General features: G+C 40.8%; 2 protein-coding genes, 1 non-coding gene and 1 pseudogene across 5 annotated transcripts; all 4 read left to right on the forward strand.

The window, feature by feature from the left end:
* Positions 1 to 23,802: 23,802 nt before the first annotated feature.
* On the forward strand, positions 23,803 to 91,506 carry VPS45 (vacuolar protein sorting 45 homolog). Of its 2 annotated transcripts, XM_034989910.1 has the most exons (15): positions 23,803 to 23,995; positions 24,628 to 24,762; positions 28,278 to 28,338; positions 33,242 to 33,321; positions 34,608 to 34,676; positions 34,798 to 34,935; positions 35,381 to 35,491; positions 38,795 to 38,929; positions 39,367 to 39,480; positions 39,879 to 40,046; positions 48,179 to 48,337; positions 48,543 to 48,650; positions 49,461 to 49,582; positions 62,246 to 62,377; positions 90,870 to 91,506. In XM_034989910.1, exons 1-15 carry the CDS (start codon positions 23,903 to 23,905, stop codon positions 90,955 to 90,957), a joined length of 1,713 nt encoding a protein of 570 aa, XP_034845801.1. In that variant the 5' UTR covers positions 23,803 to 23,902; the 3' UTR covers positions 90,958 to 91,506. The 2 variants fall into 2 exon arrangements, with proteins under 2 accessions (XP_034845801.1, XP_034845802.1); XM_034989911.1 differs by lacking the exon at positions 34,608 to 34,676.
* On the forward strand, positions 81,737 to 81,809 carry TRNAK-UUU. The gene has a single exon. It is a non-coding gene; the product is annotated as a tRNA-Lys (tRNA).
* A 5,706-nt stretch (positions 91,507 to 97,212) lies between the features above and the next one.
* PLEKHO1 (pleckstrin homology domain containing O1) lies at positions 97,213 to 106,001 on the forward strand. 2 transcript variants are annotated; one of them, XM_034989912.1, is made up of 6 exons: positions 97,213 to 97,411; positions 97,976 to 98,122; positions 102,654 to 102,794; positions 103,493 to 103,597; positions 103,971 to 104,072; positions 105,173 to 106,001. In XM_034989912.1, exons 1-6 carry the CDS (start codon positions 97,382 to 97,384, stop codon positions 105,875 to 105,877), a joined length of 1,230 nt encoding a protein of 409 aa, XP_034845803.1. In that variant the 5' UTR covers positions 97,213 to 97,381; the 3' UTR covers positions 105,878 to 106,001. The 2 variants fall into 2 exon arrangements, with proteins under 2 accessions (XP_034845803.1, XP_034845804.1); XM_034989913.1 differs by lacking the exons at positions 97,213 to 97,411; positions 97,976 to 98,122; positions 102,654 to 102,794 and having other exon boundaries at positions 102,819 to 103,597; positions 103,889 to 104,072.
* Positions 106,002 to 112,728: 6,727 nt separating this feature from the next.
* LOC118000389 lies at positions 112,729 to 113,651 on the forward strand (annotated as a pseudogene).
* The last annotated feature ends 2,349 nt before the right edge of the window (positions 113,652 to 116,000 follow it).

Raw genomic sequence — 116,000 nt, forward strand, 5'->3', positions numbered from 1 at the left:
GAAGGAAGGAAGGAAGGAAGGAAGGAAGGAAGGAAGGAAGGAAGGAAAAAAGGAAGGAAGGAAGGAAGGAAGGGAGAAAATTAAAAAGGATACTATGTATATTTTCCCACATTTTAATATTCTCCATCAGTAGTTGTTTCAAGCTTTTAAACCTGTGTGCAGAATTCAGACTTTGCCTTTTGTTGACCAGAATAGCGTTGTTTTATAATTTGAATTTTAGTGCCTTCAAGTGGAGCATGAACTCTCTGGTTTAACACAGACCACTCACTAGTATCTTTTTTTTTTTTTTAAAGATTTTATTTATTTATTTGAGAGAGAGCACATGAGAGGGGGGAGGGTCAGAGGGAGAAGCAGACTCCCTGCCAAGCAGGGAGCCCGATGCGGGACTCGATCCAGGGACTCCAGGATCATGACCTGAGCCGAAGGCAGTCGCTCAACCAACTGAGCCACCCAGGCACCCCCACTCACTAGTATCTTATACTCAGGTACATCGCATATTTGGTTTGCTGGCTAAGCACCTGAAGGCATTTGAGATTTTTACCCCCAATATGACTTTTAGTAGTTACAAAAATTTTTCATTCTATGACTAGGCTATATTTTACTTAAGTAATTTCTATTATTACACATTTAACTTGTTGTTTCTATCTCACTATTATACATAATGCTGTGAAGAACATCCATAAATACAAATTTTTCTTGGGGCACCTGGGTGGCTCAGTCGTTAAGCGTCTACCTTCGGCTCAGGTCATGATCCCAGGGTCCTAGGATCGAGCCCCGCATCCGGCTCCCTGCTCGGAGGGAAACCTGCTTCTCCCTCTCCCACTCCCCCTGCTTGTGTTCCCTCTCTTGCTGTGTCTCTCTCTTTCAAATAAATAAATAAAATCTTCAAAAAAAATACAAATCTTTCTTATACATCTTGGTCCTTTCTCCTTAAAAAAATTTCCGAAAGATAGGAATGCTGGGTCAAAGTTTGAATATTTTTAAGATATTTATACATATTACTAAATTGCCTGACAAAATATTGTACTATTTTATATTTCCACTGCCTCATTTCCTTGAACAGTTATGGATACTGGTATTATCACCTTTTGCCCAGAAAAGGTCTACTAATCAATAATATGCATCTTTCAAATATGGCCTTTTTGAGGACTAAATATTTTTTCCTTCAGCCATCAAACTTCAATATTTTCCCTGCTATCTGGACAAGTAAGTGAAATAGTTGGGGGAAGATAGGAATCCTAGCTATGTCCTCAAATGATACTCAATATTACCCAAGTGACTCTATGCCTCAAAGAACTTGCTCATGGTAAATAACAGAACAAGATATGAGATAGCTTTAGTCTCTGCTAACCCCTATCATTAAGGTATAAAATTAACATTGGTATAATTATTATTGTAGGTGATAACTGCAGGAACTGTCATCTGCTGCACACTTTATTACGGGTGGCACGCTTATTACGTAATAAGCACTTTACTTCATTAATCCTCCCGGTAACCCATGAGATAAGTAGTATCACAAGTATTATAATAAACAAGACTGAGGGTCACGTAGGTTAAAGAAACTTGTTTCAAGTTACACGATCGTCAGTGGCAAAGCCAGAATTTAAGGCTTGACTAGTCTAAGTCCAAAACCACAATACTAAAATGTCTCTAAGCATATTATTATTATTAATAATAAATCTTTCATTTAACACTGTTCATTTCTCCAAAGGCTTTCATATACACAGTTTGGTGCTGATGATAATATGTTGTGGGATTTGATCAAGAGGTATCATGATCAATCCATAGATTAGGTAACCAAAGCAGTCCGTTGAAGTATAATAATGAACACAAAATCTCACAGGTCCATTGCTATCCATTAAAGTCATAATCCATAGCATACTTGCAGTTAGAACTTAAAAATGACTCACATAAGCACTTTGAGTTTGATGTAGATGAAAGCCCTATAGATCTCTCGCACACTTAGGCATCTCCTAGCTGCAGCCGGAATGCCAATTCAGAATTAAGACGGGAGTTCTGGCCTACTCCAACCCATCCTCGTTCAGCAAGTTTGTTCTTTTTCTGTTCTCCAGCTGACAGAGCTACTTTAAAAAAAGAAATCATTTCTGCAAACATTTGAAGTGGCTCATCCCTCTGGCTTTTAGCATAATTGGACTCTGTCAGAATAATCTAGAAATCTGTTTTCCAGTGCTTGAATGCAAGTTCTTGAGTTTTTATATAAGTTTTATGGGGTTGTTATGGCATTTGAGCAGGCCAAAAATATAAATGTAGGCTTTGACCTGTCAGAAATAGCATATATTAAACACTGCAATTTTATTGTTTTATATTTACTTAACTGCCTTTAAAAAATGTCAACATGATTTAACGTATTAATAAGATTCACAGCATAACTTATTTTAGCAACTTTCATCATAAGATCAACATGCAATAAAAGCATCTGTTCTGGTGGCTCTCACTCTTTTTGGTCTCAGGACCCCTTTACATTAAAAAATTATTGAGAACCCCAAAGAGTTTTGACTGGGAGGGTAATACCTATTGATATTTACCATATTAAAAATTAAAACTGAGGTATTTTATTTTTTAAGATTAATTTACTTACTTGAGAGAGAGTACGAGTGTGAGTGGGCAGAGGGGCAGAGGGAGAGAGAGAATCCTCAAGCAGACTCCCCACTGAGCGCCCCAAAACTGTGATATTCTAAAACTATTAATTCATTTAAAAATAAATTCATTATATGTTAACATAGATTTTAAGAAAAATAATTATATTTTCAAAAATAAAAAATTGGAAGAGGATGGCATTATTTTACATTTTGGCAAATCTCTTTAATATACGGCTTAACAGTAGATATCTGGATTTTCTGTCATATCTGCTTCTACAATCAATTTGTTGTGATATATTCTTTGAAAAGGTTGAAATATTTGAAGAAAATCCAGCCTCCAGCCTCACAAAGATATGTAGTTAGAAAGAGGAGGACTATTTTAATGGCCTTTTCAAATAATTGTGGATATTCTTCTTTGACACTAACCCAAAACTTAACAAGTAGTAGGGGTTTTGGTTTTGGTTTTTTAAAGATTTTATTTATTAATTTGAGAGAGAGAGTAAGAGAAAGCATGGGGGTAGGGGGAGGGAGAAGCAGACTCCCCACTGAGTAGGGAGCCCCGGATGGGGCTGGTCCCAGAACCCAGAACCCTGGGATAATGACCTAAGTTGAAGGCAGACACTTAATCATCTGAGCCACCCAGGCATCCCAACAAGTAGTAGTGGACTCCAGGAACCAAACTGAGGTTTACAGAAGGGAGGGGGGTGGGAGGATGGGGTGACCGTGTGATGGGTATTAAGGAGGGCACGTGTGGTGATGAGCACTGGGTGTTACATGAAATTAATGAATCGCTGAACACTACATCAAAAATTAATGATAGGGCGCCTGGGTGGCTCAGTTGGTTAAGCGACTGCCTTCGGCTCAGGTCATGATCCTGGAGTCCCTGGATCGAGTACCTCATCGGGCTCGCTGCTCGGCGGGGAGCCTGCTTCTCCCTCTGACCCTCCTCCCTCTCATGCTCTCTGTATCTCATTCTGTCTCAAATAAATAAATAAAATCTTTAAAAAAAAAAAAACAACTAATGATATACTATATGCTGGCTAATTGAACATAATAATTTAAAAAAGAGAAAAAATAAAGTTACTATATAAAAAGATAAATAAATAAAAAATAAAAGGTTAGTTGCAATGTGGAATCTGAAAGCATATCAATGAACTTTTCATACTGTTACATTAAAACCCATTAGTCCAGGGGCACCTGGGTGGCTCAGTCAGTTAAGCATCCAACTCTTGATTTCAGCTCAGGTCATGATCTCAGGGTCCCAGGATCAAGCCCCGCCTTGGGCTCCCCACTTATCGGGGAGTCAGATCAAGGATTCTCCCCCTTCCCCTCTGTTCCTCCCCCTGCTTTCTCTCCCTCTCTCTCTCTCTAAAATAAACAAATAAATCTTAAAAAAAAATTAGTCCACCTTGTTCTTTGAATAGATCTTTTACTCATGCTTATTTTGTAACATCATGCATTGATCCTTTCAAAAATATTGGGTTACTGAATTATGCAGATCTTCCAAATGTTAACACATTTCATTGTATAATAGCAAGATATTATGTTTATGAATATGATCTGATTAGAAAATCTTCAAGTATTAAGAAGCTGTCAAGTTCACAATGACAGTACAATTTTTCCAAAATTCCTACATTCGTTCCAAAGCCCAGATTTTATCATTGGCAACAGATTTGGTCAGTTGTTTACCTTGAAGTGGCAGGCTCACTTTGTTCCTTTTCAAGAAAACATCCACCATATACCTGTCTCAACCATAGATTCATTAGTAGTCATTCTTTCAAGTAAAAATGGCGTCCGTGGCCAAAAAAGTAGCTAGTTCAGGTCACAATTCAAGCAACTGCATGAATGTTTTTCCACAGGACAACCATCACACTTTGGTATATAGCAGAAGTGTTTATGTGTTCTTATTTCATCCCCCAGAATGTCAAAAACACACCTACCCAGGGATCAACATTTAATAAAATAATTTCTTCTGCTTCATTAAGATCAGTCTTAAGTGAAACTGCTCTTTCTGTTTTTTATTCCTTCCTTCCTTCTCCCTTCTTTTTTTCTCTCCTCCTTTCTTTCCTTTTCTTCTTTCTTTCCTTTCTTCCTTCTTTTTTTCTCTTTCCCCTCTCCCTTTCTTTTTACAAGTGGATGGCAGTGAAGAATACAATGACCACTGAGCAGTATAGTTTGGTGCCACTGCTTAATTTGTGTTAAGGGACTAGCAATTTTACCTACCATTGCTTTTGCATCAATGTAATATCAGTGGGACTGGGGGAGGGGAGAAGGCATATCCTGTCTAAAAAAAATTTTTTTTAAAGATTTTATTTATTTATTTGAGACAGAGAGAATGAGAGAGAGAGAGCACATGAGAGGGGGGAGGGTCAGAGGGAGAAGCAGACTCCCCGCTGAGCAGGGAGCCCGATGCGGGACTCGATCCCGGAACTCCAGGATCATGACCTGAGCCGAAAGCAGTCGCTTAACCAACTGAGCCACCCAGGCGCCCTAAAAAAAATTTTTAAATGATTTTTAACTTTGCAACTCCCCTTAAAGGGTCTCAGGGACCATTACTCTATTTACTGCTTAGTTCAAAAGTATTTGGCTTAAGAAATCACACACTAACTCAGCACATACTTTTTGGTTATTTCATCAGAACCATTCCTAAAATCTTTTCTAGCAGCTGAAATCTTTTCTTTAAAAAGCCACTTTTTTCTAATACCAGAATATTGTTTTAAGCAACTCTCTGACCCTGCTTATGTTGTCATACCTTTCTCTAACCCTCTCTTCTCCCTCTTTTATCCAATTTTAAGGACCCTTGTGATTACACTGGGCCTACGTAGATAGTATTCTTGCTATCTCTTTTTAACTATAAAAATTTTATTTTTACTTTTTCCGATTTTATTGAGATGTAGCTGACATATAACGTATTAGTTTAAGGTGTAGAAAATAATGATTTGATATACATATACACTGTAAAATGATTACAAAATATAAGTCAACTAATAAGTTTAGTTAACATCCCTCACCTCACATAGTTACACTTTTTTCGCATAATAAGAAATTTTAAGATCTACTCTCTTAGGAACTTTCAAATATATAATGCAGTATTTTTTACTATAGTCACCAGTACTCTTTTATATCTTAGAGTCAGCTGATGAGCAACCTTAATTCCATCTGCAACCTTAATTCTCCTTTACCGTCTAACACGACATATTCACAGGTTCTAAGGATCCTAATCCTATGTGGACATCTTTTGGGAGGGTGGCATTATTCTGCTTACAATGGGGAGCTTCACCTTTGAGTTACCACGTCAAAGGCCACTCCTCTAAGATCTTTGTGTGCTTTGTAATTTCTCAGTGCTTGTTTTTTGTAACTCCCCAAAGTGGTTTATAATAGCATCCTTAAAATGAAAAAGGCCTGGGAGGAATGAGCAATGGGGCGACAGAGTATTCCAGTCCAGAGCTAGACTTGGGAGGGATTGAGCATCCAGGGAGAAAAAGGCAGCCTGAATCTCTGAAGCCTGAGCCTCAGAGAGAAGAACACAGGGTGCAAGTGTGAGTGACATGGGCACCCTCACTTGCAAAATACAGTGACATTTAGAACATCTATTATCCTCTAACATGGGACAGTCAGCTGCCGTGGCTCCAGTTTCTAGAAAAGAGAAGAACAACATGCCAACTATACCCTTAGCATTGGGCTATCATATGTGTATAGTTCTATCTTCCTTTAAGGTTTAAGTCTGATTTATGGTTGCCATTGTGGTAGGTGCTCAATTAACATTACCATTGTGTGCCAAGGACCGTGCTAGGTAGGGGTTTAATTCACATCTTCGCAACAAACTTGCAGAGCAGCTAACAATATACCCATTGGACAGATGGGGACACTGAAGTCTAGGGAGTCAAGCCACACAATTGGTGTAGTAGTAAACCTGAGATTGAGACCTCGGTTGCTTTGGGTTCAAAGTTGGTGTCTTTCTATGACATCACACTGCCTCCCTCATGAAATATCTTTGTCTGATACTTGCTCATCTATTGTTCTCTTGCGAGACTTTACCGTGTAACTATGTTCATCATTATAACTTTTGTGACCGTTCAACATTCAAAGGAATAAAGCCATCATTATGTAATCAATCATTTTTGTGTTGATCATAAATAAAGCTGTGGTGAATATAAGAAAAACTGTTTTAATGGAATGATCCGCAAGGGAATGAATCCAGAAAGAAAAAGTATGAAATTAAGATATGCTTTGGTGATTTTCATATTGATTGAAGTCATTAACTCATCTTACCTAACAAACGTTTGTCCCACAACAATTTAACAATACCCACAAAACTGAAGAATTTGAGCTCATATGTCTTTAATTCCTTCCTAGAATTGAATTATTCATCAGGTAGGATTTAAACAGAAGCAACATAAACACTGCTGTCCAGGCCTTTAAAAATAAGAACGAACTGCTTTTCTATTGCTCGTATACATCCTATAGACAATATAATAGTTAATTTTTAAATAAAAGACTTTCTTTAGTTATGGCTATTTTCAAGCATATATGAGAAAATATGGGCTAGCAAAAATTAGGTCAGATATGGCCCAGTCAGCTCAACATTTTATGTAATGAAAATAATATTGCAGATCAGTTCCTAAGAAAGCATGCTAGCTGTCCCTGATAGATCTCAAAATATTCAAGAAGTAGCACAAAATGCCACTCCCTCTTTTTTTTTGTAATAAAAGTTGTTTATCTTATTGCTCATTCCTTAATCTGAGGAAAAGGACTGTTTATAGATGGTGGATTGAACACAAGTGTTTACCTTGTGTAAACGCCACTAAAGTGACAATAAAGGCATATTCCTCCAAGAACAAATAAAATGGGAGAAGTGCTCGCTTCGGCAGCACATATACTAAAAATAAAATGGGAGAAAAGATAACAGCAACAAAAATTTGAAAGTTGGATAATAAATATCTATTTTAGCAGACTTGGCACGTTATCAGTCCGATTTCAAACCTCATCATACATTTTCCTTTTTTTAGTTAAAAAATTACTTGAATATTCGCTAATTATGAAAAACTCAATATGCTGGGTATAGCCTGGACAAAAGAGAGTTCTGGACGGTGTTCTTCTCGTACTATGATTGAAGCGGGCATCCGCTTCTCTTTGTTAGCCAGATCGAATTATTGCCTCATAGTGAAGCCCATGGTCTTTATCCAAGTACTGCTCATAAATCAGATATTCCCCATCCTGAGCCAACTAAACTAAGCAGAAGATTCTACACATTTATCCATTTTAAATTCCACCTGTTTTACAAGGTACTTTAGGTATCCTGGATACTAACCCTTTCAGATGTAAACTCATACACACAACCCCCAAACATACCCCTAGCAAGTGTCTTCTAGTATGTGGCCGTCTTTCCTGTGCTTATGGGGCTTTTGTTGTAGATGGGATTTTATTTTATTTTATTTTATTTTATTTAAAGATTTTATTTATTTGAGAGAGATAGAGAGGGAACACAAGCAGGAGGAGCAGGAGAGGGAGAAGCAGGCTTCCCGCGGAGCAGGGAGCCAGACATGGGCTCGTTCCCAGGACCCTGGGATCAAGACCTGAGCTGAAGGCAGACGCTTAACCGACTGAGCCACCCAGGCGCCCCAGTGGATGGGATTTTAATGTAGTAAAATTAATCTTTCTTTTTCTTTTAAGTTTGTGCTTTCGGTGTTTGGTTTAAGAACTCATCTTTCGTTTAAGAACAGATCTTTCACATCTCAAACTCAAAAAAAAATTTTTTTTTAAGATTTTATTTATTTATTTGAGCCAGAGAGAATGAGAGAGAGGGAGAGAGCACATGAGAGGGGGTAGGGTCAGAGGGAGAAGCAGGCTCCCCGCGGAGCAGGGAGCCCGATGTGGGACTCGATCCAGGGACTCCAGGATCATGACCTGAGCCGAAGGCAGTTGCTTAACCAACTGAGCCACCCAGGCGCCCTCAAACTCAAAATTTTAAGTTTTACTTCTTATTTTCACATTGAGGTCTTAATTCTTTTTGCCTTAGCATGTGTTGTATAGCTTTTATTTATTTTTTTTAAGATTTCATTTATGTATTTGACAGAGAGAGAGAGAGAGACACAGCGAGAGAGGGAACACAAGCAGGGGGAGCAGGAGAGGGAGAAGCAGGCTTCGCACTGAGCAGGGAGCCGGATGTGGGACTCGAACCCAGGACCCTGGGATCATGACCTGAGCTGAAGGCAGACGCTTAACGACTGAGCCACCCAGGCACCCGAGTTGTATAGCTTTTAATTCGGTTAGTGTTTGCCTGCTGTAGATTTTCCTATAGTTTTACTTTGAAACATTCTTTGTTATTTTTTTAAATCTTTATATTTTACATGTATTGTAAACATCATATAGCTCTTTTTAAAAATCTCATAAGTTAATATTTTTTAAACATATTTTTAAAATATAAATATAATATGAAAATAACATGTTTTAGGGATGGCTGGATGGCTCAGTCGGTTAAGCATCTGCCTTCAGCTCAGATCATGATCCCAGGGTCCTGGGATCTAGCCCCACATTGGGCTCTCTGCTCCGCGGTAGGCCTGCTTCTCCCTCTCCCACTCCCCCTGCTTGTGCTCTCTATTTCTCTCTCGCTGTCTTTCTCTCTCTGATAAATAAATAAAATCTTAAAAAAAAAAGAAAGTAAAAGAAAATAAGATGTTTTCAAACACATGAGTTTAATTCATTTAGATTTTCGTGATCACTGGTATATTTTGGTTAATTTTCCACCACCATTTATTCAAAATGTCTTAAATTGTCTTTCACGAAATATTTACAGTATTTTTAATATAAGTCAGATATTTCTTGTTGGGTTTATACTCTTGTTATTCTTATCAATGGAATTTTTTCCCATTACATTTTTTCATTAGTTATTGCTAGCGTACAAGAAGATGTTGATTTGTTTATCTTATATGGAGCCATTTTATTGCACTCTCTTATTAATTCTAATTAGTGTTTCATTAGTTGCCTTACATAATCTCAATAGGCAATCATATTGCCTGCATATAATGATTTTTGTCTCCTCTTTTCTAGTACTTATTTCCTTTTTTTTTTTTTCCATTGGCTAAGACCTCTAGAACACCATTGAAATAGCAGCAGGTATAGCAACCATTCTTGTTTTATTCATGGAAAGGCTTTTAAAGTTTCATAATAAAGTGTGAAGTTTAATTACATTTTTAACAGATGGCCCTCAATTAAGGCAATTTCCTTTGCCTAGGTTAGAACAACTTTTATCAGGAATAGGAGTTGCGATTTATCAAAAAAAATTTCAACATCTTATAAGATTATCTTTTTATTCTTTATTCTTCCGGCATAATAAACATATTCCCTAATGTCAACCACACATTGCACATTGCATTCCTGGAATTAAACCTATTTGGTTAATTCGACTCATTCAATTCGACAAAAATGTATGTACCTAATACATGCCAAGCACTTGGCAAGTATTAGGGAACCAGCAATGATTCCTCATGGAGCTTATGGTCTAACAGATGTCTATGATCTATTTTGCTTTTAATCCACTGCTGAATTTAAATTGCTAATATTTGATTTAGAATTTTTATATTTATATTCATAAGTGAGATTGATGTGAGTTTTCCTTTTTTGTGCTATACTTTTTCCTTTCTTTGTCTTGGTTAAGTTAACCTTATAGAAATATATTGCAAGTTTTTCCTTATTGTCCATGCTGTAGGAATGTGTAAGTAACAAATGAATTAATCTCTTTCTTAAGGCTTTTCTATAACCTGCCCATAAAATCACTGAGAGCTGGGGTCTTTTCTTCTCCTTTAAAAATTTTTTCAATTGAGGTAAAAAATACATAAATAAATTTTACCGTCTCAACCATCTTTAAGTGTACAGTTCAATAAAGTATATTCACATCATTGTGCTCTTTTCCTTTTAAATACATTTCTTTTACTATTCCTATTTTAAGTACATTATTTTACTATTCCTTTCACTATTCCTATTTTAAATACATTTCTTTTACTTTCTAACTGCTTCTATGGTTATTGGGCTATTAGATTCTCGACCTCTTTTTTGGGTTACTTTTGGCTTGTATTTCCCTAGAAATTCCTGTTTCGCTTATATTTTAAAATGTATTGCTCTAAAGCAGTACACAGTAAATTCTTATGCTTCTTAAGTCTTCACTGTTTCCATGATTATGTCCCCTTTCCATCACCAACGTTGTTTTTTTGGTATTTTCTCTCCTTCTCCATCTTGTTTTCTCTTTTCATGAGACTTGCCCAAGGCTTGTCTATTTTGTTGGTCTTTCCAAGAATCAGTTTGGGTACATGGATCAAGTATACTTTTGACTGTTTTCGACTTCATTATCTCTTTTCATTCCATCACTCTGCTTTTTTAGGTTTGTTGTTGATGTTCTTCGTCGAGCTTATTGAGTTCAGTGTGTGGTTCATTGATTAACATCGATAATTCATGTTTCCTAGGAGTATTTCTAAAGCTGTATGTTTTCTTTTTAATACTACTTCTCTATGCTTTAGGCTTTGCTATGTAATATTCTCCATGTTGTCTTTAATTTCAATTTTTCTTTTCTTTCAACCCAAAAGTTATTTATCATAAGAGTTCTGTTTACCTTACAAGCAGGTAGTATTGTGGGGTTTTTTTTTTTTAGCTACTTCTTTTTGGCAGTAGATATATATATGGCATATGTATATATCCTACCACCCCTCCCCTCACACTCATTTTCACCCAGAGAACCATTCCCCCCACTTCGGGGCAAACTACTCCCAAGACCTGCCCCATCTGTTGGCCTAAAGATCAGCATCTCTACAGCCTGTGGACCTCACATTCATTTCACCTGCCCTGCCTTGTAAGGGTCATTTTACACATTTGTCCTTGTCACCAGCTGAGGCCTTTGGGGAAGGAATTCAGAGATGTTAGTACTACATTTTGAAACAACATTTCTCAAAGGGAGGCCCAGAGGGCTTTTGCATCAGAATTACTTTGTGATACTAATTAAAAGTAACGTTTCCAGAGCTGCATCTCAGATCTATGAAGTCAGAATCTCCATTTTTAACAAGCATCCCAAGTGCATCTATTCTAGCACAACTAACGTTGAGCAACTATTGCTCTACATGAATACCTGGTAAGCTTCAGTAAGTTCAGAGCAGGTCAGCTAGGTACGAGGGCCTTAAGAACCACGTCATATAAAGAATATTGAACAAAGCTAGGATGTTTAAAGCTAGAAAAAAGACCTGGTGGGAAGAACACAAGAGATGCTGCTCCTATGAAAGATACTTTAAATGTATTTCATACAGCTTTTATTTTCTTAAGATTTATTTATTTATTTTAGAAAGAGAGCAGGGGCAGGGGCAGAGGGAGAGGGAGAGACAGAATCCTCAAATAGACTCTCCACTGAGTGCATTGCCCGTCACGGGGCTCCATACCTGAGATCATGACCCAAGCCAAAATCAAAAGTTGGCCACTGGCCACTTAACCGACTGAGTCACCCAGGCACCACCCCTCCCCCCATATAGCTTTTAAAGGGTAAGTCCAAAGGGTAAAAATTGGACGGAGACAGATCTTGGCTCTAACATAAGAAACAGATTTTTAACAGTTTGAACTCTTCAAAAATGGAATAGCTTTCTTATGAATTAGTGAGTTCACTCCTTTTTGGACATATCTAAGCAGATAATAAATGACTTTGTGTCAGAGATGAAGAGAGACTCTTACATCGACCAGATGATATCTACATTCCCTTCCACCTCTTAGGATTCTTCAGATTCTCTAATTTTAGGCTCATGAGCTCAATAAGAGCTATAGTCATTAAACATTTCCAGATGATATAGGAAGCCTGTTTCTTCATAGTGAAGGATCCAGATACACTTGGTGGTTTAATACAACGTATACAAAAATTGGTCTGAAAAAATAAGTCTCGCACAATTATATTTTTTCCAATTTGAGAGTTGTTAAAGGTTTAATTTAGATCATATTTCTGTACATATATGTGATGGCTAATCCTATTCTAAGAGTTAAAAAAAAAAAACTTATCAAAATCAGGTGTGCAGTGACCAAATAAACTCATTCATTGCTTACCTGAAAGTCAAGGATATGTGGCAAAGAAAACTACTTATAACAACCCAGTATTACAATCTGTCTATAAAATAACTCATCTACTCCTTCCATCTTCATAAAGGCGAAAAAATGCGAATTTAAAATTTGAAGCAGACCGGGCACCCGGCTGGCTCAGTCAGAAGAGTTTGCAACTCTTGATATCGGGGTGGTGAGTTTGAGCCCCATGTTGGGTGTAGAGATTACTTAAATAAAACTTTAAATAAATAAACAAACAAAATTTGAAGCAGAGGCAAGATATATTAGCCTGTGAAAATGGTTCCTCCATTGTGTGCCTTTAAATTGATTAAAAAAAAGAAACTCAGTATCAAAATAGATAAATTATATATTACTATATTTATGTAGTAGTTGTAGCCAAGATCCCTAAACAGAAAATTATCCAGCAGTGCCAAGGAGGATCAGTAATAACATCAAGGATTTTTAGATTCAGATTTCAAATTCTCATTGAAAAAAAATTAATACTTTGTTTTTAAACTAACTTCTCAAAATTAGAAATATTATTCAACAGACACATACCAAAGTTGAGGGAAATTTTAGGGGAAAGGAGACAAAAAAGCATTGCATTGTAAATTTTCTAGAGAATTCTGCTAATATTAGAATTAAATGTTTTATTTTTTTAACTCAATTAACATATAATGTATTACTGGTTTCAGAGATAGAGGTCAGTGACTCATCAGTCTTATACTCATTACATCACATGCCCTCCTTAATGTCCGTCACCCAGTTACCCATTCCCCACTCCCCTCCCCTCCAGCAACCCTGTTTATTTCCTATGATTAAGAGTCTCTTATGGTTCCTCTCCCTCTCTGATTTCGTCTTATTTTATTTTTTCCTCTCTTCCCCTATGATCCTCTGTTTTGTTTCTTAAATTCCACATATGAGTGAGATCATATAATTGTCTTTCCCTGACTGACTTATTTCACTTAGCGTAATACCCTCTAGTTCCATCCACGTCATTGCAAATGGCAAGATTTCTTTTTTTTTTTTTTTGATGGCTGAGTAGCATGCCACATCTTCTTTATCCATTCATCTGTTGATGGACATCTGGGCTCTTTCCATAGTTAGGCTATTGTGGACATTGCTGCTATAAACATTGGGGTGCAGGTGCCCCTTCGGATCACTATCTTTGGGGTAAATACCCAGTAGTACAATTGCTGGGTCATAGGGTAGCTCTATTTTCAATTTTTTGAGGAATCTCCATACCGTTTTCCAGAGTGACTATACCAGCTTACATTCCCACCAACAGTGTAGGAGGGTTCCCCTTTCTCTGCATCCTCACCAACATTTGTCATTTCCTGACTTGTTAATTTTAGCCATTCTGACTGGTGTGAAGTGGTGTCACATTGTGGTTTTGATTTGTATTTCCCTGATGGCAAGCGATGTGGAGCATTTTTTCATGTGTCTATTGGCCATTTGTATGTCTTCTTTGGAGAAGTGTCTGTTCATGTCTTCTGCCCATTTCTTGATCGGATTATTTGTTCTTTGGATGTTGAGTTGGATAAGTCTTTATATCGTGAATACTAGCCCTTTATCTGATAAGACATTTGCAAATATCTTCTCCCATTCTGTCAGTTGTCTTTTGGGTTTGTGGACTGTTTCCTTTCCTGTGCAAAAGCTTTTTATCTTGATGAAGTCCCAATAGTTCCTTTTTGCCTTTGTTTCCTTTGCCTTTGGAGACATAGAATTAAATGTTTTGATCAGATAGTAATTTAAGTGCTTTCTTCTTGTACCTTATATCATCTCCAGTTTGTGTTGTTACAGTCCTGCATATGTTAAATAACAAAAGCAAACTAATTATATATCTTGCATAATCAGTATGTTACAACATTAAGATCAGACTAATAATACAAATCCACTCCACTGCCAATTTTTAAACTTCCTGCAATCCTACGGCAAGTCCTCAAGAATATAAAAATGTGAACAAAAAGGCTTTATAGTTATCTTACAGAAGGCATAAATATCAATTACAAAGAGATATAAGGTAATATAATTAACATGATTACAAAAGCATTTCTAATAAAGCAGAGGGAATAATTATATTGCTTGTAGTTCTACTCTGAGTTTATTGAACCATTAAAAACAACTTCAAAAACAATCCAATACAAAGGCAAATCCCTATTATGGAAAAACAATAAATGCAAGTAACCTCTTTGACATCGGCCACAGCAACTTCTTCCAAAATACATCTCCAAAAGCTAGTGAAAGCATACTGCATGGAGCACTGGGTGTTACAGGCAAACAATGAATCATGGAACAATACATCAAAAACTAATGATGTACTGTATGGTGACTAACATAACATAATAAAATTAAATTAAATTTTTAAAAAATGCAAAGTATGTTTACCTTGTGAATATCGATCTAGACTTCACTTTTCCCCCAATCTAAACAACCTGTTCTTAATTCCTATAGCACACAGGATGGATTGGAAAAGAAAGAAGCTAAAAGTTGGCCATTGCAGCATTTTAGATGTGTGGCACATGCGTGATGTGGTAACAGTGGAAATGAAAGGGCAAAGGCTGTTTTTCCTCAGTTAATGGCACTTTCATCCTTCTAGTTGTTCAGGCTAAAACCCTGGCATCTTCCTGGGACTCCTGTCTCAGATATCCTTTATCCAAACCATCAGCTAATCCTGTCACGATCTCTGGGATCCAACCACTCCCTCACTATCTCCATCTCCCTGGCTAAGACCTCATATCACTTTCCTGGATTATTGTAAATGCTCCTAACTACTCTCCCTGCTTTTTACCTTTGCCCTCTGCAGTTTATTCTCAACCCAACAGCCAAATTGATCCTCTCCTCAAAGCTTTCTAGTGACTTCCATCTCATTCAACATAAAAGTCGATGCCCTGACAATAGGGTCCTATACACACTGTTCCCCATTATCTACTTTTGCCCCTCACTGTCTCGGCTCCAGTTACACTGGCCACTTTCCGCTTTGATGAAGAGGCTACTTCCACCTCAGGGGTTTTGCAATTGCTCTTCCTTTTCGTTGGAAGTTTCTTTATTTAGAGACCACATAGGTTATTCCTTTCACCTCCTTCAGGTTTGCGTTCAATGACTACTTTTCAGTGAATGATTCCCTAACCATCCTATTTATAACTGCAAATCTTCACATCCCTATACCCACCATGTCCCTTTTTTAAACCTGTCTTGTTTTTCTCTATAGAACTTATCATCATCTAATTACCATAAATTTTACTTATTTTGTCTGATTATCCTAAGATTGTAAACTTCATGAGGTTAGGAATTTTGTCTGTTTGTTCAATGCTAAATTTCATAGCTAACACATAGTAGGTGTTCAGTAAATGCTGGTTGAAAGAACGAATACCCTCCACAAATTCTCTAGTAACCAGTGTTGAGAACTAGGTGCTTCCATAGATGCACCTTTCGGGGCGAGGGGGACTTCATACCAGTGCTAAAGTAGATGCATGGCATTATTAGATTTATATAAATATACTGCCCCCAGAAATGGAACAAGACATGTACAGTATGCAGATACAAAACAAAGAGAATGATTTCCATATGCAAAATCTAAAACTCACAGATTTATGAACTGAAGTTTTCTAGTCCATTCCCTTCATTTAAAAGACAGAGGTCTAGTGAGCTTAAATCATTTCTGAAGCTCACTCAGATATTAGTAGTAAAATATACTAAAAATCAGATTACCTGGCTCTCAATTCAGTGTTCTTTTCATTCTATCACGGCAAACTTGAGTGTTCCTCTGACCAGGAGTTGATCGGTCTTTAGCATCTGAATTTAAATTACTACATCACCAGGAAATAAAGTCTAATTTCCCAAAATTATTCCTAAATTAAGCCATGGTGAGTCTGAATGTTGCTGTATTCTTTCAATAATAATTGGGAAATTAAAGAGGAAAAAAAACGCAATTTCACCATTAATTGTGTATTTTGTGCCACGAACAGAGGAAACTGTCATTTTAGTATAACATTCTGGCTAGAAGTATGGATTCTGGTGTTCACACCTCCAGATTTGAATTCCACTTTTGTCACTTATTAGTGGAAATCTTCTTAATCTCCCTAGGCTTCAATTTTCTCCTTTTTAAAAAGAAGGTAACAGGGGCGCCTGGGTGGCTCAGTCGGTTGAGCGGCTGCCTTCGGCTCAGGTCATGATCCCAGGGTCCTGGGATCGAGCCCCACATCCGGCTCCCTGCTCAGCGGAGAGCCTGCTTCTCCCTCTCCCTCTGCCTGCCACTCTGCCTACTTGTGCTCTCTCTCTCTCTGTCAAATAAATAAATAAAATCTTTAAAAATAAATAAATAGAAGGTAACAGCACTACTTTTGTCATTGAGTTGTTTGTATGAATAAAGCACAGAAAAGTACTCAGCACATCGTCTAACACATACATGTTCATATTGGCAGACCTATTGTCAACTGCAATCAGACATGAATAGAAGTTATAATCAGATTTCCACCCTTCAGATTTTCGATGTGACATTATATTTATCAAACAAATCTCCCAAATTGAATGCTTGTTGGTTTGAACCTTACAGCTTTTGCCTAGTGTCTTAAGAAATGAAAAAATTGGAAAGCAGTCAATTTATGCAACAATTCAATAAGATTTAAAGCCAAAACCAGATTAAACTCAACATTAAAGCATCTTCTAATCTATTTTGACCAAAACAATACATTCTCCCTCAGTCATGTAACCATTACTCAGTGGGCCAGCATCAAATGTTAAAGAGCCTCTTTAGTTATTGATACCTTCATGGTGGTCCAAGGGCGCCCTCTAGCTGAGTACTGAAAAAATTCAAAGCTGAATTAAACGCTTTTTGAAAGCTGATGCATTCTCAGGTAAATAATTAACCAACAATTTTATGAAGTTAATTCTCTCTAATCACTGCTAGCAGATAGAAAAAAAACAAAACAAAAGTCATGTCATTTGTTACTAGAGCACCAGAACAGTTAAGTCTACATCCCTGTAATTTACCTGGGAATTTGGAAAGAAAACCCATGATATTTTTCCCGGAGTTTATTCCATATCATTCAATAAAATTATTGGCATACATCATCTGGATCTGTATTTTGATCTCTTTGTACTGTCCATGTAAAACTCTACACTTTACTTAACATGCCATTGTAGAAGTTAGCCCAGTAATGAGTATCACCAACATTAAATATTCATTGGGTATCTTCTGTGTACAGGACTGCACTAGGTGAAAAAGGATAGGAAAAAAAAAAAAAAACCACCTCTCTCCTCAAAGAAATGACAATCCACCTTCTAAAAATGGATGTACAGAAAGGATATGTACAAAGAAACGTGGTAAAATGCCTACTGAAAAAGATATGCTTCTCTAGGGGTTTCAGGCTGGCTCAGAAGAGCATGAAACTCTTGATCTCAGGGTTGTGAGTTCGAGCCCTACATGGGATGTAGAGATTACTTGAATAAAATAAAACTTAAAAAAAAAAGGTTGCTTCTCTCAACTTGCTGCTGTGTCACCTTAGAGAAGTTATTCAACTTCTCTGAATCTCAGTTTCTCTGTAACATAGAGACAATACCTCAAAGGAAAGTTGCAAAAGCTGAGATATTTGTAAAGGACTCTGCACATAGTTAAAGCTCAGTAAAAGGTGATTGCTTTTATTAAAAGGTGATTGCTTTTGGGCACCTGGGTGGCTCAGTTGGTTAAGCGACTGCCTTCGGCTCAGGTCATGATCCTGGAGTCCCGGGATCGAGTCCCACATCAGGCTCCCTGCTCGGCAGGGAGTCTGCTTCTCCCTCTGACCCTCCTCCCTCTCATGCTCTCTGTCTCTCATTCTCTCTCTCGCAAATAAATAAAATCTTAAAAAAAAAAAAAGGTGTTTGCTTTTATTTATTAATATTATTACGATATAGGGCACCTGGATGGCTCAGTCAGTTGACCGCTGGGCTCTTGATTTTGGCTCAGGTCATGATCTCAGGGTCGTGGGATTGAGCCCTGAGTTGGGCTCCGGGCTCAGCGTGGGGTCAGATTGTCCCTCTCCCTCTGCTCCTCGCCCCCCCCACTAATAAATAAACAAAAAATTTTAAAAATATATTAAGAGAAATCCTGAATAAACTCCTACATTAAATTTGTTTCAAATAGATGTATAAACAAAATATTTTGTATCTTATTTTTTAACACTATTCTTTCTAGTGAAGAAAAACAAGTAATCCTGATCCAATGCTTGATCAAGTCAATAATGAGCCATTTCTAAAGGAATTATTTCAATATAAAAATATAATTAAAATTCCTTTACCACTAAGAAATTTAAGGATTTATAAGAACATGTATTTTCTGATACTTACTTAACATGGCTTGCCTATTCTCTTGAAACATCTAAATGTTAAAAATAATTTCATCACATTTCATGGTCATTTATGTTTCTAACACAGAGAGTAACTCAAGAACAGCATTATGATCATAAAAGAGATCTTAGCAAAATTCTAGTTCAATCTTTTTTTTGAAATAAGAACTTATGCATCTCATTAACATTACAATTCTGAATTCATTTCAGAAGTGAATTTTAATAATTTCTCAGGGAGGCAAGCACATGAAAATGTATTTGTTTGTTCATTGCTATTTTACCTTCATTTCTTTCTTCTCTGATGTTCTTCCCTTTTTTTTTTTTTTAATGGGAGTATCGTTGACACACGTTATTTTCAGGTGAACAACATAGTGAATCAACATGTCTATACCTTATGCTATGCTCACCACAAGCACAGCTACCATTTGTGTGTCAAGTAATTTTTTTTAAAGATTTTATTTATTTATTTTAGAGAGAGAGAGAGATATCACAAGCAGGGGGAGTGGTAGAGGGAGAGGGAGAAGCTGGCTCCCAGATGAGCAGGGAGCCCGATGCGGGGCTCGATCCCAGGACCCTGGGATCATGACCTGAGCCAAAGGCAGATGCTTAACCGACTGAGCCACCCAGGCGCCCCTGTGTCAAGTATTTTTATACTCAGTTTGTAGGTGGGGAAACCTATAAACAGTAAAACTTAACAACCGTTAAAAATACTCACGAAGAAAAAGTAACTAAAGCTAGGCTAACAACTACACGTATTAACTCACTTAATGCTCATCCCAGCCTGAGGTAGATGTTATTTTCTCCCTCTACAAATGAGGAAACTGAGGCACTGAGTGGTTATGTAACTTGCCAAAGTCCTGCAGCCAGGATTCAGCAGAATCCAGACCAGGCTGCCTGATTTCAGAGGCGGCACTCTCAACCTCTACATATCCTTCCTACTACTTAAAAGTAATTTTCTTAAATATCCATGAGTCTGACATAAATAAATGATTGAATAAATTAAAAAAGGGGGGGGAGAGTATAGCTCTTTTTTACAGAGGAATTCCAAACAATAACTGCAGAAGAAATGAGAAAAATAATTACCATCAGGTAAACACCAATGGTTGCAGGCAAGACCCATCAATGGATTCCAGTTAAAATTAGTAGGTATAACAAGTACAATGAAGAAATAGGACATTTGCAGCACATCAAGGAATCTCTCCCTGTGATATTTTTATTTATTTTTGCTTTAGGTATACATTTTTAAATTGAAGTATAATTAACATACAATGTTGCATTAGTTTCAGGTGTACAACATATTGATTCAACAATTCTATACATTCCTCAACCCTCATAACGATAAGAATCACCGTCTGTCATCATACAATATTATTACGATATTGTTGACTATATTCTTTATGCTATACTTTTCATCTCCGTGACTTGTTTATTTTACAACTGCAAGTTTTTACCTCTTAATCCCCTTTATCTATTTGCATATATTAATTACAAGGAGAAAATTAGTTTTACAGTGGAGAAACCCACAGACACCACCTAACCAAGTGATCAAAGTTAGTATCACCATCAGAAAGATGAAACCAGGGGCGCCTGGGTGGCTCAGTCGTTAACCGTCTGCCTTCGGCTCAGGTCATGATCTCAGGGTCCTGGGATCGAGCCCCGCATCGGGCTCCCTGCTCAGCAAGAGGCCTGCTTCTCCCTCTCCACTCCCCCTGCTTGTGTTCCCTCTCTCGCTGTATCTCTCTCTGTCAAATAAATAAAAATCTTTAAAAAAAAAAAGAAAGATGAAACCACCCAAACTACTGAATGTGCAGACAGAACCCTTCATGCAAATAATTTTTACTTAATGGTTTAAAGCAATTCATTGTTTTTGCTACCATAAAGTTCAGTATTAAACCACCAACTGTGACAAAAGCTTAACAAACTGTTTGATTTGAGGTTGGGTAATCACTAAGCCTCTGAAGGAACTTGAAGCATATTTTTCCTAAGTTTTACCTCTGTGAAAAATATATGGTTTACAAATTATGAAGGAGCAGCCCAATTCTTCCCATCGACACTTCTATTATCATATAGTAATGCAAGATAAACATATTATAGAAATTATATTCAGAAACTGTAGTTTACAGATTCTGAAATTGATTATATTTTAAGATTTTCTTGTCAAAGAGGAATAAAATATGTTGTATGTAAAAAATAAGCTAAAAGATATATCTACCTTTTGATTTTTTTAAAAAAGATTTTATTTATTTATTTGCCAGAGAGAAAGAGCAAGCACAAGCACAGCAAGCGGCAGGCAGAGGGAGAAGCATGTTCCCCGCTGAGCGAGGAGCTGGACGTGGGACTTGATTCCAGGACTCCGAGATCATGACCTGAGCCGAAGGCAGGCACTTAACCGACTGAGTCACCCAGGTTTCTGTATCTTTTGATTTTAAATAATTAAAGCTGAGGGGCACCTGGGTGGCTCAGTCGGTTAAGCGTGGGCCTTTGGCTCAGGTCATGATCCTAGGGTCCTGAGATAGAGCCCTCGAGGTGGGCTCCCTGCTCAGCTGGGAGCCTGCTTCTCCCTCTCCCACTCCTAGCACTCGTGCTCTCTCTCACTCTCTCTCAAATAAATAAAATCTTTAAAAATAAACAAATAAGGTTGCTATTTACTGAGCACTTAGTATGTGCCAGGCACATTTTTTCTGCACATTATTTCATTTATTTCTCACAATAGGCTTGCAAACTTTAGGACTATCACAGCATTCTTTAAATTATAACTATTTTGTACAGAATGTTTACATTCTGCATCTTATCAACGTACAAAATATCACTGCCACTGACATCAATGGAACTTCTTGGGCAATGGAGTGAATTACTAAGCCTTGTCAAAATAGGCATTTTCCTTCTCTAAAATGTTATAATTGTCCAACTATAAATAAAAGTATTATTTACATATTGATTACTGTCTAAAAAAGCACAAATTTCATAGAAAAGACTTTCCTTGTTTTTTCTAAAAAATGCATAAAGTGGAAAACAATCTTATACTGAAGTCTAAATGAGGTGAATTTTCAAATATTGATAACTTACAGGATTTGCAGGTATTTCACTGGTTCATTGGGTTCCGTATTTTAAATTGTAATGTATTTTAAATATATTAATATATTTTAAATCTTAACATTTTAAGTTAATAATAGAATTTTATATAAATTAGATTTTTCTCACGTGTATCCATTTAAAGTTCGCATTTTCATTTTAATATAACTTTTCTTTCAAAACATAATTCAAAAATTGATAAAAAGCGCAATGGGAAGTTTTATTTACACGGTAGAAAAATTGAAAAGAATATAAACACATTCCTCACAATTTCAGAGGTGACAAAAATCTATGATAGGTGGCTTCTGAGCTCCCTTAAAGGACCTGATAATTGTATATAAAGTTTTATAAAGTAATCTTTTTTTTTTTAAGATTTTATTTATTTATTTGACAGAGAGAGACACAGCGAGAGAGGGAACACAAGCAGGGGGAGTGGGAGAGGGAGAAGCAGGCTTCCTGCCGAGCAGGGAGCCCAACGCGGGGCTCGATCCCAGGACCCCGGGATCATGACCTGAGCTGAAGGCAGTAGCTTAACCAACTGAGCCACCCAGGCGCCCTATAAAGTAATCTTAACAGCCAGTTTAATGTTAACGTGCTCTGGGTTTAGTTTTAATTGTGTACTTCTTAAAATATAACGAAAGAATGATTTGGTAATGTTGAATCTATTGATTAAAGTGACCCCAACAAACACTGGTCACTATTTTCGTGGAAATATTTACAAGCAATTATAGTTGCTGATTTCTTGCAGTTGTTTCTTATTATCTTCCTGATTTTTCAATTCCCTAACGTAAAGGTGTGGGAAAACTAACATTTCCCCTCCTTTTCGAGAAATGGCATAAAGGAGAGAAGACCTTTGGATTATTAAACACAAATGCAAACATTTAGAAGTTGATGGTTTTAAGACTCATTTTGTGGCTAAGTTTTTCTTGTTTCTTAAATCAAAATTTGTGAGTTTTCCCTTAAAATCCCCACGCTACTTTGCTTTAGCCCCACCGGATACGTGCCCCCTCCCCATTTCTGACTAACTGGGCTCCTGCCCAAAGTTTCAGCGCCGCGGGTCCCTCGAACCCGCTCAGCGGGAGCCCGCGGAGTCCGGTCGCCCGGGGCGCCGAACCCGGGGTCCCTCACGCGCCCTGCGAGTCCCCGCTGCCGACTCAGCCCCCAGCCCTCCCGGGGAGCGGATCTGAGGCCGCTCCCAAAACATCCCTCAAGGGCATTCAGAAAACCAATTCGGGCCTCACTTTGCAGGAGTACTGTCCTCGCCTTGTCAATGACACGATGAAACGGGGGGGGACGAATCTCGACCATCTCTTAGACCTTCCCGAGCGGCCGGGAGCCATCACGCCAGCTCTCTTCCCTTAATCCTTCACTTGCCACCCAAGAAAGTGTTAATGGCAAATAGTGACCACGGCTACACTCTGCGGTTCTTGCCTCCACGCCAGCCTGATGCCAAGTTCCTCCACGCCGCGAGCGGCTAGTCTCTCCCCTAGCCAGCAGGAGAGGCTTTCGGGGGCAGCCGGGGCACCCCGGACCCACGGCCCGCCGGGGTCTGAGTCCGGGCCTCAAACAGCTCCAGGCTGGACGTGGTAGAGAATCACTTCCGAGCGCTGCGACCCGGGGGGGAGGGTCTCAGCCGGACTTTTCCATTCAGCCGGGAGGCTCGGTCGCCGGCTCCGCGCAGCGGAACTACAACTCCCAGCACCGTAGGAGCTGCCCGGACTTCCGGAAGCCGAAGCCGGGCGGGGAGGAAGCCGCTGAGACCCGGCCAAAAGGCCGGGGGTTAATTTAGCAAGAGAAAAGGGGGCGGGAAGGGCTGTAGGGTTAACCTGTCAATTCGCCACCATGAACGTGGTTTTTGCTGTGAAACAGTACGTTTCCAAAATGATAGAGGACAGCGGACCGGGTATGAAAGTACTCCTCATGGATAAAGAGACGGTGAGTTTGCTTTTGCTCGGTATTTTGTTTGTGAGGAACCTCTCCCTCCCTTATAATAGCTACTCCCACTCCACTGTAAGATTTGGTATTTAATTAAAGATTTTGAAGCGAGGGTCAGTGCTGTGTGGAACTGAGAGGTCGTATAAAGCTTGTCTAGCAGGTTTTCAGTGTAAATGGCTCTAACTACCACCAGAGCTTTCTTCTACCCGGAACAATTTATTGGAATCAGAAGTCCTTTTCTAAATGTCTTTGGCAAGAAATAATATGTGAGACAGAACATTTGGAAGACTTTTATTTCCAGTCACCGTTGTGTTTTTAAAATAAAGCTGTTAGTGCTCAAGCTGAGATAACAGATTATTATTTGTTGGTCACAGATTTATTTAAAAAAAAACACTCTAAGGTGATGGAAAAAATTTCTTTTTGAAATTTATGGATTGTCTGTGTTCAGAGAGAACATGCTTTTCATCCTGGTACATTACCTACATGTTCTGGATGCTCAGTAAATGTTACATATGTTAATATTTACATTATCCAGCTAAGTATTAATGAAAAAAATTTTAAGTCTTAGATGTTGCTGATTGTTTATATTATTTTTGACTAGCATAATATTAGTTAAAGCTTTTTCTTTACAGACTGGCATAGTGAGTATGGTATACACACAATCAGAGATTCTTCAGAAGGAAGTGTACCTTTTTGAACGCATTGATTCTCAAAATCGAGAGATCATGAAACACCTGAAAGCAATTTGTTTTCTTCGTCCTACGAAGGTAGGTACTGAGCTGTCATTTGCCCAGGCAAATACAGAACACTCTGATATGAAAGCATTAAGAAAACAGGGCGCCTGGGTGGCTCAGTTGGTTAAGCGACTGCCTTCAGCTCAGGTCGTGATCCCAGCGTCCTGGGATCGAGTCCCGCATTGGGCTCCCTGCTCTGCGGGGAGCCTGCTTCTCCCTCTCCCACTCCCCCTGCTTGTGTTCCCTCTCTCGCTGTGTCTCTCTCTGTCAAATAAATAAAAAAAAAAGAAAGCATTAAGAAAACAAAATAAGGGGCGCCTGGGTGGCTCAGTCGTTAAGCGTCTGCCTTCGGCTCAGGTCATGATCTCAGGGTCCTGGGATCAAGCCCCGCATCTGGCTCCCTGCTCAGCGGGGAGCCTGCTTCTCCCTCTCTCACTCTCCCTGCTTGTGTTCCCTCTCTCGCTGTGTCTCTCTTTGTCAAATAAATAAAATCTTAAAAAAAAAAAAAAGAAAGCAAAATAAATTTGTATTATCATTTATGGTATCATAATTAACCTGGTTCATCAGAGTTATAACCTTGATTCTCCTGCTTTCCACATCTCAGTTTACTCCTTACAGTTTTTCCTCCAAGATGCCTTTTAGGTTCCCAGCTATTTCCCAAGCCACTAACTATCCTAGCAGAGACCCACATCACTTAATTCCTGAATTAACATCCATACCTATCACACTGAACACCATTGCTGCTTAATCTTATATACTTATGCACCTACACCAATATCTTGAGTCTGTATCATTTTATTCATATCTATGCACAGGAACATATAATGGCTCAATTTTACTTCCATGATTAAATCAATCTTTAGTAGCCCAGTCCTTAAATCCCTCCTTTAGCTGGTTTGGTCTGCCTTTATGTATCCAGCCTCCTATGTCCAATCTCTGCTCCTCCACTATTGCCAACTGCACCTTTTTATCATCCCTCTACATGCTCATTTCTCTTCTCTATTCGTTCTCTTCCCCTAATTAAAGGTTCTTTAGCCTTCTGTCCATTTTCATCCATCATTTTCCAAATCTAGCTTGAGTCTTCCTATAAAACTCCTATACTATTTCAACCTTATTTTGTATATTCTCTTTATATTCATGATCTTCAACTCCAATGCACTCTTTTATCATGCTTGTGTATTATATTTTTTCTAAAATACAAATCTGGGGGCGCCTGGGTGGCTCAGTCGTTAAGCGTCTGCCTTCGGCTCAGGCCATGGTCCCAGGGTCCTGGGATCGAGCCCCGCATCGGGCTCCTTGCTCTGTGGGAAGCCTGCTCTCCCTCTCCTGCTCCCCCTGCTTGTGTTCCTCCTCTCGCTGTATCTCTCTCTGTCAAATAAATAAATTCTTAAAAAAAAAAAAAAATTTAAAATACAAATCTGATCATGTCACCCCCACTTGAAATCCTTGAATGACTTCTCATTGTTTTTATGCTAAAGGCAAAACTCCTTAATTGTGGTTCTGTATGGTCTAGTTCCTGTCATTCCTACAGCCTTATTTCAAACCATTCCCCCTTTTGCTCTTAGCCACATTAATCTTTCAGTTCACTTTGTTCCATCATGCCACAGGACCTTTGCGCAGGTGCTTCCCTCTGCTTGGAACTTCTTTACTTCCTCCCGCAAATCTTCCCTGGTTTTGCTGTCCAAGTCACACCCCCCTCTTATAAGCACTTACAGCACCATCTTCTTCTCCCTTTTGTTTGTCGTAGTTGAAGTTTTATATGGTTTGATTAATATCTGTCTCAACTACCAGCAGTAAGCTCCATGAAAGTAGAGATGGTATCTGTTTTTTCACACTGTTATGTCTCCAGTGCCTGCTACATGGTGGACCTCAATAAATAGTTCCTGAATTAATGAATACATTAATACTGTGTTACAGTCATTTCCAGTTTTTCACGTTTGTAGCTCATGAAAGTTTGGTGCTGAGAGGAATCTTAGAGATCATCTAGTCCATCATTTCCTAATAATTTTCATTAGAGAACCTCTTTATATATATATATATGTATATATATATAAAATGTGTTCTTAAAAATGATTTTTCTTGGGGCTCCTGGGTGGCTCAGCCATTAAGCATCTGCCTTCAGCTCAGGTCATGATCCCAGGGTCCTGGGATTGAACCCCGCATCAGGCTCCCTGCTCAGCAGGGAGTCTGCTTCTCCCTCTGGCCTTCCTCCCTCTCGTGCTCTCTGTCTCTCATTCTCTCTCTCTCAAATAAATAAATAAATCTTTAAAAAAACAAACAAGGGGCGCCTGGGTGGCTCAGACGTTGAGCGTCTGCCTTCGGCTCAGGTCATGATCCCAGGGTCCCGGGATCGAGTCCCACATCGGGCTCCCTGCTCGGCAGGAAGCCTGCTTCTCCCTTTCACACTCCCTTTGCTTGTGTTCCCTCTCTTGCTGTCTCTCTCGCTGTCAAATAAATAAATAAATCTTTTTAAAAAACGATTTTTCTTTAAGATTATGTTATAAAGTTAATTTTAATGTATTTTTTTAATCTAAATGACAATTTAAAAAACTTTTTTCCCATTTAACAAGCAATATGTATTGCTTATATTATTTTTAGTTCTTTTAGGAAATGTATGATTTTTTTTAAACGTTCAAAACTGTATTTCATATCATGTTTAGACTGGGGACCAAATTCATATTGAAATTTAACTATGTGTTAATAGTATCAAAAATAGATAAAACCTGCATTATGATCTTATGTAATTGAAATTCTTATGTTTTGACCATATAAAAATCAACTTTTTTTACTTCTAAATTTAATATTTCATTTTTATTTTTTTAAGATTTATTTATTTTATTTGAGAGAAAAATGTGAGTGGGGGGAGGGGCAAAGGGAGAGGGAGAAAGAGAACCCCAAGCAGACTCCCCACTGAGTGTGAAGCCTGACCCTGGGCTTGATCCCATGACCCACGAGATCGTGACCTGAGCCAGAATCACAAGTCAGACGCTTAACTGAATGAACCACCCAGGGGCCCCCATATTTTGTTTTTAAATAATGTAATTATATGAAAGGTCTTAGCCTGCTGTTTGCAAATACTTTATAAACATTACAATTGTACAGTCTTAGGTACCAATAAGTTAAAAGCCAAAGTGAATACAATTAAGTGTATTTTTTCTTGAATGTTGGTTTTTAAAGAACTAGATGCATTTTGATATTCTATCTAAGAATATTGATTAGATGAATAATTTATAGATAAGCAGCCTGAGGCAAATTTGCAGAATTATTTTCAGTTTTATGTTATACTTCAACATTTGTATTTTTAATATTTTTAAATCTTAATTTGGCCAAGGTAATGCAGCTCATTAATATTATAGATGATTCCTGATCATTATATTTAATGTATCTCTTTTTCACCTTCAGCCCTCATCCCCACAACATACACTTAAATCTAGACCTCAGCACTCAGTAGACTCTCAGTAAATACTTAAATAAATCAATGAACAGTATTTATTATTTTTTCACTTAAACAGTTCTTACATATTATTTATTTGTTGTTTCCTTTCTAGGAGAATGTGGATTATCTGATTCAAGAGCTCCGGAGACCAAAATACAGTATATATTTTATTTGTAAGTATATTATTTCACTTATTCCATCATGTAAGTGTACCCTAGCTAGGTGTTTTTTTTTTGTTTTTTTTTTAAGATTTTATTTATTTATTTGACAGAGAGAGACCAGCGAGAGAGGGAACACAAGCAGGGGAAGTGGGAGAGGGAGAAGCAGGCTTCCAACGGAGCAGGGAGCCGGATGCAGGGCTACATCCCAGGGCCCTGGGACCATGACCCCAGCCGAAGGCAGACGCTTAATGACTGAGCTACCCAGGCGCCCCTGGTCATAAGACTTTTAATACTTTGAAAGGACAAAAAAATCAGACTCATATAGTGACTGATTCAGTTAACTTATTGATGATATGAAGTGTCCAGTAGAACAAACTAGCTAGGGGCGCCTGGGTGGCTCAGTCATTAAGCGTCTGCCTTCAGCTCAGGTCATGGTCTCAGGGTCCTGGGATCGAGCCCTGCATCGGGCTCCCTGCTCCGCGGGAAGCCTGCTTCTGCTTCTCCTTCTCCCGCTCCCCCTGCTTGTGTTCTCTCTCTTGCTGTGTCTCTGTCAAATAAGTAAATAAATAAATAAATCTTAAAAAAAAAAAAAAAGTCTTACGACCAATGTTATTTTATTTTTTTATTTTTATTTTTTTTAAGAGTCTCATGCTCTACCGACTGAGCTAGCCGGGCATCCCCTTATTTTTTTTTTTTTTTTTTAAGATTTTATGTATTTATTTGACAGAGAGAGAGAGAGAGAGCACAGATAGGCAGAGAGGCAGGCAGAGGGAGAGGGAGAAGCAGGCTCCCTGCTGAGCAGGAAGCCCGACACGGGGCTCTATCCCAGGATTCTGGGATCATGACCTGAGCTGAAGGCAGCCACTTAACCAACTGAGCCACCCAGGCGCCCCCAAGCAATGTTATTTTAGAGAGCTAAGTGGGATTTTCTATATAATTGATGGATTAGGTAAAAATTACTTTTTAAGTTTTACTTTGCCTATCAAGATTCTTTATAAGTCAAAAATTACAAGTAGCCAAATTTCACATCCCACCTCTGCAAAACAAAACAAAACAAAACAAAAAAGGTGTATACTTATTCCTATTTTATACTTTTATGAACTGAGGCATAGAAGCTGATTTCTTTACTTGGAGGAGGATATGCTTGAGTTTGTTGGAAAAGCAGAAATTTACTTACATACCAGATGAAAACATTCCATTTCTTTTTGCTACTTTATGTAATGCTTGAAAGTACAAGACATCCAGTAGGTATCTCTTATGTACATAACTTTTTGGGGGGTTAGGGGGAGGGCAGAGTTCTGGAAATAAACTAGGTTTGTGGTTACTATACATTTTATATGATCTTTCTTGATGTAATACATTCTGCTTTGGAAGTTACATCCATTCTCCTCTAGATGTCATTATTGATCTTTATGGGATTAGTAAGTCTAGTTTATTTGGTGCCATTTCCAAAACCAAGGACAAACCTTAACTCTCAGTATGTAGGGCATTTGCAAAATTTTAAAACTTACTTGAAGGCTTTGGAGTTTTAGGGTTTAGATTATACTCCAAGATACACATACTTTCTACATTATATGCTACAATTAAATAATGGTACCAAAAATTAACATTTGTAATAAGAGTATTTTATAAAGAACTTTCACATATATTATTTCATTTAGCCCTTACAACAACCTCAAGAGGTAAAAATTGGCAATTTTATTACTTTCCTCCACCCTAGTGTTTGTTTGGGTTTTTTTCCTTTTGGCTATAGTCACAGGCTTTCTTTCATAATTTAACTTTTTATTTTGAGACAATTGTAGATTCACATATAGTTGTAAGAAATAATACAGAGATCTCATTTATTCTTAAACCCATTTCCCCCAGTGTAGCATCTCACATAACTAATAGTACAATACCACATCCAGGATATTGACACTGATACAGTTAGGATACAAAACATTTTCATCTTCATAAGGATCTCTCATATTGCCCTTTTATACCAGATCCACTTCCCTCCCACCCAATCCCCTTATTAACCTCTGGCAACCACTAATCTGTCCTCTATTTCTATAATTTTGTCATTTCAAGAATGTTACATAAATGAAACTATACAGTATATAACCCATTGGGATTGGCTTTTTTCACTCAGCATTCTTTAGAGATTCATCCAGGTTGTGGCATGTATCAGTAGTTCATTCCTTTTTATTACTGAGTAGTATTCCATGTTATGGATATACCACAATTTGTTTAACTACCCATTGGAGGATATCTGAGTTGTTTTCAGTTTTGGCCACTACAAATAAAGCTGTTATAAACATTTGTGTACAAGTTTTCGTGTGAGCCTGAGCCTTTATTTCTCTGTAGTAAATAATGTCCAGGAGAGCAATTGCTGGGTCATATGGTAGTTCCATGTTTAGTGTTTTAAGAAACTGCTAAATGTTTTCTAGAGTGACCATACCATTTTACTTTCCACTAGCATTGTACAGGTGATCCAGTTTCTTTGCATCCTTATGAGCATTTGGTGTTGCCCTTATTTTTTGTCTTAGCCATTCTGATAAGTGTGTAGTCATTACAGTATTTTTAGTCTGATCACAAGTTAGGTGCTTAGGAAAGTGTAGAAACTTTTACTTAGTGATGTGTGTGTGTGTGTGTGTGTAGGAATATATGAGAGATTCCTTGTGCTGTCGAATTTAAGTAGACATATAATGGAATCACTTCTTGTGCTGAGTCTCTCATTTAAAAATTGAGTAGGTCATGAGATGAAAGACTCCTTTTTCCTCTAAAGAGAGTTTTTTGAGGCAGCAGTTGAGATTAGTAACCAATAATCTAATGTCTATTCTTCTGGTTCTAAAGGTTGTTTGATCTGCACTGTGATTCTATGAAGTAGAGGAAAAAAATGGTATATATTAAAGTAGCACTAAAGCCTAGGAAAAATAGACTCTTGGAACTTGGGTAAAGCAATCAATTTCACAATTTTATTTGATTAAAATGAACTAAATGAGTTTGTATATAGTGATTTTATCCATTACAAATTTTCAGCACAATTTATATCAACATTAAACTGGCTTTCTGCTCATCTCATTTTTTTATAATTTTATTTTTGTATTTTTATGTCTACTAAATATATTGTATAATAGGTTCCTCCTTCCTTTGTTAAAAAAAAACCTCTATTATGGAAGTTTTCAAATATATACAAATAGTATAATAAATTCCAATGTTCCCATCACCCAGTTTCAAAAGTTGCTTTGCCATGGCCTATCTTGTTTTAGCTATACTGCCACCTACTCCCCCACCAATGTTATTTTGAAGGAGATCTAAGGCGTCATATGAGTTCATCCCTAAATATTTAAGTATGCATCTCTAAAAGATAAGGACACATTTTATAAAATAACCATTATTATAAAAAACAAATAAAATAAAATACCATTATTTTACATATCCAAATAATGAACAAAAATTCCTATTTTCAAATACTCAGTGTTCAAATTTCAAATTCTCTTATGGTTTTGTTTTGGTGGTTTTCTCACTGTTTTTGTATTTGAATTATGATCATAATAAGATCCACACAAGCTGTTGATTGATATGTTGTTTAAGTTCCTTTAATCTTCTATAGGTGTTTTCTCTCTCTCTGTCTCTCTCGATCTCTCTCTCTGCAGTGCAATTTATTTATTGAGGAAACTATATCGTTTTGTTAAAATTTCTCACAGCCTGCATCTTGCTGATTGCATCCCGATAGGGTAGTTTAACATATTCTTTGCAGTTTAAAATTTCCTGGGGTGCCTTGGTGGTGCAATCAGTTAAGCATTGACTCTTGGTTTTACTTGCTTTTTCTTTATATTTTTACCACCTAAATGTGGGTCCTAAAAACAATCATTTAGGGTTTTTTGGTTGTTGGTTTTTTAAGATTTTATTTATTTATTTGAGAGAGAGCGAACGCACAAGCAGGGGGAGCAGCAGGGAGAGGGAGAAGCACGCTCCCCACTGAGCAGGGAGCCCAATACGGGTCTCCATCCCAGGCCCCTGGGATCGTGACCTGAGCCAAAGGCAGACACTTAACCGACTCAGCCACCCAGGCGACCCACTAAAAATTTATTCTTAAAAATGATTTTTCTTGGGGCACCTGGGTGGCTCAGCCATTAAGCATCTGACTTCGGCTCAGGTCATGATGTCAGGATCATGGGATCAAGGCCCCCCGCCAGGCTCTGCGCTCAGTGTGGAGTCTGCTTGAGATTCTCTCGGCCTCTCCCTGTTCCCCTCCCACTTATGCATGCTCTCTCTCTCTCTCTCTCTACAATAAATAAATGATTCTTATAAACAAACAAAAAACCAAATAAATGAAATATTCCTCTATCCTTTAGGAAATTGGTACTTGGATATAGAAGCTTAATTAGATTTAGATTTGATTTCTTCTTGGGAAGAATATTTCATAGTCAGTGTTGTGTGCTTTCTTTGATTGTCTCTTATTGTGATATTAGCATCAATTGATGCTCAATGCCTAGGTCCATCCATTGATTCATTAGTGGTTAATAAAAATGATGATGTTTTAATTCTATCATGATCATTCCTTCTTTGTTTTTTAGCTGGAATATTTCCATAAAGAGAAATTTCCCCTCATCTACTATTTGGTTATCTGTGGTACAGTTTGTATATAACAGAATAAAAACTCACTTCTTTCCCTTTACTTGCTATTTTCAGCATAATGACTTGGTTCCCTGGCATCCTCCAATGCCTACATGGTGATCTTTTTTTTAAGTATTATTATGAATTTATGGATTTAAATATATTTGTACTACTCATTTCAGTTTGAAGGTGTTTGACTTTGACATATACCACAGTGTATACCAAGCTTCACTTAGTCATTAGGCTCTTTTATGTCTAATTGCAGCAAAAGTGATCTCCTTTGAGTCAGCCACAACTCATATGTCTGTTTCAGATTTCAGTAATGTGATCAGCAAGAGTGATGTGAAGTCATTAGCTGAAGCTGATGAACAGGAAGTTGTGGCTGAGGTTCAGGTAAACATATTGGTCCTCAACACATCTCCTATATTGGCCCATTTTAAAGATTTGAGTCTAACAATAAGAAAGGTACTGTCTCAAAAGGGAGGCTATTGATCAGACATTATAAATGTGCATTCCACCAAACTATTTATACTCATACTTAGAAAGTTTGTAAGAGGTATCAAATTGGGTGGGAACAGAATTAAAGGAGTCAGTGGGAATAAGGAGATTGGACTGGTACTGGATCCTACTGAATGGGTAGGGAGGGTTTCACAGGGATGGGAATAGAGTCAGATATATTCTATGCTAGTTTTATGAACCACATTATAAGAATGTTCATCTACAGGGCTATGTGTGATTGGAAAAGAATAGGAAGTAAAGGATGTGAAAGAGGTTTGTTAAAGTTCTGTTTGTGATTATCTTGCTCTGGGAGGTAAAAAGTAGACTTTTGTCATTGATAACTCCTGAATATTCTGCATGCTATATAATACATCACATCAGAACATGTCATGTTACCTTTTACTTCTTAAAAACTTTAGTGTTCTTGAATACATTTATCACAAATGTCTGAATACATTTATCACCTAAGTGAAGAATAGGGCAGCAAATTAACAAGTTCTGGGTTTTCAGAAGGATGTGCTAGGTGATAAATGAATAATAATAATAAAAAAAAGAGAATGACCTATTTTGAAGACTTTATTTATTTTTATTTGAGAGAGAGAGAATGAGAGACAGAGAGCACGAGAAGGAAGAGGGTCAGAGGGAGAAGCAGGCTCCCTGCTGAGCAGGGAGCCCGATGCGGGACTTGATCCCGGGACTCCAGGATCATGACCTGAGCTGAAGGCTGTCGCTTAACCAACTGAGCCACCCAGGCGCCCAAGAATGACCTATTTTAAAACATATTCTCCCTCATGAGAATATACTGGACCAAAAAAAAAAAAAAAAAAAAGAATGCACTGGACAGCAAAGTTCTTTTTCATCTGTGTGTAACATTGTATATCCTATAGCAGTGTCTTATTTTTACTAATTGATAAGTATACACAGAAGTCTCCAGAAATGTAATATACATACTTCTACAACTTTTTGTTTTTTAAATGATTATTATAATTGCTGCCATTTTATAATTTATTCTTCCACATTGACTATTGCTACTCAATTGATCAATTTTTGTATCTCTTTTACATCTGCATTTCCTCAAATTTGATTATATCACATAGTATTATATCACATATGAAAATATTACTATATGATACAGTTGGAATTTATGAAATGACTGACTTATCTTGATGCTTTGATTGCAGGAATTTTATGGTGATTATATTGCTGTGAATCCACATTTGTTTTCCCTCAATATTTTGGGTTGCTGCCAGGTATGGAAGGAAAGGATAAAAAAATAAGTTTATTTATCAGGTGGGAGTTAATTCAGCAAGTAATTGGACTTGTAAGAAAAAATTCACATATTTTCTTTGAATATACATTTTTAACAAAAAGGGTCGAAATTGGGATCCAGCCCAGCTATCCAGAACAACTCAAGGACTGACAGCTCTCCTTTTATCTCTGAAGAAATGTCCCATGATTCGCTACCAGCTTTCATCAGAAGCAGCAAAAAGACTTGCAGAATGTGTTAAGGTATGGCTTTCCCTATCCCCAGTTCCAAAGCATGAAGACCATCCATTTCCTTATCATATTTCAGAAACTATAGCAATTATTTTTTCTATAACCAAGGAGGTGACGTGTTAGTTTTACTGGCAAAGAGGGAGGTCTTTGTAATAAAAAATCAAAAGCAACAAATTAGGGCTAAAATTTTTAGGCTTAACTCCAGAAACATTTGCAAGCTAAATAAGTTAAATACTTATTTTGATCCAATTAAGCCATTTGTAAAATGGAGTTTTAAATCCTAACCTCTTAAACAGGATGCTACCAAACTTTGTCAAGCCTTTAATCCTTTTTGGAAGGCCTATGAAGGTGCAAAGAACTGTTGTTAAATGTGTTTTTTATGTATTAATTTTCTGTTTATGTCATCTCTGTCTGCAACTAATTGGTTGACCAAACCATCTTTCTCTCACATCCACAGCAGGTAATAACTAAAGAATATGAACTGTTTGAATTCCGGCGGACTGAGGTGCCTCCATTGCTCCTTATTTTAGATCGTTGTGATGATGCCATCACCCCATTGCTAAACCAGGTGCAGAACCCTTTATTAGCATAATAGAAGCATGATTTCAAGTGGTATTCATCAAAATGCAGATGTGGAAATGAACAGTGTCGTCCATGTATTTGCCTCCTTATTTTCAGCTTTTTTTTTTTTTTTGCCTTGTATTTCCTGGTGTTTTGGTATCTCTATTCTTCCAACCATGGTCTTCCTTTGGCTCTTTCTTCTGCCTCATCTTTCCTGTTCCCTTCTGCCACCACCTTCACCTGATCAAGGCAACTTCTAGATTTAGCTTCTCCTTTTCCAGTATCTATTTGCAATTTTCCATTCTTACTGCCATTACCTTTGTGTAGACCCTAATCTCTTAAAGGAATACTGAAATAGTCATCTACCAATTCCTCACTTTTATTTTTTATTTCATTTTTTTATAAGAGATCAAATCTAGGGCGCCTGGGTGGCTCAGTTGTTAAGCATCTGCCTTCGGCTCAGGTCATGATCCCAGGGTCCTGGGATCGAGTCCCACATCGGGCTCCCTGCTCGGCAGGAAGCCTGCTTCTCGCTCTCCCACTCCCCCTGCTTGTGTTCCTGCTCTCTCTATCTCTCTCTCTGTCAAATAAATAAATAAAATCTTTAAAAAAAATCAAAAAAAAAAAAGATCAAATCTATACTTTTATTTATTTGCTTTTCAATAAGTTTAAATCCTTGAGGGTACAGCATCACATGGGTTCTGTGTTCAGAGGCCTTAACAGGAAGGTTTCTTCAGAATTTGACATGAGTCATGCCACTGTTCCCATGAGTATGAGTTACCTTCTCCAGATTACTCTGGTTTTGTTCAGTTTGCCACCAGGAGTCACTGTGTTATTCCTTGCTTTGAACACATGAGCACATCTCTTGCCTAATTAGAACTTAGTTTTATCTTGAGCATGAACACCTTCAATTTTAAGAAGAGCTGTGTGCTCCCTCTGGTTCTGGAGATCCTGCTTATTGCCAGCAAAAAATGACCTTGAACCACAGCCTTCCAGGCATATTTATCATTTTAGGAGTCCTGTTCCCAGCAGGCCTCCACAAGGTCCAAGATGCCTGAAACAGAAAGGCCTTGATTCCCCTCTTTTAATTTCTTTCTACTCTAATGTATCTCATAGAAACAATGTTGTTAAATCACTTTTCCTAAAGCACAGTTCTGATCTTACTACTCCTGACTTAAAAATCTTTACTGGGGGGGCACCTGGGTGGCTCAGTTGTTGGGCTTCTGCCTTCGGCTCAGGTCATGAATCCCGGAGTCCTGGGATCGAGCCCCATATCGGGCTCCCTGCTTGGCGGGAGGCCTGCTTCTCCCTCTCCCACTCCCCCTGCTTGTGTTCCCTCTCTTGCTGTGTTTCTCTCTGTCAAATAAATAGTCTTTAAAAAAAAAAAAAAAAAAAGAACAGTACTTTACACAAAGTAGAGGCTTTATTAATAGTGACTTTGAATTCGTAGGGAAAGACATAGTTTATATTTCAGTTTCTTCCCAGCTTATAATCATGTTAATGCTAGGAGAAATCTGTGGAGTGCAGCTTCTCTATAATAGGATAGCCTTATATTCCTAAAATACAAAGTAATATCTGTTCACTAAAGAAGTTTTGATAATATAAGAAAGTAGAAAGAAAAATGATTGCCTCTAATTCTGTTACCCAGAGAAAAACAACCATTCATTCAACTAATTTCATTAAAGACCTATTATGTGCCTGCCAGGTATTGTGTTAAGTATTGGTGGGTGGCTCAGTCGGTTCAGTGTCCGACTCATGATCTCAGCTCAGGTCTTGATCTCAGGGTCATGAGTTCAAGCCCCATGTTGGGCTACACATTGGGTGTGCAGCCTACTTAAAAAAAAAAAAGTATTAGAGGTAAAAGGCTAAAAGATGCAATCTCTGCTCTCAAAGAGTTCATGATCCAATGGGGTGAGAAGTAAACTGATCATTTTAATTATAGAGTAAGTACTAATGGTAGAAGCATGCACAGGATGCTGTCTATGGAAGCATAAGTATTTTGTTATACTTATTTTATGTGCCCCCACGAACCTTGCTTTTTTTTTTTTTAAGATTTTATTTATTTATTTGAGAAAGAGAGGGAGGGGGGTCAAGACAGAGAATCTCAGGGTGCCTGGGTGGCTCAGTCGTTAAGCGTCTGCCTTTGGCTCAGGTCATGATCCCAGGGTCCTGGGATCGAGCCCCGCATCAGGCTCCCTGCTCCGCGGGAAGCCTGCTTCTCCCTCTCCCACTCCCCCTGCTTGTGTTCCCTCTCTCGCTGTATCTCTCTCTGTCAAATAAATAAAAAATCTTAAAAAAAAAAAAAAAAAAAAGACAGAGAATCTCAAGTGGACACCTTGCTGAGCACAGCCTGACTCTGGGCTTTATCTCACAACCCGTGAGATCATGAACTGAGCCAAAACCAAGAGTCAGACACTTAACCAAATGAGCCACCCAGGTGCCCCTGAAACTTGCTTTTTTAAGGATTCATTTGGCAAGTATTTTAGGAAATGAAGCACCTTCTTTTATAACTTTAAGTTCTTTCTTAATAAATCTAGATTGCTTAAGATGAAGTAAAAGTATATAAATATTTCTAGCATTTAGATTCTAGATTTAGAAAGTAATATGCTGGAAAATACTTAGTTTTGTATAATGGACCTATGACTAGAAGAACCCATTCTCCATAAATGGTGAGAAGGCAAAATTTAGGGTTTCTCCTTTCCATTTTCACGAAATAAGTTCACATTTTGAAGAATGGAAACCAATCCTTCTTCACAATTCATATTAAGTAAAAATATGAAATAAAATGGATTCAGAGGCAAAGCTTCTGAATATGTGTGTTTTGATCAACTCACAAGGTTTGTTTCTGATAATATTAGTGTTCCCAGGATAAATATAGCACCACTCAGATCTGTAAAAACACACTTCTCATGCTGCAGAAAACCACAGAAACGTACAGGAAATGGTACAGCTTGTAACTGCAGTACCCATGTAGCCCTATCTGCGAAGCCAAAAATATACTCTTAATTCACAGGCAAAAACTGGAGCTAATGATAGACCTAATTTGTTTTCTTTCTATCAGGAATATTAATCTTGCTGCCCTTCTTCCAAACGTATAAAATCTAAAAGTATTTTGACCTTTAGTTTAACCAATTACAATGAGTCTTAATGCTGAGTAGAACACAAAATATTAATAAAACTTGAACTAAATAAAGAACCTCTATGTAAAGAAGACTAGTTGCTAAGAATGTTACCAGTTTTTGTTTTCCTCAACATTTACTATTTCCATGTTTGTCAGTTACCAATTTTTTTGTCATAATTCTTCATTTAGTGGACATATCAGGCCATGGTCCATGAACTACTGGGCATAAACAACAATCGGATTGATCTTTCCAGAGTGCCGGGGATCAGTAAAGACTTAAGAGAGGTGGTCCTATCTGCTGAAAACGATGAATTCTATGCTAACGTAGGTGGTTAAAATTTTTTTAAATTGTTTTTAGTTGTTGTTATGTAAGAAGGCCAGTATTGACTTGTTCGAATGAGAATAGTTATGGGATTTCATGTGGAAGGATGATAGAGCATCCTGTAGATAAACTGCATCTCAAAAGAAGGCGGAAGATTTGGATTCTGACCCTTTAACAGTTTTTTTTTTCTTCATAGAATTCACATATTTAGCTTTGTACTTTTAAAATTAGAACCCAATTTATTTACTTCTGTAGCCCTTTGTGAGAATAGTAATGGTATTCATCACCAGTGTCCTGGCCAATGTCCAGATTTGGTCATTATAATGGAATTTTCTTGCCCTTCAATTCTGCCTTCGGGATTCTTTTTCACTTCTTCTTTTAAATGGTCTGAAAGTCAGACTCTTTGATAGAACTGTGTTTCCAATTTCCTTTTTCACAGAATATGTACCTGAACTTTGCTGAGATTGGTAGCAATATAAAGAATCTCATGGAAGACTTTCAGAAGAAGAAACCAAAAGAACAGCAAAAACTAGAATCAATAGCAGACATGAAGGTAAATTGAACATGTTCATGGATGACTAACATGCAAGACTTTGGAACTATTCATGTAAGCAACATTTCTGGAATATTCTCAGTCTGATTTCTGCCTGATTTTGTCTGGTTTGAGATAATTTTCTGTACTGTTTCTCTTTAGGAAACAATATAGTGAAAACTTCATAACAAGCCATGTGCTTCTTTCCATTCTTCAGTCACATTTGGACTATTTAAAAAGTCAGTCTACTGACATGTACCAGTTCTTCTCTTTTTAAGCAGAAACAAAATGCCATGGGATTGAAAGTTGTAGATGCCTTAGTCTGGGCAGAACAATTCCTGCTTATTTTTTCCCTTCGTGCATGTCTGTCCTCGGTCAAGAAATAACAGAACCCCCAATTGCTGTTTTTCCCATGGCAGGCCTTTGTTGAGAATTACCCACAGTTTAAGAAGATGTCTGGGACTGTGTCAAAGCATGTGACAGTGGTTGGAGAGCTGTCTCGGTTGGTCAGTGAGCGGAATCTGCTGGAGGTTTCAGAAGTTGAGCAAGAACTGGCCTGTCAAAATGACCATTCTAGTGCTCTCCAGGTATCTATTCAGTCCAATTTGATGAGCACCTACTATGTGTAAGGCACTGTGCCAGGCAGAGCAAGAGATACAAAGGCAAGTAATCCTTCTTCACCAACATGGAATTTATAATCTAACAAGGAGTTGAGACAAGAACACAGATTAATTTTATTTAAGATAGATTCAAGAACCACAGGAGAAGAAGAATGTGCAATAGCAAAGGGTTCAGACAATTAACTGAGTATTTAGGAGGGCATCGTAGTCTACAGGAAGAATACTAGACTAAAATCAGAAGATCTGCATTTTAGCCACTTGCCACCTACTGGCTTTGTGACCTGGAGCTGTTGGCTTAATTTCTGAGCCCGTTTCCTCATCTGTAAAATAGGTGTAATGATATTTATCTCACAGTGTTGTAAGGAAGATTTTAAAGATACAGTATGTATTAAAATGCATTATCTAAGTTTTTTATTATTGAACACCTGCTCTTCGTTCCATGAACATGTAAATGCCTGCTACATGTACATTGTGCTGTAAGGATCCAGAGGTACAAAGAAGAAAGAGATATCATCCTTTTCCTCAAAGAGCTCACACTATATAGTAGGGAAGAAAGAAATTTAAACCAAGAATTACCATGCTATAAGTGCTATTTACTAGAGGTATTTACAAAGGGATATGGAAATACAGAGGAAGGACAACTGTTTCCCCTAAGGATGAAGCTTCTTAAAGAAGAAGATGACATTAGATTTGGGTCTGGACAAATAAGGAGGAGGGCACCAAACAGTAGAAGTGCACCAACCAGAGAGAAGAGGGGAAATTCTTGGCAGAGAGAATGCAGGCATGGAGATGTGGAGGGAGAAAAATTAAGGGAACAGAGAATAATGCAGTGTAGCTAGTGCAGGGTACAAGATGAGGAATAGTCTTAGATAAGCCAGAAAGACAACCTGGAACCTGATTATGGACATTGAAAGGAGATTGGGCTTTAATCTTAAAGTGTTGAGAGCTTCCAGAGTATTTTAGAAGAAAAGGGACATCATCAGACTCTGGCCTCAAGAAATTTACAGTATTGTTGAAGGGACAACACTAAAGCACAAGGAGCACTTAGGCGGTGTTTCAAGGTAATATTTAATTAAGTTAAAATTGTGATGCTGACTATAATTAGATTTGAGGTTATTAGGGACAGTTCCTTAGAGGTGATATTAAGATGGGCCATCAAGAATGAATAGAATCTGGGGGAGGATTTCAGTCAGGGATAACAGCAAAAGCAAAGAGGCAGAAGTATGCAGAAAATAATAAACAGTGTGACCTGTTGGAGAGTGGGTGTGGAAGAGAAATAGGAGATAAAATTGAATTGGTAAACAGGAACCAGTTTATGAAGAAGCTTGTAAGAGGAATTTGCACTTGCTGAGATAAGCAGAGAGATCCATTGTAGGGCCATATGTAGAAAGTTGATACGATGAAAGCAGTATTTAAGGAAATTTAATCTAGTAAGGATATTTTGGAGGTGAAAAACCTGACGTTGGGCTAGTAGACTCACAGTGATAGTACTAAAAATGTACAGTAAGGGCAAATCTGAGAGACAGTTCAAAGGGAGAAAACAATTTAACAACAGGTTGGATATAAGGATAACAAGACAGAACAAATTCGATAATTCCAAGGTTCCTGAGAAATGACAGTGTGGTATCACTGGCAATAAGTCACTTGGGAATGAGGGTCCTTTGGGAGGTAGCCATTTCTAAGGCACTCACCATAAGAAGTGCATTTCCTTATTAGTAGGACCCTATATTCTACAACTTAGTCTCTTTCTTTCCCTGCAGTAATTCGACTTGACTTTATAAAATAAAGCCAGCATGGTATAATGGAAACAACACAGGCTTTGGAGCCAGACTGTCCTGGCTTTTATCCTGTCTCTATATACCAAAGTTTTTTTGAGAAAATATTACTTATTTTGCCCAAACCTCAGGGATAAAGATTTCAAACTTCTAGATTTTTACCAGGATTCAGTGAGATATGTAAAATGCTTCACATATGATAGGTGCTTTGTAAATGTTGTTCCCTTCCTCTAAACATAATGCTTTAAATATATGGTACAACTAAAGCAAAGAAATCCACCCACCTGTGGTTGCTCTAGTTATAGCGAGGTCTTTACTGGGATTTACAATTTGTTACGTTTTACTGTTTATTAAGATTTCCTCTGAAAACATCATCAGTTTGAAAATCATGAAGATTCTATTTGCTTTATATTTATGAAAAGTCCTTCTATCAACACTGAATTTTATCCCTGTGCTCTAAAACCTTTCAAAGAACTTTCAGGCTGATTTTATTATTTTTTTAATTGTATTGAATTCTAATTCTTAAATAGATGATATAAGTTCTTGGTGAAAGAGGTATGTAGTAAAAACTCAGTCTGTTACTAGTCTCACATGCATCCTTACAGTTATTCTGTATATGCGCAAGTCTGTGTGAGGGTGTGTATCTCCTTCTCTCTTTTTAAAATTCAAATGATAACATACTGTACACATAGTTCTGCATTTTTCTTTTTCACTTAACCGTGTATCTTAGAGACTGTTCCAGATCAGAACCTAAACACTCATTTTTTTTAATCACTAAGTAGTATTCCTTTATAAAGATGTATAGCAATCTGTTTAATTTGACCAACTTACTTGAAGCAGTACTTAATAACAGTTTGCAGTTTTGTGGGCCTAATAAAAGTATTCCTATTAAAACTTTTTATTTTTTCCAAGAAAATAAATTTTCTTTTCTTATTAAATAAAAACAAAATTTTGTCCTGTAATTAAATGTAAATTTCCTTGTTTATCTTTTATTTTTCCCTTTGAAACAAAAGAACCAAACTTAACCACTAGCCAGTTTTAGTATCTTTATTTGTATTTCTCTACCATACAGAAAGCAGTTAGACAAGTTTACTATAATTCCTTGCCTGAAACCTTATTTCTTGTTCACTTTAAAAGAAAAAAATAGATACTTTAAAATATGAGTTCCATTTGTGATCCACTTTATATTTTAAAAAGTTATCCTCTGAAGGTTTTCTTGCCCATGTTATTAGGGTTTTACAGTGAGCCGTTGATTTGGACTCCCCCACCACAAAGGATTTCTTTGGCAACATGATTTAAATAGTCTATAAAGGGAGCTTTTGTTTGATAATGAGTACATGCCAGGGGCCTGACCCCTAGAAGGGTTATAGCATTCCTTGGCTTGACCTTAGATAATACGTCATGAAATAATGAATTGAGGTTTTTGAGTAGAGATGGCGTTTGCTTTATTGAATAGTAACTATATCATGATGAAGGAAAAAAATACATATATTGCTAAAAATTAACTTATATAAATGACTGCCACTTCTAACCAGTTATCCTACAGGCTAACAAAAATTTGATTTAGAAGAATTTTCACTAGAACCGAACTGCAATGTACTATCATTAAAACATATCTATAGCCTTGGAAAAGACTCATTTGATTAGTGAGGAAGATATTTTTTTCATGCCATGAAGAGAAATATCTTCAGAAAGTAAGCAGTTTTCCCCCATCGTGTGTCATGTCATAGCTTTTCATTTAGAAGGAAGAATTAGTCTGTTTTTATATCCTTCTTTCCTGACCTTGGGTAAAAGGCCTCAAATCATCCTATTAAAGATATAAAGACTCAATAAATACTTCTTAGAAAAATTAAGAGGAAGAGTTCTGTTTGAAGCAGTATGGAGTACTGGCTAAGAGCTTGGGACTTTGATGGCTTGGGTTTGAAAATTATTACCACTTAGTCTTTTTGTCTGTAAAATGGGGAAAAATTACAGTACTTACCTTAAAGATTTTTGTGAGGGTGTAGTGAGCTAGTACATGTAAAGCACTTAATATGGTACCTGGTACTTAAAACATTCAATAAGTAATAACTGTCACATTATCCATATTATTATTTGATGATACATTCTGTTTTCTCTATGACATCTAGGATATTGTTTTCTAATCTACTCATCACCTCGGATCTCTCTCTCTCCCAGATTTCAGAAGGGTTTTCTGCTTCTCATTAAAATCATAAGAAAATTGTTTGGGACACATTGAGGTGACAATTTTACTTTCACCAATTAAGAATAAAAATGATCATTTTCTCTCTAAACCAACATTTAGCCAGTGTTTCAGACAGTGTTGACCAGCAGAAGACCTACAGCAAAGCTAAATTTTATGTTGGCTAGTCATTAAGGAAAAGAATACTGACTCAGATGTATTTACCAGTCAGTAGAATTGGGTCCTGCCTACTTTCTATAATTTCTTCTAGATAAGCTCTTTATAGTCCCATAACACTGTTCTCTCAAACTGTTAAGACTCATTTTTTTTTATCATATCAGCATGTTAAAGGCTTCTGCGAATTTCATCTTGCTATTCTAATCTGCTGGATTATTAATGCTAGTCATTGATGATTTTACTACATTAATGTGATAGCAGATAACAAGGTAGAGTTCCTATTCTTCAGGTTAAATTAAAACAAAAAATAAAGACTATTTTTAGTTGCTGACTTCATCTGTAATTGATACAGTGGTATAACTAAGTCATTATAAAAATTTGTTCTTGTGCTGCTTCATCATAATTTTGGTAGAAGAAAATAGAAAAGTTGCCCAAAACAATGGAAGGATCTTTAAATATCAGAAAAGAATTGTTTTTTAATTGATGTTTTTTGAGTGAACATTAGCTCCTTTTTGAAACTTAACCTTCAGAGAGAGTGTTTTTGCTTTTCTTATTCCTTGATTAGGCATATATGAATGTTAGAATTCAGTGAATTCTGTGTTTGAATCCTATCTTAAGAGGACAATAGTTTTCTTTTGCTCTTTACTCAGCCATTGTTATGTGAAATATACTTTTCTCTCTTGAAAGTCTCAAGGGTTATGGAAAATTTCATAAAATTTCATAAGAAAAGAGAAACCAGAAGTTCATTATGTAATTCACTCATATTTCCAACATATAAATACCACCGTGTAGCAGATACCTGCTGTGTAATTAGAAGTCTTTCGGATTGTTTTCTCTTCTCTGGTTAGTACCCTGGAATCTCAATATAACATATACCACTGTTGGTCAAGTTGACCATGACCATGTAGCCATGAGTGAAATGTTCAAAATTAAGTCAGAAGATAGGGCGCCTGGGTGGCTTAGTCGTTAAGCGTCTGCCTTCGGCTCAGGTCATGATCCCAGGGTCCTGGGATTGAGCCCCGCATCAGGCTCCCTGCTCGGCAGGAGGCCTGCTTCTCCCTCTCCCACTCACCCTGCTTGTAGTCCCTCTCTCGCTGTATCTCTCTCTGTCAAATAAATAAAATCTTTTTGAAAAAAAATAATAAGTCAGAGGATAATGTGGGATCCAGGCAGACAAAAATGCCCTTCCTCTTCAAGGACTTACATAGCTGAAAGAGAAGAAAGAACTCAGCTTGTACCTACATGTTTCCTTTCATGAGGAAATAGGTAAGCCTAGCTGGAACGCTGACCTGAGTCATGGGTTGGGTCCTAAGGGATCAAAAGTAGCAAAGTAATCTACTCAAAGTAATCTTGGATCAGATCTGAGCCACATCCTCAAGGGAGAGCTAAGAGTCAAGCCAGGGACTCTAAATACCAGCACCAGATCTCAAGGAAGAGAAGTGGAATTCTTTAATGGGAAAGAGCCAAGAGTCAAGATGCAAGCGAAAGTAGTTAGAAAGGGATCAAGTAGGAAGGGTACCAGCTGATTGGGGCAGTCTTTGTCCCTATACCAGTTTTGTGGTTTTATACTTGAGAATCTCAGATTTGCTGAAAAATACAGAAATTGAGTAGATTTAAGGTAAAAAGAGAGTGATCCCAAGGGCAGGAATTGAAACATTGTGCCTATAAAAAAAAGTGGCAACAGAGATCCCAGATGGATGTTTTAAACTTAGGCTAAGTTGATGAGAGACATAGGAAATAGGGTATTCTTATTATGGTAGAAACTAGTGGCAAATTTGAACAGGTATTCTAAATAGTCTGTATTCCGTGATTGCTCTGGAAAGGGTACTACAAAAGAAAAAAAAGTAAGGAAATTCTTATGACTGCAGGGTTTAAATCTAAAGAAGAGAAATATCTTCCCTTTTGATTCCTTAAAGATGATGCTAGTGAAATATTCACCCAGAAAAGCAACAATAGAAATCCTACCCAGAGAACTTCCTACTTGAGAGCCACCTGGGTGGTTCCCCATGTCATCGTAGTTCTCTTTGGTGTGAACAGAAGAGTTCTTAAACATTAAGCCTGGCTGTTGTGAAGTATTAAAAAGATAAGGTATGTGAAAGCATCTCATAAGTTGTAAAGTTCCATTTGGATGTATGTCCTCAGACTCTAGTGCCCTCCAAGGCTCTTGCCAGTCTTTCAACTCAACCCATTTCTTGCTCTGATTTCCATATTCCTGTTAAGAGCATCTCCTCTTTTAGTCTCCCAGACTAATACTAACACTTACTGATTTTTTAGGGCCTTTTGCATGAAGTCTTTCTTGATTCCTCAGCAACCAGATGTACTTTTCTTCACTCTGTGTCCCCTTCCCCGCATTGTGCTGATTCTCAGTTTCTGTTTCTTGTTTTGTTTTTTGCATACATATGTTTCTGTTATAATACCACGTGTTTTCCTGAAAAACCTCCAGTTCTGCAAAATCATGTACTAAAAATAAGTATTATGGGAAAATAGGATTATAAGCAGGTCACTTAAAATCCACGTAACTAAAAAAAAGTCTATATAACTTTGTAATCAAAGCCCTAATAAAAATAGTGACAATCCTAATAAAAATATTAGCACAGTTAAATCTCCACAGACATTTGTACCTAGAAATATACTCAGTCCATCCTTTGTAGCCTTCCTTACTCCTAGGGCTCACATTTTATTCTTCAAGATGTAAGGTCAGAAAAACTTTTGCTTCTATACAAACTAGTTTCACCAAAATTAAAAATACAATATGGGGATATCAGTCAGTTTTTGGCTGTCATTTTGTTTGCTTTTTAACTCAGAGAAATTTCTTCACATCCTTTTCATGCACTTGCCCCTTCCCCAGATATCTTAATACAGTGGAAAATATAACAGCTCTTAAAGCTACAAAACCAGCTACTTCTTGCAGAAAACTCTTGTGTAGGGTTTATATCCTTTCTTCTTAACATAGTGTTAAAGCTTCCCCTTAAAGAGGAAGCTTGGCCCTATTCCCTTCTTAATACTAACATACTGGAAAAAGTACATATAAGCCATTATACCTTCTGTGTTAAACTGACACCATTCCCATATTTAATGATCTCATAGAGTTAAAGTGCATTCAAGAAACGTGCTTTGTAGCAGAATAGGCTGTAATTGTTTCATTCCCCTTCACCTTCTTGTCTGTGAACTCACTGAGGAAAGAAACTGTTTAACTCACCTCTATATCCTCCAGTGCCTGGCATAGTGCCTTATGCTTAGAGGGGGATCACAGAGTAGTTCTTGGCTTGAATTAATTTGTTCTGCTGCATAATAAGCATAAATACGTACTATGGGGAAGTTCCTTAATATGAGGATTGACAAAACCTAAATGATTTTGTCCAGCTTCCTTTGCAGTCAATACCTGCCCTCTTAAGATCACAAGTGTTCAATTTAGAGGTTACACACTCATTTTCTTTACATACTCATATCTCTGAAAGGCATGTGGAAACATATTGTTACATCTGATGCTTCTTGGAGATTAAGCCCAGTCCTCCTACATAAAATTCTACCAATTTGTCTCCATTTCACTGGTCAGTCACTAATGCTAAGCAATAGTTTTGCAAGTCAACGGGTCAGTTCTGTCGTGTGCTGTGTTGATTGAAATGGTGGAAATAGTATATGTTCCTTGTTTCAGCAAGGAAACTGCAACCTTTCCCACATGAGACCATAGACCATCTCATCAAAGGAAAGAAAGAAGGAACTATCCATAGTTAAATTCATTTTTGTCCTAAAGCAATTGCAATGGGAAATTCTTGTCTTGGGCAAAGGCATTTAATTTTCTGTAGTTGAAACAATTGCTAAACCTATAACCTGTACATTGCCATTGTAGTAATCTTAGTCATGAACTCAGATGCATCACTGCCACTCATTAGACTTACTAGACTTAAGATCTTATACATCGCTCAGGTGAAGGGGAGATAAATATCAGCTCTTCGTTTTTTCAGAATGTAAAGAGGCTCCTGCAGAACCCCAAAGTGACGGAGTTTGATGCTGCCCGCCTGGTGATGCTTTATGCTCTACATTATGAGCGACACAGCAGCAATAGCCTACCAGGACTAATGATGGACCTCAGGAATAAAGGTGTTTCTGAGAAATATCGAAAGGTAACCAAATTTATATATTAATCCCACCAAACAGCTAGCAACTCTATTATTATATTCTTAGTTCTGACAAATCATACTGCTTTTACTTACAGAAATGTATAATTATGTCCTCTCATGTCTTCATTTCCTTAATAAAGGTATTTTCTTATGAAATGAGTTTCCTGATCCCCAAGCAATAAGAGCTGGTTCTCTTTTTTCCTAATAGCTTGTGCCTGCAGTAGTTGAATATGGTGGTAAACGGGTCAGAGGAAGTGACCTTTTCAGCCCCAAAGATGCTGTGGCTATCACCAAACAGTTCCTCAAAGGATTGAAGGTATGGCATGTCCTCTGTACTTTTTACTAAATGAGAAACAGTGGAAGCCCCTGCGGCTGAGAGTGAATAAATAAGATCTTCAGAGTAACTTCAGGATTGCTGCTAATTTAGTACTATGTCAATTAAATGAAATTAAAGCAGACATCTCCCAAAAGCTTTTTCTTCAAATGCTTTCTGTATGGGAGCAGCATCAGCATTGGACTGAGCAGCGGAACAGGGAATAATAGAATATTTCCAGGAAATACCCCAGAGTAAAACAGACAGTTCTGTTGGTTATAGCTGTTTTACTCCATTTCTTTATCATTTAAGATTTGTTTGGTTGTTTTTCTTTGAAGGAAATTAAAGATGAAGCAAACAACTGTAGATCTTTTAAAATTACTATTTTCTTAAAATGGTAAAAAAAATTAGTTTTAATCTGCAAGCCTTTCTTATGTTTCCTGAAATGTTTCCATTTACCTGAGTGTTTCTTGACTCCTTTTCTATGTGGTCTTTTCCTCTTATTTGCTCTACCTACCATATAACATTTTCACAAAAGGATAAGAATCACTGAAAAGACGATAAGGGATTTAAGCAATTCCATTTTCGAAATTCTTTTATAATAGCTAGGCTTAAGTTACAAAGTATTTTTATGAGATTAGAACATTTCTAATTGATGAAAAGAAATTTTTAAGTTATTCAACCAGAAAATTCCCATTTGAATCTATCCCATGAAATCCCTATTGAGTGCATGTCCTTTTCTGATGAGTATCATTAACTGTTATATTGCAAGTTCCCCCAAAATGATATAAGAATCGTCTTCCCCTGTCTTAGGGAGTAGAAAATGTGTATACTCAACATCAACCTTTCCTACATGAGACCCTGGACCATCTTATCAAAGGAAAGCTTAAGGAAAACGTGTACCCTTATCTAGGCCCCAGCACACTCAGAGACAGGTAAGGTAACTAAGATACTAATAATAAAAACCAGAAACACTAAGAAAATAGGAAATGTGGAGTGTTGTAAGAGACAACAACTAAGATGATACTGCTCTACTCCTCCTTCTCCTGTTTTTTCAGTTCTGAGATTCTTTTGGTTTTACATGTGTCAGGGTTAGATATAAATTCACCTACTAAGCCTGCAAGATTATTTCTTTTGGAATAAAGAAACAGGTGTTTTGAAGTATCCCATATACTTGTATTCTGTCCTTTGATATCAGATGAGTTTACTTATGCCATTTAAGGTTCAGTTCCATGGCATTTAACATTTGGAGTTTCAAAAATTAAGGCCAAAAATAGATTTGCTGCTTGGTTGCCATCCAGAGCAGGTTGTTACTATTTTTGGTGAGGACTGGACTTTGCCAAATGTGGCCAGCATACGAACTGAGACCTAATTAACAGAGGCCATTTGTTACACAGAAGCAAAGGATGGCTTGCTTTTGGGGTATTAACCGAAGGAAGGAATTAATTGTCATTTTAATCGAGTGGTCTGTTAGTTTTAATAAAAACAAAACTCGTCCAGATCAACTTACTTAGATCAACCTGAAATTTTCAATATACACAAAGTCTACTTTGTTATAAATTATATTCTTTTTTTTTTTTTTTAAAGATTTTATTTATTTATTTGACAGAGAAAGACACAGCGAGAGAGGGAACACAAACGGGGAGTGGGAGAGGGAGAAGCAGACTCCCTGCCGAGCAGGGAGCCCGATGCGGGACTCGATCCAGGGACTCCAGGATCATGACCTGAGCGGAAGGCAGTCGCTTAACCAACTGAGCCACCCAGGCGCCCATAAATTATATTCTTGTGTATTTTTTACTGGGACCACATATTATAAAGAATCTAATATATGTAATGGGATAGATTGATGTGCAAATTGTTACTATTGGTAGACTTCTTCAATTATTTCAGCTAATCATAACCTAAGAGTCTTGGAAGAATAGTGTTTTATAGATATAATAAACTTCTGAAAGGAAAAAGATGACTCTTTTATATGATAAATTTTTTTTTTTCCATTTTCCTTTAAAAAAAAAAAAACCTCTGTAATTTGGTAACAACAGAAAAGAAAGATCTTTTAAAAAATCCAAGGTTGAGAGGCAGAATATCTGGGGCTAAATTCAGACAGTACATTCATTCAGATAAAATGTTTAAGGAACTTGGCGTCAAGATTCAGAAATGTCAACTAAGTGGAAAGAATGCAAACCAGCCTAAAGCTATTTACCTATCTTAGAGGCTTTTTGAAAAACATTATAAGTCTATTAAGTGGCCTTCTAATTAGTATGATAGAAGTAAAAATATTACTTTTTCATGAATTTCATATAAGAATTATCAATTAGCTATTTATTGCTAAAGAGACACCATACACCACCAGAAAAGTATATTGTGTATGATTAGTTCATAACAGCAAACCTTTCTAATTTGGGTGATTCATTTCCGAACAAAGCTCAGAATGATGCTTTTCCAACAAAATGCACATTTATCAGTTGTCAGCATCTGTTAGCATTTGTCACTATTACCTAAATACAAATATAGTTAATAATTCAATTGCTGCATCCTTTTATATAACAGATATTTATTGGGTGTCTTCAGTATGTCAAAAACTGTTGTAAATGCTGGGGAAATAAAACAGGAAAGACAAGTTACCTGCCCTTATAGGAACTTACATGAAGGAGACAGTAAGCTAGTAAACAAATAAAGACTATGATTTGAATGAGATAAGTGCTATTGAGGAAATAAATAGTGTAATAAGCTACAAAGTAACTTTGTAGAAGTGAGGGGGGCTGTTTTAAATGGAGAGAACCTCTCTGAGGAAATGCTATTTAAAATGAGCTTTGAAGGGGTGCCCGGGTAGCTCAGTTGGTTAAGCGTCTGCCTTCGGCTCGGGTCATGATCCCAGGGTCTTGGGATCGAGCCCCACATCGAGCCCCGCATCAGGCCCTACATCATGCTCCTTGCTCAGCGGGGAGCCTGCTTCTCTCCCTCTCCCTCTACCTGCTACTCTGCCTGTTTGTGCTCTTCCTCTCTCTCTCAAATAAATAAATAATCTTTAAAAAAAAAAAAAAAGAGCTTTGAATGACAAGACAGAGCCAATCACATAACAATTAAGAGAAAAAGCATCCCAAGCAGAGGGAACACTGGAGCAAAGGCCTTGAAGAGAGAACTTGGCAAGTTCATGGAACGGAAAGAAACCCAGTGTGGTTGGGGCATAATGAATAAGGAGGAAATAAGTTGAAAAAATAAGTAGGAGCTGGATTACATAGGGTCTTAAGAAGGTTTTTAAATTTTAAATGTCAAAGGAAACCATTGAAGAGCTTAGACATAAGTGACATGAACTGAATTACTTATTAAAGGATCATCTTCTAGGGAGAATTGATTTCTTTTCTTTTTTTTTTTTTTTTTTTGAGAATGGATATTTGAAGGCAAAAATAGAAGCAGGGAGACTACTTAGGAGGCCGTTATAATAGTACAGGTAAGGAATGAAAGAGGTTTGGATAAGGAGGCTGGGAGAGAAAGAATCAATAGACTTATTTAATGGAGTCCTCTACTCCACTAAAGAGGTTATCTACTCTTACCCTCTTACCATAGAATAAGAGAGAAGTGAAGAATAACTCTCAGGTTGGGGTGGGGGGCAATCAAGTTGTTAAGTTGCAGATGCCTATAACCAAGTAGAAATGTTGGATAATAAACTGGGAGTCAACAAGATTTTGGCGATATTTAAAGCTATGGGATATAAGATATATAAGATCACGTAGGGAGAGAGCATAGAAAGAAAAGAAGAGAGCCTAGGACTGAGGATTGAGTGGAAGACATGGAGCCAGATATGGAGACTGAGGAGGAGGCGACATAAAGATAGAAAGAAAACCAGGAGAGCATAGTGTCATACAGACGAAGAAGCAAGTGGTAACCTGAGTCTAGTCTTCTGAGAGGTAAAGGTGAAAACGGTGAAGAATCCATCAGATATGGCAACACGAAGGTCTTTGGTGACCTATTCCCAGTTTCCGGGAGATTAGAAACCAAATTAGGGTTACAGGATGTAAGATAAAATAGAGATAACAAATGTATATAACACTTTTAAAGAAATTTTGCATGAAGGTGTCAGAGAAATGGGATGGTAGCTAGGAGAGAGTGTGTACTCAAGGGAAAGAGATTCTAGAGCATAGCTGATGAGATTGTAATCTAATGAGAATTACCCTAAAGAAAGAAAAGTCAAAAATGCTGAAGAGAAAGAGGAAGAACTGCACAAGTCTTTAAGGGATCCAGAGCATAAGCAGAGGAGCCTTTGATAGAAACAGAGGTACTTTTTTCTTTTTAACAATTTTGATGGTGAGAATATGGGACCATCTAAGCTGATTGCTTCTATTTTCTCAGTAAAATACAATGTCAAGTTATCAACTGAGGTAGTGGGTAAAAAGAGAAAACATTGTGAAACTGTCATCTTGCAGGCCAGGAATCAGATTTACTAGGGAAATGTAAGTAGGACTTCTAGCCAAATTGAGTGCCCATTAGAGTTTTATGGTCATTAATTTAAAATAGAGGGGCACCTTGGTGGCTCAGTCGGTTAAGCAACGGACTCTTGATTTCAGCTCAGGTCATGATCTCAGGGTGTTGAGATCAAGCCCCAAGTGGGCTCCACGCTCAGTGCAGGGTCTGCTTGTCCCTCTCCCTCTGCCCCTCCCCCCTCTTTTTCTCTCCCCGCTCCCAAATAAATAAATAAATAAAACCTTTAAAATAGAGCCCATGAGCCTAGTTGTGTGGTTTTCTCCAGCAACTTTTGGCTGTACTAGATTAAATGAGGATAAGGCTGGCAGCTAGGCCCAACCTGGATTTGGGGAATTGAAAACAGAAGGAGGGTATTAGATGGTAAATAAAGTATTGTTGAGTGAATTAGTGGTCTTGATGAGGTCAAAGAATTATTATAGTAGAAGTATTAGTGTAAGTGAATTAGAAGTTGAGGAGCTTGTTGTTGGAGAAAGAGATCTTGAATGCAAGATTTCACAATGCAGATACTTAAAGTGAAGGAGTTTAGGTTATAATCATGGGTGTTGGTTATGAGGGATGGAAGAACACATCATCCTGGGTGAGAAGACCGGGATGTGAGATGAGTAATCCACATTGATATGAAAGTCACTGAAAATCCTGAAAGGAACAGCAGTGAGAAGGAGGACAGTAAACCAGAGCTAAAATCTTCAAGGAATAAGAGAGTGACCAGGAAAGGAGGTCAGGAGAAAACAGTGCAACCGCATCATGAGCTTCTAACATAACGGAGACATTGAAGAAGGCAGAGAAGTTGGTTCCGAAACAACAGGACAGGGCACAGAAGATGCCTACGCCACCTTCTGGCCCTGCTTAACAGCAGGTAGACTGCAGAGGCCTTGAAAAGACCTACTGAACATTCTGCTTCTAAAAGTTTGCTGTCTAGATATATTGTGCAAGTACAAAAAGACATATAAACAAGGATAGTTACCGAAACATTATTTGTAACAGTTAAAAAAAAAAACAGGCTAAATATCCATCAATAGAGGACTGGTTACCTAAATTACAGTACAGTGCTATGCATTCTTAAAAAATAGAATAACGGGGCGCCTGGGTGGCTCAGTCGTTAAGCGTCTGCCTTCAGCTCAGGTCATGATCCCAGGGTCCTGGGATCGAGCCCCGCATCGGGCTCCCTGCTCCGCGGGAAGCCTGCTTCTCCCTCTCCCACTCCCCCTGCATGTGTTCCCTCTCTCACTGTGTCTCTCTCTCTGTCAAATAAATAAATAAAATCTTTAAAAAAAAAAATAGCATAACTCGGGCACCTGGGTGGCTCAGTCATTAAGCGTCTGCCTTCAGCTCAGGTCATGATCCCGGGGTCCTGGGATCGAGCCCTGCATCAGGTTCCCTGCTCAGCGGGAAGCCTGCTTCTCCCTCTCCCACTCCCCCTGCTTGTGTTCCCTCTCTCGCTGTTCTCTCTCTGTCAAATAAATAAATAAAATCTTTAAAAAAAAAATAGCGTAACTCTTCATGGGGTGATATAAAAACTTTCTAAGATATATTGGATAGAAAAGCAAAATGCTATAATATCCTTTTTGTGTAAAAAATAAAAACCCATATCTAAGCATAAATATTATTATTACACATGTGTATATAAACAGGTCTGCTCAACTATCCATAGTATGTATGTAATATATATGCAAGCATGCATATCTTTATGTATACTATACATACTTCAGAAAGAATTAACAAGAAAGTGTTAAGCGTGGTTACCTCTGGATATTGAGACAGTGGTTAGTTGTATACCTGTCTGTCTGTCCCATTATATATTGATATTGTATTAAGTATCATTTTCTTGAAGAACTATATTAGTATTTGGGTTTTTCACAATATTTAACACAGTGCTTTACAAATAGGTGTTCGATAGGTGTCGAATTTCTCATGTAAGCATCTATAACAGTTGACATGACAAGATTTACAGTTGGAAAATTTAAACGAGAGAATAAATTTGGTTGATGTTACCAGAAAATTTAGATTTTTACAGTTTGCCAGTAATGCTCTACAATATTTTGGCTCTACATCCACTAGGCCTCACTCTCAGTTCTAGCCGCTGTCTTGGATCATCACATTGAGAAGAGTCATTGATTTTAGTCATCCTTGTGATAATTTAAGTCTCATCATGATAGAATTCCTTGGTTTTGTTGTTATTAGGAAGTATCAAAGGAGATGTGTCAAGAATACAACTTTGAAATCAGGAACACCTGTAGAATTGTTTTAGCCCTTAGCTATTAAATATGTGGTTAACTTGTTTGGCAGTATAGCCATATCTACAAATTGAGTTTTGATCTTTCTTCTGCAGATGGGACTCCCACATATTCTATTTAGCAGCCTCATTTTTCTTTCTCACTCCAGAATTGCTCCTTGTCCCTCATAAAAACAAGCAACTTAAACATTTGGTGAGAGAATGGAGCTATCTGGTCATGCATTCCACAGTCAATTCAAAAGGAAGTACTTTTTCACATTTACATAAATTTAGTGGAATCTTGTTGCAGCAGTTCATTTTGTTTCTATAATAGACAGCAGTCCTTTTCCATTGGCCTTTTTTCCTACAGTAAATGCTCCTAAGATCCTTATTATCCCTAAGAACTCAAAAATTTGAATTTTAGCCATAAGTGTAATGGCCCACAAAGTAGATAAAATATTGCCTCTTAAAAGCTTAAGGTTTTCTACTTAGTTTATTCATGTATAGAAGTAATGATTTCCAAAATTCTATATGTGAAAAATGTTTATTTTTATAATAAAATAAGATGTAAATTGGTTGAGTTCTCAAGATGTCCTTGTATATCTATATGCAGCATGAACTGGCTGCTATTCTCTATCTAATGTTTGCTGCCTGAATTAATTAATGCCTTCGGTTGCTGGAGTGAATTACAGAGCACAGGAAGATGTGTACAAAGAATTGAACTTGTGTATTCCACTTAGCTTCAATCATCATATAAAAATGATTTGTTGTGTATTTTGCCATTGGCCTCATCAGAACATCTACTTTTAAAATTCACCAGGGAAAGAAAAGAAAAGGAAAAATGTCAGCGTTGTATTTTTTTCCCCATCGATGTTCCTCCTTAAGCCAGCTTGAGTAAGTAGTAGGAGGTTCAGGAAAACATTTATTAATGTTTTCATAACCAAATGTAACATAGTCATCTTTTTAGGTACACAATTAAGTCAAGCTGTAAGAATCTATCCCAGTATCTAAGTTTTGTCCTTATATTAATATAACCTACACCCACAGTTACCATCTGCAACATTTTCTTCCCTCTCCAGTAATACGAAAATACTCTGGCACCCTGAAATTATCAGACTAAAGGATAGAGTTCTTGCACTCTTTTAGGAGTCTGCTTGAGTTTATTCCTTCCCAGTTCTTGCCTTTCTTTTCCACAAGAAACAGACGTACTCTTGAGGCAGATGATGGGCAGAGGGCAGCTATAGAGAAGCAGCATCTCTTTTCCTGGATGATCCTTGTTCGTCTGCTCAGCTGCTTTTTAAATTGACTTACCAGATCAGGAGCTCAAAAATGTTACTGTCCGGTTCCTCTCATCAGTCACTGTACCCCTGCAAGGGAGAAACTTCCTTCCCTTCTTCTTAATGAAATAATCTGTGCAATTAATAAGTATTTACTCAAGATAAACTGCATAATGAGTGTCAGCCTAGGGTTGCCCCTCAACATAAAGAGTATTATTGCATGTGGAATCTCCCTGTAAAAAAAAAAAAAAAAAAAAAATACTCATTTTCTGAGAATAGAATTTCATTTCAGCTTTGAAGATTTTATTACTTCTGAACACTGCAACTACTTTTTTTTTTTTTTCCTGTTTCTACCTAGGCTGACACCCAGATAGTTACAACATAGACCAAACAATTGGCAGAATGTCTTCTGTCTCCTTGACAGCACATTCTTGCAACATTGGATTTTTCTTCTCCACAGAACTCATTCTTCACATCCTTTAATGAATATTAAACCAGTTATGACTATATTTGAGAAGCCATTATTATCTCAGCTCATTGGTACTCTAGAACCAATAGAGTGGGAAGAATTAAAAATTTACATTCTTTGAAATTTGGTTGAAAAGAAATTGTATCTATCCATGAGGGTAATACTATGATAAAGGTTATAGAGACTCATGTCACTATTTAAAATTATAGCCAACTGTAGCTTAGTTGATCCCCTTATGAAATCGATTCCTAAAGAGTCTGACAAGAACTGAACTTGAGTCTTAGCTGTTCATATTCCCTTTCCCCTTCTGTAGAAAGATTAGTCAGAACCGAAACAATACCTATCAGTTGGAGAAAAAGAAGAGAACCTGTATTTTACCTGAATATTCAGTCCTTGAATAATTAAGAGTTCATCATACTTGGTAGAAAAATATTACTGTCATAATCATGCAACGTTTCCTAAGCAAATGACCTTTCACAGCAAGAGAAAGCTGGCCAGTAACTGGAGGCAAGGACTTGAAGGAAAGAAACCTTGATGGTGTAGAGTATTTTAGTGATTCAGGTAATGCTTTCTTGTAAGTTACAAAGAACCTCTTTCCCTGCAGCCTCTAAAGCACTAGATTAATATTGGATTAATAACTTAGTATCTACTTCTCTGTGATACTAGAGGAAATCACACAAATTATGGATTAGTGCCACTACAAATTCATTGTTTCTAAACTCAGTTGGGCCTTCCCAGATACTCAAACTTTTATGCATCCTTAGTTCTTTCTCTTTGTCTCTTTCTCCACATCAGTTTTGAATGTTTTCCATTCTCTCCAAATCACCTAACCCACCCCAGCCCACAGCAGTGTTTCCTAGAAAAAAAAAAATTGAATCTGTCAGACATTAACTCCCTCAGTGTCTAGCCCCCATATTTATAAACTTACTTACATATACCGACCTTTATGTCCTTCCTCCATTCTAAAGGAAATACATCCTTTTTCCTATTTAGAGCTAATCATTCTGTCCACGCTCTAGTTTTAGACTCCTACCATCTCTTCTGCAGCCTTCCTGTATTGATTATTTGCTTGCTCCCTTTCTCTCCCTGCCTCCTATATTTTCAGCTTCTCCTCATCTAACTACTTTCCCACAGACTACAAGCATACTTGGGTTTCTCCTATTAAACAAGCAGTAAGTATAAAGCCCTTGAATCCGGGCTCTCCTCTAACCTGTCTCCTTTCTTTCACAGTCAGGCTTCCTGGATGAAGTCACTGTCTTCTTCAATCCATGCACCCTGGCTTCTTACTCCACTATAATACACTAAGACTTTTCTTACAGATTCATATACAACAGCACACACAGTGGTCTCTTTCAGTCCTCACCTTATTTACCCGACTGTTCTCTCACTGTTAACCATTCTGTTCTTCTTGAAAGTCACTTGTCACTTGGCCTCTCCCTTCTGGTTCTCCTCCTACCTTTCTGACAGTTTCCTTCTCAGTTGCCTTTGCTGGCTGTTCATCTTGCTTGTCCTGTGGCTGTTAAAAACTCTCCAAAGCTCTGTCTTTCGATTCTCTTCTCACTCTACACGCTCTCCCTTGGTCGAACTCATCTATTTCCATGGCTTCAGCTGCCACCTGTATTCAGGGAAATCATTAGGCCTAAATGTCCAGATAATATATTTAGTGGACATCTCTGTTGGGATGTTCCACAGGTATCTCCAACACATGTTTTTGTCTTTCAGGAAATCAGTCTTGCTTTTTTTTCCTCAAACCTAAACCACTACACCTAGTCACCAAAACCAGAAAACTTAAAGTTATTGTGGACTGTTCCTTTATTCTCATCCTCCATATTTAACCATTGACCAAATACTGAAGAGTCTTTTTTTTTTTTTTTTTTTTTTGTCTCCTATATCCAGTCCCTCCTCTCCACTCCTGGTATTTCTTTAGTCCCATTTTTCATCATATCTTTCTAGAAGTCTTACAGTGGCCTTTTGTTCTCCATCTTTTCCCACCTGCATCCCCCAATTCGTTCTCACACAGCTGCCAGAATTGTCCAAAAAAGCACATTTGATCATGGTAACCTGTTATATTCCTTCAGTGATTCAGTTATCCACCATGAAATATAAGACTCAAGGCCTTCCATGGTCTGGCCACTGCTTATTTCTCCCTCTCTTTCTCTCACTATGTCTCTAACTTATCTGCTTCATTCCAGAGGAGTTAGGATGACTCCAAAGTTTTTATCCTAAGCAACTGAAAAGATAGACTGGCCATCAACTAAGATGAGGAAAGCTATGGGTGAAACAAGCTTGGGGGAGATGAGGAATTAGAACATTTGAATTGAGAAATTTATTAAACATCTAGTAGAAATGTGGCATTTAGGAGACAGGTCTGTCTGGGCTAGAGATAGAGATTTGGGTGTCATCGGCAGAGAGATGTATTTAAAACCATACAACTTGGGTGTGATCATCTAGGGATGATCGATAAGTTTAATAGAACTTTCTACAATGATGGAAATGTGCTCTATTGGTGCCATCTTATAAGGTAGTCATTAGCCACATGTGACTATTGAGCACTTGAAATGTGGCTAGTTCTACTGAGGAACTGAATATTTTATTTTATTTTAATTAGTTTAAATTTAAATAGCCATATGTGGCTGATGGTAACTACATTAGGCAAAGTAGATCTAGAGAGTAAGTGTAGATGAAGAAGAAAGGAAGACCAATGACTCCACCACCATTAAGATGTCAGGGAGATAAGGTGAAGCCATTAAGGAACACTGAAAAAGAGCAACTAATGAAGAAAACCAAGAATGTGATGTCTCGGAAACCAAGTGAAGAAAGTATATCAAGGAGGAACAAGTGATCAACTTAATTAACTTAAAATGACCAAAAGCCTTGATAATACATGGTGCTGAAAGGATGGGGAGAAATAGGCACTTTCCTGAGTTACTGGTGGAATGACATCTGTGGAGCAACTTGGTGATATCTACCAAAATTTAAAATGCAGACTAGATCCAAGATAAGGACAAGGAGCAGAACAGTGCACATAAAATGCTTTACTTGTGTATATGTATGTGTGTGTGTGCTATATGTATATATACCTATATGTGTAGTGTGTATATATGTGTGTGAATATGTATTTATGCATATAATTACTTATATATACACATAGACAATATCTCCAAAAGGACACATAAGAGGCAAGTAGTAGTGTTTGCCTCTACATTGAAACTGAAGTGCAAGAGCACTGTGGTGGGAGGGAAACTCACTTTTTTTATAGTATACCCTTTTGTATTTTATATTATATGCAAACATTTATCTAGTCAAAAATAGTATATTTTAAAATAATAGGGGCGCCTGGGTGGCCCAGTCAGTTACACATCTGCCTTCAGCTCAGGTCATGATTCCAGGATCCTGGGATTGAGCCCCACATTGGGCTCCCTGCTCAGCGGGGAGCCTGCTTCTCCCTCTGCCTCTGCCACTCCCCCTGCTTGTGTTCTGTCTAGCTCACACTCTCTCTCAAATAAATAAATAAAATCTTTTCATAAAAAATAAAATAGCAAAAATGATTATAGAATATATAACAGTAGGTAACTCTTAAGCATTGTTGTGCTAAATACATTGTTTCAGGTGAGTAGTCTTAAATGCTTATTTTGTCTTAAAAAGTATGTTTGTGGGGTACTTGGGTGGCTTGGTCGGTTGGGCATTCGACTCTTGATTTCGGCTCAGGTCATGATCTCAGGGTTGTGGGATCCAGCTCCATGTTGGGCTCCATGCTGAGCATGGAGCCTGCTTGGGATTCTCTCTCTCCCTCCTCCCCCTGCCCCTGCTCCTGCTCATGCTCGCTCTCTCTCTCTCTCTTTCTCTCAGAAAAAGTAATTTTAGTGTTTAAAGCATGATTTTAAGTTCCAGGCATTTCACACACAAATGCCATGATTGACTCTCTACCTAATTAATTGCAAAATAACTACCTTTTCATCATTGGGAGCCTTTTATTGGGTTTCTCTGCAATTCAGAGATTATCTGAACATTTTTAATTTTAGCCGTAATATCTGATTCTGTTTCCATGAAGGGCCATAAGAATAAATACTCTCTCAGTTAATTCCTTCAAGGTTTTAGAAAGAGACAAACAGAAGGGAAATGTAGGGGGGGTTTTCCATGATTTATACATAAGCCTGTATGATTAAAGAGGTTTCTATTTAGTTTTGTGCTGTAACCTCCAAAATGGATGCTTCTACTTGATGTAGTTTTAAATAATGTCCAGTAAGTCATTAACAAAATTACTTGCTTGCTAAGATCAAGTAATTTTATCTTCTTTTGGTGGCATAAGAAAAGAAAAACAAGGCAAACTGTTTTGAAATGATATGGTCTCCTTCTTGTTGATATCTACAGAAGGGGCCAATAGGAGGCTCTTCTGTTATGAAGCTGTTTTGATAAAGATTGGAACACAATAAAACTACACAGTGAGGCAAGTGACTGAGCTGATATGTCAGTATGTCCAGTATCAAAACTATACTCAAGAGTTTTTTGTTTGTTTGTTTTCACAGGGTTTTTTTTTTTTTTCTTGGTTTATCAAAGGATTTGAAAACAAAGATTTTAAGAAGAGGTGGAGTTCCCAGAAGTGCCATTAATTTATATGTCCCATTCTCTTTTTACACTCAAAATATTAAATGTTTCTAGTTTCCATCTTATGGGAACATCCGAATATACTGGTACTTTCCAAAATACTTTGAAGTCCTTGGACAGAGGCCATTGTAATGACACTGTACTAAGTATTTGACAGAGGGTTTATATACGAAAGGAGTTGTGTAGTACAAGTATAAATTACTGCTATATTGATATCATGGCACAGTGAAGTACTCTGCAGCCTCTTGAATATAAAAGAATATTTCTACATTTGGTTCCAGCAAACACTATTGTGCTATTCTGAAATCCACAGCACAGAAATTATAAGACATCCGCTCATAAACAGAAAGCAAATCACTATTCAGCAATTCCTGCTCTGTTTCCTGCCAATTTCAGATAATTAAAACTTTTTTAAGCCTTTTATTCTATTCTGCTTTAATTCTGCTTCCTCCACCAAAAATGATTTAGAAATGAAAACTGTGCATATAATAGTAACACCAAATCTTTGCCTTTTCCCCCTCTTATCCTATGATGTTAACTTTCTTCATTATTGCAGACCTCAGGATATCATTGTGTTTATAATTGGAGGAGCCACCTATGAAGAGGCTCTAACAGTTTATAACCTGAACCGTACCACTCCTGGAGTGAGGATTGTCCTGGGAGGAACCACAGTGCATAACACGAAAAGGTAAGGGAGAACATTCAGTCCTACGACTCTGTTCCCTTTCCTAGAGAATAAAGCTTAAATTTATAAAGCTGAATAAACTGCTGGTAGGCCAAAATGCATCAGTTCATAGTGTAATAGAGATGAAGGATCTAACTCCTTTAGCTTCATAAATCAGCCAGTTAGGTCAAAGACCTGAAGAGTAAGGACCAGCCTGTACCATTAACAATTTATATTTCCTGTGTTCAAAGGAGAAATGTTATAGCCACAGACTGGCACTTTGAATATACTGAAATATAATGGTTTTGAATTCTGCGAGTTTTTCTCTTTTTGTTGATTAATTATATTCATTCAATAAGTATTTAGTAAGAAGAATACAAAGATGAATAAGATTAAAATCCTACCTCAAGGAAATCATTGTCTATTAGGAAAGATAGAACATAAAAAATAAAAAAATAAGTGCCTAGAGAGACAGGCTAAAGAGCCATGGATTACCAGAGTGACTAAGAAAAATTAGCAAATGTTTCATGGAGAAGATAGTGCATAAGCTGAACCTTGGGTAGAAAATGGACATGAGGGAGAGAACATACTAGGCAGAGTTAACCACATGAACAAGTTACGGAAGCTGTAGACAACAAGCATAGAGAAAGGACGGCAAATAGTCAACCAGCTGGAATGTGCATAATAAGTGAGAGGGTTGACTGAATGCCGTAATTGTGAAAGGCCTTGAATTCCAGGCTGAGGAATCTTCACTTTCTTGTCTAGAAAATGAAGAATCATTGAAAATTATTTAAGCAGTAAAATTACAAGAGGGTCACAGTATTTTAGGAAGATTAATTTGGAAACTAAGGGTAGGAAAGACAGGAGGAGGAGACTGGAGAAGCGTGGCATGATAACTGAATTTAATGATTAGAGACCCTGAGAGATCCATGCCGAGCCATGTACATACACATGGATATATTGGGAGTCATTAGAGGTGTTTGTGTACTTTTTCCTTTTGTATTTTTTTTTTTAAGATTTTATTTATTCATTTGAGACACAGAGATAGAGAGAGAGAGGGAGCATGAGCAGGGAGAGAGGCAGAGGGAGAGGGAGAAGCAGGCTTCCCGCTGAGCCAGGAGTCCGATGTGGGGCTCGATCCCAGGACCCTGGGATCATGACCTGAGCCGAAGGCAGACGCTTAACCATCTGAGTCACCCAGGCGCCCCTCCTTTTGTATTATTATTTGGCTTTTTAACGTAACTTTTCCCCTTTACTATGGAAGTAGTACACATTCATTCTGAAATTCTTTTAATTCAGAAAATATAAAGAGAAAGAAAAAGCTCCCATAATCTCACCACTGTTACACTTTGATCTTTTCAGACCTTTTATTTCTAAGCCTGTATAAACATTTATATGAGTGTATCAGCAGAAAAGGGATTTCTTCTATATTCTGTTTTATGACCTGAATTTTGTAGTCTATGATGTAAATATAAACATCTTTTAGTGTTAAATATATAATCATTCATTCATTAAAGAAATATTAATTGAAAAGTAAGATTACCTGGGTTTGAATCCTGACTTTCCCTCTTACTGTTTATGAATTCAAGCAAATTACTGAAACTCTTAGTCAGTTTCTTTCTTTCTTTTTTTTTTTTTTAAAGATTTCGTTTATTTATTTGACACAGAGAGAGAGACAGCTAGAGAGGGAACACAAGCAGTGGGAGTGGGAGAGGGAGAAGCAGGCTCCTGGCTGAGCAGGGAGCTCGTGCAGGGCTCAATCCCAGGACCCCAGGATCATGACCTGAGCCGAAGGCAGAAGTTTAATGGCTGAGCCACCCAGGCACCCCTCTTTGTCAGTTTCCAAAGATTACTGGCCATTTATATATTTCTTTTTGAATTGCCAGTTCATATTATTTCCCATTTTGCAATTGGGGTATTCCTTTTTTTCCCAGTAATTTTATTAATTATATCTATATAATTAAGGATATTAACCATTTGTTACATATTTTTGCAAATAGTTTTCCTTGTTTGATGTTTTTGTTTTACATTATTCACAGTATTTTGTTGTATAAAGGTTTTATTTTATTATATTTTATTTTTTACTTTTATGTAGTCAAAGCTACCAGTGATTTCTGCCTTTGGTGTCATGCTTATTAGTTCTTTTCCAGCCAAAATTATATAAATACTAACCTCTATTTTTTCCATCATTTTTAGGACTTGCATTTAAAGTTATAGCTTTATAATCTATCAAAATTTTATTTTGTAAACTGTGCCATAGTTTCCTTTTATAATTTATAGAAATATTACATATACTTACATACTTCATTACATACAGAGAAGCATACAAATGGTAAGCAGACCACTCAATGAAATATGACAAAGTGAATATAACTATGTAACCACCACCCAAACCAAGTAGTAGAATGTTACCAGCACCTCTGGAAGTCTCCCTTATGCCTCATATCCCCTCCTTGTCACAACTCCCGCAAAGTAATCACCATTATGACTTCTATCACCGTAGATTAGTTTTACTTGCCTTTAAAGGATGCTTGTTGGATGAATAAGAAACAGGTTAAAAGTAATCTATTTCTGCCTTTCTCAAATAATACAAGGATCTTGGAAGGATGCTGTGAAGGATCTCTAATCAGCTTCCTCCCAACTGACTATCCCAAGCTATCATTGTCCAGCATATTGGTTCCATCTTGTTTTTATAATCCCCAAATTAATCATCATCATTATTTTCAGTTATTATTTATTTAGATTTACCCATGTATTTGCCCTTTTCCCTTCCTCCCACTTTTTCACCCTGGTCCTTCTTTCTGATCCAATCTTCTTCTTACTAAAAATATCCTTTAGTAGTTCTTTCAGCTCCTGGTCAACTTGATTTTTTTTTTTCTAAAAACATCTTAGTTTAAGTTTAGAAATCCAGGTTGATAATTTATTCTCAGCACTTAAAAGTTAGAAGGCAATAGAATATTATTTTTAATTGTTGCTGTTAAGAAGTCAAATAAATAAATAAAATCTTAAAAAAAAAAGAAGTCTCCTCTCACTATAATTGTTTTTGGGGTTATAGGCAATATATTCTTCTCTGATTCTTTTTAAGATTATCTTTTTGTCTTTGGTGTTCTTGTTTCAGTATTATGTATCTAAATGTGGGTTTATTTTTATTTATGCTACTTGGTATGAAAATTCATGTTTGGCATAATTACTGGAAATTTTCCAGTCATTATTTCTTTGAACATTGCTGCTTTTCTGTTTCCTCTGTTCTCCCTTTTTGGAACTCCTATGAGATATGTGTTAGGCCTTCAATCTGTCTCTTAACCTCTCATTTATACATCCGTATCTTTCTGTGCTCCCTTCTGTGTAATTTTTTAGATCAGTATTCCAGTTCAATAATTCTGTCTTCATCTGTGTTTAATTTGTCCATTCAGTTTTTAACTTCAAAGGTTATATTTCTATGCCTATAAGTTCATTTTGCCTCTTTTTCAAATTTGCCTGATGTTTTTGTTAATTTCTTCTTTCCTCGTGTTTTCGAATCCTTCATTTTTCTTTAATCACATTAGTTCTATAACCCCAAATATTTTCCGGTTCTTGAGCAATTAAATAATCTTTTATGTAAAAGTAAGAAAGTGAGGCTGCTTCGCAAAAGGTCTAGACTAGATTCTTCCAACTAGCCAGCTTTGGTATTTCTTTGTCTGACCTGACAGTATGCTAAGCAGTACCCTGAATTATGTTTGAGCCAATAGCATTAGCAATAGAAGGTTTGATAAAATCTTGAGCAAGGGGGCACCTGGGTGGCTCAGTCATTAAGTGTCTGCCTTCGGCTCAGGTCATGATCTCAGGGTCCTGGGATGGAGCCCTGCATCGGGCTCCCTGCTCGGCAGGAGGCCTGCTTCTCCCTCTCCCACTCCCCCTGCTTGTGTTCCTGACCTCGCTATCTCTCTTTCTGTCAAATAAGTAAGTAAGTAAGTAAATAAATAAATAAATAATCCCTGCTCAGCGGGGAGCCTGCTTCTCCCTCTCCTACTCCCCCTGCTTGTGTTCCTGCTCTCACTATCTCTCTTTCTGTCAAGTAAGCAAATAAATAAATAAATAAATAAATAAATAAATAAATAAATAAATAAATAAATATCTTGAGCAGGATTGTTCACTGGTCCTAACCAATGAAACTTTTTAAGGAGGGAGTTACTGTGGTAATTGCCAACCTGGAAAATATTTAGTTAAAGTTTACAGTATATAAATGATCCAAAATCAGGTGTTTATCATTTATATTTACAAAGATATAACCTCTAGCTAATAGGTAGGTAAACAGTGAAATTTATCACAATCAGTAAAAAAAAAAAAAATAGGGGCTCCTGGGTGACTCAGTAGATTAAGCATCTGCTTTCAGCTCAGATCATGATCTCAGGGTCCTCTCCCTCTGCCGCTTCCCCTGCTTGTGCTCTCTCACTCTCTCTCTCTCTCTCTGTCAAATAAATAAAATCTTTTAAAAAAATAATAATGGAATTTGTATTTCAGAGATCAGTTATTGTAAAGGCTTAAGTAATCGAAAGTAACTTAGCTTCAGCTTTTAGTGGAAGGGCTCCATTTTCGTGATGAGTGTGGGCGACCTTGGGTATTACTAGCATATTCAGTAAGATTACAACTCTTAATATATTTTGAAATCTTAGACTCTCAGTAAGTGGAAAGGTTAATATTTTTTTAAATCAGTTTTATAACTGGATATAGTGGGGCTACTGTGAGCTAGCAAAGAACCTTGTTTTGGGGGAGAGAAAGTTTAAGAATTTGTTTCTGTGAATTGTTAGGGTTTAATTTTTGTGCAGGGGGCTTATTGTACAATTCCCTATATAGTATGTGGGTTATTTCTTTTTTTTTTTTTTTTAAGATTTTTATTTATTTTTTGACAGAGAGAGACACAGCGAGAGAGGGAACACAAGCAGGGGGAGTGGGAGAGGGAGAAGCAGGCTTCCCTGCCGAACAAGGAGCCCAATGCAGGGCTCGATCCCAGAACCCTGGGATCATGACCTGAGCCGAAGGCAGATGCTAAACGACTGAGCCACCCAGGTGCCCCTGTAATATGTGGGTTATTTCTTAAGGAAAAGTCCAAAGGAGTAAGTACCACACAGCATTGACCTCAAGAGCTGTACAGCACAGAAGTAGTATTTTAAGAGACTGGTGATCATGAAACAGTATACTTTTAGATGTGAGTGATGAGTGTCCTCCTTTAATACTTGGAATCATGTAAAATGTGATATGGGCTGCCCTTCAAGGATATGGATTAGTGGGATATTGGATCAGGAAAAAAAAATCATGTCTTGTAGCTGGGAGTGTGATGTGCTGATATAGAAACTACTATCCCTCCAGAGTGGGAAATGCCTGTTGCAGGATATTTCTGGGATACAGGTCACTTGATTTCCCTGATTTCTTAAGTAAAACTTGAGATCACTACAGGTTTATTCTGCAGTCAGATCCCAGCATCACCACTTACTAGTTTATGATTTGGGACAAGATACTTAATGTAATGGCAGATAGGTCAAAATTGATCTCTTGCATCCTAGAAAATTACATGTACCCTTACCTCTGATGTAGCAATTTGAGTAACCTTCATCCTGGGATACCTTCTATTTCTAAAATACATCAAGATTGGGGGTGCCTGGTTGACTCAATTGGTAGAGCATTTTTTTTTTTAAGATTTTATTTATTTACTTGAGAGAAAGAATGAGAGAGAGACAGCATGAGATGGGGGAGGGTCAGAGGGAGAAGCAGACTCCCTGCTGAGCAGGGAGCTCGAAGCGGGGACTCCATCCCAGGACTCCAGGATCATGACCTGAGCCAAAGGCAGTTGCCCAATCAACTGAGCCACCCAGGCACCCGAGCATGTAACTCTTGATCTTGGGGTCATACGTTTGAGCCCCATGTTGGGCGTAGAGTTTACTTTAAAAAAAAATTTTTTTTACTAAATAAAATATATCAAGATTACTGCATATTGAAAAAAAATCTTAGTTGTAGACAAAAAATAAAGAACAGAAAGCAATTCTTTCTTCTCTCCCTTGTATATTTCCAGAAATTAATGTAATTTTTTGGTAAGAATGGGGCCTGTATATAAGTAAGCTTCATCTTAAGCCAAAAGGTATCTGAAGATGTCCCTTAAATTTCAAAAGAAGATATACATTAGTTGAATCTGAAATTCACCTTGCCATTCAAAGTTATTTGAATTTAAGCTCCTCTTTCTTAAGTACCTTCTTTTTTAAAATTGAGGTATATTAGTTTCAGGTATACAGCATAATAATTTGATATTTATATATATTGCAGAATGATTGCCACACTAAATCTAGTGAACATCCACAACCACATATAGTTACAAAAAATTTTTTTGTGATGGGAACCTTTAAGGTTTACTCTCTCAGCAAAACTTTCAAATATACAATGCAGTATTATTAACTATAGTTGCCAGGCTTTACATTATATCTCCATGACTTAATTATTTTATAAATGGAAGTTTGCACCTTTCAGCTCCCTTCACCCATTTCACCCACCCCTCCACCCTCTGCCTGTGGCAAGTACCAGTTTGTTCTCTGTATCTATGAGCTTGGTTTTGTCTTATTTTGTTGTGCTTTGTTTTAAAGTCCATGTATAAGTGAGATCATACAATATTTGTCTTTCTCTGTCTGATTTATTTCACTTAACATAATGCCCTCAAGGTCCATCAGTGTTTCTACAAATGGCAAGATTCCATCCTTTTTTATGGCTGAATATTATTTCATTGTGTGTGTGTGTATGTGTGGGTGTGGGTGTGTATATATATACACACACACCACATTTTCTTTATCCATCTATTTGTTGATGGACCCTTAGGTTGTTTCCTTATCTTGGCTATTGAAAATAATTCTTCAATGAACATGGGGGTGTGTATAGCTTTTTGAACTAGTGTTTTTGTTTTCTTTGGATAAATAGCCAGAAGTCAACTTGCTGGATCATATGGTAGTTCTATTTTGAATTTTTTTGAGGAACCTTTATACTCTTTTCCATAGTGGCTGCACCAATTTACATTCCCTCAACAATGCACAAGACTTCCCTTTTCTCTACATCCTTGCCAGCACTTGTTATTTCTTGTCTTTTTGATAATAGCCATTCTAACAGGTTTTGATTTGCATTTCCCTGATGACTACTGATGTTGAACATCTTTTCATCTACCTGTTGGCTTCCTGTATGTCTTCTTTGGGAAAATGTCTATTCAGATCCTCTGCCCATTTTTTAATCGGATTGTTTGGGGTCTTTTTGCTATTGAGTTATATGAGTTCTTTATGTATTTTGGATATTAACCCTTTATTGGATATATGATTTGCAAATATTTTCTCCCACTTAGTAGGTTTTTCATTTTGTTGATTATTTCCTTTGCTGTGCAGAAGCTTTTCTAGCTTGATGTAGCCCTACTTGTTTATTTTTGCTTTTGTTGCCTTTGCTTTTGGTATTAAATCCAAAAAATTATCACCAAGACCAATGTCACGGAGCTTACTGCTTATGTTTTCTTCTAGGAGTTTTATGGCTTCAGATCTTACATTCAAGTCTTTAATCCATTTTGAGTTTATTTTTGTGTATAAGATAATGGTCTAGTTTCATCCTTTTGCATGGGGCTGTCTAGTTTTCCTAATACCATTTACTGAAGAGACTGGACTTTCCCCATTGTTTATTCTTGCCTCCTTTGTCATAAATTAATTGGCTATATATGCATGAGTTTATCTCTGGGTGGGATCTCTATTCTGTTCCACTGATCTGTCTTTGTGCTAATACTGTACTGTTTTGGTTACTATAGCTTTGTAATATAGTTTGAAATCAGGGAGCATGATGTCTCCAACTCTTTTCTTTCTCAAGTTTGCTTTGGCTATTAGGGTCTTTTGCGGTTCCATACAAATTTTAGGATTGTTTGTCCTATGTCTATGAAAAATGCCATTGGAGGTGTTTTGTTTTTGTTTTGTTTCTTTGAAAGAGCGTGCGCACGTGCATGAGTAGGGGAAGGGGCAGAGGGAGAGGGAGAAGCAGACTCTCTGCTGAGCAGGGAACCCAATGCAGGGCTCAATCCCAGGACCCTGAGATCATGACCCGAGCCGAAGGCAGACGCTTAACTGACTGAGCCACCCAGGCACCCCACCGTTGGAGTTTTGATAGGGATTGCATTGAGAATCTATAGATTGCTTTAGGTAGTATAGATATTTTAACAATACTAATTCTTCTAATCCATGAGCATGGAATATCTTTCCATCTATTTGCGTCTTCATTTTCTCTCATCATTGTCTTATAGTTTTCAGTGTATAGGTCTTTTCAGCTCCTTCATTAAATTTATTCCTAGGCATTTTATTCTTTTTGATGCAATTGTAAATGGGGTTGTTTTCTGAATTTTTCTTTCTGATAGTTCATTATTAGTGTATAGATATGCAGTAGATTTCTGTATATTGATTTTGTATCCTGCAACTTTACTGAATTCATTCTAATATTTTTTTGGTGGAATCTTTATGGTTTTCTATATATAATATGTCATCTGCGAACAGTGAGTTTTACTTTTGACTTTGCAATTTGAATGCCTTTTTTTTTCTTGCTTAATTGTTCTGGGTGGGACTTCCAATGCTATGTTAAATAAAAGTGGTGAAAGTGGACATACTTGTCTTGTTCCTGAGCTTAGAGATTCAGCTTTTCACCACTGAGTATGATGTTAGGTGTGGGCTTGTCATGGTGACCTTTATTATGTTGAAGTACATTACCTCTGTACTCAATGTTGTTGAGAATTTTTATCCAATATTGTTGTTGAATTTTGTCAAATGTTTTTTCTGCATCTCATGAGGTGATTGACCATAGGATTTTTACCATTCATTTTGTTAATGTAGCATATAAGTGTCTTCTTTCTTTAAAAGAGTTTTTTTGTGACAATATTTTTCAGTGATTCAAGTACTGGTTACACAGAAGCAAAGTTCTACAGGGCTTGCAGTGTGCTATATGATTTGTTTCTTTAGGGCCTGCTCTGATTAGGTGTAACTGTAATTATCTTTGTTTAGATTTAAACACCATTTAAAATAGAAGGCATGTATATGCTACTAAGACACCAAGGAATTTTCCAGAAGCTAATTACCTCCTTAGCAACATTCTTTTTTTTTTTTAAGATTTTATTTATTTATCAGAGAGAGAGAAACAGAGGCAGGCAGAGGGAGAAGCAGGCTCCCCACTGAGCAAGGAGCCCGATGTGGGACTCAATCCCAGGACCCTGGGATCATGACCTGAGCCTAAGGCAGGCAGACGCTTAACCAACTGAGCCACCCAGGCATCCCTCCTTAGCAACATTCTTAATAAAATTGCCTTCTGGATAAAGAGAGACAGTCAATATTTTCTTCTCTCCATAGCCATATGAAGTTTAATATGAATTTTGTATTGCCCCCCCCTCCTTTGTACATAATGAAACACAAAGAAAAAAAGATACTAACCAATCATAGGGACCTCTTTAAAGGCATAATTTTCATGGTTTTTTGAAGGCCGAGAACCTGCCCTGAAAAAGCATCTGGGTAGTGGATTTCGTAGGGCTCTGAACACATGCAGCAGGTACCTGCCCTAAGTGGTTAGTCCATTGTGCTTCTGGGGTCCATGCAGGTTTGCAGTCTGCATACCGTGGTCTCCTGTCTCAGTGCTTGCCCGCCCCCAACTTCCGTCTTCATTTGTCTCATTAGTCATACTGCCCCTCAATTGCAGAGGAGGCGGGGAGGAATACATCAAATTTCAGCTTCTAGGAATTATATATATGACATGAGTTGTTCTGTAGCACGACAGATATTTTCACCAACGTCTATGTGGAACAGTCAGAAGTCATTTTGCCCGAGTTACAAGTTCTAGAATACATTAGTAAATATATATTGAACACACAAGAACAGCATAAAGTTAATAGTTCATTCACTCATTCAGCAAATATTTACTGAGCATGGGATACCTCCGTGAATAAAACAAAGATCCTAACCCTTGTGAAGCTTACATTTTAATGCAGAGGGAGACAAAAATAAACAAACTTAATAAGTAAACTTTATAGTAATTCAGAAGGTGATAAATACTATGGAAGAAAATAGCAGAGCAAAGTAAAGGGAAATTGGTATTGCATGGGGGCTGTGGGGATGAGTTACACTACTCAGTATGGTGTCAGGAGAGGCCTCGTGCAGAGATTTGAGGAAAGACTTGAAGGAGGTGGGCACCTGGGTGCCTCAGTTGGTTAAGCAACTGCCTTCGGCTCAGGTCATGATCCTGGAGTCCCTGGATCGAGTCCCGCATCGGGCTCCCTGCTCGGCAGGGAGTCTGCTTTTCCCTCTGACCCTCTTCCCTCTCATGCTCTCTGTCTCTCATTCTCTCTGTCTCAAATAAATAAATAAAAAATCTTTAAAAAAAAAAAAAAAGACTTGAAGGAGGTGAGGAAGTGAACCAAACAGATGGAGGGAAGAACATCCCAGGCACAGCAGAGCCGTGTCCTAAGGCACAATCACACAGTGTGTGTAAGGAGACCAGAGAGGCTGGGAAAAGGAGAGGGAGCTGCAGTGAGAGAGGTATCTGGGGCCTCACAGTGGAGAGCCTTGTCGGCTGTTGCGAGGACTGGTTTTCACTATGAGTTAGAGAGCATTGTCGGGTGTGGGGTCTGTTTGTTTTTTAACAGTTTTATCGAAATATAACTTATGTTATATACAATTCATCCCTTTAAAGTATACAATTCAGGGCACCTGGGTGGCTCAGTTGGTTAAGCAACTGCCTTCGGCTCAGGTCATGATCCTGGAGTCCCTGGATCGAGTCCCGCGTCAGGCTTCCTGCTCGGCGGGAAGTCTGCTTCTCCCTCTGACCCTCCCCCCTCTCATGTGCTCTCTCTCATTCTCTCTCTCTCTCAAATAAATAAATAAAATCTTTAAAATAAATAAATAAAATAAAGTATACAATTCAGTGGTTTGGGGTATGTACACAGATGTGTGCAACCATTACCACAGTCAATTTTAGAATATTTTCAACACCTCAGAAAGAATTTCCCTCACGCCAGGCCTAAGCAACCACTAATCTATTTTCTGTTTCTATAGATTTCCATGTTCTGAACTTTTCATGTAAATGGAACCATATAATATGTAGTCTTTTGTCAGTGGTTTCTTTTACTTAGTATAACGTTTTCCAGGTTCATCCATGTTGTAACCTGTATCCTTTTTAATCGTTCCTTTTTAATGCTGAATACATTTCATTATATGCATATATCATATTTTGTTTATCCATTTGTCAGTGATGGACATTTGAGCTGTTTCCACCTTTTAGCTGTTATAAATAATGCTGCTATAAACACATACTAGTTTTTGTGTGTATTGTAGGTTTTTGAGCAGAATCGTGAAATCTGACATACTTTATCAGGATCATGCTGGCTATCAAAGCTCATATGCTTAAGAGAAGTATTATTTATCTTAAATGTTCAAAATAAACATGTGTTGTTATAAAAATGCAAATTCCTAGGTGTATTTAAATGAACAATACCCACTATTTATTCACCAACAATAGACTGATCTGTTATTCTAGTTGTGTTTCTGATGCACATGATCCTACCTTGCAAATAAATGAGCATCTTGGTTAGGGATTTGAGCTGGCTTGCCTTATCACTTCACAAGTCAATCAATATTAAAGAGTTCTAGTCCCTGCTGGCCGCAATTGACACTTTAAGTTAGCTATGTGAGCTGAGAGGCCAAGAACCAGATCCGTATGGATGGAATTCTTCTCCCAATAGAAGAAATCCCTCTGTCTTCTTGGAATTCAGGATAGAAGTGAAGGGGAAGGAAGGCTAGGTAGATGTATTAGCCAACAGTGCTGCCATTGCCTGAACCCCACCTAAACTTAGGTGAAGAGAGCACTTCAGTCTCCAGTGCTATCAGTTTAGTTACTTAAGGATTTTGACAAGGAGGAAAACATACCCTGCTAGAAGGTGACCCCAGATCAACGATCCTCTTACTGCCAGATTCCCTTTTGAACCAATAATAATGACTACACATAGTAGGCTCTCTGTAATACTCCTGGGTTCAGTTAAACTCTCTATATGCCTGCACAATAATTAATGGTCCCATTTTTCAGTTATTTTCTGAAAGCAAAGACAAATAAAGAAAAACAAGCTTTCCTCCCCCGAAGTAATTCATTGTCATTATAATAAAAAAATTAAATATTAAAGTAAAAATCTTGGGCCCCTGGGTGGATCAGATGGTTAAGCGTCTGCCTTCGGCTTGGGTCGTGATCCCAGGGTCCTGGGATAGAGTCCCACATCGGGCTTCCTGCTCAGCAGGGAGCCTGCTTCTCCCTCTGCCTCTCTCTCTCTCTGTCTCCTATGAATAAATAAATAAAATCTTTAAAAAAAAAAGTAAAAATCTTTCATAACAGTACAACTAAAGTTAACCACTGTCAATATTTTGGCATATTCCTTCCTATTTTTTCTCTACCTAAAGTTTTTTGAGTTTTTTCTTTTGTGTTTGGTTTGGTTTGGTTTTTATGGTTTTTGCTGAGTGCGGAGCCCAACATAGGGCTTGAACTCATGACCCTGAGTTCAAGACCTGAGCTGAGATCAAGAGTTGGACACTTAACCAACTGAGCCACCTAGGCGCCCCACATTTTATTTTGTTTTTGACATAATTAGGATCATATTGTCTATATAGTTTTCTACTTGTTTTCTTACTTTTAATTATATTGAGAATACTTTCCCATGTTATTAAAAGTTATTTAAAATAGGGGCACCTGGGTGGCTCACTCATTAAGTGTCTGCCTACAGCTCGGGTCATGATCCCAGGGTCCTGGGATCGAGCCCCGCATCGGGCTCCCTGCTCAGCGGGAGGCCTGCTTCTCCCTTTCCCACTTCCCCTGCTTGTGTTCCTGCTCTCGCTGTCCCTCTGTCAAATAAATAAATAAAATCTTTTTAAAAATTATTTAAAATAATCTTAATAGCTGTATAATTTCAACTTTAGGATTGTGTCTTTAGGGGCACGTAGGGTGGCTCAGTTGGTTAAGCATCCAACTCTTGATTTTGGCTCAGGTCGTGATCTCAGGGTCATGAGATTGAGCCCCACATCAGGCTCCACTCTGGGCATGGAGCTTGTTTAGGATTCTCTCTCTCTCCCTCTGCCTCTCCCCCGCCACTCACTCGTGCACGCTCTCTCTCTCAAAAAAAAAAAAGTGTCTTTAACCATTACTATTAGACATTTAGATTGTTTACAATTTTTGTTTAATATGATGTCAATAAACATCTTGTATATTGATAAACCTTTGTCCCATCTCTGACTATTTCCTTAAAAGTGCAGTGAGGCAGACTCAAATATTACTACTAGAAGTATAAATTGGTATAACTTTTCTGGAAAGCAATTTGACTTTATGTATTCAAAGATATGGGGTTGACTTCAGGGCTCTTGTTGTTGTTGAGGCAGTGTGAGTTTCCTGATTTTTTAGAAGCCCTGGCTCAGGTGATGGAAATGTTCTATATCTTGATTAAGGAAATGGTTACACAATTGTATACATTTGTCAAAATCAAACGATGCCCTTAAAATTGGTAAATTCTATTATCAATAAGAAATTAAAGTTTTAAAAAACAAAGTACTATAGTATCAAACTGACACTTTTTTCTTGATACAGTCAGAAAGATAAAAAAGTAATTTAAAAAGGAATAGTTTTCTTACTGTGTAATTCAGTGTTTTTTAACGCCATTTCTCTAGAACCACCTGATATTAGCTAGCGTTATGAGTCACATACCTGGAGAAACAATGATCCATAGCAATTCATAAAAAGGGGATCGTGATGATACCAAGGACTAAAATTTATTTAGTACATACTATGTGCTAGACACTGTTTTAACACGTTATACCTGTGCTATCCAATAAGGTAGCCATGAGTCACGTGTAGCTATTGAGCACCTGATATGTGGCTAGTCTAATTTGAGGTGTGCTACAGGTATAAAATATATATCAAATTGCAAAGACTTAGTACCAAAAAAAGAAGTGTAAAATATCTCATTAATAATTTTTAGAAGTTGATAATGTTTTAGATATATGGGTTAAGTCAAATATGCTATTAAAATTAATTTTACCTTGGGGCACCTGGGTGGCTCAGTAGGTTAGGCATCTGCCTTCGGCTCAGGTCATGATCCCAGCATCCTGGGATCGAGCCCCGCATCAGGCTCCCTGCTAGGGAGCCTGCTTCTCTCTGCCTGCCTGTCTGCCTACTTGTGATCTCTCTCTATCTGTCAAATAAATAAATAAGATCTTAAAAAAAATTAATGTTACCTTTCTTTTTTACCTTTCTAATATAGTTATAGAACATTTAGAATTACACAGCAGCTCACATTTGTAACTTGTTTACATTTCTACTGGATTGTACTGCCTTACCCATTCAGTTTTGTTTCAGTCTCGTGATGACCCAACAAAGTAGATATTTTTATTACTATCATTGATTTCATTTTTCAGATGAGGAGATTGAGGTTTTAGGGAAGTGAAAACCTTGTCCAAAGTCATAGAGCCAATAAGTGACAAAGCTGGACTTGAACTCAGTCTGTTTCCAGTCTGGGCACCTAAGCACTCGGTTGGAATAATATTTCAAGAAGATTTATCTAGCTATGATTATTTTAATCTCTTGCTTATAAATGTCACTTATAAGGTAGGCAAAATTTGTTTTTACCAAATGGACAATATATGTAGCTCTCTGCCTACTAAGAAATATTGTAAACCAAAGCAGGGGGAAAAATAGTACAAAAGTAAGGGATCATTTAGTTAGTGTTGTTTTAAGATTTTTGTCATCAAAATGTAATTAAGAATGAGATTTAAGACAGTGTTGCTCTTTGAATAAAAATGGTTAACTTGATTAACTAGTTGCAGCTGTTGATGATGCCTAAGTGTTGGTAATAATATAATCCTGACAGAGTAAGTCAGTAACAATGTAGAGAGTACAGGTTTTTTTTTGTAGAGAGCACAGTTTAGGGCTTAGAAAACAGTTGGCATTTTGAATTTCTGTAAATAAATTTGAAGGTGGGAGGGGGCTGATTCATATCATCAATAGGTACTTTATAGATTTCTACTTAAGTAACACTAGAAACTTGGACCTTCTCCTGTAACCACGAGTTGGTTTGATCTCTGAATTATTTACAGAAAAAATTAGGATCCTGTAACAATTTGCATTTCAAAGGAGGAGGAATCCAGAGGACACTCTTGTTCACTTATGGGCATTTCAGGATCGGTTTTGAAACTGTTGGAATCATCACCATCTCTGTAGAGATGCTGGGGGGAGTTTACTTTCCTGCTGGGACCAGAGTTGTGATAGAGTGTATCCCCTGTTAGTAAATGAGAGACACAGAAGCAAGAGTCAGAGGTAGATACCGTCTGGTCGCAGAGCAGCACTCATCCCCTTTCCAGGTCACTCCATCTCACACCCAGCCCCGTGCCATCCGGTACACCTTTCTCCTTTGCGTAAACTTGGTTAAATAGTTTGTTTCTTGTAGCCAGAATGTTGCGTTTTAGGACAAAGTTCTCGTCTCTTACAAGTTTATAGGATATGCTTTTTTGTGTAGTATGTAAGACCCAATACATATTTGCTTATTTGTTTCCGGCTTTATTGGGTGAAACAATAAAAGGTTGAAAATGGAAGGAAAAGTTCAACATTGTTAACTCTGTGGAGTGACACAAAAGTGACTTGTTTCCTTCCTGTATTATCTACATTTCTATATTATCTACATTTCTATGTTTTTTTATGATAAAATACTAAGATGTTCTACAGACTTTTAAAAGTCATCAACCTGATGTCATTGGAATTATTAAGTGCTAAGGGTAGTTGGTTATCCTCAGCACAGCCCCGAGTTGTCATTCCTCCACCAAAGCTGTATTACCTTCCCCAACCGCAAATGATGCATCCATCAAGACACCTGTTCTTTCACTGGGATTATCATTAGAGCCTCTGGGCTGAATAGGACCTGTGATTTACAAATCACCTTTGGGTACCCTTTGGTCTTTTTTTTTATATATATATCTTTTTTTTTTTAATTTAAACTTAATTAATTAACATAATGTATTATTAGTTTCAGAGGTAGAGTTTAGTGATTCATCAGTTGCATATAACACCCAGTGCTCATTACATCCCATGCCGTCCTTAATGTCCATCACCCAGTTACCCCATCCCCCCACCCACCTCCCCTCCAACAACCCTCAGTTTGTTTCCTACAGTTAAGTCTCTTATAGTTTCTCCCCATCTCTGATTTTGTCTGATTTTATTCTTCCCTCCCTTCCCCTATGATCCTCTGTCTTGTTTCTTAACTTCGACATAATGAGTGAGATCATATGATAATTGTCCTTCTCTGACTGACTTACTTCACTCAGCGTAATACCCTCTAGTTCCATCCATATCGTTGTACATGGCAAGATTTCATTTTTTTTGGTGGCTGAGGAATATTCCATTGTGCATATATACCACACCTTCTTTATCCATTCATCTGTCGAAGGACAGCTGGGCTCTTTTGGCTGTTGCGGACATTGTTGCTCTATCGGCAAAGAAGTCAAACTTCCACTCTTGCACGTGACATGATACCCTTTGGTCTTTTTTTTTTTTTTAAGATTTATTTATTTGAGAGAGCGAGAATGAGAGAGAGAGAGAGCATGAGAGGGGGGAGGGTCAGAGGGAGAAGCAGGCTCCCTGCTGAGCCGGGAGCCCGATGCGGGACTCAATCCCGGGACTCCGGGATCATGACCTGAGCCGAAGGCAGTCGCTTAACCGACTGAGCCACCCAGGTGCCCTGCTTTGGTCTTTTGAAAGGCAGTGTGCATAGCAGTTACGAGCACGGGCCCCAGCGCCAGACTACCTTTGTTAAATCCCACTTTTGCCATGTGTCCACTCGTATGACTTTATGCAAACTATTTAACCTTTTTGCACCTCCGTTTCTCAGCTGTAAAAGGGAGGTCATAATAGTTCTTTCATATCGTTGTGACGACTGGATATAGAATATATATAAAATGCTTGGAGGAGAATCTGGCACAGTGTAAGCACTTGGTTACTCGCTGCCGCTGATACTGCTACTATTGTATTTGGGGGACACAAAGTAAAAGGGACTTTGGGTATTGTTCATCATTACCACCTCTGTCATCACCTATACTTCCAAGTCATTTGCTTTGAAAACCTTTACTTTAACATAATTCAAGAGCAGAATTATATTATTATCCCAAGTAGGAATATACTGGGGCAGTGATGAAATTTACTGTGAAGGGAGCCCTGTTGCCAGATGACCTTTGTGGTCTATGAGGACAAAAACTTTTAGTAGCTCAAGTTCCATTTGCGCTCACTTCAAATGTCCCCTTTGAGGCTGCCAGAGTCAGCACCTCTGTAATTAATAGGTCTGCAGAGTCTTCAGCAGCTATGCTTGCTGCAGGTAGGTTATTTGGGAGCTTCGTTTCTTGCATTTTTTATGGTGGTCACCATTCTACTCCTATAGTTGTGGTGGCTCTGACAGATTGATGTGGTCTTGAATGTTCCCAGTGGTGAGAAAATACATCTCTAGCTCTTTTTGTTTTCAGATGATAACCTCCTTTCAGACCTCCATGTAAGTGATATTACAGGCAGTTCTGTCCCTGAGGAGTCCATCTTGTGCCCTGTGGACTAAGAGGGTAACCCTTCCTCCTCACACGTGCTCCAGTGAATGATACATGCACAGTGCTGGATACATGCAGAATCCCATTGCTTGCTTTTTTGTCCTGTTTCTTCTCAGTGGGAGAAGAAATAAAGCCAAGGGCTCCTTTTTGTTTGTTTTCTTTTGCTTGGCTTTTTGTTTTGTTTTGTTTTGTTTTGTTTTGTTTTTATAAGTCACGTGTCCAGTACTAAGGTGGGAAATGGGAAGTAGGCAGTATATTGTTTGTCAGAAAGTGTCATAGGACAAAGTAACCTCAGTGGAACTGGTTTATAATCAAGGAAATATTTTATGTCTTAATTCAGTGTTTCCTAAGGTCTGTCCTATAGAAAATGTGCTTGGTATTTGTTGGGTGTTGATAGGTAGTGCCTTAAAAAAGGATTCTATAGGCAACTAAGTTTAGAAAATACTGCATCCAGGGCGCCTGGGTGGCTCAGTTGCTTAAACGACTGCCTTCGGCTCAGGTCATGATCCTGGAGTCCCTGGATCGAGTCCCACATCGGGCTCCCTGCTCGGCAGGGAGTCTGCTTCTCCCTCTGACCCCCCGACCCTCCCCCCTCTCATGTGCTCTCTCTCTCTCAAATAAATAAAAAAAATCTTTAAAAAAAAAAAAAAAAGAAAATACTACATCCTTCTCTTGGAAAGTCACAATTCACATTAATGTGTTGAAGATTCTGAGAAACTCCAGAGTGAAGAAACCCATTCAGCTTTTTTCCCTCTCTATTGTATTTTAATATAGTTTTTATATTTATAAATAAATATATGTAACATACAAGTTAGAAGCTATAATAATATAATGAACACTCTTGAATCCTTCACATAACCCAAGAACTAGAAAATTGCCAATAACATGGATCTGTTTGTATTCCTCTCCAATAACATCCCTTGCCTCCCTACAACAGGTAAGCACTATGCTACATCTTGTGTTTAGTTCCCTTGCTTTGGTGGGAGATTTTTATTGCTTATCTATATATTTCTAAACAATGCATTATTTAGCTTTGCTTATTTTTGAGCTTTATAGAAAATGGTTTCATTTTTTTTTCACTCAACATTGCTTCTAAGATTCATCTATATTGTACCATATAACCTCTGTTCACTCATTTTTCAGTGTTATGTAACATTTTATTGTGTGAACATACCACAGTTTACTTCTCCATTCACCTGTCCAACTACCTTTAAGTTGTTGGCTTTTTGTTTAGTTTAGTCTTGTCTTGTTTACTATTATTGCTTCTATCAAAGAGCAGCAAGAGGAAATGTGAGCCACAATATTGACGGAGGTTATGATTATATTGTTTGGGAGCACAAGGGAAAATATTTCTTGAGTAGCTGCTTTATACACGGTATTATTCAAGTCAGTGTCTAAAATTCAAAGAAAATAAGATGTCGTTATCTTTGATGATCGTATGGTCCAGTGGAGGGGGATCAAAAAATTTTGTATTTCTCAAATTAGGATATAATTAGTCCCAGGGACACAAAAAAGCACAAAATAAACATGACACTTCTTTTGGAGAGTCCGTTTTCTTATACTTTGGGGAGATGTTCAGAGGTAGAATTAAATAACTGATTACTACCTTAAAATATGTTTATATCAAAATTTAAAAGGTCCTTTTATGAAAAATAACAAAATTTTTATGGAGTTTTAAAAAACAAAATACCAGACCTCAAAGAAAGATGTAAGGTGGTAAACCAATTTGGACTATACCCTTGAGACTAATAAATTCAGGGGTGCCTGGCTGGCTCAGTTGGTAGAGCATGTGGCTTTTGATCTCAGGGTCGTGAGTTCAAGCCCCACATTGGGCATGGAACCTACTTAAAAAATAATAATAATAAATTCATTCTTTTCTGTTGTGAGGGGTTTTCAGGTACAAAAATTTGTGAAGTATTACTGGCTATTTACCCCAAAGATAAAAATGTAGTGATCCGAAGGGGCACCCGCACCCCAATATTTATAGCAGGAATGTCCACAATAGCCAAACTATGGAAAGAGCCCAGATGTCCATCAACAGGATGAATGGATACAGAAGATATACACATACACACACACACAATGGAATATTATGCAGCCATCAAAAAATGAAATCTTGCCATTTGCAACAACGTGGATGGAACTAAAGGGTATTATGCTAAGCGAAATAAGTCAATCAGAGAAAGACAATTATATGATCTCACTCATATATGGAATTTAAGAGATAAAACAGAGTATCATAGGGGAAGAGAGGGAAGAATAAAACAAGATGAAATCAGAGAGGGAGAGAAACCATAAGAGACTCTTAATCATAGGAAACAAACTGAGGGTTGCTGGAGGGCAGGGGTGGGGGGATGGGGTAACTGAGTGATGGACATTAAGGAGGGCATGTGATGTAATGAGCACTGGGTATTATATGAGACTGATGAATCACTGACCTCTGCCTCTGAAACTAATAATAAATTCTATCTTAATCAATTGAATTTAAATAAAAAAATTTTTTTTAATTTTGAGAAGTGTTAATGCATGTAATTTAAGTAAAATGTGTCCTAAATAGAAATAATTAATTCAGGCAAAGTAATCGGGAAATACTTCACAGAGGAGATAGCATTTGAGCTAGACCTTAAAGAATAAGTTGGATTTCCATAGGAAGAGCAGTCAGGGATAAGGAAACAGCATAGTTAAGGAAAGGAACTTAAAAAAAAAAAAAAAGAGGAACAGCACATTTGAGAAATAATGAGAAGTTCTTTATGGGTAAATCATATATCCAGTGAAGAGCTGTATATAAGATTCCTACTATTTTCAGACATCGGTGCTTGAATGCCAATGGTTTTCTTTGCTCCTGATAAAATTGCTGTTGGATATTTAGAAAATGTTTAGCATGACAGGTGACATTTAAGATAAGGTCTTAACTTTTTAAAAAAATATGAATCTGGGGGTGCCTGGGTGGCTCAGTCAGTTAAGCATCTGTCTGGCTCAGGTCATGATCCTGAAGTCCCAAGATCATGTCCCACCTTGGGCTCCCTGCTCAGTGGGGAGCCTGCTTCTCCCTCTCCCTGCCACTCCCCCTGCTTGTGCTCTCTCACTCGTGCTCTCTCGCTTTCTCTCAAATAAATAAAATAGAAATACATATCTGATTCAGGTATTCACTCAGCAAACTCTAAATGCAGCATCTATTTTTTACTGCGGATACACAGATCAAAAAGATATTACTCAAGATGTACATTAACTGGGGACGCCTGGGTGGCTCAGTTGGTTAAGCGACTGCCTTCGGCTCAGGTCATGATCCTGGAGTCCCAGGATCGAGTCCCGCATCGGGCTCTCTGCTCAGCAGGGGGTCTGCTTCTCCTTCTGACCCTCCCCCCTCTCATGCTCTATCTCATTCTCTCTCTCAAATAAATAAATAAAAAGAAAAAAAAAAGATGTACATTAGCTGGTAAGAGAAGCCATTAGAAGAGAACTCCCCAAGCTCTCACTGCCACCACCTCCTCTGCCATCTGTCCCATCCCGTGGGACCAGTGTTCGTAGCCTAGCTCACCCCCAGGTAGGCACCAGGTCTCATCCCTCACCTACTCCAGGATATCACTCCAAATTGACTCCTCTCTCCTCAATCAGTTTTTCCCATGCTAGTGGATCATTCATAGAAGCATAGAAACATACTGACTTTTACCCCGCCTTTAAAAACCCTGTATTAGCCTCCTATCTCTTTCCAGGTTCCATATCATTTCTCTGTTCTCTTTTGTAGCAAAAATTCTTGAAGAATTGTTTCTAATCATTGTCTCTGATTCCTCTCCTTCATATTCTCTTGAACCCACATATTCTTTTAAGCCTCGATGTGTTCAGGCTTTCACCCCATCGCTCTCTGGAATTGTTCTTGCTATGGTCCCCAGGGACCTCCACATGGCTAACCCCAGAGTCAGCTTTTAGCATTCATTTTACTTGACCTGTGAGCAACATTCGATGCAGTTGTTCAGTCTCTTCCCTTGGAAACACCTTCATCTCTTAGCTTCCAGAAACTATAGTCTCCTGTTCTTCCTACCTCACTGGCCATTCCTTCTCTGTCACTTTTGTTCATTTCTCCTATTTTGGGAATCCCTGGAACTCTGTCCTTAGACCACCTCTCTTCTTCTCTATCTATACCCACTTCCTTGGCAATCTCATCCAGGCTCATGGCTTTAAAATCTGTCTGCTACTGACTCCTAAATTTATATCTCTCATCCAGAGTTTTTCAGCCTCAGCACTATTAGTGTTTGGGATCAGATAATTCTTTGTTGCGGTGAACTGTCCTGTGCATTGTAGGATGTTCAGCAACATCCCTGGCTTCTACATAGTGGATGCTGGTGGCATTCCACCAGTTACGACAACCAAAAATGTTTCCAGACATTGCCGGATGTCCCCTGGGGATAAAATCATATCTCTCTCACACCCCTCCCCATTAAGAACCACTGTTTCTAGTCTGAACTTCTCCCCCAAACTCCAGATTTGTATATTCAGCTGTCTACTTGACACTTCTATTTGAATGTCTAATTACCCATATTTAACATGATCAAGACCAAGCTTCTGATACATCTTTCTAAACACGGTCCTCCCTCAGACTTTCCATCTCAGTTAATTGCATATCCATCCTTCTAGTTACGTAGGTCAAAAACTTGGTGTTTTCTTGACTGCCCTACATCCTGATTCATCAGTAAATCTTATGATCCTTTCCTTCAGAATATGTCCAGAATCTGACACCTCACTACTGCTGTCCTAGTCCATGACACCACCATTTCCCACCTGGATTGTTACAATTGCCTCACCCTTAACCCTTAACCCTACAGTCTGTTCTCTGGGTCACTCTAGGGATATGTCTAGTGATAGAGACATGCCCAGGTCACTCAGGGCAAGTCTCATCTCTGCACAAAAGCCTCCAGGGGTTACCCATCTTAGAGTAAAAATCAAAATCCTTACAATAAGCTACCAGGCCTCACGTGATCTCATCTTCATACTCCCCTCCATCCCCTTCCTTAACATCTCCAGTCTTATATCTTTTTTTTTTAAAGATTTTATTTATTTATTTTGAGAGACAGAATGAGATAGAGCATGAGAGGGGAGAGGGTCAGAGGGAGAAGCAGACTCCCTGCTGAGCAGGGAGCCCGATGCGGGACTCGATCCCGGGACTCCAGGATCATGACCTGAGCCGAAGGCAGTCACTTAACCAACTGAGCCACCCAGGCGCCCTCCAGTCTTATATCTTACTACCCAATACCTTAATCACTTCACTCGAGCCACACTAGCCTCCCCTCTGTTCCCTGAACACACCCGGCCTTGGTCCCTTTGCACTTGCCCTTCCCCCAGATACCTTCCCTTGCCTCATTCAGGTCTTGGCTCAGATGTCAGTTTCTCAGTGAGGCCTTCCTTAACCACAGGATTTAAAATCTCACACCACCAGCACCACTCCAACTCTTTTTCAAACCTGCTGTATTTTTCTCCAAAGCACTTTGTTCATCTCACATACCGTAGAGAGGCAGTGCTGCATCGTGCTTAGGAGAGCAAACTCTGAAGGCAGATGCCTGGGTTTGTATCCCGACTCTGTCACTTTCAAGATGTAAGACCTCGGCTTCTCTGAGCCTCCATTTCTTTGTAAAGTGGCATAGTTTTTTTGTTTTGTTTTGTTTTGTTTTTTAAATTCATGAGAGACAGAGCGAGAGAGAAAGGCAGAGGGAGAAGCAGGCTCCCAAGGAGCAGGGAGCCCGATGTGGGACTCGATCCCAGGACCCTGAGATCATGACCTGAGCCGAAGGCAGATGCTTAACCATCTGAGCCACCCAGGCGCCCGGCATAGTTTTTATCTAATGAGAACCTTGCATATAGTGATATGAGCTCACCATTATTATTACTGTTATGTTATTATTACTTTTTACTTACTAATTTCATTTACCTTCCCCTTCTCCCATTGGAATATAAATCCCATGAGGGAAGAATTTTTTTTTACTTTGCTTATTGCTGTATTTATAGCTGCTAGAGCAGTGCCTGGCACATAGTAGGCAGTTAATAAATGTTTGTTAATCAAATTGTTACCTCTGGAAAGAGCAATGGGGAGAAGAAAGATCCAGGAGCCTCGAGCTCTATGTGTACTATTTAAAACTTTTGCCAAAAGAATGTATTCATGTATTACTTGTGTCCTCAAAAAGCTTATAGGCTTATGTGGAAAAAGAAATATAGGCAAATGAATTTCTAGAGGATTGATAATGTGAGTTGAGTTGTAACAGATGCACAGTTCAGATAAAGTACGAGAGGGATGGGGCAGCCTTCCAGATGGAGGGAATAGTGTGTGCAAAAGCAGAGGTACGAGACACAATGGCAGCTCCGACAGCTGTAAGCAGTGGACATGGAGAGGGCTTGTCAGTGCTCTGGGCTGTTAAACGCTCCGTCGTATCCTTCTCTCTCACCCACTCCTATGTTGCAGTGTCTCCAGCTAAGTGTTTGGCTGTAATTAGAAGATTATTACTCCATTAACACAAATATTTGGGGGGTTTTTTTCTCATTATTTTCCTGGAAGTCTTTTTCTAGGCTCCTGCTTCCTATAAATTCTATTCATTTTGTTTCATTTACCACTTCACATTCGATTCTAGCTTCCTTTGGTGTCTTTGGTTTTTTATTATGAAGAAACTCATAACTTCTATCTGTGGAATAGAGTGAAAAAAAGAGGAAGATATAAGTGAGAGATAGATAGATAGATAGATAGATAGATAGATAGATAGATAGGTAGATAGATATAGTCTTATACAGCTTTGTTTAGAAGCACAGTTGTTCAACTCAATTACTTTAGTAATTACAATCTAAAATCCTTTGAGTGTTAGTCTCCAGTTCCTTACCAAAGACTAAAAAGTGAAGAAACTCTTTTTCCAATGCATGATACAAGAGTTTTTGAGGTTGACTTTTTTTTTTTAAGATTTATTTATATATTTGAGAGAGTGCGTGCGCATATGGGCGCAAGTTGGGAGAGAGGGGGAGAGAATCTCAAACAGACACCCCCACTGAGCGCAGAGCCAGACCAGGATCAGTCTCAGGACCCATGCAATCATGACCTGAGCCAAAATCATGAGTCAGACGCTTCACCAACTGAGCCCCCCAGGTGACCCTTGGGGTTGACTTTTTAAAATCAGGTCTCTTGGGGTGCCTGGGTGGCTCAGTTGGTGCAGCGGTGGACTCTTGATTTTGGCTCAGATCATGATTTCAGGGTTGTGAGATCGAGGCCCACATCAGGCTCCATGTTGGGCACCTGCTTAAGATTCTCTCCCTTTCCCTCTGCCTCTCCCCACCTCTAAGTAAATAAATTAATAAAATAAAATCAGGGCTTTTTCTCTGCCCACCTGGCTTCTCTCCATGAAGTTGTGAATGATGACAGCACAAACCAAGACAAGCAGTAGCATTAATCCCCTCCGTTAGCTCCTGGTACCATCTTTGTTTATATGTTGTCTCACATTGAGTTGTGATTGTGTATCTGTCTCTAAGAGTCCCTTAAAGGTAGGAATCATAACAAGTGTTCCTTTGTACAACTAGCTCAGTGCCTGCTTGATAATGAATGCTCAGTAAAACACTTGTTAAATTGAACTGAGCTGAATTGAATTAGATTATGATATCATAGGAGAAGGAAATTTTTGAGTTTGCTTCTCAAGTGAAATTGATTTAAAACAAAGCTAGATCCGAGGATCATAGGGGAAGAGAGGGAAAATCGAATGGGAAGAAATCAGAGAGGGAGACAAACCGTGAGAGACTCTTGACTGTGGGAAACAAACTGAGGGTTGTGGAAGGGAGGTGGATGGGGGGATGGGGTAACTGGGTGGTGGGCATTAAGGAGGGCACGTGATCTGATGAGCACTGATTGTTATATGCAACTAATGAATCAATGAACACCATATCAAAAACTAATGATGTACTATATGTCAGCTAATTGAATTTAAATTAAATAAATCTCTATATGCAAAAAAAAAAGCTAGAAAACAAAAATCATTTTGTTGTTGTTGTTTTTAAACATATGCAAAATTTGGGGTATAGATACCAATATGTTCATCGCCCATAATTTTGAAAGCATTCTGCTGTGACTCATCAAAGTCCTCAAATAGATACTTTTAGAAAGTCACAATGGCCCTAGGAAACAAAATTAGACTTGGCAAATATAAATAGTATTTTCTCTTTGCAGTCAAGAATGTGGGGTCTTGTTGATACACAGAGGAGGATCTTGAAGTATAATTTCAGTTAAGTTACTTCTTTCCTTTGCACTGGTTGCAGAGTCTGAAGCGAAGCAAAGATCACCTGATAAATTCCTGTAGGGTTTCCCAGCACATTTGTTTCATTCTTACTATAAGTCACTGATCAAAGACTTCTTGTGTTATCTTTCAAAAAAGCAATGCTGCCTCATTCCCTGACACTTGTTTTCTGCCCTCCAAGTGTCTCCAGTCCAACTGGCCAAAAGCCCAGGCCAGACAGAGGTGCCTGGATTTCAGTAGGGGAATAAAGAAATTTAGCTTCTACTCCTTTCCCTCTACATCATTTTTTTTCTTTTGCAAAGGAGTTTGGAATTTAAATCCTCCAAGTCCAGAATCTGCCAGTCTAAAACTGCAAAACGATGGCAATGATAAGGTACCTGGTCACCCCTCTAACCCTCCCTACAGATCTGGCTCCTGAGAGTGACTGCGGCACACTTACCATGCTGCCCCCAAACGCCTGTATCATAGCGAAGGCTCTCTTGCCAACGTGTAGCTATTTTATCTTTTTTTTTTAAGACTTTATTTATTTGAGAGAGAGCAAGAGTGAGCAGGAGGGAGAGGGAGAGAGAATTTGAAACAGACTCCAAGCTGAGCGCAGAGCCCAGCTCGGGGCTCGATCCCACGACCGCGAGATCATGACCTGAGTCGAAACCAAGAGTTGGATGCTTAACCGACCGCACCACCCAGGCACCCCCATGCGGAGCTATCTTGATGAGCTCATTTATTCAGTACACCATTAGTGGGTCCCTACTAGATATCAGCCTATGTGCTAAGCCCTGCAGATCCAAGCTGAAGAAGGCCTAGACCCGCGCTGAGCAGCTCACCGTCTAGTGTGGCGGCAATAATAGAGAGGGTACCTGGTGAAGACCAACACGGAGCCCAAACAGCAGTAGAACAGTGAGGGTTATAGCGATGGGAGGGATCCATGCAGCCTGAAGACGTTTGAGAAGGCTTCACAGAAAAGGTGACTTTTAATCGTCAGCCTTAAAGGAGAAAAAGGATTTCATCAGACAAAGAAGGGCTGTCTGTCCTTTCAGACACAGGACAGAAGAGCACAGCATACAGGTAGGAAAGCTCAGGAGGTGTTTAGGGGAGAGCAAATGGCTGGACGCTGCTGGGCGGACAAGCGGCACTGTGCGTGGGGCCCAAGGGCGCAGGTTCCAGGGCCTGGGTTTGAATCCCAGCTAAGCCACTTATTGGCTGTGGTGAACTTGGCAAGTCACTTCACCTCTATAGCTTGGTTTCGTCATCTCTCAAATGAGAATAATAGCATCTACTTCACACATACATATACACATACATATGTGGCTTAAAACAGTCCTCAGAGCAAAATAAATACAAGTATTAGTTATTATGAGGATACATTATGAAGGGCCTTGAATTTTATTTTATTTATTTATTTTTTAAGATTTTATTTATTTATTTGAGAGAGAATGAGAGAGAGAGCACATGAGAGGGGGGAGGGTCAGAGGGAGAAGCTGACTCCCCACCGAGCAGGGAGCCCGATGCGGGACTCGATCCAGGGACTCCAGGATCATGACCTGAGCCGAAGGCAGTCGCTTAAGCAACTGAGCCACCCAGGCACCCAAGGGCCTTGAATTTTAATCTGTACATTGTTCTGTAAGCAAAGAAAGTTTTTATTTTTTTAATTTTATTTTATTATGTTATGTTAATCACCATACATTACATCATTAGTTTTCGTTGTAGTGTTCCATGATTCATTGTTTGCGTATAACACCCAGTGCTCCCTTCAATATGTGTCGGAAGGGAAAAATGAAGGGGGGGAAATCGGAGGGGGAGATGAACCATGAGAGACTATGGACTCTGAGAAACAAACTGAGGGTTCTAGAGGGGAGGGGGGTGGGGGGATGGGTTAGCCTGGTGATGGGTATTAAAAAGAAAGGTTTTAAAGCTGATGAGGTGAAAGTATGCAATAGGATATCATCTGTGTTTTAGAAAATCAACTCTGGTGCCACTTTGCAGAGTCCCCTAGCTACAGAGGAGACTAGAGGCACAGTCCATGTTCTGAGGCCATTTTAAGAGTCAAATAAGAGGTGCTGATGTAACACGGCTCTCAATTAATACGGTAGCCTTGCCCTTAAAAATTCTGGGTTCCGGGGCACCTGGGGGACTCAGTCAGTTAAGCGTCAGACTCTTGATTTCAGCTCAGGTCATGATCTCAGGGTCATGAGATCCAGCCCCACATCAGGATCCACACTCAGCATGGAGTCTGCTTGAGATTTTTCCCCCTCCCTCCACCTCCTTTTCTACTCCTCTCGCCACTTGTGCTCTCTCTTCTAGATAGATAGATAGATAGATAGATAGATAGATAGATAGATAGATAGATAAAATTAAAAAAAAAAAAAAACTGGGTTCCTAACTAGAAATTTCAAATTGGAAACTCAGTCTTAACAGATCTTCCAAGTTAGTGAGAACCCTGGGGAAGAGCACTAAGGGGCGCTCCTTCTAGTCCGGATGTTTGAGCGTTCAACTGATGCTCCTCTTCTGCACCCAAATAGCAGACCAGTACTCCTTGCATACTAATCATGCTATCCTTTAGCCAGTTACATGTCATGGGCGAGATACTCTGTTTTTGGAGATGCTTTTTTTTTTCCTTTGAGTAACCTCAAATCTACTGCTCAGTTTCCTAGAGGAAGTTCTGGCTTCTGGACTGCACAGCCGAAGCAGGGAGAGCTCTCAAGTTCCATCGAGGTCAGCAAGCAGAAGATGAAATGGTGATGGCGAGGTGAAGAGAATGGCGCGACTTCCCCTCTAGGCTCTCTGCAGGCCTTCCGCGCTGGCCAGAGGTGTTGGAGAAGAGCCTTGGGTTTTGTGCTTGTCGTTATAACCCATCTCCAAGTAGCCTGCTAATTCCTGAACTGTCGGCACAGACACCAAGACTCCCAGTGATGAGTTGAGAATAAGTCTATGCCCATCCCAACCCACTTTTCTCATGGTTTCGTATTAAATAAACAGATGTATTCCTTGTATTTGACAGCACAATCACTTCAGTTTCTGATGAATTCTGTTGGGATCTTACTTAAGAAAAGGGTTATCAGAGCTCAGAGGAGTTTAAAAAGTAATCATCTGATGCACACGCTACACATCCTCTCTTCTCTTGACCTCTTTTACTTTTCATTAACCACATTCCTGCACACCTCATTTTTTGAAAACTCATCATGTTTCTGTAAAGAACCATCCAAAAATTGTTCCTACATTGCAGTTTTTTGTGGCACTGAGAAACCATGGATGACTACAATAAAAATCCATTTTGTGAAAAGATACAAGTTTTATTTCTTTGGGGTTAATAACTATTTATGGGAATTCATGAGACGAGGCATGAATTGGCTTTACACCAAACATAGAGAAGGCATTGCTTCTATCCAAAGGATATTTAAAGTATGTCAAGGCAAATGATAAATCCTGGTGTCAATTTCGATTCTCTTGAAAGCAGTGGAAAGTGGTGATGTCACTAATGCCAGGAAGTTATGGCATCCTTGAATCATAGCAAAAACACCACAACACAGTCCTGCCCTGGTTCTCTGTAAGTCCTTTAGATATTTTTTAACCTTCTTTTTATGTTGAACATAAAATATTCTCTAGCCTCAGATAGCCTAAGTTCCAGTCTGTCACAGTTATCAGGCTTTGGGAATGCTATTTAGTCTCCTTGTGGCTCAGTGTCCTCATCTGTAAAATAAGAGTAATAGGGGCACCTGGGTGGCTCAGTCAGGTAAGCAGCCAACTCTTGATTTTAGCTTAGGTCACGATCTCAGGGTCGTGAGATTGAGCCCTGAATTGGGCTCCGTGCTCAGTGGGGAGTCGGCTTCTCTCTCTCCCACTCTCTCTCCATCCCTCTCCCTCTGCCCCTCTCCCCGCTTGCCCACTCTGTCTCTAAAATAAATAAATCTTTTGAAAAAATGAGAGTAATAAAGTACCATCCTCATAGGATTATAAGAATTTGATAATACATATAAAGCACTTAGAACATTGCAAACACTAATAATAGACAATAAGATTGATTCCTGTCTCCAACCTGGGGATACAAAATCACTATACAGAAAGATCGGATTCCTGTCAACCCTTCCACTGCACTAATCAGCAGCTCAAGAAATAAGGGAAAAAATAAAGGTCATTCTATCCATCTCCCTTTTCCCCATTCCCTCTCCCTTATCTCCATTGTCTCTTTAACTCATACTCATGTGAAGCCCTAAGGCTGTGTCCATATTTCAGCTAAGAGCTAAGATCTAAATTCCTTTCCTTTTTTTTTTTTTTTGTGGGTCATTTTTAGGTATATTTTTACAAATTTTTCCCTTTTTTATAATAAAAAAGTGAGACTGCCTTCACTTGGGGACACATTATTTTAATTGCAGCATTTTATGAATTACATAGTTTTTTCAAATAAACAGAAACCTCCCTCCAACCAGGATTACCTGTGCTTCCCTTCCTCTTGGCAAGATAACTCTTTGGAATAAGAATAATAAGAACAGAGACTTTTCGGGGTGCCTGGGTGGCTCGTCGGTTAAGCAACCAACTCTTGATTTCAGCTCAGGTCATGATCTCAGGGTGGAGGCATCGAGCCCTGCCTTGGGCTCCCTGCTCATCGGGGAGTCCGCTTGAGATTCTCTGCCTCTCCCTCTGCCCCTCCCCCCACACGCACCCTCCCTCACTCACTCTCTCTAAAATAAATCTTTTTTTAAAAAGGGGGCGCCTGGGTAGCTCAGTCGTTAAGCGTCTGCCTTCGGCTCAGGTCATGGTCCCAGGGTCCTGGGATCGAGTCCCACGTCGGGCTCCCTGCTCGGCGGGAAGCCTGCTTCTCCCTCTCCCACTCCCCCTGCTTGTGTTCCTGCTCTCGCTATCTCTCTCTCTGTCAAATAAATAAATAAAATCTTTTAAAAAATAATTAAATAAATAAAAAAGGACAAAAAGGAACAGAGACTTTTCTTATATCATTCCTCCTATTATTTGCCTGCTTCCATTGTGCCTACTCAACTAACAATACCAAGAAATCTAAAAAGTGAGCCTTACCCTCAGGATGTTTGATGCCAGAAGTTGGCATTTCTTTATTAAGGATCAAAGACTTACATACATTTTAAATAATTTTTTAAGTATTTTTTTAGAGACAGAGAACCCGGGCATGCACGCATGTGAGTTGCTGGGGAGGGGCAGAGGGAGACGGAGAGAATCCCAAGCAGGCTGCACAGCCAGCGCAGAGCCCAACTCGGGCACGATTTCATGACCTGAGATCATGACCTGAGCCAAGGTCAAGAGTCCAATGCTTAACCAACTGAGCCATCCAGATGCCCCAAAGACTTACATTTTTACTTAAGATTTACAGAACTGATTACATTATCCGTGGCTCTTTATCTTTACCCTTTAAAAACAGCATTTTCCGGGCACCTGGGTGGCTCAGTTGGTTAAGCGACTGCCTTCGGCTAAGGTCATGATCCTCGAGTCCCACATCGGGCTCCCTGCTCAGCGGGGGGTCTGCTTCTCCCTCTGACCCTCTTCCCTCTCATGCTCTGTCTCTCATTCTCTCTCTCAAATAAATAAATAAAACCTTAAAAAAAAAAAAAGAATTTAAAAACAGCATTTTCCTTGAAGTCTCATGTGCTTTTAATGACCTCTCTTCCACAGATTGAAATGCCCTAGTCAAATGTCCCATTTACTCGACAAAGCCGAGGCACTGTTTTTAGCTAACCAACTGTTTGGACAGCAGTTTTTGCACGGTAAACTTGCAAGCAGCAACTCACAATCCTTATCGCTGATCGCTCCTTTCTTCCTCCCTTGCTTGGAGTGGCTTTTAAAACAGTCCATTGAAGAGTAAAGTTGCTGGCAGGTGTGTCTTACCCACGGTGATGCTAGTAGGGAGGTAACCCCATCACAAGTCCTCCCAGTATCTTCTCCAGCAAAGAGAGACATTGGCTTGAGTCATCTTTGTGGTTTGTGTGTACGATGGTGTCAAGCCCAGTGAGGAGACAGTGCTATGACAATGTGTAAAAGCACCCATAAATTCTCACTCAGATTTCTCACTTAGGAATTGGTATTTGGAAATAGTCCTAAATCCAAAATCCCGATTCAGGTGCCATGATGTTCACCTGGTGAGAAAGAAGTGAGCTGAGGAATAGGCCCGGGAGGAGTATGGCCCAGGGAAAGAGGTGTGAGTAACAGGACCCCGGGAGGCAAAGTGAGGGCAGGTAGGGGCAGGACAGTAAGACGAGACAGTGCAGCAGTGCAGGTTAGTGAGAGAGAAACCCAGAGATTTATGTAACATCTTACGGAGCAAATAGGAAAGGTTCTCCAGCCCACATGCATCTGTTCTGGAATCTGAAAATTACTTTGGAGGGTTTTGATTTTTTAGCAGTCCCTCTGCCTGATGTTCCACAAAGCTCCAGCACAAGGACCCCACTACCTTGCATACAGCAGACACTCAAGTGTTTGTTGACTTTTGAACGGAGGAGAAAGGAAGAAGATGGGGCAAATGAATCTCTTGTCTCCCATAAGCCAGAATCTATTTAAACTGTGAATCCAAACTGCTCTCATCTGCCTGGCCAGCAAGCCCTCAAAAGAGCATGGCTGCTACTTTTTCCTCACCAGTACACTGGGACATTTTGCCTCCTTATTTATGAAGACATCCTGGATTTTCTCATTCTTTTTAAAGCACTTTTTAAACAGAGAGTGAGAAGTAGAGATGGTGGAAGGGGAGAGGAGGGTGTGTGTGTGTGTGTGTGTGTACACAAAGCCTAAACAGTAGACTGGAGTCAGAACACCTGGATTCTAATCCATTTAGCCAATAACTTTGTAAATATGGCCAAGTCGACTGAGTTGCCATGCAGTTTACTCATTTTCCAAATGGGAATAATATTTATTCCATATACCTCACAAGGTGGCACTAAAGATTTAAAGAAATTATATCTGAGAGCATTTTGAAACGATAAATTTCTGCATCAGTCTAAAATAGAGGAATTAATTACTGTGCTAAATGGAAAGAGGTTAAGAGGAATATTGTTGGATTAGGAGGACAGGGGACCTCCTGTCGGCTGGGAAAAGAGAAAAGCCCCTCCTTCATCTGACAGATGCCAGAAAAAGCCAAGACCACCCCATTCCTGAAACCACAAAATTGGTCAATACTTTTTTTTTTTTTTTAAGATTTTATTTATTTGACAGAGAGAGACACAGCGAGAGAGGGAACACAAGCAGCGGGAGTGGGAGAGGGAGAAGCAGGCTTCCCACTGAGCGGGGAGCCTGATGCGAGTTTCGATCCCAGGACCCCGGGATCATGACCTGAGCCGAAGGCAGACGCTTAACGACTGAGCCACCCAGGCACCCCGGTCAATACTTTCTTTTATCTTGAGACATCTCCAGAAAAAAAAGAGTTCTTCCTTTTCCCGGCTCTTGTGTGCCAGGGATTTGTATTCATTTTTTGGTTATTGCATGTCTACCATATGCCAGGCAATGTGTTTGTTAGCTTATTATTGTTCAATAATTAGCCCTAGAGGACAATACTTGTAGATTTTCATAGGACTTCGACAGGTGATCTCCTATATCCCTCTAACTTTCCTTGTTGATGGAATTGGCAGCTCATCCCTCACCGTTTAATATGTTGAGGAACAGAGTTCTAACGAAATTCAGTGACTTGGGGCGCCTGAGTGGCTCAGTGGGTTAAGCTGAGTTTCTGCTCAGGTCACGATTTCAGGGTTGTAAGATGGAGCCCCGCCTGGGGCTCTGAGCTCAGTGTGGAGTCTGCTTGTCCCTCTCCCTCTGCTCCTATCTCTCTCTCTCAAATAAATAAAATCTAAAATTTAAATTTAAAAAAGAAGAAGAAGAAAGAAATTCAGTGACTTGACCAAAGGCCACAAAGTCGTGATGATGAAACTAGTACCCAAACCTGGGTTTTCTGACTCCCCACCTCCCCTTAAATCTGTATTGGAAAAAAATGAAGTTACGAAGATGTTGTTCTGTAAGCTCTGAAGCAGATCTGGTGTGGGAGGCATCAGCAGAGGTTTCCCCCAGTCAGGGCATCCTCTGGGCATGGAGCCCTTCCCTCCACTGGACTCGGATGGATGTTTCCAGGTCAGTGCAGCAGGAAGATATACCCAGGTAATAGGAAGTTTAAGCCTCACCTGGAGCTTGTATCCAAAGCCACATGGTACTCTGAACAATGGCTTTGGAGACAGAGAAATCTACTCCTGCCAGTACTTAGCGTGTGTGTCTGCATAGCCCTCGGCCATCCTGAGTCTCACTTTTCTCTATGTGCAATGGAGCTCATACGTATATCCACTTCATACTCAGGAGGCTCAAAGAAGGCCTGAGGCTTGGTAAACTGGCAGCAATGTGGATTACTATGAACTCCACTCCCCCCGCGTGCCCCTACACACCAATACCCCCGTCCTCCGGGAACATAAAACTTTTCCCCAGCACCTGACCTACCCAGGCCACTATCTCTACCACCCAGGGAGTGTGAATTCCAGATGCCGGTTCTCGGTAAGGCGGGCGCCCTCCCACCTCCCGCTCTTGTTTTTGTTTTTGCGTTGGGAGGGAGACGATCTCGATCTAGGTTATCTCGGTCTTCCTAAACCTCTCTCCATCATCCGTTCCAGCCGCCTCCGCGGGCTGTCTGGGCAGGTCCGGCGGGTCGGTGTCTCGGGCTCCACCCCCGGCTCCGGCCGCAGGTGCGAGCGCGGGTCCCGCGGACCACCCCCCGCCCCGTCCCCCGCCCCGGGGGCCGCTCTCGGGCTGGGTTTGGGTCTGTCTTCCTCACCCTCAGCGAGTCGGAAACAAAGGAGGGGGGTGGGGGAGCGCACCATCTCCGGCTCCGCGATTCGCCCTTTATTCTGAACTCGCAACGTCAGCGGGCCGGCGGATGGAACCGCGGGGCGCGGGCCGGGCCGCCCACAGCGCGCCGGGCCGGGGAGCGGGCGGCGGGGGCGCGCGGGGGCCCGGGCCGCGTGGGCGCCGGGATGGAGGGCGCCGAGGGGCGGGGAGCGGGCGTGCGTGTGTGTGCGAGTGCGAGGGAGGCCGGCCTTTAGTGTAACCGGAGCTACAAAGAAGGGGAGAGTCCGGGAGAGGGAGGGAGGAGCGGCGGCGGCGGCGCCGGGGGCAGCTCCGCCAGCCGGCCCCTTCCCCCGCGCCCGCGCCCGCGCCCGCGCCCGCCCGGAATGATGAAGAAGAACAATTCCACCAAGAGGGTGAGTGCGCCCGCCCGCCGCCGGCCGCTCCGAGGACCCCGGCCCCGCGGCCCCGGCGCCGCCGCGGGGGGGCTTTTGTGTGCGGACTTGGGCCGGGGGCTTGGACTGGGCTCACTTCGCGCCCGCCCCCGGCGCCCCCGCCCCCGGGCGGCCGGCCGCCGCCGGCGTGCGCGCTGCAGCGGCCCCGAGACAATGAGAAATAAAATAAAATGCCGTTAATCCCGGCGCGGCGGGGACCGAGGCTGCGGGAGGGGGCGGGGGACCTGGCGGCCCGCCGGAGGCCACCCTCCGCCCAGGCCGGGCCCCGGCCCCTTCCTCTCGCACTTGGAGTTGTTCATGTGGGGGAAGCGGGAGGGCAGCGGTGGGGGCGAGAGTTGCCCGGAGTGAAGACCTTCCGAGGAGTGGGGCGCGAACGCGGGGCGCCCTGAGTCCAGCCTCGGGGGGGTGGGGGCGGTCACGGGAAAGCCGGCGAGAGGGGAGCCGAGGGGGTCGTGAGGGCCGGAATGAGACGAGGAGAGGGCGATAGCCACCTAACCGGAGGGTTCTGCTCTTGCCCTGGGGCAGGGGCTTCAGGATGGCAACCAGCCGTCCGCACCGCCTGAGAAGGTCGGCTGGGTCCGGAAATTCTGCGGGAAAGGGATTTTCAGGGAGATTTGGAAAAACCGTTATGTGGTGCTGAAGGGGGACCAGCTGTACATCTCTGAGAAGGAGGTAGGTGCCCTCTGCCTCCGCTGTCCCTGCGTCCTCACATTCCCCGTTTTGTCCCTCCACACATACCTCCGCCTCCCGCTTCCCTCACCCCCCCCCATTTTGTTCCAAAAGCAAGTTCAGCAATTCGGTGGGTCTCTACCCCTGTCAGATCTGCAGAGAAAGGTCACCCTTTCTCCAGAAGACCCGAGTTAGAATTCCAAGTCGAGCGTGCATTTTACTTAATGATTTTCCTTGGCAAACACCTTTCTGACAACGACGACGACCCCCCCTCCCAAGGTGTCCCAAAAGTTCTAAGTGTCCCCTGCTGCCCCCTACCCTATCCTGGCAGCTAGCTGGAGGTAGGCTTTTTTTTTTTTTTTCCTTTGCCACGGCTGCTGAAAAACTCTGCTCAGCTTCTTCTTCACCCCTTCCTGTGCCCCTGCCCCCAGCCAGCGGACCTCCTCGGTCCTGTCTCTAGCAGGGGGGCATATGCGGGTCATATCACAGCTGCAGCTGCCCCAGTCACAGAAAACACGTACACAACCCTGGGTCAGTCTCATATGACCTCAGGCAGAGTATCTATGAGTGGCAGTTATTTCTGTTGAAGCCAACGTTCCTAACCTGTATGCTTCCCACTCCATTAAAAAAAGAAGCAGCAAGGAACTCATTCTCCACCCTCTTCATAACTTCCCCCAGTTGTATCAGAAAGGAGACAAATCGAGTCAGGAACCCCTGTCCGTCCCTGGGTAGTTAAAATGAAAACCACAGTCGGCATTCAGAACCTGAGCCCAGATCACCGAACCCACACTCTTCTCCCTTTTATCTCTATTTCTTGAGATCAGTAACACCTGAGAAACTGACATTGCTTTCCCTGAGTTGGAAGTCATTCCAGTCCCCTACTTCTGAGACTGTGTCCGCATTAGGCTAGGACACTGTCCTGTGCTCCCCTGGTTGGGTGGCCCTTTCTCCCCCAATCCTGTACCCCCCCCCCCCAGCCTAACTGGGAAGTCCACCCGGAGTTCTAACCTCTTCTGCTTTCTGCAGTAGACTATATTTAGGTAAATAAATCCTTTTATGGTATTGAAACAGACACATGCGCAGTCCTAGAGAAAGTATTCATCTGAACAGAACGTGTACCTAGGCAAGTAGGGGAGAGCTGAGCTGTGCCCGGGCCCGAGCCATCCCTCTTCTGGGTGTTTCGACCTGACTATTTACACCAGGCTGGGAACTTATGATGGAGGGCGGTGGGAGAAGACTTTGACAGCAGGATTTCTTCTTAAGGGCCACCTCTACCCAATCCCGAATCCTACAGAAGGTTTTTCCATGGTTTGCTGGCTTTCCAGTTTAAAAAATAATAATAATAAGCAAGTGTCAAAGGGTATCTCCTGTCTTCCCCGAACTTCATAATGGCAGGAAACTCTGGTGAGCAATCAGGGAGAACTTCCCACACGTCAGAGGGGAACCATGAGAACAGTGGAAGGGTAGAAGGAACAAGACATCTTTTCTTGTTTGTATTTGTCCAAAGAAAAGAGTCTGGGAGCGAAAGAGCGTGCTTGCTCCCTGTTTGTGGATGAAGGAGTACAGAGACAGGGGGAAGGCTCGAATGACCTCAGCCTCCAAGGCTTGGTGTCCTGTGAGTCAGGAGCATCTGACTGGTTATGGGGCCCGCTGTCCCCTGCTGAGAAGGGCGCAGGAGAAGTGGGGACAAGCCTACTGTTACTCCTCTTCTTTGGAGCTCGTTTCCATGCTACGGCAGGCCTGGGCTAAGGGTGAAGCTGACAGAAGACTCTGGGCTCTATTCTGTCCACTTCCCACAAGCTCCAGAGCTAATAGATTCAAGATTTTTTTTTTAAATGCAAAGTATAATGTTTGTAATTTATGTGTTAACGCAAGAATATCCCTAACCCTCTCCCCTCGAATTTTCAGGTCTTTTTTTGTTACCTCTCCTCATAAAGGCAGGGTCTCCCATCACCACCTCCATCAAAGCAATCCTTCTGTATTTGTTGTTACTAATCATTTTCCTCATTCTCAGTCAAAGGGCACCCTATGATCATGGGGTTGATGTATAGGAACAGAAACTAGATCTTAGGAGATCTCCTGGTAGAGGAAATTGGGTTCAGGGCATCTTTTTTGGTAAGGGAAAATCCCTTTCTGTGGGCCCAGGGGAAAGGAAGGGCTAGCTTTGGAAGATGGGTAGTTATAAATGAGACTTTGGGACAAGGGTCTCGGAGCTGTCCATCTTCCGTGGGACTGGAATCTACTCGTCCTGCCATTTGTCTTGCCCTTTCTCCTACCACTGCCCTCTCGAGGCCTAACCTCTGTCACTGTCTCCTTCCTGGAGCTCCTTGTCAGCGTGTCTGAGGCAGAATACCCCCCTCCCTTCCCTTCCCTTCTCCCTTCCCTTCCCTTCCTGAAAGGAAAACAGAACAAGTAACTCTCCTCCCCTGGCTCCATACACACACCCAGCACTTTCCTCTCTAAGAGTCCTGGCGGCTGCTGATAGTCTCAAGCCTGAGGAAGAAGGACAGGAGGGCTGATGCGTCATCCTCCCTCCCTGCCCCACATTTCCGGGAATTGTTCTCAGACACCCCTTGCCAACACCTTTTCCGCTCCCATCCACAAGCCTCCCAGGCCTCTGGTCACTTACCAGCCCCAAGCCGGGGAGCCCTGGAAGGGGAAAGCCGTGGGGGAGGCACGCCGGGCCAACACAAACAGGCAGATGTATGAGCAGCCATTGACCCCGGCGAGGCTGTGTGATGAGCCCTCCGCCTCTGTGTCAGCCCCCTGGCCCCAGCGGCGAGTCCGAAGGACAGGCAGATGCAAGACCAGAGATGGGCTGGGCAGTGGAAGAGAGACTCACTCCCCCACCTCAAGGCTGCTGAGAACCAGGGGAATAGATGAAGTCACCTGCGAGCACACAGTTCCTAGTTCGCGCTTGAGAAACAGTTCCAGTCAGGGAGGGTGGGTGTCTTCCAAGGGAGACCGGAGACTACTTTTATCTGTTTGTTTAGTTTTGACAAGACAGGCACTGGCGCTCTTCATCTCTCGTTCCCAGGGTCTTCTGAGCCCAGGCTCAAATGGTAGAGGGCGAAAGGGCTTTCTAATCACAGGCTGCTCGTCTGGGCCGGCGACTAAGTCCCTCTCCTCTTGTAAGCCAGAACAGTCCATGAGCCACAGCTTCAGAGTCCCAGGCCTGTGGGGAACACCTTAGTGGAGAGGAGAAACAACGGAGAGGTTTCCACGAGACCTCGGCAGAAGTATTACTGGAATTTGTTTTGTGGCCCTCCACAAAGGCTGGTTGGGGTCAGAGGATGGAGAGAGAACTGTGGTCTGATGAGACGTTTGGCAGGAGGGTGAAGGGCCAAATGCTGGCTAACGCTGCAAAGGGTAGGGTGCAAGAGAGACAGCACGAGCAGGAAGGGCTCAGTTTAGACACAAAGGAGAACCAGCTCTCAAAACTGGAACCATGGAGAGAAGTAGCAGAATACAAGTCTGAAATGTCCTCCCAGGGACAGTGTAAGTGCATCTTTGTCTAGGGAGAGGTGGATGACTTAAATGGCTCTCGAAGCCTGCAAGGGCCAGGCCGGGTGGTCTCAGGAGCTCGGAGGGCAGGAGTAGGGCAGGAACTATAGGTGTATCTTTCAGCTTGTCTGAGCAAACTCAGCACAGGGCACTGCTGTTTCTATGGTGCTGGAGCTCCCGAAATGAAGGAGGCCGATGACTCTCTTTAGAATAATATATATTTGAGGAGGGAGTCAGGTAAGAAAGCCTGGCTGGCTCAGTCAGTGGAGCCTGTGACTCTGGATCTTGGGGTTCTGAGTTTGAGCCCCATGTTGGGTGTAGAGATTACTTAAAAAAAATAATAAAACCTTTAAAAAAAAAAAAAAGCGACAGTGTAGAGAGTCAGTTAAGCGTCTGTCTTCGGCTCAGGTCATGATCCCAGGGTCCTGGGATCGAGCCCCGAATGCCTGCCTCTCCCTCTCCCTCTGCCACTCCCCCTGCTTGTGTTCTCTCTCTCTGACAAATAAATAAAATCTTTTTTAAAAAAATAAAATAAAGCGACAGTGTAAACATTTAATAAGATGGGAGAGACCAGAGGTAGCATTTGCCTGGAGACATCCCTGATGCTGACTCCGCTTTTATCTCCTCCCTCTGGATGATCAACAGCCACCCAGGTCTGTCTTTCTTCGGGATGATAAGATTAACCTATTAGCCGCCACATAAGCCGTGTCTTTTGAAGGACATAACGGGGGTCATGGTGAAGAGAGACATCCTGGGGCTCCGGAAACAGGAGCTGAGCCGAAGAGAGTGTGGATAAGGGGATAAGGGGCTTACATGGAAACCCACCTGAGGAGTCGGGGCTTGAGGGGTGCCCCAGGACCATGCCCACGCTCAGGCCTGTGTGGGCCTTGGGTCAGACAGCTCTCCTACCCTGTCCTCCCTCCCCTCTCCTTAGGCTCATCCTGCTTCCCAGAACCGGCCTAAATTAACAGTCTGGGGGAAGGCATGAAGTCATCTTCTCCTCAGCACCTCACCTCTAACCCTCCCCTAGGTAAAAGATGAGAAAAATATTCAAGAGGTGTTTGACCTGAGTGACTATGAAAAGTGTGAAGAGCTCCGGAAATCCAAGAGCAGGAGCAAGAAAAATCATAGCAAGTTTACTCTTGCCCACTCCAAACAGCCCGGCAACACGGTATGTCTCTCCTGCCTCCTGGGCCCCTGGAACCGAGGCCGCTTGCATGTCGGGGGCAGAGGACACCTTTGCCCTTCAGGTTCTCCCCAAACTCTGGGCCCAGAGGCCCCGCACTTGCCCTCCTGCCAGCTTCTGTTATTTAACCTGAGAATATTGTGGCCATTGCCTCCCCTCCAGGCGAGCCAGCCTTTAAACTATCCAATCACAGAGATCAGCTCTCTCTCTCTTTCTCTCTGTCTCTCTCTCACACACACAGGCACACATATATCATACAGTCTTGGAAGAAAATCACTTTTCCCTGTACCCTGATAGGTGAAGTTCTGAATCTAATTTCTCTTGTCTGAGGGGACTCAGGGAAGTTCCTGTCACTTTCTGTTTACTCAGACATTAAAGATCTTTATTTTAGTACCTGTCCTTTATTATCTATCAAACCTCCTGTAATTATCTCCAATGACGTAGTAATATCCATCACCCTTCCTAGCTCTTCCTTGGTCATTTCTCAAACAACCTCTAAGCTGTGGCATCTTCTAGGACTAGAGGCTGGTTTCCTTAGGTTGTGGATGACTCTGGAAGCAGAATCTCTCTCCTTCTAGGAGCTGGGTCTAAGAGAATGAGATGATAATTCCTTATTTCTTCACCCTTCCTAGTGAGGCACCAACCCTAAAACGCTGGCTGAACCAAGAATCTTCCCCTCACAGGCTCCCAACCTGATCTTCCTGGCCGTGAGTCCAGAAGAGAAGGAATCATGGATCAATGCCCTCAACTCTGCTATCACCCGAGCCAAGAACCGCATCTTGGATGAGGTCAGGGGGGCTCAGGTGGAGGGGAGGAGCACCAGGGCAGAGGCAGTACCCATGACTCATGTAAAGGGGGAGGTTTGGGGGTGCACCCCACTTAACTTGCTACCATCCACGAGCTGTACTTCTTTAGCTCCCTTTGAAAACCCCACTGTCCCACCTTCTGAGTCTTTCCACCAACTCCTCTTTGCATTCTTTGTGGTGCCTGGGGCCAGCCTTGTAGCCCCCGCACGTGCAGTAAAGGCCTTGCCCTTGGATTTTCTCAGAACCAGTCAACGGGGTGGGTTTATCTCCCAGTCCAGGCATGTTCAGGCCACAGGGGATGCTGGGCTGGTTCAGTCTCTGAAGAGCGCCCATGACTCACAGTGCATCTCTTCAGGTCACCGTTGAGGAGGACAGCTATCTCGCACACCCCACTCGAGACAGGGCAAAAATCCAACACTCCCGCCGCCCCCCAACTCGGGGACACCTGATGGCCGTGGTACGTAAGATTGTAAGAAAGTAAAACTTGCTGAAGGGCCAACTCCATGTGGGCCCGTCTCAGACAAGAGTATTCAGCCCACCAGAGGCATTTGTGGTACCAAGGTCAAAGGCTCAGGAGGTGCCTGCACCCCGTCCCCCTGCCTGATTCCTCCAAATCAGAAATACTTACTTAGCACCTACTATGAGTTCAGAAGTCCTTGCCCTCAATAAATGTATCATTCTTGGTGGAAAATGAGATCCACCCACAAGGAAAGCGAACATAGAAGAGGTGAGTGCTGTCCCACGGAGTAGAAATGAACCGCACAGCGGTGGCATCAGGCCCTGCAGTCACTTCCAGGAGGAAGGATCACCGTGAGCCCCCGCAACACACGGAGTGCTGGTTCCTCTCACTGTCCGAGCTCTCGGTCTCGAGAGAGAGAGGCAGTCAGGTATAGTAGAAAGAATACAGGCTTTGGAGTCAGACAGAACCAGGTTGTAACCTGGCTTTGCAGTTTACTCTCTCTCGACTCCCTCCCTGAGGCCGCTGGTCTTCAGCAGGAAAGGGGGCAGGCGCCATGCCTACCTTGAAGGGCTGCTGTGAGGAATGAATGACTGAAACAACATATATATCGATATACAGGAGGTGCCGAATAGCACCTGTATTGTTTTGTATTCTTGTAGTGTTCTGGAACTAGAACAAGTTTTACTTTAAGGCGCGGGGTTCTGAGCTCTAAAGGGCAGAGGCGGTTGGGGCATAGGGTTCAGAGGACACAGATGGAAAAGGACAGCAGCTGTGCCATGCGGAACATCCTGTGGGTGTCAAACCCGATTTGATGCTTAGAGTCCCCGAGACGGAGAAAAAAAGGCACTCTGCAGGAAGTTTATAGTAAAATGGGGAGTATGGGACACGAGCAGGAGAAGTTACTTTAAATCACAGAACAATAAGAGAAAAGTTCCAATCACTATCAAAGGAATAAGAAACAGTAAGAAAGTCAAAGGGCTCAGTCAGGATGGAGGAGGGAAATGGCCAGTTTGCCTCTGTCTTTCCGACAGACAGTCACTCCTGAACCACCTACTGATGGCAGTTCCCCCCTTCACCCCCACCCTCTCCTTCCCTAGGCTTCCACCTCTACCTCGGATGGGATGCTGACTTTGGACCTGATCCAGGAGGAAGACCCTTCCCCGGAGGAACCAGCCTCTTGCGCCGAGAACTTTCGCGTGGACCTGGACAAGTCTGTGGCCCACCTGGCCGGCAGCCGGCGGAGAGCAGACTCAGACCGCATCCAGCCCTCCTCAGACCGAGCCAGCGGCCTCCCCCGGGCTTGGGAAAAGCCAGACAAGGGGGCCACCTACACGCCCCAGGCCCCCAAGAAGCTGAGCCCCGCAGAGAAAGGCCGCTGTGCCTCCTTGGAGGAGATCCTGTCTCAGCGGGACGCTGCCCCGGCCTGCACCCTCCAGCTGCGGGCCGGGGACCCCCCAGGCCTCGCTCCACCCCACCCGGGGCAGCTGTCCCGGATCCAGGACCTGGTCGCCAGGAAACTGGAGAAGACTCAGGAGCTGCTGACCGAGGTTCAGGGACTGGGAGATGGGAAGCGAAAGGCCAAGGACCCCCCGGGGTCTCCTCCTGACTCTGAGTCAGAGCAGCGGCTGCTGGAGACAGAGCGGCTGCTGGGAGAGGCGTCGTCGAATTGGAGCCAAGCAAAGAGGGTGCTGCAGGAAGTCAGGGAGCTGAGGGACCTGTATAGACAGATGGACCTGCAGAGCCCCGACTCCCACCTCAGAGCAGCCACTCAGCACAGTCAGTACCGGAAGAGCCTGATGTGAACGAGGGGGACAGCGGCTGGAATTGGGGGGTGGGGTACACGGACTCTTATCTCCAAGTGTTGCAGGACAAAGCTTTTTTATTTACCTCAGTCAAAAAAAGGGAAAAAAAAACCCCACAAACTCGTTGCTCTTGCTGCTGCCCAACCTTCCCCCCACCCCCGTTTCCTTCCTTATCCGTGGCTGTTTCTCTGGCACCTCAGTTGCCTCAGATTTGAGGAGGTGACCCCGACAGCGGTATTAAGAAGCTCTCACCTAGACGAAGAGAGGGGGGGATAAAGGCATAGTCTGGCCATTTACACACACCACCCCTCAGACACGGCAGGGAACGTTCTGCTGCTCCCAAGGACATGCATAAGCCAAGTTCGCGGGGGAGGCTTTTTCGCTTCCATCCCATTCCAGGTTTCCAATCTGAGGGTGAAATTTCAGCTGTCCAGCTCTAGCCCTGGGGATAGGGAAGCCACTGCCAACTGCGCACACAGAAGTGACATCTGTCCCTGCCCTGAGTAGGATTTGTGGGGTCCCACCAGACACACCAGCTTCTTGCTCATACCCTTTAATGAGACTGAGCTGCCTGGCTATCTTGTTCGCCGTGTGTCTTCCCTTCATTTCCCTACCTTTCCCAACACCGACGCGAAGATCCAGTGCTGGACAGTTGGAATGGTGTGGTCCTTCGGTGGTGGGGGGGAGGGGGGGCCCAGGGCAGGGGAACTAGGGGCGGCTGACCCCACAGAAGAACCGCACTAAGAACGAAACTGATTTGCAATGCAAGCTGGGCAGGATTGAGGGGAAAACCAAACGTGTGGCCAGGTTCCTCTTTTGGCCAAGCTAGGTTTCCTGTAGCCTCTCCCTCTCCTTCCTCAAACCTCTCTTCCAACACTCATCAGGCCCCAACTTCAGCAAAACATCTCTGTGCTCACGCCACCGCCCTCCTGGCCAGGCTCCCTTGCATTCTTGTCAACGGTGGATCTCACACACTCATTCTGTTTTGTTTGCTTCTTCCCTCTGAAGTTACTAAGATCAGATTAGCAACAGTGACAGGGGCCAGAGAAGGGTTGTGAAGGCAAGAGCTGAGTGGGTTTTGACAGGAAGGGGACAGAGAGCCTCACGAATCAACTAAAGGGGTTAGAAGCCACTTGGAAGTTTATGCACCCCTAGCTAGCCCCTTGACCCTCTTCCCTAGATCTCTTGCTTCCAAGAATCAAGACCTAGCGCTCTTCTTGGGGGTGAGAGGGGAGAACGTGGGGACAGAGGCCTGTTGGTGCTGGTGGTGAGGCTGCCCCAATGTGACATTCAGGAAGATGCGGTAGGAGGGAGAAAAGGAAAATCCCTTGGGGGGAGCGCAGACCCTTCCGTTCCCAATCTTCTGCTCTGATGTTACTTGCACATCCCAAGTAAGCACGATGGGAGATGTCTCCATGGAAGAGAGGTTCTTGCACCATGCATCCTGCAGGTTTTCCCCAGATCTAGCCTGTAGTTCTCTAAACAAGTCTCTTCCCGGACGAATATGTATCCTACTTGAGTGAGGGAGACGACACCAGAGTGCCACCTGAATGTCCTGCCCAGGGTCTCCTGAGGCAGCAGGTGAAGAAATCTGGGTCCGCAGACTTGCCATCCTCCCGACAGGCCTCGCTCTCCTAAACTCACATGCTCAGTAGACCCACCTGTTGTCCAATCATGAAAATCAAGGTTAAAATATTTCCTTGTAGAAGTCCCTACCTTCGTATTAATTTTATTTTACCGGCACTTTCCCTCTTCTTTTTCTTCCTGGTTGCTCCTACATAATGAAGAAAAAGACAAAAGCCGGAAGAACATGTCTGTCCCAAGGTGCCAATTCCCTGTGGCTGCCAGGGGGGCTAGAGGACACAGGGAGGCACTGGAAGGAGAAGGACAGGTGAGGGGAGCAGAAAAGAAAGATGGGGGGCCTCTGGGCGCGGAACTAAGGCCCAGGCCACAGGGGAGCGAAACGAGCTCAGCTTTGGAACCAGACAGATCTGGGTTCAGATTCCGACATTTTCCTTATGAGGCCCCAAGGCACGAGCTTTCCGACTGTCCGTTTTCTCATCCGCAGCACGGAGAGTTCCTGTTGGGCGGGCGGGCGAAGGGGCCCGAGGGAAATGCCTGCCGCGGACACTCAGCAAACGCCTGCGGCGGCTGTGACCAGGAGAACGACGCGCTGGGCTGGGGACAGCGCGGGCTAGGAGGCCTCCGGCCCGCGGTTGATCGCGGCCACTTAGTTGTGGTGCGAGAGCGCACTGAGCCCGCACGCGCCGCGCAGTGCCCGCGCCCTTTCTTCAAGGACACGCAGCGCCAGGGACGGGGCTACGGCTGGAGATGGGGGGCGCGGGGGGCGCCAGATCGCCTGTCCTCCGGAGCCGCGGGGGTCAGCACCAAGCCAGCCTTGCCCCTGGGACCCTGAAGGTGGGCGGACGGGAGGACAAGAGCACCGGGAGCCCAGCTTCCCCTCGCCCAGACCTCTCTCCCCGCATTCCATCAGCCCAATTTCTTCACCTGCCATATTGCCTCCACTCCCTCCCAGTTGCTGGGTTCTGGGGTGAATGGGTAGATTGGGCAGGGGGCTGTGAGCCCACTCGCTTATTACACAGTTGCCAGTGGACCTGCTTCAGGATGTGTGTTTTTTCTTCCTCGCCTTCCCTCTCCCATCAGTTGTGCTATATTCCTTTCTTACACAAAGGAACTCCAAAAGGGAGACTCTTTTGGGAGGCCCTAGGCTGGGGAGATGGGGGAATCCAGGACGCAGAGTTGAAACGGGGTAAGGAGTGGAGCCGGGTGAAGAACTAAATGCCATTGCATATTTCAGTGACCTTTTCCTCAACTTTGCCTGTTCCCCCGCACTCGCTTGTGAAGTAGCGGTCTGGGGGGCAGGAGGAAAATGTCTGCGGTGTTGACCTGAAGAGCTGATGGGTTCCTGCGCATGCTATTTCGCAGAGCTGTTTAGGGTGAGAAGAAAAGCGGAGAACCCCACAAGTTTCTCTAAGTCCTGCTCCAGCCTTCGGAGAGCATGCCCTGCTGAGCCTGCAACTCTGACCCTAGCTCCCAGCCCCTCTGTCACCGGTATATTCTACCAAAACCATGCCCCCAAATCTCTCCCATTTCTACACCTCACAGGCAAGCGGGGGGCCCAGCCCCATTCCACGGCCCTCGAAGCTCGAAGCTCGGCTCCAGCCCCCTCCCCTTCTCACTCCCAGCCCCTGCTCGGTACAGTTCTCTTCCTCCTTTCTTCCAAGCTCCCAGTCTCCCAAGCACAGCAGCCAATCCCCAGCCTGCTCTGGAGCCACACCATATAAGGAGAGGTTGGAAAGAAACCCGAGTAAACGCGGGAGCAAATACAACACACACACACACACACACACACACACACACACACGCCAGCACACTCGCGCCCCAAGAGTTTGAGCGCCTTTCTGCACGTGACCCTGTGTCTCTCCGTCTGTGTGTATGACACCAGTCTCACCGGTCCCTGTCCCTGGCTCACCCCACCCACAGAACCAGGAACCTGTTTGCTATTCCCCGCCTTTATTCACACCCCCTGAGACCATCACTCCAACCAGTTGCCTCTGACCTAGATTTTCTGCACTAATCACAAGCCTAACGAGATCTAACAAACACCCAGCTTAGCACAGCTGAGACCCTTGAGGTCAATTAGTACAACCCAGCTCAGCTCAGGAAATGAGAGATGGAGCCAGAAACTCTTGTACATGCCTCACCCCAGCCCCAGCCCAGCCCCGGCCCAACCCCGCCCTGGAAGCAGGCAGGGGGAGAATGCAAAAATTAGCAGAACCAGTTTAAAAATAGGATCTTGGAGAGTTAACAAATGTGCGGAAAACCGCATTAAGGTTGGAAAGAATACAGATTCCCAGCTCCTCCTGAGTTATCAGGAGGGTAGAGGTTGGTGCAGTGCTGGGAACGAGGCGCATAAGGCAGTTTTCTCTTTCTTAAGGGACAATATGGAGAAGAGTAACTCCTAAAAGAGTGGGTAGCACTAGAATCTTGATCTGCACCCCAGTCTCCAACTCTTAATCCCTCTTCCTCTTTGCTTCCTGCTTTGGACAAGTTGGGGTGGTCTCCCCTGTCTTTCCAGCTGGTTTGGAATAACTCTGAAATCACCTCCTTCTTTCAGAAATGCTAGATTCAGCCCCACTCTTGCTTTCCCTTCTTCCAGATAGTAAAACAATGAGAGCGAAGAGCCCCTTCTTCCCGAGAAACACAGAAAAGTGTAAAATAAAGGTGATCAGGTTTGGGTTAACAAAGTATTGTGACGACGCCCAATTACTGTCTTCTAGATGAAGGCTGAGAACAGCCAGGAGTGGTAGAATCGGTTGCTCGTGCAGCTTTCCCACAGGGCAGGAATGCAACACAACAGAAAGAAGATGGAGCAGGGCAATGTGGTCCTCAGTTTCCTGGGTTCCTTTCTGTAGGTGGCAAAGTAAGGCAGTAGAATGCTTCCCCGTCCTCCGTGCTCTGCGTGCAGGCAAGCTGTCCTAACCTCATCCCTAGCCCTGGGGGCTCTATTGAGGTGGGAAGGGAAAGAGAAGCCTAGCGAAGTGCTCTCTGCCCGAGTGGGGAGGGGGACTTGGAGCCCCGGCAGGAACAGAAGGTTTCTCTCCCCGCCAGCCTCCCCCCAGCTCTGGCTGCAGTGGGCTGCCCTCCGCTCACACCCTGCCCCATCCACAGTCCAAACTTACACAGCAACCAGGAACCGGGTGGGCAGGACAATTCACAAAAGCATCATGTCTATATGTGGATGACTCCCAAATTCACTTTCCAGGCCCCAGCCCGCCTCAGAGATCAAGGCACGCACAGCCACGTGCCCTTTTGACGTCTCTACTTCAGTGCCTAACAGGCGGCTTAAACTTAAATAAATGTGGAAAATCCTTAAATAATGGTCCTTGCTGAACCAGCCTCCTTCCATGCTCTTTTGCAATGTGAGTTTACTGGTCCTCTGCTCGAGAGGCGTTGCTCTTTCTCCAACTGCCATTTGCGTCTGGGTTTGCCTTGTAACTTGCTTTGACCAATAGAATGTGCCATTGTGTAGGTTCCAGAGTTTAGACCCTAAAAGGTCTTGCAGTTCCCTCACTGCATGTAAGAAGCCTGGGCTTCTTAAAATTCAGTTGCATATAAGAAGCTTGGACGAGCATTCTGAAGATGTGAGACCACGTGGGGAAGAGGTCTGGAAACCGCATAGAATCATCCCAACATCCAAGCCTCCACACAGACATGGCTAAACACAGCACACCACGCAAGACCCGAAGACCAACTGTCCGATCAAACCACAGAATTGTGAGAAATGAATAAATCGTTGTTGTCTTAAGCCACTAAGTTTGGGGGTGATTTGCAATTCAGCAGTAGATACTGAAACAGAAATCGGTACGTGGAAGACATCCATAATTAAAACCTAAAACACATGGCATTAGCACGGGGCCCAGGGAGCAGACAGAGGCAAAAAGGGCAGGCAGCAAGAAAACTATTAGTACAGCTGGATGAGCAGGGAGGAAATTGCTCTTGGACGCTCAGAGGAAAGGGTCATCTTTGCTATATAGCAGCGGAATAATTTATGAAACCGTCACCTGTGGTACTTGGAAAATAGAAAATGAACGTAATAAACTTGTTGGAGGTGGCTAAGGAGATTTCCAAGCAGAATGCTAACAATACCAATATGGAATCAGTCTGCAAGCAAAAGTTGAGGGAGAAATAAAAAAGAGAATGGAACAGTCTCCAGCCAGAAGAAACTGGAGAAACGGAAACCCCTGAGCACTGTTGGTAACAATGTAAAATGGTGCATCCACTATGGAAAACAATATGGTGGTTCCTCCAAAAAATAAAAACAGAATTACCACATGATCCAGCAATCCCACTCCCAGTATATACCCAAAAGAATCGAAAGCAAGATCTTGAAGAGATAGCTGCTCACCCACGTCTGTAACAGCATTATTCACAATGGGCCAGAGATGGAAGTAGTTCAATTGTCCATCAAAGGATGAATGGATAAACAAAATGTGCTATATACATATAATGAAATAGTATTCAGCCTTTAAAAGGAAGGAAGTCTGTCATATACTACAACGCGAATGAACCTTGAGGACATTTTATTTTATTTTATTTTATTTTTTAAGTAGGCTCCATACCCAGTGTGGAGCCCAACGCAAGAACCTTGAGGATATTTTGCTAAGTGAACTAAGCCAGACACACACACAAAAAACAAATACTGTATGATTCCACTTACATGAGGTATCTAAAGTAGTCAGATTCATAGAAACAGAAAGTAGAATGGTGGTTTCCAGGGGCTGGGGGGCAGAGGGAAATGGGGAGTTGTTTCATGGGTACAGAGTTTCTGTATTGCAAGATGAGAAAGTTCTAGAGCTGGGTGCCCAACATTGTGGATATGCTTAACACTACTGAGTTGCACACTTAAAAATGGATAAGATGATAAATTTTATTATAGGTCTTTAAGTCACAGTTAAATATGAAATGTTTTAAAGACACTTTAAAAATGTCATGATCCCTTGCCCAGTTCCTACATCTGAAATTGTTTTCAGACCTGAAATCCACTGAATGAAAATGTGGATGAGTCCCCAGGAGGAAGGACCCTACAGCAAGTATATATTGTAATAATTCCACCAGTCCTTCCGGCAAAGGGCCTTAACAGCCATTTACTTGGGCATCTGTGAACCAGAGGAGGGGGGTATCCAGTATGACATAGGGTCTGAAATGATCCTGATAGTCAGAGACCTGAAATTGTCATTGTGGACTGCTTGGTGGACTAGACTGATGGACTCCTGGCCCATCAAAATGGAGTCCTGGCTGAAGTCCATCTTAAGATGCTCCACGGGTCCATGGCCCCACCTGGTGGTCATTGCCCCATTCCTGTATGTGTAACTGGAGCTGATTTTGGCTTTTGGGAAAGTCCCTATGTTGGGTCATTGGTCTATGTGACAAGAGCTATATCACAGTGGGGAAGCTTCTGAAATTGTGCCTCTCTCCCCATTCTCACACCTCTAAAGCAATGTGGTAAATAAAAAACAATATCCCAAAACAAACTGATGGTTGCCAGAGAGGAGGAGAGTTAGAGGGATGGGCAAAAAGGGTGAAGGGGTATGTGGGGGGGGGGGGTAATAGGCTTCCAATTATGGAATAAGTCAGGGGGGTAAAAAGTACAGCACAGGGAATATAGTCAATGGTATCATAATAGTGTTGTATGGTGACAGATGGCAGCTCCCCTTGTGGTGAGCACAGCATACATACAGAGTTGTCCAATCACTATGTTGTATACTGAAACTCATGTAACATTGTGTCAACTACACTTCAGTTTAAAATACGAGCTCCACCATGGCCCCCATGGTGACTCCAAGCAGCCATCTGAGGAGGATCTGCTTCCGCAGGATTTCAGCTGCAACCTCTCAGCCAAGTCCCCCACGCTCTTCCTCGGGAGCGCCTTCATCGTGTCCACCATCCCCATCTAGTAGCACAGAAGAGGGAGGATGCTGTTGCCAAAGAAGTGACTTGCAAACTTTCTGAAGCTGATAACAGAAAGATGTCTCGAAAGGAAAAAGTTGAAAGAATCTGGTGGAAGAAGAGGGAAGTTGCTGACTATGAAGCTACAACATTTTCCATCTTCTATAACAACACCCGATTCCTGGGCTTGGTCATTGTCGCTTCCTTCTTTATATTGACGAACTTCAACCCCACAGTGAACTGTATTTTGTCCGTAAGTGTTTCATCAGGCCTCCTTGTCCTCCTGTCTACTGGCTCCAAGTAGACCGGACCAGCTCTGCATCTACGCGCGGCCCATGGAATGTGGAAAAGTAGCAGGGTGGTCAGGGTGAGAGACGCACAAGACATTTTGAAAAAACCAACAAAACGTAATTCAATATTTGTTTATTGGCTCTTTTTTGACAGACTGTTGAAATTAAATTAATTGAAAGGGGGAAAATAAATTTTAAAAATTATATATATATGTACATCCCACTTTGGAAGGAAGACAGAAATCAGCACCACCCTTAAGGGTCTCAAGGGGTAGTGGGCTCTATCATAACTCTGTTTAATCCTCCAGTCTGGTTCCTACAGAAAGTAGATGGACCCTAGAGAGTGACGGTAGACTACAGCCGGCTCAGTTCAGGCCCTGATTGCAGCCACCACACTGGGTGTGGGCTCATTGCTACAGCAGACAGACAGATATGCTTCAAATACATGACATGTGGCCATCGATGTAACATACACAAGCTTCTGTATCCCAATCAGGAAAGAGGATCAGAAGCATCATTCACATGGACTGAACAACATTCATTAAGCTTTCCCCCAGGCTGTAACAACTCTCCCAATCTCTGTTGTGATATATTCAGAAAAGATCTGGACCATGCAGACATCCCAGATTGACCCACTGCATCAGTGACATTGTGCTGATTGGAGAGAAGGCACAAGAAGGCCCCTGGAAGCCCTGGTAAGACACACTCACTCAAGAGGGTGTGATATAAACTCTCTGAAGATTCTAGGGACCTCCCCCTGCAATAGTTTGGGGGACCCAGGGGTCAGAGGCATGCTAGGACATCTCCTATAAAGAAAAGACAAACTGCTGCATATTACATCCACAAAGGAAGCACATACCTTGTGGACCTCTTTGTTCTGGAAACAATACGTTGGATACCTAGGAATACTGCTCTAGCCCATATCCTGGGTGACACGCAAGGTGGTGGCTTTGCATGGGGACTGAGACAGGGATATTGAGCCTGCCCAGCAAAAGGAGATGGAATGCTACTAAACACATGGGGCAGGAATATGCATGGAACTCGGGTGATCCCCATGGGCACCTCTTGGCACTCCGTTGCCTAACTGTGATGTGAATGGCAAATCCAGCACAGCCTGTGAAGGGTGAGGTTACTGGGGTCTCAGACCGCCTCAAGAATAAGGGCTTGGGTTTCTCTACCAGGCAAGCCATCAGGGCCAGCAGAGATGAGAGTGGGATAATCTCTGGCAGAGAGGGACAGTGGAATTTGGAGTGGATTATGGAGCCGGGAGACAGTCATTTATCGGTTGCAGCCCCAAGACCGGCCACAGCAATAGCCTGTGGTTAATCCACAGACCATCCTTTTCTAAGTCCCTTTAGGAAGACAGCTCACTAGGACTCTGGAAGGGCTACCCCTCCCCCCCACCATGTGTCCGGAGAATGGATCCACATGGTACAAGGGATGGACTGTGGTAGCCATGGGGGTGCCCCGCTTGGATCTGTCTTCAGGAGAGAGCTTGCTGATCAGCTGTAAGAAGTGCAGTCAGCTGTCAGCCTCCAGCTGGTGGAAACTTCAGGATCTGTCTCAGTTTTCAAGCCTGGGCACGCTCCTCCCAGGCAGCCCCCCCCCCACCAATGACTGAGAGCAACATGAAGGGTCACTAGGGCCTAGACATTTCTGCCCAATGGAACCTCCTCTCACAAGACACCTTTGCCCTGAAGTTCCCCAACGGGTTCCCCAAGATTTTACCTGCATTTCAGACCGAGGCTCTCCCTGACCAATCCTGCTTCCTCTCCCCTTTCCTTTCATAGACATACCCCACCTCTGATACCTCTTACACTCCCCACTCCTCGGCATCTGCTTCCCAGAGGACCCAACACACTTTTCTTCCTCGTGCCCTCCCCAGCGCCACCATCTAATCCACTGCAAGGTGTTTGCTCTACTTGAAAAGCATAGCTAGTATCCGCCCATTTCTCTATCTGTCCTCTGCCAGCCCCTCACCTGAGTAACTGCATGGTCTCCTGATGACCTCTCTCTCTGCTTCAGCTCTTCCCCATTCAGCAGCTGGAATGTCTTCTTAAAGCAATTCATGTAACTTGCCTACTTAAAATCGTCTAAGCTTCATATCACTCTTAAAATAAAAATCCAATAAAAATCCAAACTCCTTTTCCTGGAAAATAAGGCCCTTCATCATCTGACCCATGCATATCTCCCACCTTATGTTCTCCCAATCCAGCCACACAGACCTACTTCCTATTCTTCAAACCTCCTTCCCGCCTCAGGCGCTTTGCCCTTGCTATTCTTCTGCCTAAAAAACACTCTAGTTCTCTTCCTTAAAATCTTTATTCAAATGTCAGCTCCTCTGAGAGCTCTTTCCTGGTCAC

This window comes from Mirounga leonina, unplaced genomic scaffold, assembly GCF_011800145.1.
Source record: "Mirounga leonina isolate KUSES-001 unplaced genomic scaffold, KU_Mleo_1.0 Mir_493, whole genome shotgun sequence".
In the NCBI taxonomy this organism is placed as follows: Eukaryota; Metazoa; Chordata; class Mammalia; order Carnivora; family Phocidae; genus Mirounga; species Mirounga leonina.

Excerpts from the sequence above, each read along its gene's own strand:
- VPS45 (XM_034989910.1), top strand. The coding sequence starts at position 23,903 with ATGAACGTGGTTTTTGCTGTGAAACAGTACGTTTCCAAAATGATAGAG. Across the intron at positions 35,492-38,794 it reads TCACCCCATTGCTAAACCAG|TGGACATATCAGGCCATGGT; the intron begins GTGCAGAACCCT and ends TTCTTCATTTAG. Across the intron at positions 49,583-62,245 it reads CCCAGCACACTCAGAGACAG|ACCTCAGGATATCATTGTGT; the intron begins GTAAGGTAACTA and ends TCATTATTGCAG.
- PLEKHO1 (XM_034989912.1), top strand. The coding sequence starts at position 97,382 with ATGATGAAGAAGAACAATTCCACCAAGAGG. Across the intron at positions 97,412-97,975 it reads AGAACAATTCCACCAAGAGG|GGGCTTCAGGATGGCAACCA; the intron begins GTGAGTGCGCCC and ends GCCCTGGGGCAG. Across the intron at positions 104,073-105,172 it reads GGGGACACCTGATGGCCGTG|GCTTCCACCTCTACCTCGGA; the intron begins GTACGTAAGATT and ends CTCCTTCCCTAG.